General features: G+C 52.2%; 7 protein-coding genes across 10 annotated transcripts; 5 read left to right on the top strand and 2 right to left on the bottom strand.

Moving 5' to 3' along the window:
• The first annotated feature begins 7492 nt into the window (after nt 1-7492).
• On the top strand, nt 7493-12106 carry MATK (megakaryocyte-associated tyrosine kinase). 3 transcript variants are annotated; one of them, XM_087815999.1, is made up of 12 exons: nt 7493-7516; nt 7871-7984; nt 8070-8185; nt 8267-8486; nt 8921-9014; nt 9678-9743; nt 10546-10645; nt 10726-10801; nt 10898-10971; nt 11096-11291; nt 11681-11767; nt 11867-12106. In XM_087815999.1, the coding sequence occupies exons 1-12, from the start codon at nt 7508-7510 to the stop codon at nt 12104-12106; spliced, it is 1392 nt and encodes a 463-aa protein (XP_087672125.1). In that variant the 5' UTR covers nt 7493-7507. The 3 variants fall into 3 exon arrangements, with proteins under 3 accessions (XP_087672125.1, XP_016053322.1, XP_087672126.1); XM_016197836.2 differs by having other exon boundaries at nt 10726-10810; XM_087816000.1 differs by lacking the exon at nt 7493-7516 and having other exon boundaries at nt 7832-7984; nt 10726-10810.
• Nucleotides 12107-15736: 3630 nt separating this feature from the next.
• On the top strand, nt 15737-16940 carry RAX2 (retina and anterior neural fold homeobox 2). Its single transcript, XM_016197969.2, has 2 exons — nt 15737-15952; nt 16602-16940. The coding sequence occupies exons 1-2, from the start codon at nt 15737-15739 to the stop codon at nt 16938-16940; spliced, it is 555 nt and encodes a 184-aa protein (XP_016053455.2).
• A 1937-nt stretch (nt 16941-18877) lies between these two features.
• Nucleotides 18878-21377, bottom strand: MRPL54 (mitochondrial ribosomal protein L54). 2 transcript variants are annotated; one of them, XM_016197967.2, is made up of 3 exons: nt 21248-21377; nt 20300-20465; nt 18878-19669 (listed from the first exon to the last, which is right to left on the bottom strand). In XM_016197967.2, exons 1-3 carry the CDS (start codon nt 21363-21365, stop codon nt 19537-19539), a joined length of 417 nt encoding a protein of 138 aa, XP_016053453.2. In that variant the 5' UTR covers nt 21366-21377; the 3' UTR covers nt 18878-19536. The 2 variants fall into 2 exon arrangements, with proteins under 2 accessions (XP_016053453.2, XP_016053454.2); XM_016197968.2 differs by having other exon boundaries at nt 19594-19728.
• A 1772-nt stretch (nt 21378-23149) lies between these two features.
• On the top strand, nt 23150-29152 carry APBA3 (amyloid beta precursor protein binding family A member 3). The gene is made up of 10 exons (XM_016197834.2): nt 23150-23727; nt 23817-23856; nt 26329-26474; nt 26603-26689; nt 26777-26938; nt 27323-27508; nt 27585-27797; nt 28502-28621; nt 28710-28850; nt 28936-29152. Exons 1-10 carry the CDS (start codon nt 23197-23199, stop codon nt 29005-29007), a joined length of 1698 nt encoding a protein of 565 aa, XP_016053320.2. The 5' UTR covers nt 23150-23196; the 3' UTR covers nt 29008-29152.
• A 106-nt stretch (nt 29153-29258) lies between these two features.
• On the bottom strand, nt 29259-46805 carry TJP3 (tight junction protein 3). Its single transcript, XM_087816645.1, has 20 exons — nt 46749-46805; nt 46524-46633; nt 45001-45103; nt 44424-44772; nt 43718-43821; nt 42280-42439; nt 41926-42034; nt 39242-39315; nt 38946-39012; nt 38558-38714; nt 37969-38077; nt 37620-37857; nt 36814-37025; nt 33813-33908; nt 32451-32521; nt 31827-32037; nt 31644-31744; nt 30976-31257; nt 29885-29931; nt 29259-29476 (listed from the first exon to the last, which is right to left on the bottom strand). Exons 1-20 carry the CDS (start codon nt 46794-46796, stop codon nt 29374-29376), a joined length of 2751 nt encoding a protein of 916 aa, XP_087672771.1. The 5' UTR covers nt 46797-46805; the 3' UTR covers nt 29259-29373.
• A 16724-nt stretch (nt 46806-63529) lies between these two features.
• Nucleotides 63530-118964, top strand: PIP5K1C (phosphatidylinositol-4-phosphate 5-kinase type 1 gamma). The gene is made up of 19 exons (XM_087816644.1): nt 63530-63748; nt 89604-89635; nt 91444-91536; nt 93802-93932; nt 94688-94805; nt 95187-95339; nt 96741-97040; nt 98190-98395; nt 100913-100996; nt 102590-102638; nt 104918-105002; nt 106232-106393; nt 107145-107283; nt 107441-107473; nt 108858-108962; nt 110884-111007; nt 112496-112573; nt 114965-115048; nt 115336-118964. The coding sequence occupies exons 1-19, from the start codon at nt 63655-63657 to the stop codon at nt 115336-115338; spliced, it is 2073 nt and encodes a 690-aa protein (XP_087672770.1). The 5' UTR covers nt 63530-63654; the 3' UTR covers nt 115339-118964.
• A 1361-nt stretch (nt 118965-120325) lies between these two features.
• CACTIN (cactin, spliceosome C complex subunit) lies at nt 120326-137845 on the top strand. The gene is made up of 10 exons (XM_016197829.2): nt 120326-120518; nt 126098-126569; nt 129084-129179; nt 129673-129818; nt 130764-130926; nt 131007-131121; nt 133890-134082; nt 134773-134895; nt 135039-135322; nt 136237-137845. Exons 1-10 carry the CDS (start codon nt 120343-120345, stop codon nt 136725-136727), a joined length of 2259 nt encoding a protein of 752 aa, XP_016053315.1. The 5' UTR covers nt 120326-120342; the 3' UTR covers nt 136728-137845.
• Nucleotides 137846-138244: the final 399 nt, after the last annotated feature.

Here is a 138244-nt window from a genome sequence, read left to right as displayed (position 1 = left end):
TGAGAACTGAAGAAGAGAGAGGCCAGGACCACAGCTGGGCACAGCCGGCCCTGAGCAGAGAAGGTGGCTCCATTGGAGAGGCTGGGGGACAGAGTCACAGACACACAAAGCAAAGGCGATCACTAACTCCAGGGGAAAAACCACCAAATCCTAGAAAATAAGTGTTTCTTAGTGTGCACTGCTCCATGTGAGCAATATTTACATATTCCAACATAAGCACAAATATTCATTTAGCCAAGAACTGGGATAAAACTACTGTGAAAGCAATATGCCTGAGAGAGCTAAATCTCCACCTTCAGGAGTAGGAAGTCAATGGGCAATGTCCAGCTGATGAGATGTGTAAAGCAGCTCATCAGTTATTTTGAAATATGGAAGCAAACACCAGAGAAACAGCCAATAGAAGCATTAATAGCAGCCATTCAGGAGTGGGACATACATGCTTTTAAAACTGTTTTATAAGCTTAGCACAGTCTTAAGTATGCAGCAAAACACTATAAATATTGCTACTATTAATTTTGATGAGAAGAAAACATAAGTACTCTTGAGGGGCTCATCGCTGAGTAGAGAGCTTTATATAATTAGGAGAGCACTTGAGAGCTTTCTACATGCCACGAATATCGACACATTTCGATTGAGAAGTACACCTACAAGGTCAAATAAATCTAAAACGTGCCTATTTATAAAGAAATAAAGACAGAGGGGCTAGGCCTGGCCAGGCGTGGCTCAGCGGTTGAGCATCGACCTAGGATCCAAGAGATCACGGTTCGATTCCCGGTCAGGGCACATGCCCGGGTTGCAGGCTTGATCCCCATTCGGGGGCGTGCAGGAGGCAGCCAGTCAATGACTCTCTCATCATTGATGTTTCTGTCTCTCTCCCTCTCCCTTCCTCTCCCTGAAATCAATAAAGATATATTAAAAAAAAAAAAAAAAAGACAGAGGGGCTAGAGGACAGTAAAGTACAGCCCAGTTACCCACTGTCTGTTTTTCTGTATCCATGAGCTAAAAATGATTCTTCACATTTTTAAGTGGCTGAAAAAAATCATCATAATATTAGTATATGAAATTCAAATTTCAGGATCCATAAATAAAGTTTTATTGGAATGCAGGCACACCTGTTCACATACATATTATTAATGGAGGCTTTTGCACTACAAAAGCAAAGTTGAGTAACACAGTGAGAGATCTTCTGGCCCTTTACAGAGTAAGTTTGTCAACTCTTGAGTCAGAGGATGAGGGTCTGGGGACAGAAGATGGAGGCGATCAAGGAGGAATCCTGGAGCAGGGGCATAGGGACAAGTCTTCCAATAGACACGTCTGGCCTTGTGGTACCTTATGGGTCCCCCACTCTCATTTTTGGGTCTTTACTCTCATGTGATTCTATTCATGTATTCTGTGAGGACCTACTGTGTGCCAGGCTCCAGGGATAAATGATTGCTCAAGCCAGAGCGGTCCCTGCCCTCACTCACGGAGCCTATATCCTGTCAAGGGCAGGAGGGCTACGGACAAAAAAAGGAAGACAGGGTAACGGGCAGTGATTTGGGCTTGGATGACGGGTGGTCACTGTGGGTGGTCAGGAAGAGTCTCCTGGAGGGGCCAGCCTTGAGAAGAGCGGAGGGAAGGATGTAATGCAAAGCACATGCCATGCAAAGGCCCTGAGGCTGGATGGTGCCTGGAGCATTTAAGGAACAGAGGAGAGTGAGTCAGAGGAAGTGAAGTGAGCTGACAGCAGAGAGGTGACAGCAGCTGTGGCCAGACCAAGCAGGTGGTGGGCCATAGTGAGGAGCTTGGGTTTCATCCTAAACACAATGGCAGTGCCATGGGAAAGCTGTAAGCCAGGAAGTGACATGGACCCAGTTCACACAGTGTGAACCAGCTGGCATGGCAGGGAAATGACGTGCCTGGCTCCACCTGTAGTACAGGGAAGACTGGGTGAGCGATGTGGGGGCAGAGCAGACAGCCTCCCCCATCAAAGGCAGATCACTTCTGGCAACTCCAAGCAGGTTTCCTAGAGGAACCCTTCGTTCCACAAGTTGAGAATGATCCAGCCAACCACAGCTCTGGGTGCAAAGTGAGCAATGCAGCATTTTTCCTCGAAAGAGCAGAGAGTTCCTCCACTGACTCCCTGAGTCCCCTGGCAGGGAGGGGAAAGCTAAATTTAAAGATGAGCTAATTCGGACAGTCTGATCTGGCCTCATGCTCCAGCTGAGGATCTGCTGGGGCCACAACCAGCTCAGTCATCCCCACAACTGGCTGCAGCTGCCCTACGTGCCTGCCCTCTAGATCCAGAAAGCATAATTATGGATACATTCTCTTTGGGGTCTATCATGTGCCCCACACCCGCGGTATACCAATGTGTGGGCCCTGGAGCCAGACAGGCCTGGATTCAAAGTGTAGTCCACCACTTCCTGTGACCTACGGTGAACCTCGGCACTCTCTGAGCCTCAGCTTTCCCATCTGTGAGGGGGTATAAGAATGCTCACCTCACAGGTGACAGGCACTGCTCATTCTTTCCCCTCCCCAATATTCATTGGCTTAAAAAAAATGTTCTGAGCACCTACTATGTGCCAGTTACTGAGACCACAGCAATGAACGACAGCGTCCAAAGTCCCTGCACTGGGGAGCTTATGTTCTAGAAAGGATGCAGCTAGTAAACAAGATAAACAAGTAAAATATATGGTCTATCAGACCATGGTAGCTCTGCAGAGCTACAGGAGAGGAGATGTGAAGTATCAGTAGGTTGAAATATTCTGTAGGGTTGCTGCAGTGTTGAGTATGTCTAGAAAAGTGTCCTAGACAGAAGGCGCAGCTAATGCAAAGGCCTTGAGGTGGGAGCAAGCCTGGGAGTTCTGAGAAACAGGGAGCTAGTGCTCCTGCCTACCCCTCTTATTTGGCCCCTGGTGTAAAGACTACATTTCCCAGGTTCCTGTGCTCCTGGGTTTGGCTATAAGAATCCTTAAGTGAAGAGGTATATCCTTCTCTGCCAACTTTCTGCTTCCTATTGGCTGGAATGAAGGTGAGATGGCTGGAGCTCCAGCAGCCATCTCAGATCAAGAGGTAGAAGTTTGAGTGGTGAAAAGGCAGAACAACAAGATGGCAGGATCCTGGGTCCCTGACACTCCCAGGATTGCCTCCCTCGGCATTAATTTCTGTCTAATTCAAGCCTCTAGCACTTGGTGTCTTCCATCCCTTGTAGCCAATCCTAATCTTAACTGATACATTATTAGGAATTCTTTTGGTTGCAAGTGGCAGAAACCCCCTCCTGAGCAACCAAAAAGCAAACACGTGCTTCCTGCACTAGGCGTAGAATGAATCCAGGTGTGGCTGAACCCAAGGGTTTGGATTCTTCCTGTGAAATTCAGTCTCTCTCAGTTCCTAGGTTCTGCTTTTCCAGGCAAGCTCCTTCTCAGGCAGGCTGATGGGCTAGTCACCAAGGCCAGGTCCATGCCCATCACACAGTGAGATGAGACAGCTAGTGCCTCCAGCAAGGGGTCCTTTCAGGGCATAGGAGTGGGGTCTTACTCTGAGAAGGGTAGGGGGCATCTGAGAAAGCTTCATAAAAATGGTTCCAGTTGAGATGGGCATGGGAGGATGAGATGGAGATGCCAGCTGGGTGGGGGAAGTGCACTCCAGGCAGAGAGGACAGCAGTGCAAAAGCATGCAGACTCCTGCAGCTCAGAGTTGCCAGACTGTTGGGTGTTTGGTGGGAGCAGAAGTAGATGAGGCCAGAGAGGTAGCTGGAGGCCAAACATAAAGAGCCCTAAATGCCAGACTGAGTGTTTTAGGCTCTGTCCTGAAGGCAGCAGAGACTGTGGAAGGATTTAGAGCAGGGGAGGGCCACAGTCACATTTTCCTCCCTTGGTGATGAAGTGGAAGGTGAATGGTGGCAAGGAGAAAAACTAGAGGCAGCCGGAAGACCAGGGAGGAGCTGCTGTGTCACCAGCCTGCATCAGATGGGTGGCCTGGGGAGGGTCAAAAAATTTCTGGAGTCAAGTTGACAGGACTGAAATGTGGAGAGTGAAGAGACCGGTATTGAGGAATTCTGGCATCTGACCCAATGATGTGGCTACCAGCTGGTTTCAGGCAGGTAGAAGGGAGGGGCGAGTCCCCTAGCTCTTGGCAGCAGACAGGAGAAACTGGTGTTGCCACCTCTGGGGATTGGAAGACCCATCAAGTCTTTGTAATTCAAAGTGACCAATTCTTGGATGCCTCCAGGAATGGGGAGCTCATCCCTTCCATAGTTCTGACCCAAATAAACCATGGACTCAAATCTATCCCTAGAGTTAGGCACAGCTCAGTGCCCCCTGCCCAAACCCTGGGGGGCTCCCTATATCCTGGGCCAGCCCTTGGAGATTCAGGCACCTGATGCTGTCTCCTTAAGTCTGTCCTTCCCCTATCTCAACACCTTTGCTTCCTCTGATCATGAGACAAGGACCCCTGAGGGTCCTGGGGAGGATGTTTTACTCAGACACTAAGTGTCCACCCACAGAGGGAGAAAGGCAGTTTGGTCAGATACTCTTCCCATCTCTCTGTATCAAGGAGAAAGTCTCCACAGGCTGCCAGGGCATCTTAACATCTTAGATGTTGGCCCATGTCCTTGCTGAGCAAAGAGAAGGCAGGCCTCCACCGTGGGGCCTGGGGCCGCAGAAGCAGTCTCTGGTGAGAATCTAATGATGCTGTCAGTTTCCGCTTTGGCTATTTTGATGTTGCATTTCTATTTCTAGCAAGTGGTGATGGTTTGCCATATATGGTGGGCCTTCATCACCTGACAATGCCAGCTGCAGGATCCCAGCCCTATGCTGGTGGCCGGGAGGCAGGGAGTGGGGCATACCCTGGGACTATCCCATAGCCGGATCTGTGGAGCACAGGGAGCCCTGCTTAGCAGGAATGTTCTCAGAGAATCCTCTGTGCAAACACTACCACCACTGATAAATTACACCACCAGGCAGGAAAGGTCCTCTTCCACCCTCTCCTCCTGCCCACTTCCCTTGCTGGGGATAATCTTGTAGCCAATTGGAGGGTCCTCTTCTGGAACTTGCCCTGCCAATTTACCCTCTCCTGTATGACATAAATGGGATCATGCCATTTGCACTATCACATCCTGGTGGTGGTGGTTTTCAGCAACTGTAGATATTAGCACCTTAATAGATTCCTAGTTTTTGTTGCTTAATATTCCATAATATGGATGTTCTCTGATTCTCAGAAGTGAGCCACTATTCCCAGAAGTCCCGGGATGCCTTGGAGGCATAGCCACTAAGCCTTTTGGGGTAACAGAAGGTGAAATATGAGACCCAGGCTCTCTGGGTATCTTGGTTCATCACTCACCCAACATCAGCTTCATCCTTGTCGGAGTGGACTTGCATTAGAAGGAACGGTCAGGGGGCCCACAGAGCCATCGCCGGGGCCAGGCCCAGTGCCCTTGCCATCCAGGGCTCATCCAGCTGTCCTCTGAGAGGGAGGCCAGTGCTGCCTGGCCCTACAGAGGAAGAAATGGAGGTAGGAGAAGGGCAGTCCTGCCTCTGGCACAGCTGGGTTGGCCCCGATCAGGCCCCACTGTTATTTTCCAAAGGAGGGCTGCTTCACCTGGAGGCCTCTAGTTCCACATGATTTTTTTTCCCTGTGGCCCCAGTTTTCCCTTACTGATGATGATGACTATATTGATACAGCGGTAGGCATAATTGGGGTGCTTTCTTTGCACCAGGCACCAACAGCCCTTTACAGAGACAGGTAACTAAATGAGCCCAAGTTGCAGAGGAGGTGGCTGAGGGCGCTGGAATCGCAAAGTCAGAGGGTCCACTTCGTCGTCTGGGCTGTGCGGCTCGCTCACCTCCCTGAGCCGCAGCTCACTCACTCGCCCCCTGCGCTCGCGCACGCAGCGCGCTGCGGCACCTGCTTTGCGCTCCAGGCCCTCCACCTTCCCGGATGGTGGGGCGCGCGCCGCGGCTAGAGGCCAGGAAGCGGTGCGGAGCCGAGCGGTGACCGGCTGCACCCCGCCCGGGCCGCGCGGGAGGGGCCGGCGGCGGCGCGCAGAGCGGAGCGAAGTCCGACCGGCGCTAGGACCCGCGGGGCCTCCCAGGGCGCGCCGTCCCCGGCTCCCCCCACCCCAGCCCACCTCACCCCGCCCAAAATGAGGAAACGGAGGAACTTGCTCCAAGTTGTGCAGCCGGGGCCGCCTCGGGGTGCGCAGCCGGGGCGCAGGGACCCTCCAGGGGGCGGGGGCGGGGCGCGGCCAGGAGACGCCCTCTGAGCAGGTGAGCGGCGGCCGAGACCTGGGGCCAGACCGCCGGGGGGTTGAGAGCTGGAGGCTCCGGGAGGCCCGGGCGGGCGCGGGCGAGGCCGGAGTGCGCACGGGGTGCGCGTCCCGGGCGCGGCGGCTACCAGCCCGGGGCGGGGTGGCTAGAGGCGACCTGGGGCGGCTGCAGGGTATTTTCCTGGGTGTAGGGTGTGCGCGTCTGTGAGCCCCTGGGTGTGTGTATCCCCGCGTCCACGTGGAGGGATGTGCGTGTGTGACCGAGATGCGTGTACGCGGCCCTGCGTTTAGCTCTGTCAGGGTGGCCCAGCGTATGGCGCCCAGGTGTTCAAGTGTGTGTGTTGGGGGGTTGGGGGGACAGATGTCTGAGCACCTGTGTATGTGTACACATTTGTAGACGCATGTGTACACCTGTCTCTAGGGGGACATGCCTTTGCTTGCATACCTGTGTTTCTGTGGGTACCTATGTCCACCTGTGTCCAAGCCCCCTGTGTTTCTGTGTGCTCGTGTGTACATGGACCAGTATGCGTGTGAGTGCACGTAGGGCTGGGTATTTAAGGGACGGACACTGGAGGAGCAGAGACTCACCCTGGAACCCGCCTGTGGTGGAGTCAATGGAGGAGGCAGGGAGTGGAAAAGTCCCCAGCCAAGCAGCAATGAGGGACTTTGTGTGTCAGTCCTGGGGTGGGGTAGGAGGGATTCAAGAGGTTCAGCTGGCAGGCCAGATGAGCCCAGCAGGGCTGCACTGTTTCACTGTAGGGTCTGAGTTTCTTGGTAATGACCTTGAATCATCCCTATTTCCCTGCCCTGCTCCTGCCCACTCACCAGAAAAGAGGAAGAACCAGGCTTGATTAGGTGGCACCAAGCTCCCCCAGAGCTGCTGGGGACTGAGCCAGGCGTGTCCCCTCTCCCCAGCCTGTGGCCACTTGCTCTATGCCCATGTTGGTCCTCAGTTTCCTTTTGGGAACAATGGTAGGGCTAGGCTTTGTGGTTTCCTCACTGATGTTTAATGGCTTCGACTCAGCTAAGGAACTCCCCTCAGTAAAGGCCACCTTCCCAAAGGGGCTTGGAGAACCAGTATTTGTAACCCCCACCCCCATGCCCTTCACTATTGCCTCCACCTGGCCTGGGCTGGAAGTGGTGGTGGTGGCCCCTGGAGCCCCAGCCTGACTTGAATCTGCTCTCCAGCTGGTCTCTGCCCCTTCCCCAGGTGAGCCCTCGCTTTCTCCACGCCTGGTACCCTGGCCCAGCTCAGCCAGGATGCCCACGGTGAGTACCCCCAACCTGAGTGCCTGTATCCCTGCCCTTCCTCAGCACAGTCCATGCCCATAGGACCTCAGTTCCGTGGGGAGAGAGGATGTAGTCTGACCCATGTCCCCTTTAGGTGATGTCTTCTGGTTTTTCTCTGTCATTTGGTGTTGCATTTCTTCCACTTTTTCTCCCTGACCTTCTGTCCTGAGTGCCCTCTGTTTGTGACTCTAATATATCTCTGCTGGCTGCTTCCTTGTCCTCTCTTCTCTTCTCCCTCTTTCTCTTGTTTTCTCTGTCTCAATCCAATCTGTCTCTTTCTGGGGCATCTCCTTCATGCCATCTTTGCCCCTCTCCCCCATGCCTCCCACCCAGAGGCGCTGGGCCCCAGGCACCCAATGTATCACCAAGTGTGAGCACACGCGCCCAAAGCCTGGAGAGCTGGCCTTCCACAAGGGCGATGTGGTCACCATCCTGGAGGCTTGTGAGGTGAGCTGTGGCCAGAGGGCCTGGGGATGGGACTCTGCTGGGACCCCCCCCCCCCCCCACCGACCCCTGTCTCCCTCCCTAGCAGAGCAAGAGCTGGTACCGAGCCAAGCACCACACCAGTGGGCAAGAGGGGCTCCTGGCGGCTGGTGCACTGCGGGAGCGTGAGGCCCTCTCAGCTGATCCCAAGCTCAGCCTCATGCCGTTAGTAGTGGGGTAGGCCCGGGAATGAGGGATCTGGAGGGCCTCTCCAGCCTGGCCCAACCCACCCTCCTGCCACTGCAGGTGGTTCCATGGGAAGATCTCGGGTCAGGAGGCAGTACAGCTGCTGCAGCCACCCGAGGACGGGCTGTTCTTGGTGCGTGAGTCAGTGCGGCATCCCGGGGACTACGTGCTGTGCGTGAGTTTTCACCAGGATGTCATCCACTACCGTGTTCTGCACCGTGATGGCCACCTGACCATAGACGAGACCATCTGCTTTTGCAACCTCATGGATATGGTGGAGGTGCACCTTGGACCCAGAGTTACATATTCTCCAGTGTCAAGGAGGGGCCCCAGGCTCCACCCCATCCCAGCAGCTGGTTGGGCACGGGGATCCCCAGAGCCATATGCTCCCCCATGCAGAGGGAGCTGGTCCTCATGGACCACCAACCATATAGGTGGTCTGAGTCCTCTGGGTTCCACTTCCGGGGACCTCCAGAAACCTCCAGGTTAACACCAATCCAGACACCCCTCCCATCCTCCCTTTTCCCCCTAGCTTGCATCTTTCCCATTCCCATGGAAACTAGTCCAACACATCCTGTGGGCACCAAACCCCTCTCCTCATCAGCTCATGCCCACCCCATCCAGAGCCCACCCCCAGGAAGGGAACAGGTTGCAGGAATGCCCCGCACCCTGGGGTCAGACTCACAACCACCTCTGCCCCACCCCACTCTGCAGCATTACAGCAAGGACAAGGGGGCCATCTGCACGAAACTTGTGACACCCAAGAGAAAGCAAGGAGCCAAATCGGCAGAGGAGGAGCTGGCCAAGGGTAGGGGTCTGCACTCTCTCTGCCCACATCTGCCCTGCTTGGGGAGGCAGGGCCCTGGGACTCGGATGTCTCCTTGGAAGCATGTGTTTTTCCTGGGGAAATCTCGATGTCTTGGGGATGGCACCCGCGTGGAGGTTGGTATCACCACACTTGATCATACCTAAGGGTTCCTGACTTGGATGGGGAGGAGGCCTGAGTTAGAGGAGAGAGGCAGGAGAGAACTCTGGTCTGCTCGAGACAAGGGGTCAGGAGGCCAGAGCACAGATTATAACTTAAAGCACTGGAAGCTTCCTGAACATTCCAGAAGCTTTTCTGGTCTCCATGTCTGTTGTATTTTTTGCTCTGTGTATGTCTCTGGGAGGCCAGAGGTAAAGGACTATAAAAGGAAGAGCCCTCGCAGTATTTGAAGGGACACAGTCTCGAGGTAGAAGAGATGGGCAGCCCTGAAGGGTAGGCTCTGTTGCCTTCAACCACGTAATAACCAGTACCAGAAGTGGGGTGCGTCAGCCATGCCCTTGGACCATTGCTGGGAACATCGGCCACCCAAATGTGTGCCCACAGCTGGGTACTGTAGGAGATACCACCTGGTCTCTCCAGGTGGTGCCCCCAATGGGAGGGCCTGGGGAAGCCTGCTACCCCTCTGACGAGGTCTTTGCCCCACAGCTGGCTGGTTACTGAACCTACAGCATTTGACTTTGGGAGCGCAGATCGGAGAGGGGGAGTTTGGAGGTGAGTGGGGGGCATGGGCTGGGGGGCTGAAGGAAGGTGGGGAGGGGTGGTTCAAGTTTTGGAGTCACAGAGATGAATTCACATCCACATTTAATACCTACTTGCTGGACAGCTGAGGACAAACCACTCGTCTATCTGAGCCTCAGTTCTCTCTTCTGTGAAAGAGGGTTGATAACAGCTGTTGTGAGGAGTAAATTAATTCAGGCAGACACCCAGTGAATGAGTCCTTCATACTTCCAGGCTCTTGCATATGTTGGTCCCTCTGCTTGGAATGCCAATCCCTGAAATGATTATTCTGGAAGGCTGTAGGGCTTAGATTAGGGGCCTGCTGACTTGCTCTGTAAAGGGCCAAAGTGCAAATATTTTTGGCTTTGCAGGCCAGACAGTCTGTCACATCTGCTTGGCTCTGTGTTTATAGCAAGAAAGCAGCCCCAGATAATATAAGCAAACCAACAGGTGTGGCTGTTTGCCAATAAAACTTTATTTGTAGACACTGAATTTTGTATTTTCTATCACTTTCACGACATAAAATAACTCCTTTTGATTTTTTTTAACCATTTAAGAATATAAAAACCATTCTGAGCTCATGGGCCTTGCAAAAACACACAATGGAACTGGATTTGCAGAGTTTGCAGACCCCTAGATTCTCTTCGATCAGGAGTTTGGAGCTTGTATGGGTGAGGGGGGTTTCCAGGCCTGGGACCTGAGGCTGTGTTGACATATATGGGGGTCAGTGTGAGTAAGTATGTCCCTGTGTCTCTTTCCATCTCTGTTGTGTTCTGGTCTCTGTCCCACCCCCCAGCGGTCCTGCAGGGTGAGTACCTGGGCCAGAAGGTGGCTGTGAAGAACATCAAGTGTGATGTGACAGCCCAGGCCTTTCTGGATGAGACAGCAGTCATGACGTGAGTCCCCAGTGGGGGTCAGGTACCCTGGGGTCAGGGGTTCTAGCCGCGCCTTCACCCTCCTTCTGTCTCCCCTCCAGGAAGATGCAGCATAAGAACCTGGTGCGTCTGCTGGGTGTGATTCTGCACCAGGGACTCTACATCGTCATGGAACATGTGAGCAAGGTACTGTGGGGCTGAGGTGCAGGTGGGGCTTGAGGAGGCAGCCAACAAGCCTCTATCCCCAGCCCCATATCTTCCCCCCACCCCCAGGGCAACCTGGTGAACTTTCTACGAACTCGGGGCCGGGCCCTTGTGAACACCCTCCAGCTCCTGCAGTTTTCCCTGTAAGTGGGGACCCTGATGGGTGGGAAAGGGCTTTCCAAGGTCAAGGGAAAACACAGGAAGGAGCCTGGCTTTGGGAGTTTTTGACCTGGCCACTGGAGTCCCTGTGCCCTTCCCCCTCCCCAGGCATGTGGCTGAGGGCATGGAATACCTGGAGAGCAAGAAGCTGGTGCATCGAGACCTTGCCGCCCGCAACATCCTCATTTCTGAGGACCTGGTGGCCAAGGTCAGTGATTTTGGCCTAGCCAAAGCCGAGCGGAAGGGGCTGGACTCTAGCCGACTGCCTGTCAAGTGGACAGCTCCTGAGGCACTCAAACATGGGGTGAGTGCCCCTCTGTCCCCAGGGACCTTGGAGTTCCAGCTCCACTATATGACCCTGGGCACATGTCTTGGCCTCTCTGAACCTCCAAGGGAAATGGCTCTGCCTCCCCAGTGAGTACGTGGTCCATAGTTGTTCTTTCTGGCCCTCATCAGGTCTTTCCTGTGTGTGACCCTGTCTGGGCCTCTGTTGAGGGCAAAAATAACCAACCTCCTCCCTGCACTAAGTCTGAGCTCCACTTGGTTGAAGGAGCAAGGACTCAGGGAATGGAGTCTATTAGGAAGAGACCAGAGAGTGAAGGTCAACCCAGGGGGACTTTCTGGAGGAATTAATCAAGGACTGGAGCTGAAACCCTGAAGGGTCCCTCCTCACCCTGGTCTTGGGCCCCACAGAAATTCTCCAGCAAGTCCGATGTCTGGAGTTTCGGGGTGCTGCTGTGGGAGGTCTTCTCATATGGCCGGGCTCCGTACCCCAAGATGGTGAGCATGCCTGGGTGGTAGGGGAGGCATTGGGTTCTGTGTGGGTCTGGGGCCATGGCCCTGAACCCCAGCCCACACTGGTGTGCTCTCTGCCCACAGTCGCTGAAGGAAGTGACAGAGGCTGTGGAGAAGGGGTACCGCATGGAGCCCCCTGAGGGCTGCCCAGGCCCTGTCCACACACTCATGAACAGCTGCTGGGAGGCGGAGCCTGCCCGCCGGCCACCCTTTCGAAAACTGGCAGAGAAGCTGGCCCGGGAGCTGCGCAGCGCGGGTGCCACTGGCCAAGTTGAAGGGCAGGACACTGATGGCTCTACCTTGCCCCGTGGCCAAGAGCCTTGACCCTACCTGGTGGGGCCATGGGCCCCAGAGGACCTAGAGTGGGGGGGCTTAGGGCGGGGACACAGGCCAGGCCTAAGGAGGGTCAGGGCCAGCAAGCTGCCCGCCTGGCTCACAGCACAGAAGCAGGCCCTCGTGGGGGTTTTGGGGCAGCCCCTGGACACCACAGATGCAGGGAGAAGGCTTGGTGCCTCGATAAAGACTGGTTCCAAGAACTGTGGGCATCTGAGTCTCTCTCTGTGACCCCCAACGTCCTCTCAGCCCAGGGGGTCCACACTGTCCCCCATCACTCAGCTCCAGACAATCCACCTGCCAGTCGTCTGCCCCCTGAGGGGTCTGCCCAGCTATGACCCACTGGCAGCCACTGTGGGGACACAGACCCCTGGGATGGAGCCAGGATACTCTCCAGCCAGGAATCACACCCACTCTGTGAACCCACTTGTCATCACCCACAGGTCCCCACTGTGGTCCATCTATGGGTGCTGTATTCAAACTTCGGGGTCTTGGGCCCCAAGGATCATAGGAGACTTGGCCCTCGGAGCAGATGTATAGGAGCCCAGGGTGCCACTGGCCAAGTTGAAGGGCAGGACACTGATGGCTCCTACTGCACACTCCTGTCTGCTACTGCAGCTGTGAACCCGCCTGGGTATGCTCCAGTGTGGCCACCCATATCCTCCAGCTGTCACAACCCAACTGCCTGACCCAGTGACTCCAGCAGACTCAAGAAAAGCCAGTTGAACAGCCTGTCCCGAGGCCCCACCCCTCTTGTCCACTCTGGTGAGGGTGGCTGGGCTCTGGGCTTGCCCCCCCAGGCTCATCTCTTGACTGGACCCCAGCTGTTTGGTCCCAGGGCAGTCCCAGGCAAACTAGGGGGGTTGGTCTCCCTACCTGGGCCCCAACAGCCTCTTCTCTAATCAGGCATCTTTGCGGGGAAGGGGTGTGTTGTAAGGACCGACAGGGGGAAGAAAGTGAAAGGCTGAGCGCACACAGCTGGTGCTTGGTTATTGCTGTGACTGTCAACCACCCCATCTCAGTTGGCATTCCCATCCAGACAGCCTCTAGGATGCCTGGAGGTGGTCTTGGGTCAGGTTGGATGCTGTCCCACCCCAGGACCCCCAAGCTGGGGAGGAGACACCAGGCTCCAGCACACCCTCTCGCCTCTGCTGATGCACCCCGCCTGAGCTAGAGAAATACCCCAAATTTATACTGACCTCCTCAGGTGCCTTCCCCCTGAAGCCCAGCCCACCTTCTGGTCTCAGTGTCCCCACCAGTACCTGAAGGGGTTCAGTAATTCCTCCTGAGATAAATAAAGGGTGGGAGGCTGGAGAGGCAGATAGTGGCCTGTGAGAACACACAAACACACAAACACACACACACACACATCGCCTAATCCAGTTGAAGGGGCCGCTTGTCCCTGGGTCCTGCCCCTAATCCACCTAATCCGGCTCTCTAAATTGACACAGCGTCTGCACCTTCAGCCACATCCTGCTAAATCATGAAAGCACCCTGCACCTGACCAGGATTCCCCCCTGCAGCCTCTTAACCAACCCGGCCAATTAGCTAATTGGGGCCTGAGAACTGAGCAGCTTGTAAACGTTTTAAAGTGATGAAGCAATTAGGAGAATTACCTGCCTGCCCACAGGCCTGGCTCCCCCGGCCACAGAGCCCAGAGCCCGTCTTACAGTTGGGGCAGCTGAGTCCTGGAAGGGCCCTGGGAAACACTAGCTGGCCCTTCAGCCTGGGCTCAGGAAGCCTGGGGCTTCCCTCTGCCCCCTGACCTCAGCCCTCCGACATGGGACAGAGGGAACCCCAGCTCACGCCTCCTCTAGGACCACTGGTCCCTGTGGTTGGACCCAATTCCTCCAGGGCCTAGTCACCCCTTTTCTGTGTGTGTGCGCATGTGCCTGACACTGTCTCTCTTTCTCCATGTGTGTTTCAAAACCAACATTCCAGAAGGATCTGTGTGCTTTCTCTTGTACTCGTTCCCTACGCCATCCGAGGGCCTGCGTCTCCACCTGGACAACCTCTCTCCACTAAATCCAGCAACCAGTTTTCAGGCCTCACCTTGGCCCCTCATCCCCAGACTCTTCTGCTCGGTTTTCAGGGCACCCCTGCCAGAACCTCCAGGCTTCTTGGATTGGGGGGGGGGGGAGGCAGGGGCATGGCAAACCAGTCTCAGGGTCTTCCTCTGGATCCTGCTCCAGCTCTCGGGCCACCATCTCTGTGACAAGCCCATCATCCACCTGTCCCCCAAACAGGGACCTGGGTACCGCCCTCTCCTCCCTCCTCCCAAATTCTCTCCCCCACAATTGCTTTCCTGCTCCCCTCTCCACTCCTTGCCATCCCCACTATCCTTGCTCTTGCCTCTAGCCTCCTCCTGGCCTCCCATCTTGCCCACAATAAGTACTCGTCCAAAATACCATCTGTGTCCCTTCCGTGCTCCACAACCTCCCATGGTTCCCTAATATCCTCCCCTTCATACCAGATTTTGTCCATAATTTGCAGCCTTGCCCTCATCCCTCATTCTGATCACCTTCCTTAAAAGAGCAACCCAACTTATGTGCCCCCTTCCCTTTCTTGCCTGAATTTTCTCACTAGACCTCTGACCACCTGATACTACACTTACATAGTTGCTGTCTCCCCAACTAGGGTGTTGGCTCCTAGATTTGTGTTTGTTTTGGTCACTGGTATACAGTTAAATGCTCAGAATCCAGCTAAAATGCCCCCTATGCTGTGCCCTGTTCAGTGTCCAGAGGAGCCAACTAAAGTTGTCTTCACCTTTTGGGACCTCTGCTTCCCCAGCTCCATTGACATCTGTGGGTCTAAGAGAGCCTTTTTCTGCCCCACTGACAAAAACAGTAACAGCAGACATTCACTGAGCCCTCACTGTGTGCCAGTCATTGTGCAGTGCTCTTTCCTTTAATCACCTGAGTCCCAGTGAGCCCCACAGGGTAGGTCCAGGAAAACGGGCCCAGAGATTGGGAGGCCCTTGTTGGTGTCCTACTGCAAGGGAGGAGGACCCAGGTCCTCAGCCCTCCGCCTCCCTCAGGGCTCAGGGCAGCCAGATGGGCGGGGCCCCCTCAATTAATCACCTTGTGCTAATCCTCACTTCCCCACCCCCCCCTCAGGGCTGGCTGGGCCTGCTGGGGTAGAGGCCCCACGGGTATCTGGGCTGACAAGGGGCTGCTAGAGGTGGAAGCTGGGGGTGCAGAGAGCCCACTAGGGCAGAGGACTTGGGGGTAAGGAAGTGTTGCACAGGAGCAGTGTCCCAGCCTGCTTTCCTGGGGGTCCTAGACACAGAGGGAGACAAACAGAAAGACATGCGGAGAGAAAGGAAGTCAGGGAGAGCTCCAGAGGGGAAAGAGAAAATAGAGATTGGGGGACAGAGACACACGGAAAAAGAATCAGAAGGAAGCACAGACAGAAATAGAAAATGAGATAATTTGAGATCGACAGAGAGACTGGGGAGGCAGAATGAATTTAGGATACTGTGAGAGAAAAGCCCCTTCACATCTTACCCCAGACCCAGCAGGTACTGGGGGCTCCCCTGCCCTCCCCAGTTGGCAGTCCCTCCTGCTGTCTCACCACCGTCTGTCCTGCTGCTGTACCACCAGGTGGAGGTGAGGAAGAGCCATGTTCCTGAGCCCTGGTGAGGGGCCTGTGGCTGAGGGGGGAGGGGCGGCACCCTGCGAGGAGGCCCCCAAGAAGAAGCACCGGAGGAACCGCACCACTTTCACCACGTACCAGCTGCACCAGCTGGAGCGGGCGTTCGAGGCCTCCCACTACCCGGACATTTACAGCCGCGAGGAGCTGGCAGCCAAAGTGCACCTACCGGAGGTGCGGGTGCAGGTGAGGGTACCCTCAGTGACCCAGGGAGGGAGCCTATGCCAGATAGGGACCCTCCCAGTGCATGGGCAGAAAAGAAACTGGGAACGCAGCCTGGAGGAAGGGATTTGGGACTGGGGCTGTGACATCTGAGTAGGAGTTTGCCAGCTAGAAAGGAGAAAGGGTGTTTCTCTAGTCATCCAAACAGCATGCGCAAGGATGTGCAGGGGTTAAGTCAGAGGTGTTTCCATTGAGCTGGGTAAGAGAGAGGTGGAAGAAGAGGCAGAAAACGAAGCAGAGGAAGAGCTTGTGGAAAGCCTCAAAAGCCAAGCTGAGCAGCTTGCACTTCATGACAGAAGGCAAGGAAAGACCAGGGAGGAGGCCTAGGATCCTGAGGGGCCTGGTCAAAGAGAATGGTGAAGAGGAATTAGATTCAGAAAAGACTTAAGAGGTGATGTGATGGGGGCCATGAGGCAGGGCTTCTTCTCTCAAGACAGCCTTGAAGCAGAGTAACAAAACGTGTTGGTACCACAGTAGGTGGGGAGTCAGGTTAGACAGCAGGCAGAACCCTGCAAGGCTGGGAGACCCAGGGAGAGATGCCCTGAGGTGGGGAAGAGCCGGCTGGCCCCTCCCCACTGGCCCTGGGCTGGAAGCACCCTCTTACTGCTTCCAGGTGTGGTTCCAGAACCGTCGGGCCAAGTGGCGGCGCCAGGAGCGTCTGGAGTCCAGCTCTGGAGCTGTGGCAGCCTCGAGGCTCCCTGAGGCCCCAGCACTACCATTTGCCCACCCTCCAACCATTCCACTGCCCCTGGAGCCCTGGCTGGGCCCCGGGCCACAGGCCAGGCCAGGCCTCACTCACCTCCTGGGCCCGGCCCCGGGGCTGCAGGCATCCTTTGGGCCTCATGCCTTTGGTTCAGCCTTCATGGAAGGCTTCACCCTGGAGGAGGCATCTATTCGGCTTCTGGCCAAGGAGCATGCACAGGCTCTGGACAAGGCCTGGCCACCAGCTTGAGCCTGGTGTCCACCCAGTCCTCCCTCTTCAGCCTGTCCCTGCCATACCCCCCTGGGGGTGACAGATCTAGGCCAAGGTAACGGAGCAGTCCAACCAGCAGGCCAGGCTATCAATGAGGAAAGAGACTGCCCCACCCCACCCCACCCCTGCCTATGGCCACCCATGCCAGGTGGCCCCACCTCACCCAGTCTCGGGAAGGAGGTGGCCATAGGACTCCCAGGCTAGGGGGGCAGGGTCCTGGGTGGTCTCGAAAGTCTCTGCTCTTCCTGGGGCCTTACTGCCCCCATCTATCAAATGGATTCAGAGGCTCTGGGACTGTAAGGCGCTCATCGGGATCCACCAGGACCTTAATTCTTAGAGTCAATGAGTAAATCCCTGCTAATCTTTCACCAGCAGAGCCACCCAGCTCTTGGGCCTCTTTCTCCAAGAAATAACAGAGCAGCTCATGTCCAGCTGCTTCCTTTCATGGTGTGCTCCTGGCCAGAGCCCATCACATGAGGATCAGCCCCATTTTACAGGGAGGTAACTGAGGCTCAGAGATGGGAAGCCAGTTTCCTGAGGCCATAAAGCCAGTAGGGATGGGGCTGTTTTTTACACTCATTGCCTAACTCTGTTGCCCCAGGCACCACTGGGTCCCTGCTGGCTTTGGAAGCAGTTGGACCCAGGCCTGGGCTAATGGGAGACTAGGCTGACGATAGGTGAATATTACCTGTCCTTGCTCCATGTTTCAAAGTGTGGCTCACGTCCCCACTGACCAGAGACCCTGTCACATCTCCCAGCCCAGCAAGGGTGGGACGGGGCACTGGTGGCAAGGCCAGCATTTGTTCTGTCCAACCCAATTCATCCATCCATCCATCCATCCATCCATCCATCCATCCATCCATCCAGTAAAACCAATAGGGACACAACATTGAACAAAAAAGATAAAAATCCCTGCCCTAATGGAGCTGTTACTCCAGTTGGAGAGAGAAGATGCAGAATTAAAAAATAAACAAAACATAAAACACCAGCTGGTGGTAAATGCTAGGGAGAATAACACTGGGAAGGGCAATCAGGAGTGAGTGGCAAGTGTTGCAGTTTAATATGGTGCTGAGGAAGGCCTCGTAGAGGCGACCTCAGAGCACAGTCCTGGAGGAGGCAAAGGAGGGAGCCAAGGGGACACCTGGGGGAGAGCGACTCAGGCAATAGGCATAGCAGGTACAAAGGCACTGGGGCAGGACCCAGCCAGGGGTGTTGGAAGAGCAGCAAGGAGCCCTTGTGCCACATGGAGCAGTAAGTGTGTGTGTGGGGGGGAGGTGAGGGCAGGGAGGCAATGGAGGCAGGTCAGGCAGGGACTGTGGTAGTTACAACTTTGGTTTTTACCCTGAGAGAGTAAGTCATGGGAGGGTTGGGATGGGCCACCTGGGGGGTCAGGTTTTCAATAATCCCCTCAGCAGTCTTCCTAAGCTGATAAAGGCTCTCATTTTCCTGGGACCAGGCAGAGTTAGCTGTGGGGACCCCACCCTGCCCAGCCAGCTTGTGGACCCAGGGACCTGAAGGGTGGTGCCAACCTCCCACCCCCACCCTTGAAGGATGCCAACTGGAAAGGCTGAGGCCATAGCAGGGAAGGTGGGACCTTACAGGACTGCTTAATGAGTTCTGGTCCCCAGCCTCCTCCAATCTGGTGGACACTGGTCTCGTCCCTGGTACCCTATCTTTGAGACCCCTCCTTCACAGCCAGGCAGAGCAGGAGTTAGGACCGCCAAGAGCTGAGGTTCTCACTGGGGCTGTGGATCATGTTCATGGTACCCCACGTACACTCCAGGGTGCATTTTCTGGTGAGAGCTGGGCACTAGTGGGGGTGGACAGGATGGTTGGTAGGGCTATGTCCCTGGGTTCAAATGAGTGGTCGATGTAACCTTGGCAGGAAGAAAAGGGAAGCTCCTTCCATCCAGCTTGGCTTGATGAACTAGGTAGGAGGGTGTTAGCCAGGAGCCCTGGAGCCACCTTGGAGAACTACTACTGGGGGTCAAATGGACCCAGAGACGGAGGGAGCCACATAGCTGAATACTGAGGCATCTGGATCCAGCCTTGCCTGGATATTTCAGTTCCTAAAGCTCTCAAGTTCTGTTCTGCTTCTCAAGGCTTGAGTCAGGTTTGAATCCCTTGGGACCAAGAGATGTTTTGCTAGAAAAACCTCCCACTTGAGGGGTTGAGGCCTCTTGAGAAGTGCTAGGAATTCCAGAAATCAGGGCAAGCAGCCCAGTGAGGCCGGGAGGTGAAGATGGACCTACAGAAACCCAGCCAATAGCCAGGAACCACTGCATCTGAGGAGGTACTAACCTCCCTGCCACCTGCCCCACTTCCCAATGGCCCGACATCAGACAACACCCAGTAGCATCTAGGACCTGCAAATGACAACCCCAAGAGGTCTTTATTGGTCCCCAGGACCCTGATCCAGGTTCACTGTGGAGGCCACACAGAACGCAGGTAAGAAAAAGTCTGTTTTCTCCAGGAAAATAAAGTTTTTCATGGGGCAGAATGGGGGAGGTGTTGTTGTTCCCCTCTGGAGTCCTTGCAAGGTCCTTGGGTCAGGGTGCTCCTGTCCCCTCCCCCACTAAAACTTTTGGTTCTTGCTCAGCCGGTTGTGTCGCCAGATGTTGTGTTTCCGCAGCAGCCGCCAGTACTCCCGGGTCTCAGGGTCAAGCTCCTCCAGCTTCTTGGGGGGCCCCACATTCATCTGGAACAGCCTGACGAGGTGTGAGCAGGAATCAGGGCTGCCCAGCAGCCCTCCACAATTCCCAGGCACCTTGGGCAGAGGCAACACAGAGGCACTGGCAGGACTGGGTCTGGGGGGCTGTGTGATCTCAGGGTGGTCCCTCACTTTCCCTGAGCCAGGTTTCTGGCTGTGGAACAGGGGGCACCTCCATTCCAATAGTGCTGATGTCTGAGGTGGGCACACACCAAGCCTTCTCCTGCCCCCTACCACTGTCCATGCTGTGTGCCTGTAATGCCTCCTCTCCCACTCAACCTTTCTGCACCTTCTCCAGCTTTAAGGATCAGCAAATGTCAATGGCTTCCATGTCCTGCTAATGCTCTCAGGGCAAAGAGCAAAAATCCAAATCCCTGCAGCGCCCAGGACCTGCCAGGACTGGGCTCCATGACCTCCCTGCCCTATCTACCCCTACTCTCCACCTCCTTCCATAAAAACCAGGTATAGTCCTGCTCCAGGGACTTTGTACACTGGCTGTTCCCTCTGCAGTTGACCCTCCTTCCACCCACTCAGGTCTTCACTCATGCATTGCCTCCCCAGGAAGTCCTCCCAGGCACCTCCTCACCTGGTCAGTGGTTTTCCCTACTCTCCAGCCTGGCCCACTCACCACTCGGGGTACTCGGCATCCGGCTTCAGGAGCACATCCTGGCCCTCTTTGTAGATGTTAACACCCATGGCATGCGTGGTGAGCCGGACAGGGTCTGTGCACACCTCTGGGTCCTTCAGGGCATCACTGACCACACCGCTTTTGCCGCCTTTGCTCCCCTTAATGACTGGGGGTGGGTAGGGACGAGTTGGTTCAGCCTGGTTCAGCCCAGTTCAGCCCAGCCCCACCCTCCAGAGGCCAGCATTCCTTTCCTGCCCGGTCTCTCAGAGTGGCCCCAGGCCAGAGTGGCCCCAGGCCCTGGCTGGCCCCGTCTACTGCACTCAAATGGTTTTAAGTTGGCCGTGGATGCTGCAGTAAATAACAATGATGCTCAGAATGACCAAGTCACTCCTTTTCTACTTTGGTTCCTTCTGTTTATCTCACGGAGAAAGTGCTGCTATGTCTCTTTAAGACCTAACATGTATTTGCCAATTCTTTCAACAAAAAAGATCAGGCAAGGCCGTATCCAGCTAAAATTCAAATAACCTTGTTTTGGTTTTGCTAAAGTGGCTAATACTTGAGCCCCACTGCATCCTCGAATTTCTGGTGCTGACATGACCAAGGTCACACAGTGATGTAGGGGGGAAAATGGATTGCTACGCAGGTTCCGGACCTCCTCCCACCCACCCCCAACCAAAGAAAACATCTCCACGCCTGCGCAGTGAAACGGTTTTGCTCCACCAAACCCACACCCTAGTTACTGGCAGCTCAGCATCTGGCTGGCGCCTGCGCACTGAGTCCAATTGCGCCCTACGGTCCTCAAACTGCGCCTGCGCGTAAAGCCTAGCGGTGTGCCTCTTCACGCTTCTGCCTTAATTCTAAGAACTACCTTCCCAACCAGCGCCTGCGCACTACAAGCTACCCAATGTCCTCACTGTTCCCATTTTGGTCCTTCTTAACCCCGCTCACCCGGTTTCTTGGCATAATTCCGTACAAGGAGTCTTCCAGGACCGGAGAGGTCCACGAGATCCCGAGCACGCCGGCCGACCCAGGTTCGGGTAGCCCCGAATAAACGTCTGGCCGCCATGACGTACGCCGGCTGCCTCCACGTACACGTTTTCGGAGACGTCAGAGGCCAAAGGGTTCCTGAGAGAGAGGCTCCTAGAGACTTCTGGGAAATGTAGTTTTTCAGCCTTAGGCATACATTCATGTGACAAACTTTACAGATGTATCAGTTACTGTATGAGGCGACTTCAAAAGGATGTTGCATTGACTTTTTGCCCTTCTTCAGTTGCTTATTTACGTTAAAGATCACACCTTATACATTCCTGATTCTATTCAATGTGCAAATACTCAAAGCCTAAAAGTCATTAGAAACTGACACTTGGACTCATATTCCTGTCCTATTGTTAAATCCTTAAACCGGCTTGATTTTGTTTAATCCTCATAATTACGAGATATTATCCCTCCTATTATTATTATTACCAATTTATAACCGAGGAAACCGAAAAAAAGGAAAGAGAGAGAGGGAGGGAGGAGAGGAAGGAAGGGAGGGAGGAGAGGAAGGAAGGGAGGGAGGAGAGGAAGGAAGGGAGGGAGGAGAGGAAGGAAGGGAGGGAGGGAGGGAAGGAAGGAAGGATCAAAGGAAGGAGAGGGAGGGAGGGAAGAAAATTGAGGAAACCGAGGCTCCTGGAAGAAACCTTAGGCCAAGAAGCGTCATTCAGCCTCCCTACTATGAGCTAAACCGGAAGTCCTTATGCAGTTGGGTCCCCGCGCTGCTTCCGTTGTCCAGGAGTCGGGAAAAACCATCTATCATTCTCCTTTAGTATTTTCCAGTCCCGTATCTTCCCATCTGCCATCCCTTGGAATAATAACCACAGACGTATGGGACCGGCAGTGTTATTGACCCCATTTTGCAGTTAAGGAAACATACGCAAAGGCCAGCCCCGACGCCCACTGCGTAAATGGAGACTCGGGATTAGTACTTGCAGTTCTGACACCTGGAGCCCCTACGCGGCGAGGCTGGCCGGGAGAACTACGTTTCCCAGCAGGCTCCGCAAGGGTGCGCATGCCCAATAGGTCGGGAGCGCTGGGCGGATAGATCTGCCGGCGCCCTAGCCAGGAAAGGTGGACGACGCGGCTGGGAACACCCTGCTGGCCCGGGATGTGGGACTTACGCGGGGTGAGGCAACCTGGGTTTGGGAAGTGAGTGTCCCGGAGCGGCAGAGCGGGCTCTGGGGCTGGCGCCTGCGGCCACGGATCTGGAGTCTTGAATCTTGGGTCTGCTTAAGGATTGGGGTTTCAGCTCGTAGCTTTAGGCTCGAGTTGTGTCTGCAGACAGGATTTGAGGTCCGGGTCTGAGTCTGGGGTCCGTCTTGAGCCTGGCATTGGAGGTTTTGAGAGTAGGGTTGGCTTTCTGGTGTTTGGGCCTCTAGTATTAAGTCTGAGGTCCTGGATCTAAAGTCTTGGGCTGGGGTCTTGAGTCCGGGGTCTGAAGGACCTACCCCTGTTGGGTCTGTATAGTCAGGGTGTATCTCCAGCTTGGGTACCACGTCGCAGGAGAGAAAGCCTTGGAAGAGTAAGGGCTGGGGTTAACAGGGTCCACGGTGGGGAGAAGTCTGGGGTGACAGGTCAAGGGAATTCCCCTGGGTTTGGAGCCTGGGATGCCACACTGCCGTAAAACTCATTCTGTGCTTCAGTTTCCTCATTAGTAAAATAAGGATTATAGCAGACCCTTCATTGCAGGATATGGTGGGATTAAATTATGTGTTTTGTATAAACAGCCCCCAGCTAACGCCTGGCACCAAGTTGGTATCCAGGAAATCTCATCTTTGAATCTCTTTCAGATGCTGGCCTGAGCCTGGGTCCAGGCCTTGAACTCCTGGCAACTCCTCCAGCCCCCTCCAGGGCCTCCAGCCATGGACTTGGAGGAGCCCAGAGACACACTTGTGCCCTCTCAGGATCTTACTCCTGACTGCCAGTGGAACCCAGTGCCAGGAGGCCCATGCAGCCTGAGTCAGATGGAACTTGATGGGCCAAATATTCAGGATCTAGTGCAGCAGTTTGAGGCTCTGCCAGGTGATCTTGTGGGCCTGGCCCCAGATAGACTCCCCTGCCCCCTGCACATTGCCACTGGTCACGGCCTGGCCCCCCAGGACGTGGCTGTTGCCCACGGGCTCTTGTCTGCTGAGGCTGGCAGGGATGACCTGCTGAGTCTTTTGCACCTCGAGGCGTGCCCTCCTTCCCAGTCTTGTCCCAAGGAGCCTCCAGACCCTGCTCCTCGCCTGTTGCAGCCCCCTGAGGACCCAGATGGGGATACTGGCTCCCCGGAATGGGCAGAGGGAGCTTCTGCTGAACAGCATGGCAGCAAGAGTTCAAGCAGCTCCCCAGAACCCTGGCTGGAGACGGTCCCTCTGATTGCTCCTGAAGAGCGGCCTGCCAGTGCCCAGGTAGTGCTTGCCCCAACCCCCAGACCTTCTCTGCTGCCAGGAGCCAAGCCAGGGGGACTCAGTCCTGCCCCTCTTCTATCTTCTTCTAGAGCCCCGAGACTGCAGCTTCATATCCTGCCCTCCAGGAGGGTGAGTGTCCCACCCACCCTGGCCCCAGGAACCTAAGGGTTTCAGAACAGCCTGAATCAGGCTCCCAAAATCTAACTCAGAGTTTTCCAGTAAGGAGTTGCTTCTGTAGAGGCTCTGAGAATGGTTTTAGGTCGATTCCTAATGGCCCGAGAGAAGAGAGACAGCCTTGGGAATGTTCTAGAATGAGTAGAAGACAGTAAGGCAGGCTTGAGTATTTGTGACACTCTGTTCTAGAGCAGGGATTGGCAAATTACCATCTATGGACCAACTCTGGCCCACCACCTGTTCTGATATGTCTTGTGTTCTACGATGGCTTTTGTATCTGTAAATGGTTGGGGAAAAACAAAAGAAGAGTAATATTTCTTGACACATGAAAATAATATGCAATTCAAATTTCAGTGTCCACCATAGACAATATGTAAATGAACAGATATGTTGGTGTCCCAATAAAATAATTTTACAATTATTTTACTTTTCGTTCATATTAGTGCTTAAAAATCCATTGTGCATTTTATACTTACAGCACATCTCAATCCAGACCAGCCACATTTCAGGTGCATAATGCCCACATGTGCCTGGTGGCTGCCATATTGTGGACAGTACAGTTCTGGAACCCCAGAGCAGAGTTGTCTATTGTTCCAGAATGCTTAGATGGTGAAGGACAACAGGCAGAGATATCTGTGGTTTAAACTCACAAACAGGAGCTTGGTTTACTTAACTTGGGTCTGTACCTGTGGTTTTAAACCAAAAAAGCAAGAGCTATTGGTTAGAACATTCTAGAACTGCTGGGAGAGCTGTCTGTCTTTATGTTGCTCAGGGGATTCTAGAGCCATTGGGGGCAAAGCTTTATGTGGTTCTGGGCTGGTTTGAGGGAATTTTAGAACCATGCCCAGAGTTGTTTGCTTCTGGATGTTCAAGTGATCCTCAGATCAGTGGGTACATCTGCAGCCATGAATTACTAAGGGGATCCTAGGACCATAGGAAAAGCTACCCGATGCTATGATGATTAAGAAATTCTGGAATCGGCCCGCCAGCGTGGCTCAGTGGTTGAGTGTCGACCTATGAACCAGGAGGTCATGGTTCAATTCCTGGTCAGGGCACATGCCCAGGTTTCAGGCTCAGTCCCCCAGCAGGGGATGTGCAGGAGGCAGCCAATCAATGACTCTCATCATTGATGTTTCTATCTATCTATCTTTCCTTTCCTCTCTCTGAAATCAGTAAAAACATATTAAAAAGAAATTCTGAAATCACCCTAGCCAGTTTTGCCCAGTGGTTAGAGCGTCGGCCCATGGACTGAAGGATCCTGGGTTTGATTCCAGCCAAGGGCACGTACCTTGGTTGCAGGCTCAATCCCTGGCCCCTACTCCGAGTCCTTGTGAGAGGCAGCCAATCGATGTGTCTCTCTCACATCGATGTTTCCCCCCACTTCCACTCTTTCTGAAAAGCACTGGGGGGAAAATATCCTTGGGTGAGGATTAAAAAGAGGAAAAAAAAGAAAAAAGAAATTCTGGAATAATGGAGTGGAAAAGTCTGATTCCGAAGTGATGTAGGTTTCTAGAACCCCTGACAGAATTCAGTGGTTTGAAACCTGTCAGGAAGTTCTAGCAACAAATCAGAGCTATCTGGGGTTGTAGATAGCATGAGCATTTTAGATATGTGGAGAGTTGCCTGTCCTCAAGTGGACAGTTCTATGACCGTGGAGTAGAGTTGTCTACAGTCCTGGGTGAATAGGGGAGAATTCTAGAACAATGGGCAGAGCTAATTGCCTCTAGATTGATTCATGGGGAATCTTAGAACATTGAGTGGAATTGACTACAGTTCTATAGTGTTGCAGGTTTTAGAAATGAGAATGGGACCATTTGGTTTTGGCCTAATCATGGAATTCTAGAAACACAGGGTAGAGGTGTCTGTTAGCACTTGTGCTGTTTTTGGATTGAACTATGCTTCTGGACTCACAAAAGCCCCTAGAACTAGGTCCTCTGTCTGGGATTCTTTGAGTCATGGACAGAGTTATCTCTAGAGTGCCAGACCACGCCTAGCTGGCGTGGCTCAGTGTTTGAGTGTCAACCTATGAACTGGGTGGTCAAGGTTCGATTCCCAGTCAGGACACATGCCTGGGTTGTGGGCTTGGTCCCCAGGGGTGGCATGCAGGAGGCAGCCAATCAATGACTCTCTATTCATTGATATTTCTCTCTCTCCCTCTCCCTTCCTCTCTCTGAAATAAAAAAAATAAAAACATAGAGTGCTGGACCACACAGATTTTCGAGGGCCAAGCTGCTGGGCTGTGTCTCCAAATGGTGGGATAGTCCTGGGAAAATGGGCAGGCCCATGTGAGTCAGCAGTACCAAGTCATGAGAGGGTAGGGCTCTCTGTGCTTCCAGTCTATTCAGACAGCCAAAACCCAAATCCACGGAGGTGGACAAACCTGGCCAGGGCTCTTGGGGGCTGACCTGCCTCTTCTGTTGCCCTCAGTATCAGGTCCCTGTGACCATGAAGACCTCTGCGATGGTGTCATATTCGGGGCCAAATACCTGGGCTCCACCCAGCTGGTGTCCGAGAGGAACCCACCCCCCAGCACTCGAATGGCACAGGCCCAGGAGGCCATGGACCGCGTCAAGGTGAAGCCAGGGGCTGGCAGGCGGGTTGGTATGCAGGCAGGCTACAGACTAAGTCCTCCAAGTACCGGGAGTCTGCTGGGGCAGAGGCTGGGTTTTTGGGTTCCTCCACCTCCCACCCCACCCCACAGGCCCCTGATGGGGAGACCCAGCCCATGACAGAGGTGGACCTCTTCATCTCCACCAAGAGGATCAAGGTTCTGATGGCTGACTCCCAGGTACAGGGCTCAGGCCTGATCTCTGGGGTATGGGAGGCTCCACTGAGGCCTCTGCAACCTGCCCAGACCTGATCTCCCCACCTGCAGGAGGCCATGATGGACCACGCCCTGCAGACCATCTCCTACATTGCCGACATTGGCAGTGTGCTGGTGATCATGGCCCGCCGGCGGCTGGCCCGACGGCCAGCACCCCAGGCCCCTGGCCACCGGCTCTACAAGATGATCTGCCATGTTTTCCACTCAGATGATGTGAGCAGCTGGGTTCCAGGTGTCCTGTGGGACAGGGGGACATGGACCAGCCCCTACCCTCCTCTAAAGCCCACCTGTCACCCCACTGCCCTCCTTTGATCTTCAGTGCTGGCAGCTGTTTCCATCCCTCTAGTAGATCCCACATATTCCAGTTTTTTCCATGAGACTGAGACTGCTGCCAAATTCCTGAAATCTTCCCTGCCCCAAGCCTGTCTCCTGATTTCCCAAGACAGCAGCTACTTTCCCAAATCTATGCAGGCTGTCTCTTGGAAATCTTGTCCTGGGTGGGGTGGGAGGGCTGGGCTCTTAGGATGTCAGAGGATTTGGGGGACCAGAAGGAGGAGGGTGGGACACCCCCAGGGAGATGCTGCCCATTCTCCACAGGCCCAGCTCATTGCTCAGGCTATCGGCCAGGCCTTTGCTGTGGCCTACAGTCAGTTTCTACGGGAAAGTGGCATTAACCCCAGCCAGGTGGGTGCCCATACAAGTCAGGGGGCCACAGGCTCCAGCTCTGGCTACCTCCACAACGGGGACCTCGACCACTTCTCCAACAGCGAGAACTGCAGGGAGGTAAGTGAGTGGGTGGGCCATCCCCCACCAGCTCCTGACCAAGAGGCCCTTATGTCCCACCTATGTCCTCTCCTAGGTGGTCATTGAGAAGCGCCGGGGTGAGGGCTTGGGTGTGGCCCTGGTGGAGTCGGGCTGGGGCTCCTTGCTGCCCACGGCCGTCATTGCCAACCTGCTGCATGGGGGCCCCGCTGAGCGTTCAGGGGCCCTCAGCATCGGGGACCGCCTTACTGCCATCAACGGGACCAGTCTGGTGGGGCTGCCCCTGGCCACTGTCCAAGCTGCCATACGCGTGAGTCCTAGGGTGGCAGGGGCCAGAGGAGCTGGCCTGAGGACCCCCAGGTGGTAGGCCCACCTCCCCATGTAGCTGGGAAGGAGTGCAGAGGTACCTTCTCTGGACAGGTCTCTGGGGCCCAGCCCAGAAGGGACATGGTAGAATCCTACCAGCTCCTGTATGCTTAGGAAAACAGGCTGGGAGAGGGGAAGTCACCCGTCTAGGGTGACCTCACTGGTGCAGGAGCAGGATTGGAGTGCAGGTGGCTAGTTGCAATGCTATAAGCTTTTGCTGTCTGCCTCAAGGCAGCAAGTGTGTTCTTGAGTCTTGACCCTTGTTGCGCAAATAGGGAAAGTGAGGCCCAGGGATGAGGAGGGACCTGGCCAGGTCAGAAGACTAGGTCTGATACAGTCCATACAGCATGATACTAAGTGCTTGTAACCCTGACCGGTAGACACTGTTAGAAGCTTGCTTTTGACCATGAGGACACTGAGGCCCAGGGAGTCAGGAGGCAAGAGGTACACAGCTCTGATCCCGAGGCCATTCAACTCCCATCTGTGTTCTTAACTGCTTCTTGAGGGGTCTTCTAGAATCTAGAGCCTTGATTCCAAATCTCCATTTTCTGGGTGGATAAACTGAGGCCCAGGGGAGGCTGCAGCTTGCCAAGAGGTCCTGCAGCCCCCTGGAGGCCCCACTAGGCCAACAGCCCCTGTCCTGCACAGGAGGTAAAGTCGCAGACGTTGGTGACACTCAGCATCATCCACTGCCCGCCGGTCACCACAGCCATCATCTACCGGCCCCATGCCCGCGAGCAACTGGGCTTCTGCGTGGAGGACGGCATTGTGAGGCCCCAGCCCAGGACACTGTGTTGGGGGTGGGCAGCCCCAAGCATGGCCCCCTGAGCAGCGCAGCCCCTTCCTGTCCCATCAGATCTGCAGTCTCCTCCGTGGTGGCATCGCTGAGCGCGGGGGCGTTCGTGTAGGACACCGAATCATCGAGATCAATGGGCACAGTGTAGTGGCCACACCACATGCCCGTGTCATTGAGCTGCTCACCGAGGCCCACACTGAGGTGAGTGGGCAGTGGGTGGCACTGGGGGTGCCCTCCCACCAGCCCAGGCCCACCCCAAGCCCCTGCCTCCTCTCCCATTCCCCAGGTCCACATCAAGACCATGCCAGCCACCACCTATCGCCTGCTCACAGGCCAGGAGCAGCCTGTATACTTGTGACCAGCAACTACCCCCACCACTGTGCCTTAGCCCCACTGGCCCTGGAACTCCTGTCAGTGGCACCTCCTTGGCTAGCTGGGGTCACTGAGGATTCTTGGCTCTATATTATTTTCTGATGTAAAAAAATTAAAAGCTTATCAAATGGGTAAGGTCTCGGATCAGGATGTGTGGGGTTAAGAGAGGAAAGATAGGACTTAACTCTGGCACCCATGTCCTTCCTGGAAGCCACTAGAAGCCGGTGTTGTGAAAATATTTATTATAAAGACCAGGTGGAAGGAGGCAGGGTTTGAGGTTCTGTATGGAAAACCGAGTCTGAACTTCAGGGAGGAAAAAGGCGGGTGGGCCAGCTGGCCACCTGGGAGAGGGTCATAGGTCAGTAGCTGGGCCCCAGTCATAGCCATCTTCATCAGAGGACTCCACATGTCGGGCTTGTGTAAACTTCTTCCTGACAGCCTCCCGCGCATATGTCCTGGGGATCAGGAAATAGAGTAGAGGCTGCATATGGGGAGGATGTGGACCTACCTACCATTAACCGAGGCTGACTCTATGCTAGGCACACTGCGTGTGGGCAGAGATGAGCAAGACTGGGCATTTGGGGGTTGGGCTTATTAATGAGCTCCTTCACAGCCTTCAAAGCCCTAGCTCCAATGTTCCCTCCTTCAGGAAGCCTTCCCAGTCTTCCCAGAAAGAGGATTCCTACTCCTATGGCTCTGACTACATGAGGCTTAGAGTGGCTCTGTCTGGCTCTATCTTGCCTACCAGAAGAGGAGCGCCCAAAGGCATAGCCTGGTTCTAGCTCTCTTCTTCAACCCCATCCAAACCCTGAGTGCCAGGGAAAGGGTTGAGGGGCCCCAATCTGGAGTATAGCAGCTCTTACCGTATGCTGTCCTGTCGCCACTGACCCTGTGGGTGGTGGCTGTCCACCTTGGAGAGAGAGAAAGCAGGTTAACCCTTCCCCCGAAAGTGTAGTAAATTGGGGTGAGTAACCACCGCCATCCCACTTCCCCACCTTTGCCCAGGCAATGCTACCCATAGGCTTTCTCCTTGCCCCCACAAGTCTCCAACTCATCCCCAATTTTATTTATTTTTAAATTTTTTAAAATATATTTTTTATTGATTTTTCAGAGAGAGGAAGAGAGAGAGAGATAGAAACATCAATGATGAGAGTCACTGATTGTCTGCCTCCTGCACACCCCTACCGGGGATTGAGCCTGCAACCCAGGCACGTGCCCTGACCAGGAATTGAACCGCGATCTCCTGGATCGTAGGTCAATACTCAACTGCTGAGCCATGCCAACCAGGCTATCCCCAATTTTAAATGAGAAAATAGTCAGGGACAGGGGAAGGCCTTGGCTATCTCCTAGCCTGTTAGCAAAGGGGAAATTGGGTTTCCCATCTGTAAAATTCCTCAGAGGACTACTGCCAGGAGTTCATAAATGAGTTCATATATGTGAAGTGCCTAGGAGAGTGCCTGCCCCATAAGTAGGCTGCCATGGGCAGTTGAGGAGGTTGGGTACTGCACAACCCCAGGGAGCACCACTCCAACCAGAGACATCATAGATTTGTACATTTTTACATTTACCTGGAAGGGGTCTGGAGGAAGGGGTGTCTGTATCAAATTCATAGGCACTACAGGTGCTGAGGCAGCCTCACATAGAGTAAGAACCAAGTAAATATTTATTGTTAAATATCTGACTATAAGCCAGGACTTGGTCTGAGTTTAAATATCCACCCTGTGATGTCAAGACTTTTAGCATCTACCCTGCATCCCAGATACGGAAACTTTGTGCACAGAGGTTAAAATATTTGCTATAAGTGATTCAGCGGTACGTAAGTCTAGGTCTGGGTCCTAGATATTGATCTGATCAGAGACGTTTCTGTTTGTTGACATCCTGGCAGAAAATAGGGCCCCCATGTGTCTGCCCCATCCCCAGACCCTTGCCAGCGCCACCCTCATACCCTGCTCACCTGGGCCCCTCGGTAACCTGAGGATCTCCTGTGATCCCGCAGGCTCTGGTGTTTTTCTACTAGCACAGGCTCCGAGGACCGGGTCAGGGCTGGTGCAGGGGGCCCCTCATCCACGTCTGTGTGGGGCCCACCCTCACCGTCTGTGTAGCCCTCGCCATCCGTGTAGCCCTCGCCATCTGTCTCGTAGTCACTGTTGACCCGGCTGTCACAGCTCAGATCTGCAGAGCTGTCAGCCAGGCCACGGTGAGGGAGGTCCAGGTTGTCCTCCAGGGAGCCATCTAGCTGTGGGGTGGGTGTGGCCTGGCTGAGTCAAAACCCCCAGCCCAGGCCCTCCTGGATCTCAGACCACACCCCAAATGAGGACACCCCCTTCAAACTCCAGTCCCAAACCAGGCAAGACCCTTGACCCTCAAGTTGAGGCTTAACCCTTGACCCCAGGGTGAGTTCTGATCATTGACCCCTTGCCTGTCTCAAGTCTGAGCCCCCAAATCTGAGTTCAGCTCCAACCCCTAAATCCATCTCCAGTCCCCAAGTTGAGTCTCCCAATCTCATCTCACCTTAGGTACCAGATCCACCCTGATCTCAGGTCAAATCTTGTCCTTGGCCATGCCCCTGAGCCTTGACCTACCCCTAAACCCAGAGAGAGGCTCCAAACCCTAGCCAGGTACCTGGTCCTCAGCTGTCCAGATGGGCCGCATCTGCTGCTCTTGGATAATGGCCTTGAGCTCCTGGTACCAGCTGTCGCTTGTGCCATGCAGGGGAATGGTGGCTACGGGGAGGGGGCATCAGTGAGGGCTGAGAGACTCAAGCCAGACCCATGGCCTACCTCAGGACTCCCACTCCCGCCCTACCTGTGAAGAGGTGATCGCTGTACTTCGACAGCTTCTGGGCTTGAGCATAGAGACGACGGGTGCTGCGGCGGGAGGCGGGGGCCAACCACTGGCGCATAGCCTTGAGTGCCTTGCGGCTCTCCGGAGCACAGAAGACCACAATGGGGTAGTACTGCACGTAGTTGAGGCGCTCAACTGCTGAGGGTGTCACATCTAAGAGCGCGTGTTTGTCCTGGGCAGGGCCCATGTGGGGGCAGTGGGGAAGGGGGGGAGGGGAGAGAGAAACACACCCAGAAACAAGCCGAAAGAGACAGGGGAAGAATCAGGGAGATTAAGAGTCAGGTCAGAGTGGACCCCAGCCTCACACATCCACAGGCCAGCATGTTGGAGGCGGGGGTTAGCGATAACCCAGGCCACAGGGTCTGAGCCCCAGAGCCCCAGTTTGAGTCTCTCTGCCTTTTCCCAGGGCTTGCTTGCTGCTGTGACTCTGGGCAGGCTCTGTCCCCTTGAAGCCCCCACATCACAAAGCCTCTGAAGGGGGCTCCACGGGAGACCACACTTGCAGGGTGTTGGGAGAGAACAGATTGGATGCCCAGGCCTGTTTCCCCATCCATGAAATGGGACCCACAGAAGAGCCCTGCTTACTTTCTCTGCAATCACCCGCACGGTGTCCAGTTTGATGATCTTAGATGAGCTGTCAATCCTCAATACGCTCTCTGTGGAAGGGAGACGCAACCGTCAGCTTCAGGTGGATAGTCCCCTAGCCCCTCAAATTCATGTCTACCTGTTCCCTGCTCAAGAACCCACCATGGCTCCCCATTGCCATTGAGAGGAATCCTAACAGCAGCCACAGCTCCAGTTGGACTTGTGCCCGATGCTGCTGATGTGTCCTCTCCTGTCCTCAGCCCTCATCTGAGGAGGGGTGGCTGTTACTGACCCATCTAGCAGATGGGGAAACAGCCTCAGGGACATAAGGTCACCAGCTCAGAGTCATGGAGCCAATGATTGCCAGAGCCAAGAGCCTGATACAGAGTCTGTGCTCCAGACACCTGCTGTCCCAGGCTTGGTCCCAACTCTAGGCCTTTGCTAGGCTGTGACTCAAAAGAAGCTCCTCTTAAGTGTACAGCACAGTGGCATTAAGCACATTTGCATTGTTGTGCAGCCATCGCCTCCATCAGAATTTTCTCATCTTCCCAAACTGAAACTCTTTCCCCATAAAACACCATCCCTCTCCCCCAGTCTGTGGCACCCACCATCTACTTTCTGTCTCTATGGGTCTGATTTCTGTAGGGACCTATGAGTGGAATCACATAGTATTTGTCCTGAGTCTGACTTATTTCACTGAACATAATGTCTTCAAGGTTCAGCTATGTTGTAGCATGGGTCAAAATTTTCTTCCTTTTTAAGGCTGAATAATATTCCATTGTCCGAATGGACAACCTTGTGTCTATTCACTCATCAGTCCATGGACATTTGGGTTGTTTCCACCTCTTGGCCATTGTGAATAACGCTGCTGTGAACCTCAATGTTCAAGTTGCAGCTTTCAGTTCTTTTCATGTGTCATAAAAATTTTAACTTCTTTTCAATCATTTAAAATATGTAAGTACCATTCTTAGTTAGCAGGCTGTATAAAAATAGCTAGTGGGCCAGATTTGGCCTGGAAGGTGTAATTTGTTGATTCCAATTCTAGCTTATTTCTGTAGTTAATTTTTGGTCTCCTTGGGGGACCTCATGTATTTTGTTTGATGCTGTGTCCATAGCTCAATAAACAGATCTCTTGAACAAAGGAAGGAACAGCTGGCACATTGGCTCAATTGGCATTGGCTGTTTGGTGAACTGTGTTAAGGATGTCTGGCGTGGGCATTAGAAGGGATGCTGGTGGTTCATGTTCTCTTACACCCAAACAGCATCATTAGCAGCCCTTCTCAAGCTGCCTCAGCCCCAGGGGCTGGGAATGGGTTATGAAATGATCCATCAACAGGGTTACCAATGAACATGGCATCTCACCTGCGATTTCAAACTGGTCAGGCATCTCAGCAGTCAACTTCTGCATAGCAATGTCTGCCACGGGTCCCAGGATCACCACTGGGCGCTTGAAATTGGCTGAGGGGCCGAGAAACAGTGACAAGAATCAGGATCCCATTTGTGGCAAAGACTGCTAGGTTCTTACATGACCATTCTCTACCTCCCCTATATAGTAGTATCATATCTAGCTAGGCCCATGGTTGGTAAGCTAATGACTACATATCCCAGCCTCCCTTGCAGTTAGAGGTGGCCATGTGACTAAGTTCTGGCCAATAGGGTACAAGCAGAATTAATGTGTACAATTTTGGGTTGTATCCTTCAAGGAAAGGGGTGAGCCCTCCCCGTCCTCTTTCCCCTTCTTGCTGGCTGGAATGTGGGTATGGGTGCATCATCTTGGACCACACAGGCAGAAAAATAAGACAAGGAGCCTGGATCCCTGAAACTGAAGCAGCCAGACCACATTCAACTCCTTACACTGGGACTGTTACTTGAAAGTTTTTTTAATGCAGCTGTCACTTGGGGTCTCTGCTAAACTACAACTTGAGGGCCATATTTGGCTCACTGCTTGTTTTTAAAGTTTTATTGGTATACAGTCATGTCCATTTATTTATGTACTGTCTCTGGCTGCCTTCCTGCAGAGTAGAATAGTTTTGAAAGAAACCACCTGGCCCACAAACTCTAAAATAGTTACTGTCCGGTCCTTTGCAGGAAGAACTTGCTGACCTCTGGACTAACTGATAGATACTTTCACCAATGAGGAAACAAGTGCAGAAGACATCTTGGCGGAAGGAAAGTGAGTAGCTGGCCTTCTCTTTGCACCTTCTCTTTTTCTCTTCTTCCAGGTCTCTCTCTCTCTCTTAAAAGCTCAATGCATTCATATTTCTAAACTTTCATTGGCTGGGGAAAGAAATTAAGTACATGGCCTTTGATTTTATTATTATTATTTTTTAAATCCTCACCTGAGGATATTTTTTCCATTGCTTTTCAGAGTGGAAGGGAGGGAGGGAGGGGAAGAGAGAGGGAGAGAGAGAGAGAAACATGGGTATGAGAGAGACACATCGACTATTGGCTGCCTCCTGCATGTACCCTGACTTGGGGTGGGGAGCAAACCCACAACCCAGGTACATGCCTTTGACTGGGAATCGAACCCTGACCCTTTGGTGCAGGGACCGACACTCTAACCACTTAGCCACACCAGCCAGGGCCATGGTCTTTAATTTTTAAGTCTTTTTTTGTCTGGATATTGATACGGTAGCTGACGAGCAGCTCAGCCCTTTCTCATCCTGGGTGAATAGCTCTTCCCATCCTGCAGTATTTTTTTCTAAAGGCCTCTGCACCTGGTTTTAATCTCTTCTCCCCTGATACTGAACAAGAGCTTAATATTTTCCCTTCCCTTCCTGAAGTCTGGATAAGGCTCTTCCCCTACCCCCTTCTCAGGTAGGGAAAGGCTCTATGTGCTGGTTTTGTGCCAGTGTATTTTTTTAAATTGTGGTAAAATATAGATAACGTGAATTTACTTTTTTAATCTGTACATCGTAAAGGGTATAATTCAGTGACATTTAGTACATTCACAATGTTGGGAGACCTCCTGTGAGTAGAATCACATAGCATTTATCCTGTGCCTGACTTATTTCACTGAGCATAATGTCCTCAAGGTTCGTCTGTATAGTAGCATGGGTCAGAATTTTCTTCCTTTTTTTTTGTGCTGAAACCCAGGAGAATTTAGTTCCATTTTAAGGCTGAATAGTATTCCATTGTCTGCATGGACCACCTTGTGTCTATCTACTCATTGGTCCATGGACACTTGGGTTGTTTCCACCTCTTGGCCATTGTGAATAATGCTGCTGTGAACCTTAATGTTCAAGTTGCAGCCTTCAGTTCTTTTCATGTGTCACAAAAAAATTTAACTTCTTTTCAACCATTTAAAATATGTAAATACCATTCTTAGTTAGCAGGCTGTATAAAAATAGCTAGTGGGCCAGATTTGGCTTGGGAGATGTAATTTGTTGACTCCAATTCTAGCTTATTTCTGTAGTTGTTAATTTTTGGTCTCCTTGGGGGACCTTATGTATTTTGTTTGAGGCAACCACCACTGCCATCTAGTTCCAGAACATTCTCATCTCCCCCAAAAGAAACCCCATTTCCATGAGCAATCACTCCCCATTTCTCTCCCCTACTTTCTGTCTCTGTGGATCTGCCTGTTCTGAACATTTCACATAAATGGAATCACACACTATGAGGCCTTTGTGTCTGACTTCTCTCACTGAGTATCATGTTTTCAAGGTGCATTCATGTTGTAGCTTCAGTGCTTCCCTCCTTTTCATGACTGAGTAATATTCCAGTGTGTGGAGGACCCACTGTGTTTATCCATTCACCAGCTGGTGGACATTTGAGTTGTTTCCATCTTTTGGCTATTATGAATTATTCTGTGGACGTGTGTGGACATGTTTTGGCCTGAAAACCTGTTCACAGTAGGCATGTATTTTTAGGGCGTTCTTTACCTCAAACTGACAACCTTAAAATGGCAGCACCCACTATATGAATAACCCTCTCTCGCTGTGCTGTTTTGTGTGGCAGCCCCTGGCCACATGTGGCTGTTGAACATTTGAAACAGGGCTCAAAACACACCAGATCTCGAAGACTTAGTACAAAAAAAAAAAGGACTGTGAAATAGCTCATTATAATTTGTATGTGGATTATCTCTTAAAATAATATTTTGGATAGAGCATGTTAAAAAGAAATTATTAAAATTATTTTCAACCATTTCTTTTTATAGATTTTATATGTGGCTCACATATTTCTGTTGGATAGAGGAATTAGTTTTTAAGGACTGAAGCCCTTCCTGTCCCCTCTGTGCCCTAAAATAACCAAAAGTGGGTATTTTTGGTGGAAGGACAGAGGTAAACATGTGGCTTCTGAAACCTACACTAGAACATCCTAACTTTTTTTTGAGGTTCTGCGGCCCCCTCGACCTGGGTCCCACCTTCTCGAAGCACCACACGTTCATACGGTGGGTAGTGACCCTGCCTGGTCAGATCCGACAGGTCCTCACGGCTCCGATGGGAGGTCTTCTTGGCTCCCCGACGAAAACCCCGTAGTCGCCAGAACTCGGCCCGCCCACCAGAGCCAGCCGAGGCGCCGGGCCCAGGCCCCACAGCCCGCTGGGCGGCTTCCAGACTGGCCAGCTGCTCCGCCCTGGGGACATGGGAGATTAATCAGCGCTGGGATCAGCACAGTAACTGCCCCAGAGATGACCCCATCCCAGTCTGCCGTGTACATGTCACCTCATGTGGTAAAGGGACTCTGCAGATGGGATTAAGTTAAGGGCCCTGAGGTTGGGATGATTCTAGATTTCCTGGGGGGTCCAGGGTCATCACAGGGTCCTCATAAGAGGCAGGTAGGAGGGTCACAGATGGAAGAGGCTGTGCTGCTGGCCATGAGGATGGAGGGAGGGCTATGAGCCAGGGATGCGGCACCTCTAGAAGCTGGAAGAAGCCAGAAACGATTCTCCTCTGGAGCCTCCAGAAGGACCAGCCCTGCCCACACCTGGATTGTAGCCCCTAAAAACATTCATTTTGGACTTTGGACCTCAAGAATGTGTGTGGATTGAAGCCACTACATTTGCAATGATTTGTTACAGCAGCCCCAGAAAACCCATATGAGCTCGACTGTGCCACCCTGAGCCATCTGCCTGTCTCCTCAGGTGGATCACCAGCATCACTAAGAAGAAACCTATGGGGAAATGGAGGCTGAGCGGAGCAGCCCGACTGGGTGGGGAGTGGGCCCTACCTCCTCTGGTTGGGAATGATGCCGCGCTCCTGCTCCCGGAGGTCACGGCCCATGCGCACCACCAGCCAGTGGCCTCCGCGGGTGTGGCTCTGCCCAGGGCCCGGGTACAGCGTGTCTAGCACGTGGAAGACGTCACCACGGGTGAAGCCCAGGCCATAGGGTGGGCTGGGCTCCAGCTCAAAGTGCGTGCGGATGTAGAAGGAGTCGCCCACACGGGATTGCACCATCTTCCGGAAGACTGTGTGGACAGGGGGAGGCTCTGAGTCAGTGGGGTTGCTGCCTTGACCTGACCCTTCCCAGGGAGTGGGCCTCACTGCTGGGCCACGCACAGCCCCCCGCCCCCACTCACTGTCCTGCTTCCGCTGTGTCACCAGCTCTACCTCTTCACCCAGTGGCAGCCCCAGCAGGATCTGCACAGCCTCCTCCCGAGTCAGGTTCTGGAAGGGCATATCATTCACCTGCCAGGAAAATGGGGGGAGGGGATGGATGAAGCTCTGGGCACGAGATCCCAGCTCTCCCTCTGGACAAAGCTCACCCCCAACTGCTACCAGGGAGCCCCAGTGACTGGGGACAGCTGATGGAGGCATCGCCTTGTGGCAGCATGGGCATCAGAGTCACAGGGAAGTCTTGACCCAGAACCCAGGGCACAGGAACTGCAATCAGTAAACGATAGCCGAGGCATGGTGGGTTCTCATCATCAAGGCATGGGAATGGGGGTCACAGTGGTGACAAGATCGTGACACAGATGGAATTTTGTGACACTCCAAAGAGACAATGATATATAGACACAGTAGGTCACAGACACCAGCCTTCAGGGTCATGACAACAATATACGGACATGGACAGCGGGTCAGCTCTCAGCAGCCCCGGGGGAGGACACAGGCTGTAACAGACTCAGGAGTATCACCCAGCATGCCAACACGCCCACCACCGGCCACCTGCAGAATCTGATCTCCCTCCTGGATGCCCTGTTCCTCAGCCGGGCTGCCCTCCTGCACCCCCGACACGAAGATGCCCACATCATTGCCTCCAGCTAGCCGCAGCCCCATGCTGGTGCCCTTGAAGAAGCGGACCACCCGGGAGTCAGGGCTGTACCTGCAGGGGAGGCAGAGGTAGATCTGTCCAGAGTGGGCAGAGGGGGATACTCTGGGCATCGTTGGGAGAGCCCTACCCCCTCTGGGCCTCAGTTTCCCAAATAGCTGCACAGGAACTGTGGTGGTCCCACTAACACACTGGTGTAGGAAGGCGGGAATATGGTGACCCTGGGGAAGGTACCCCAGGGATGTGGGAGTTTCAGGTTGGTGGGCTCATTCCTGGGGCACATACCCATGGTCCTCCATGCTCTGACTGCTGGGCACCCTGTAGATGTCATAGCTGCTTTGCCTGGGGGTGTCTGAAAGGGAGCAGCTAGTCTATTTCCCAAGCACTCTGCCCAGTCCAGCCACCAAACCTTTGCTATAGGGTGTCCGTACCCCATGGAGTGTCATCACCCAGCCCTCAGTCCTTCCCAGGGAACTGTCTCTGACCTCTTAGGCCCATGCCAACCTCTCCCACTCTGCCTGGCATAGCCTCACTGGCTGGGATTAAAACAATCAGAGGAGGGGTGCTCAGTCACCACCCACCAACCCTCCCTTTACCTGGGTCCAAGATGGTTTTGGAATCCACGGAACTTTCCCGCCGAAGCTGGGGACTTTCCCTGGGGGGGGGGCGGGAGATTTGGGGTGAGGTGGGGGTCAATGTCAGGGGGTGATTTTTAGAATTTTCATTTATCTGAACTCAGATTCAAATCTTGTTTCTGCCATTCTATAGCCATGTGATAGCAAGCTGATTGCTCTCCCTCTCTGAGCCTCAGTTTTCTTCTCTGAGCCCTGCGGATGGCCAAGTTGAGCGAAGTCTTTCAGTGAGAACTGGGTCAAGATGAACTGCTCCTGAGACAAATAGTCATTTTATTGTTTTAATATTAGTGAAAAGTTCTAGAGGTTGCTATGGACTAAATGTTTGTGTCCCCTGCAAATTCATGTGCTGAAGCCCTATCCCCCAGTGGGATTGTGTTAGGAGGTGGGGCCTTTGGAAGGTGACTAAGTTTAGATGAGGTTATGAGGGTGGGGTCCCCATGCTGGGATTAGTGTCCTTATAAAAGACACCAGAAATCACTCTCTCCACCAGGTGAGGACACAGCAAAAAGGCAGCCATCTGCAGGCCAGAAAGAGGCCCTCACTAGAATCTGACCCTGCTACACCCTGATCATGGACTCCCAGGCTCCAAAACTGTGAGAAATAATTGTCTGTAGTGTCAGCCCCCCAGTCTCTGGTATTCTGTTATAGCAGCTGGAGCTAAGAGTTAAACCACATGAAGAAAAGAAAGTCCCCTGCAACACCAGCCCGCTGTGAGCAGGATGAGTTACTTATCACACCTTTCAGATACTTTCAAATGAACATATGTGGGGAAATATATACTTGAAAGAAAATCTAGATCAGTCCATATATTAGCATTTCCAACGTTCATCCTGTGACACTCCAGTGCTGAAATTTGAAAATATTATACTCCCACCCCATACCTGGAACAGATTAGTAGAATATAAAGTCTGTATCAGAGAAACTTGTCAAGCTACCTGGACCCATTTGTCCAGAGATCCTTCTGTGTGCAAGTGGGATGCCCAGTAAGATCACACAAAAGTCCCCCCAAACTCTGTGTCATTCTACCATGTAGTTCATTCACCCCACATGATGCCATGTGTATTTTGCTGGGCCTTTGAAATATAATCTCCAAGACATCAGTTTTCATGGCTGTCTAGTATTCCTGAGCAAGGATATATTATAATCATAGTAAACAGTGGAAAAGATACCCACACAGTGAACATTCACTATGGGCTAAGCACACACATGCATCATCTCCTTTTGTCATTGTTAATTAGCACCCTAAAGAGGCAACAGTGGGGTAAGAGTTGGGGCCTTGGAGTAGGCCTTCCTCTGGCCTCCAAGATGGTCCCCAGAGACCCCCACCTCCTGGTAGTTACAGCCTGCTGTAGTGCCCCTTCCACACTGAACCAAGGTTGGCCTGTGTGACCAACAGAATACAGTGGGAGTGAAGGTGTGAAATATCTGAGATTAGGTTCACCTTCGCTCTCTTAGATCATTCACTTTAGGGAACCATAAGGACAGGCCCACCTGGTGAGGATCTGAGTACTCCTGCCAGCAGCCATGGGAGTGAGTTTGGAAGTGGATCATCCAAAAGCCTAGAGCCCTAGACATATCTCAACTGTGACCTCATGAGATTACAAATCAGAACCACTCAGCTAAGCTGCCCCCCAATTCCCAACTCTCACAAATGATGGGAGATAATATTTACTGTTGTTTCAAGCTGCCAGGTTTGGGGATAATTTACATAGCCATAGATAACAGATACAATCTCCTACATCTCAGGGTGCTGAAAGCTTAAGTGAGGTTCCCATTATCTAAATAAACCCCAAGTATTGAGTATTTATGTTCTTTAGGCATTAAATTGTGTCCCTTCAAAATTCATCTGTTGAAGTCCTAATCCCCAATATTCCCAGAATGTGATGGTATTTGGAAATAAAATTGTTGTAGATATAATTAGTAAAGAAGAGGTAGGGTAGGCCGCTAACCCAATATGACTGGTGCCCTTATAAAACAGGAAAATTTGAACACAGAGACAGACACACACAGAGAGGGAAGACAGCGTGAAGACACTCAGGGAGGAGCAGCTGTGTAGAAGCCAAGGAATGCCAGAGGCCTGGGAGAGAGGCTTGGAACAGATTCTCCCCTGGAGCCGTTAGAAGCAGCATAGCCCTGCCAACATTCCTGGTTTGGGACTTCCGGCCTCCAGAACTGAGACAATGAATTTCTATTGTCCTCAGCTACCCAGTTTGTGGCACTTTGTTACAGCAGCCACAGGAGACTAATAAAAGGTAATTCCAATTTTTCCCTTTTATAAACATCATCATAATAAACCTGCATCCTCCAGTCCCTGCATACATCCATGGCTATTTTGCTCCCAAGAGAAATCCCTAAAAGGGCCTTGCTGGGTCAAAGGGCTTATGCCTTTTGAAGTCTTCTAGGATGCATTATGAAATCTGGTAACTTCTGCTTTAAGTCAATCCCTGTCTGGTTCTCCTAGTACCCAAGAACCAAAAGCCACATACTGTGGGCAAGAAAGACTATATGTGGATATGGAAGCCTCTTCCAGGCAGGCCACCAGGACTACACCCTCAAGGCTACCCCCAGTTGGAAAAGGTATGCCCATGTTCCCCTCCTGCTCAACTATTCTGGCCAATGGGGGTACATACATGGGGGAGTTGGTTCGGTTGGCATCAGGACTCCGCTGCCTGTGCTGGGGTGGTGGTGGGACATAGGATGGTGGTGCCTGAGACAGTTCTGAGCCGAGGTCTGAGATGTCTGCGGGGGAAAGGGCATCCCATCAGCCACAGTCATGCCTTCCAGACTGGATCCATTTCACAGAGGGGAATATCAAGGCCCCTCTAAGCAAAGGGACCTCAGCCAGGTAACTCCAGCGCTGACTTGCTATGTGGTTTTGAACAAGTTTCTGTCCCTCTCTGAGTCTCTCAGGGCAGCCTCACTGACTCCTTTGCCCTTCCCTTCATTCAACCCCTTCCCCCAGGGCCTCCCTTCTAGCCCCTCACCCTCCAAGAGGGAGCTGTCACTGTCACTGACAGCCGGCGGGATGTTCACCAAAAACTGCCCTCGGTCCCTGAGCACCAGTAGAGTCAGTTTCCCTTCTGACTTCTCAATTAGTCGCCGTGTGTCACTCAGAGACAGATTCTCACTGGGCACCCCATTGACCTAAAAGGAACCAGGAAGGAAGAGAGAATGTGAGTTAATGAGAGGAGAATACTAGAAACAGATAGCTTGGTGGGGGACTAGAAACATGCTATCACCAGGGGTTACTAAAAACAGGCAATTATAGAGGAAATAATAGAATTGGATTCCTGCTGTGAGAGGAGTCTACACCAAAAACTAACTTCCGTAAGAATTCTAGAAACAGCCCGGCCAGTGTGGTTCAGTGATTGAGCGTCAACCCATGAACCAAGAGATCATGGTTTGATTCCTGGTCAGGGCACATTCCGGGGTTTCAGGCTCCACCCCCAGTCGGGGGCCTGCAGGAGGCAGCCGATCAATGACTCTCATCATTGATGTTTCTGTCTCTCTCTCCCTCTCCCTTCCTCTCTCTGAAATCAGTAAAAGCATATTTAAAAAAAAGAATTCTGGAAACAGACAATTTTCTAAGGCAGGGGACATTAGGGGAAATTAGAAACAGGTTGACTCTCATTTCACTAGAAGGGGAAATTTCTTATGAGACAGTAAGAATATTAAAAATGAGTCTAATTAGAAGAGAGGAAGAGGTACTTAAAGATACTAGAAGATACTCTAGGAGGTACTAGAAACAAACATTTAGAGGCAGATTAGAAACTCAATTTCCAGTAAGGACATGTCATTTCCAATTACACCAGGAATCCCTTTCTAACATTTTCCTTCGGGAGTATCTGTTTTCAGTAACCCTCAGGATTGTGAGTTCTAGTCCCCCACAAAGCTGTTTCTAGTATTGGCCCCAAATCACTAGAAACAGACAATTCCTCAGGGTCACTAGAAGTAGATTACTCTGAGGAGACTCTAGAAGCAATCAACTGGAAATGGTTTGGAAATCCATGGTTTGGAAACACTAGGCATCACTGGAAACAGATTTTCAGGAGCCGAGTCTAGAAAGAAACCAGCTCTTAAGGCAGAGTTACTCCTCTAAGCCTGGTCTCCCATTAGCACCAACCACCTAGGGCAGGTCTGGAAATCGGAGCTGTAGCCAGCTGACCAGTGATTCTGATAGTAGAAACAGACAACCCAACGGGGATACTAGAAACTGACATTTGGCAGTGGATTAGCAGCAGATGGGGTGGGAGGAGAGAAGAGGGGAAAGCCATCTACAACCTTTGGGAAACTGGCAACAATGCAGAAATCAGATGGTTCAGGGCCAGCACTGCTGACCTTGACCTATATGACTCAGTGGCACCGATCACCTCTGGCCTCGGTCTCCCTGTCCTGTGCCACCACCAGGAAGTCTAGGCTCACCTGTAGGACAAGGTCTCCTTCCTGCAGCCCCCGGTTCCGGGCAGCCAGGCCTGAATCTGTGATGTGCTTGATGAAGATCTGACTGCCCAGTTTGACCCCAAACTCTGTGGGGAGAGGAGGGAAACTGAGGCAGGGCCTGGGGTCTGGGCTGCAAGGTCCTCTCAGAGATCAGCCTTTTTGTCTGCCCTTGGCCTTCCAGTTATCAGGGCTGCTGTCCCATAGGAAGGGAACAGGCTTGGCTCCCTCTCAGTCACACTAGGGCTGTTCTGATACTGACAACCTGATAGGACACACAGTGTCACTGCGGGGATTCTGATGTCATTGCATGGATGCACCAGTGAGAACTGTTTCCAGGCTTTTCCACTTTCTTGAGGTGCCACATCCCTGGCTCGTGTCCCCTCCCTCCATTTCACAGCCAGCAGCATGGCCTCTTCCATCTCTGACTCTGACCCTCCCGCCTCCCTTTTATGAGGACCCTGTGATGACACTGGGCTCCCTGGAGAAACCAGGGTCATCCCCACCCCAGGGGCTTTAACTTAATCCTCTGCCAAGTCCCTTTACCACGTGAGCTGACATGTCAATAGGTCCTGGGACAAGGATGGGGATATCCTTAGGGCCATTGTCTTGCTGACCACGCACAACAAGGAACTGCCCTTTTGTGGGGACGCCAAGCCCCACTGCCATCAAATGCCCGCCGCTGGCTCACCTTCACTCTCCCTTCTTCGCACCAGCACTGACTTCACTGGCCTCATCTGCACGTCCTGCTGTGGCAGCCTCTTAAAGCCGGACATCAGGGCCAGCCCTTTGGCCTCGGAGCCCCCACCCGGGCTCCTGCTCCCATGGTTGCCGGCCCGGCTCCGGCGGCCTGCCCTGGGCCGATGGGAGCGCTCGCCCAAGGAGCGGCCAGAGCCACTGGATGTGTCACCCTCGTAGCCCCGGCCATGGTCAGCCTCCTCAAGCCGCCAGGGCCCATCTTCATCTGAGTCCTGGTGTCCTGGGCCACAGGGGCTGGCCTTGGTGGTGGGCAGCTGGATTTTCCGGGGACGCTTCACCGTCTATTAGGGGAGGTGGAGGGGCAGCCAGCTCACTGATCTGTCCCATCCACTGGGTGGCCCTGGGGGACCCCATCCACTCTGGGCCTCAACATCCAAGCTGTGAAATGGGAACAAGACCCCACTTGCCCATACTCATACCACCCCTGTGCTGTAGAACCAGCGGGGCTCAGATGGGGTCAGAGGTGCCTCTGAGCCAGTAGCTACTGCTCCCACCCGGACCCCACTCACGATGTTGGCCATCTTGGTGCAGGTCTTGAGTATCTGAATGGCAAAGGTGGAATTGACATTTTCCATGGATACTCCATTCACCATGACAATCTGGTCCCCTATCCTGAGAGAAGAGGCCGGCTCTCAGGGAGGAGGCCTTATACAGGTGCTCCTCTCCCCAGGCCTGCCCTGAGGGCCCCTGGCACCTGCCCAGCGCCCACCTTCAGGGAAGGCACCCCTTGGTCTAATTCACTGGTGTCCCCAGGCTCACAAAGACATTTATCTTTCTGGGCCTCAGTTTCCTCATCTGTAAAACAGTAGAACCCACTATAATCATACAATGCAATCATAGAGGGGAAGTTGGGATTACAACTGGCGCCTCTGTAACCTCCTCACTTTTTTTTCTCAGCTCCCCCTTCCTGCTTTTCTCTCTTCCAGCCTGTGTTTTATATTCTTTCTTTCTGTGAAGTTGGTCCCTGATTCTGGGCTGAGCCATATCACCTGTCAGCCACTTGGGTCCCAGAACTATTTTCCCAAATACCTTCCTGGAGCCTCCTTCTCCCATGGGCTCAGAACACTGGTTCTCCTTCCCTCAGCCAAAGAGAGGCTTCCAGGTCACAGGGATGTAATGTACAGCACAGGGATTATAATCAATAATAATGTAATAACTATGGCCCTGGCCGGTGTGGCTCATTTGGTTAGGTGTCATCCCATGCACCAAAAGGTTACTGGATCCATTCCAGGTCAGCGCCCAGTAAGGGGTGTGCAAGAAGCAGTTGATCGATGTTTCAATGTTTCTCTCTCCCTTTCCCTCTCCCTTCCTCTCTTTCTAAAATATCAATAAAAAATAATAAACATTTTTTTAAAAACTATATCTTTATTGATTTCAGAGAGAGGAAGGGAGAAGGAGAGAGAGAGACAGAAACATCAATGATGAAGGAGAGAGAGAGACAGAAACATCAATGATGAGAGAGTCACTGACCGGCTGCCTCCTGCACACCCCCTGCTGGAGATCGAGCCCGCAACCTGGGCATGTGCCCTGACCCGGAATGGAACTGCGATCTCATCAATCATAGGTCAATGCTCAACTGCTGAGCCACACTCGGCCGGGCAATAAAAAAATATTTTAAAAAACTTAACTTACCTTTAAAAAAATATTGTAATAACTACATATGGTGTCTGATGTGTACTAGATTTATTGGTGAGAGGGGGATCACTTTGTAAGTTATATAAATATATAACCATTATGCTACATACCTGAAACTAGTATAATATTGAATGTCAACTGTAATTGAAACATTTAAAAAGGTGTCCAGGACTGTTCGGTCTAGGAGCACCCTGGGGCCACTCTGACGCTGGAACTGCATTGGAGGCCCAGGAAGTGCCTCAGGGCGCGTGCGTGCCAAATCACCAACTCTGTCCTGCCAGCTCCAAGACCTGTGCTGACAGAGCTGGAAGGCACCAGACACTCTCCAGCCTCTCGCTTTGGCCCACACAGGTCCCTCCTCTTGACGTGCCCAAACCCGGGCTGCTCTGATACTCACTGCAGCCGGCCCTCCGCCGGCCCTCCAGGCACCACATCGGACACAAACACGGACCCACCAGGCCGGTCACGGCCACCAGCGATTGCGATGCCGAAGCCCCGGCGGGGGTCCTGAGGGGGAATTAAAGACAGAATGAGCTTTTGCTTCCCTCAGGGACAAAGATTCTCCCAGTGAGACCAAACTGCCATTGCCATCAGCAGCCCCTCAGGGAGAGGGAGGCCTCACCTTGCAGACGGTAGCAGTGTGCTGTTCCCAGATGGTCAGCTCCTCCATGTCCACCACCTGGAAGAAAGGGAACAAGGATGGTGGGAATGAAGTCACAGCACGTCCGCTGGAGCATTTGTGAGTCCCACAGCCCGCAGTGGAGAGCCCAGATCTGACACTCCCATGGTTTAACCCTGTGAACTGAGGTCTCTTAAGGCCTCAGTTTTTCAGTCTTCAAAAGGGATTTAAGTCCGCGGTTCTCAACTGGAAATGATTCTTCTCTCCATAGGACATTCAGCGATGTATGGAGACATTAGTGGTTGTCACAACTGGGGATGCTCCTGGCATCGAGTGCATGAAAGCCACGGATGCTGCTTAATACCCCCATAGTTCCCAGGACAGCACCACCATAGAGAATGGTCCAGCCACACATGCTGATAGTGCCCAAACTGAGAAACTCGGGGCTAAGTAAACCAAATTGTATTAGGAACAAAGAAAAGGTGAATTCTTGGTATCTTTCCCTCTGGAAGGTCTGGCTTAGTCCCTGGGGTAATCTAACAAGGCCTGCCAGGCGAGGGAGCTCGCTCTGCTCCAGTGATACACGCCTCCACGCTATTTCTCCAACATGCCAGGCACGTTCCTGCCCCCAGGGCCTTTGCACATACTATTCCCTCTACCTGGAACTCTCTTCCTACCGCTCTCTACCTGACTCCCTCCCTCACTTCCTTCAGGTCTCAGCTCAAATGTCACCTCCTTGGTGTGGCCTCCCAGCCACCCTGTTTAGAGCTGTAACCCTCTCCTGCCCCACAACAGACCACCTTCTGTGCCTTTCCCTAATATTGTTCTATTTCATAGAGCTTCTGATCCCTTGACAATCCCTAGATTTATTTTTATCTGTTCACAATTCATCTCCTCCTCTTGAATACTGGCTCTAGAGGGCAGAGATTTTTGTCTTGTTCACAGTGGAATCCTGAGTGCCTGGATCGCAACAGAGATTCAATAACTATTTACTGAATGAATGAAGTGCTTCCTTTGTGCCAGACACTTTACATGTACTTTCCCATTTAATCCACTCATTGAAGGGGAAATTCTATTATCTTCTATCACAGATGGGGAAACTGAGGCACAGAGAGGTGAAGTCACTTGCCAAGACAACAGAGCTGATGGAGGGTGGGGGTGGGGGATGTAGTTTCTGTTGTTTTCATAGTATAGCTGGGAACACATATCTTAGAGTGCAAGTTTCCCCGGCCAGGAGACCCTGGAGAATGGGGGACATAGAGCCTGGGCAGAAGCCAGCCCTCACCCATCCTTTACCTTCTGCCAGGCTGCCCTGCGCCCTGGGGTTCTTGTAAAAATGACTCCCCCTCCCCGGTTTGGCACAGCGCAGTTCGTGATCACCTCGGCCTAAGACCCCTCCGCGGGTGCACTCCAGAAACTTTTCTTATAGGTTCCCAGGAGAGCAGCCTTCCTGGCTCTCAAGAGTGGGAAAGGGGGGTGGGGAGAAAGAAACAAAGGTGAGGAAGGAGCCTCACTCTTGGTCCTGCAGTTACCAGGTAACAGGTCAGTGCTCACAACCAAGGCTCAAGTCCCCTGTCTGCCCTTTGCTGGCTGTGGTGCCGCCTCTCCCAGCCTCAGCCCACTTATCTTCAAAATGGGCACACAAAGTGGGGACCCCTGTGACCATCACTCAGGGCTGAGGTGCAGGAGGGGAGCATGGAGTCAGAGGGAGCCTGGAGCCTCGGGAGATGGCAGTTATTGTGAGAAGTAATAATAATGGCCTTTCTCTGCATCATTTTAATAAGCAACACAGCGCTGGCTGCCGGCGAGCGCTGTCATGTACCCATTCATTTCATCCCGGATGACCTCGGGAGGTGGTACTGCTACTCTCCCTACCTCAGGGGAGGCAAGCGGGGCCCAGAGAGGGTCAGTAACTTCCCACTGGTGAACCTTGGCAGCCGGCCCCACACCCTCACTCTTTTTTTTCTATTTTAATTTTTTTTAAAATTGATTTTCAAGAGAAACATCAATTTGTTGTTCCACTTATTTATGCATTCATTGGTTGATTCTTGTATGTGCCGTGACCAGCTATCAAACCTGCAACCTTGGCTTATGGGGACAATGCTCTAACCACCTGAGCTACCTGGCCAGGGCCACACCCTTGCTCTTAACCACCTGGCTATAGCATTCTACTTACTTTTTTAATTTTGAATTTATTTTTCAAAACAGAATCTTTTTACTGCTATGATTTTATACTTTGTGTCATTAAATAGCCCCTCAGAATTTTGATTTCTTGGCCTTATTTTAAGAAAAGAAAACCAGCCCTAGCTGGTTTGGCTCAGTGGTTAGAGCTTTGGCCCACAGACTGAAGGGTCCCAGATTTGACTGCAGCCAAGGGCACGCACCTTGGTTGCAGGCTCAGTCCCCAGCCCAGGTCAGGGCTCATGTGGGAGGCAACCAATCGATGTGTCTCTCCCACATTGATGTTTCTCTCTCTCTCCCTCCCTCTCTCCCTTCCACTGTCTGAAAAGCAATGGAGAAAATACCCTCGGGTGAGGATTAAAAAGGAAAGAAAACCAGAGTCCCTAGGGTAGGGGCAGGTACACCCTAGAGTGGCCCAGGCTTGTCCCAGCTTGTGTAGGTTCACCTGCATGGATACTGGAGGCCTCCAGGGGGTCAAGCTTAACCCCTCAGCCCACCTCAGCTTGGTTCACCTCCAAACCTTTGCCCTGGCTGTCACCTATGCCTGGGACACCCTCTCAGGATTGGTACAGAGCTTGCCGCTGCCACTTATGTCTCATATCAAATACCACCTCCTGGGGAGGGGGGCTCCTTGGTGAGCCAATCTTCCCTAGCACCCTATCACTCCTTCCTGGTTTATTTATTATGTTTTATTCAGAGCATCCAAAACCATCTTAAATTATCCTATTTGATTATCAGTTTGGGAGTGTCTAGTCTTTTCTCTTGGGCTGTCTCTTTGGGTAATGCTGGTGATGGCCATCAGCACCTCCTGGGCCCTCCTTTCTAGGCCTTGCACCTGCTGTACTCCCTAGCAAACTCCTATTCATCCTTCACATCCCCAGTGCCACTGCCTCTTCCTCCAAGAAATGAGTCCTCAATTCCCCCCCCCCACACACACACATCCCTGGTTACTGAAACTTGGGATGTCCCAGCCCACCTGTCTTCCCTACACAGCTCCAGTCTGGAGGCTCCTGGTGGGCAAGACTGGGCACCTTGGGATCCCAGCATTGTTCCCACTGGACAGGCACCAGAGTTTGAAGAATGGGTGAATGGTGGAATAATAGGCAGATTGAGCCAGAAACCCAACCAAACCAGATAGGTCCACAGTGCCTAGCCCCCTCAGGGCTCCCTCCAAGGTCAGCTCTGGAGAGGGTGGGGCCTGGACCTTCCTTCCATCCTGTCCAACCCCCTCCCCAGCAGGGCATAGCGCTGGACACAAACACCGGAGAGGAGAGACACCCTAGATCCCAGTTCCAATATCAAGTCCAACAGCCCCAGGCAAGTGGCTCCCAGGCTGCGGTACTCTCCCCCCACCACCCTCCTTTTCTGTCCCCATCTCCAGGAACAATGGAGGGGAGGCCGGGTGGGGGTTGCTGTACAAATACTGGAGTTGGTGCGGGGATTCTGGGAGCTGTTCATGCAGCCTGGAAGGAGGTGTAGGAACCAGAACTGCCCGGCCCTAAAGGCTAGGGCAGTGTGGCCTCTTCCAGCCACATACCTCCTAAGGCCTCAGTTTACCCCTCCAGGCCGACGACCTAAAACCCAGTACTGTGCCTGTGATTCAATTCAAGTTCCACCCTGGAAGGTGAAGTCCCCCCAAATAGAGACACAGGGATCCCCTCCCCCTGGCCCAGCCAATTTTCTCCAGTGTAAAGGGGGCTCTGGAACCCTGACCCTTATCTGCTGGGTCATGCAAGTTAAGGGCTCTGTATACAGTAGGAACGTAATAAATGGTGGTTCCCTCTCCAGCAGCCTCGCTACATTCACCAAAGCCACCCAGCCCACAAGGAAGTCACTGCCAACAGTTCCAGCATTAATGTTCAAGCTTAACTCTCTAATAACCCTGGGAACTGGGTGTAAACATTTTTACTGAGCACCTACTACATGCCAGGTGCCGAAAACACATTTTTCGCCTTAGCCTCCTCCTCCGCCCTTTAAAATGACGACCACCCATTTTATAGATAAGGTAGGTAGAGTGGTTGGCTAGGTCGGGATTTGAACCCAGGTCTCCCGGGTAATGGAGGCAGCTTTTGGGGTCGAGGGGCACCGACTCGTCTCGCTGTGCAGCCTCGGGCTGGCGGCTGCAAGCCTCTGGGCCTCAGTTTCCTCCTCTGTTACACAGGCAGAGGGTGATCGGCAGTCCCGGCTCCAAGTGCCAGCCCCACCTCAGCTCGATTCCCTCCCCCTCCCGCCCTCGGCGGGCTACTCGCCTGGAATCTCACCGCCATAGTCCACTCCGGGGCTCTCGGTCCCGGGAGCCTGGAAACAGGCGATCGGTTCCCACCCGAGGGTGAGGGAGGGGCTGGGAGGGTCGCGGCGGGGCGGGTGCGGGAGCGGGACGGGAGCGGGAGCGGGAGCGGGGCGGGAGCGGGGCGGGAGCGGGGCGGGCGGGCGCTCGCCCTCGCCCTTGCCCTGGCCCTCGCGCTCCGCGGCTCCGGGCGGCACCTGCCGGCCTCCCCCCCCCCCCCCCCGCCGGCCGCTCCGCCCCGCCCCGCCCCCTCCGGGCTGCCTCGGAGGCCGCCTCACCCCCCCCCACCCCCACCCCCGGCACAGCGCGGGGTCCAGGCCCAGGGCGGGAGCTCCGGACCGGGTTTTCCACCCGGCCGAGCGCGAGCCCGCGGCCGCGAGCGGAGCGGGCGGGGCGGTCGGCCGCCTGTGGAGCGGAGCTGCGCTCCCACTGGGTTTCTGTCGGAGACGCGGCCACAAGTTGAGATTCACCTGGGAGGCCTAATAGAGCCCAAGCTAGTGGAGAGCTAGAGACCTCCGGAGCACAGGGCGGGTCTTTCTCCAGGAGGTTTAGTCCATTTCACAGAGGAGAAACTGAGGCCCAGAGAGGTCATCAGCATGGACTTTCTGAAGATGCACAGCTGCCCCCTTTGGGGCCTGACTGTCTTCACACCCAACACTGGGCTGGGCCCCCAGCAGAGGAGGGTGGGGCGGGAGGAAATTCCTCAGACTCCTGGGAGTAAAGGTCGACTTCCTTCTCCTCACCTAGCCTAGCCTCACCCTCAGAGGCCCAGGCTCCTAAGGTAAGGTCTAGGAAGGCCCTCTCCAGGGCAGGAAACCCTCTAACCAGAGGGGAGGGAGGAAGTCACCTGGACGGGTGGAGCTAACGCCAGCTCCACCCACATTCCTTTCTGCTTTAAAAAAACCCTCCCTGAGGCTCAGCTCACCCAGAACCCCACCTCACCCCAAGGTTGAAAGGACAGATCTGGGTATAGACACCCCTTCCCAGCCTCATCCAGTCAAGACTTTGAAGAGAAAAACCCTAGACTTAGGGGAAGGGGTGAGGCAGAGAGGAAATTGGGAGATCAAGGAAGGCTTCCTGGAAGAGGGGGCATTGAAGCTATGGTTTTGAATGTTGAATAAGAGTTTGTCAAGTGAAAAAGACAGACAAAGTCTTTGAGGCCCCCAAAGCTGACTTCTCACTCCTCCCAACTGCAGTTTTCCCCAAAAATACTAGTCTGGAAACCCCCGTTAGCCAGAATAGGGCCCTCCAAAGCAATAAACCTTTGCAGAAGCCCCTTCTAAAGACCTACTTGGTACCTCAGGGCTGGAGGAAAAAGCTCAGCCTTTCTCAATGTGACTTTCAGATACTAGCAGACGGCACAGGCAATGATTTTAGTGTATTTGTTTTAATGGATCATAGGAAAAACATAAGTTCCCCATTGACACATGCACATAGGGGTTTGTGGCTGCGATTACTTGGGAGGACTTACCGATTGGGATAAAAATTTGGCAAATCATACAAGTGGCTGGAGGTAACTGAAGCTGGGGGAACAGCCTGAATTCCTGCACTCAATGACACCTGATCTCAGTGCCATTATTTATAGAATGAATGGATTGAATCTGCAGAAATGAGACTGCTGGCTCACATTTATTGAGTGCTTGCTTCACTCCAGCCACTGTTACACATGATACTCATTTGCCCATTTTGCAGCTGAGAAAACTGAGGCCAAGTGGGTCAAGTGACAGCCTGACCAGCAAGAGGTGGATTTGGCTGTTTGATCCCAGATCCCTCACTATCAGTACTCCCTGTAGGATAATTCTGCCTCCAGGGGATACTGGACAATGTCTGGGGACATCTGTGGCTGTCACAACTAGAGGTGTTCCTGGCATCATGTGAGTGGAGGCCAGGGATACTGCTCCACAGTTCCAAAGATGGTCCCCACAGAGAATGAACTGACCCCAAATGTCAATAGCGCTGAGGTAAAGAAACCCCACTCTAAACCCCTCTTTGAAAAAGAACAATCACCCCCAAACACATGGTCTTTCTCCAGCCACCCACTACTCTGATCTCATATTTTTATGCCCTGCTCAACAGCACTCATTGGCTCCCTAGTACCCACCAGATGACCCTGTGCTCAAATCCCAGGGTTTGGAGAAGGGCACTGGCCTTGAGCCCCCATTCCCTTGACCCCTGACCTCTAGATCACTTTAAGGAATTAAAAGTATGCTTTTCATCAATCCACTTCATTCATGCCTTCATTTTTCCATTCATTCAGTCATTCACTCAACAAAAATGTTTCAAGCCCCTACTATGCACTAAGTGCATGAAGAAGTAATAGGGACCAACTTCCCACCTGAAAGTGCAGTGCCAACTTCAACCAGGAAAGGGTAGAGCAGGTGTGGCATGAGGGGTTGGGGAAAGAGGCAGGGGAAGGTGAAGTCCCAGAAGTACTTGTAGGATGAACCTACTTGGCCCCTTCTGAGCGTCTATAGTCTATGGGGAAACTGAGGTCCAGAGAGGGTAGAGGCTGTGCTGAGGTCCCCCAGAGTGTCAGCTGCCAGGAGGCGTAGGAGCCTGGGGGCCTTACTCCCGGGCTTGGGATCTCCCTGGTGGAAGCTGCTTTACTGTGCTACAGGAAGCTGAGGTCATCAGTGGCTTAACAGGTCGGACTGGAACCCAAGAATGTCCTGAAACAGCTCTGCAGCCTGTCTGGGCTATAGCTCAATCATCAGCATTTATTGGGTGCTCACAGTGTACACACAGGACTGATGACACAGCCCCAGTCCCTGCTCTAAAGGAAGCCCAGGATCCTCAGGGGAGATAGACAATAATGAAATCATCATAAAACATAAGTAAAAAGTACAACCTAGACTTCTGAGGGCATTGGCAGGGAGACATGAGCTGGACTGGGGGCTCAGGGAGGGCTTATCTGAGGAGGTGGCACTGGAAATGAAAACTGAATTTAGTACGAGTGACCTAGGTGAGAGAGACCTGGGCAGAGAAACAGGCCTGAAGGAGGTGAGGGAGGAGCCATGGGGAGATCTGAGGGAAGGTGTTCTAGGTGGAGCGAACAGCAATTGCGAAGGCCCTAGGGTAGGACCACGCCTGGCATGTTGGAAGAACAGAGAGGAGGCCTGTGTGGCTGGGGCAGAGGGAGTGAGGGGGAGTTAGGGAGGAGGTGAGGGCAGGGAGGGGATAGGGACAGGTCATGCAGGGCCTTGGGGAAGAACTGGGCTGGAGATGGGAGCCCTGGAGAGCCGTGAATACAGAAGACCTGACTCAGGTGCTCACAGGCGCCGTCTGGTGGCTGTGACGGGGAAGACATATTATGGGAGGGCCAGGGTGGAGCCTGACTTAGGTGCTCGTAGGCGCCCTCTGGTGGCTTCTGGGAGGGAGAACAGACTGTGGTGGGGAGAGGGGGAAGCTGGGGGACTACGGAGGCCAAACCTGGAGGCCCTGTAAGATGTTGCCCTTTTTTTGTTTTTTTAATAAACATCTTATTGCAGAACCATTTTAAATTTACAGAAAAGTAATATAATTCAGAGAGTCCTCATATGCTCCCCACCCGGTTTTCCCCAACATTAACATTGTACATGACATTGGTATATTTGTGAAAATTAAGAAAACAACATTAGCCCTAGCAGGTTTGGCTCAGTGGTTAGAGCATCAGCCCACGGACTGAAGGGTCCCAGGGTTTGATTCAGGCCAAGGGCACATACTTGGGTTACGAGCTCGATCCCTGTCCCTGGTCGGTGCTCAAGCTGGAGGCAACCAATCAATGTGTCTTTCTCACATTGATGTTTCTCTCTCTCTCTCCCTTCCACTCTCTCTGAAAAGCACTGGAAAAAATATCCTCGGGTGAGGATTTGAAAAAAAAAGAAAGCAACATTACTACCTCACCATTTAATAAACTCCAAGTTGTAATCAGATTCTACTAGTAATGTCCCTTCTCTGCCCCGGGACCCGTCCCGCACCCCCAGTGCATTCAGCCAGCATGGCCAGCGCATCTCTGGCTCCACTTCCCCTGTTCCGTGACCTTTATGCTCTGGAAGAGACTGGCTGGGGATTCGGTAGAATGCCTCCCCTTTGGTTTGGTCTCATGCTTTCCTCATGATTGGGCTGGGTCATGCGTTTGAAGAAAGAGTGTAGAAGAGAAGGGGGGTTCTGGGGTTTGAGGAAGGGCAGATTCTAGGTGTGCCAGACTCCCCGAGAGCACATGAAGACTGAGCAATGCCCCAGGGGTTGGCAACATGGAGTCCTGGTGCACCTTAGTGACAGCACTTTGATGTAGGAGGAAAGGGAAAGTGAGGAGGACTTGTAGGCCTTTCTAGAAGCTTGAAGTATGCTATGCAGCTGAAGGGGGCTCAGGGAGGATGTCAAAGCTCTAGAAGGAAGCTCTTTGGAAAGGGAGTCGCCGAGCGTGGCATGAATTCCAGCCCCTCTGATTCCTGCCTCAGGTTCCCCATCTGTGTAATGGGGGCCTGGTTCCGACTTTGAGCAGTATCCTCAGGAAGGTTCAAATGTTTATGCACCTGTTATGTAGCAGGCGCACGGAAGGTTTGCCTGGGCGCTCCTGTGGCTTCCTTCTCCACTCTGGACTAGGAGAGGGACACAGACCCCAGTGGGAAAACACGGGGTGAAGTATGGTGTCCCCAGGGCCGGAGGGGAGCCCCTGACACTATCTATATCAAGGTACTGTCCTGTGCAGCAGCCGGGGGTAGGACCCTGACCCTTGACGCCTTTCTTACAGTCCCTGGTTTCAGTCTGGCCTCTGCACAGCACCCAGGCCCACTCCCCTCTGACCACTCCCATTAATGGTCCCCCATGATTCCCATGTTGTCAGGCCTTGTCTGCTTTGTGGCTGAACCTTCCACACCTGGAATCTCTCCTCTTAGAGTACACAGCACTGGCCTTTCTAATCTGTTCAGAACATTAGCTGAGCCATTTATTTACTTATTTAACGCCTACTGCATACCAGACACTGTTCTAGGCACTGGGGATACTACCGTAGCAGAGCTCACAGACCAGCAGGGACAGCACACATTCAACAAGTCCCACCAATGAATGTGCAGTCAATGAGCTGTGACTTTAGCTCAAGAACATTCAATAGTTCCCTAGTATCCCTCCAAAACATATTTATTGAACATCTGATTAATGCCAGACTCTCCTGTACCCTCCCAAGTCAGCTATGCTTCTCATCACCTATGAACTATTTTGCAACCCTATAAATTGTAGGAAACTGGTGCTATTGCAAATGATTATTGCCCATAGAAATACAAATGAAATTTGTCCTGTGGAGACCACAGATTATTGCCCTGTGACTATTGACAAGTTTACAAAGTGATTTGTAAATTCATTTCCGCGTTCTTGATGTTCTGTGTGTGTGTGTGTTCTTTCTTTACACTCTTTCTTGAACATTAATTAATGAGTTAAGTAAACTCATAAAACATCTGTTTGTTTTATATTAGTATGAGAGTCATGATTTTACCTTTTTGAAAAAAAATATCCTTTAATACCGTATCACCAAAAGGCTTCACAACAGCATCCAAGGTTTCCCCCTCAGATTTCTACCTACCTCCCAGTTACTTGTCCCATTCACCCATTAAAATCTTCAAGCCCCAGAACATTCTTTCCACTTTTTGCCTAATCACCCTGGATCCCAATCTATTTCACAAACATCAGCAAATGCTGTGGTCCTACCAAAATCTTTCCCGAATCTGCCCACTTCTCCCCTCTCCTCTGCCTCCACCTGGTCTAGTCCCATCGATGCCCATCTGTGCCAACATGGTCAACTCAGCCCTGGTCCCCTGGCCCCGCCTTCTCCTGTTACAGCCTGTCCTCCCTAGAGCCACCTGTGCTCAGAGGGCACCTGTGAGCACCTGAGTCTGGGCTGGTCCTTCCTTTGCCCACAGCCCTCTAGGGCTCCCACCCCCTCGGGGTAAAACTCAAGTCCTCCTCTAAGTTCACAAGGCCCTGCACGACCTGCCCCCATCCCCTCCCTGCCCTCGTCCTCCCACTCTCCCCTCCACTCTGCTCCAGCCGTGCAGGCCTCCTCGCTGTTCCTCCAACCACCAGACATGGCCCTGCCCTGGGGCCTTTACACATGATGTTACCTCTGCTTGGAAAGCCCCAAGTACTTCCTTCAAGTCTTCTCAAATGAGTTCTCCCTAATCTTTATTTAAGTTTGTAAAATACCTTCCCACCTGCTTCATTCCTATTTCTTGTACCTCTTTTTTCCTGTGAGACTGATCACCCTCTGACCCAGGATACCATTTAGAATACAGTTTACTTCCTTATTATGTTTTCTGTTTCTTTTCTGTCTTCCTCCACCAAAATACAAGTCCACAAGGTCAGAAACCTTTTCTGAATCCCCAAAGCCCAGAACAGCACCTGGCACGCAGTAGGTGCTCCATAAATGCAGGCTCAGTCTCTGGGCAGTTCTTCCTCCCATTCACATCTCCCACTAACCTCGGCCCATTCCAAAGGGTGTCAGGCCCCACCCTGAGCAAACACTGCTCCTCTGGCATGGGGCCAGGCCAAGGAGGAAGAACAGGAACCCCTACTCTCTACTAAGAACTTTCCCCAGAACTCAGGGCCTCATGGAAGCACTGAGCCAGGGAGGCAGGACTTTTACAAGATGCTGAGCCTGGGGCTTCGGCCAGGGGGCATGGGCAGCCCCCAGGCCTTTCTGCTCTCTACATTTTGACTCCTATCTGCCTGACAGCCAAACTTTGCTATGCAGCCCTGCCTAGTGGCTGACCCTCTCTGAGCCAGAGTTCAACCTCTGTAACCCGGGGAGGCGGCTGGCTCGGCATTCCGAGGTCTGATTTTGAGTGGGACACCTTTTCCCGCTACCCCCACGTGATTGAGCATCTACTACCGGCCCTATCATCTGCTGTTCTCAGCAGCCCGGCTACAAGGTGACTCTTATACCCACTTTACTGAGTGGAAAACTGAGATCCAGATAGGAAAAATGGCTGGAGGCTGTCTCATTCGAGACGTATCCTCCACAACCCCCCAAATCTCAAGCCTCCCTGCTTCCTGGGAGCTCCATGACCATGCTGCCCTGGGTTGATCCCAAATGCCAGGCCCTCTCTGTGCCCTGCATCTCGGATGCCCATGCCTTCCCAGCCCCAAGGGACCTACTTGGTCCTGGACAAAGAGACTTGAGGTGCAATCAGACACTGGCTCCCAGGAAGCTCCTTTTGTCCTGCACTTCTGGGAGCAAATGACCCAGAAAAATGTCTTGCCACAGAACCCCTCTCCTCTCCAGGTTCTAGGCTTCCTAAGCCCAGAGACCACCCTGGCTCCTTGCCCACAGACTGCTCTGGGGACTGTTGTGACAACCGTCCACTCACCCCCACCCCCTCCTGCATTTCACCATTGGGAGATTTTACCCAGAGAAGGAATCAAGAGAAGCAAAGTAAGGCGACCCCAGAACCTGTTTCCCCAGCTCCTGCAGGTTCCAGCGGTGTTGGGAGACCCACGCAATTGTCAGAAGACTTGGGGGCCTCTTCAGAAGCTCCAGGAGGCCCCCACATCCAGGTGCCAGAATGCCCGGCCTGCCACCTCCCTGCCTGACCTCCCTTTCCTAGTTTGGAGGATCAGAAGGACCAACCTGTGCCCCCTCGGCCCCCTGGCACCACCTGGGCCAACAATGACCCTTTTAGGTCTCTGGCTCTGGCGTCCTTGGCCAGCTGCCAGGGGCAGTAACTACAGCCAGATAATCCTTTAGAAAGTATGTCAATTGCCCACGCAGAAGTGTCAGTTTCCTGCTTTCCGGGGAGCTGGGGGAGGGTGATCTGGGGTCTCAGGTCCCCACGGTGGGGACTCTGGTCCTGGCAATGACCTCGGGATGGCAGGCAGAGCAGGGACTTACCTGTCTAGGAGGCTGAGTGGCCTCTGGGCAGGCAGCGGGAGCCTGGGCCTGGGTGCCCGCCTGGCATGGGGGTGGGGAGAGAACCTGAGGTTTGAGCTCTGGCCTCCCCACCTGTTTGCTTAACTTTTCCTCCCTTGTGGCAGCAATAGGCTAGTAGGTTCCCTGCCAGGTGGAACCAGCACAGCAACATGCGACATGCACAGGCGAACTGGCAGTGTGAGAGAGACGGGGAGGCTGGTTGGGTGTGTGGCTCTGTCGTAAGGTGCTCTCACGTGGGAGCAGCTGGCCTTAACCCCTGCTCGCCCAGAGGCCAGGGACACTGAGTCCTGCCCTGCTTGTGCCATTCACCTTTGGGGCCTTGATGCCAGCACTGGGACCAACACATACAGGCTGGTTCTCCGGAAACGTTTGTTGAATAAAATAAGGAATAAATGAATGAAATTCCTCCTGGCTCTCTCCTCCTCCCCCTCCCCCTCCCCTCTGCTCCTTTTGCAGCTGGAACTGCTAAGCCTTTGCACTTGCTGTGCCTTCCATCACATGTGCCATCTCATAAATTGTGGCAGGACTGGCTTCTCCACCCCCCCCCCCCCCCCCCCGCAGATCTGAGAGCAAATTTTGCTTCTGTGCTACAAAGTGATCTGCCAGATTCCTGTGCCAAGAATCTTCAGTCATTTCCCAGCTGGGTAGCTTTGGGTCTCCTCAGTTTCCTCATCTAAAAAATGGGGGAAAACACTATTTCCTAGGGAAGTTTCAAAGGATGAGTAAATGAATGTCCATGAAGTGCTTAGAGCAGGACAGGGCACACAGCAGGTCCACACCTTCTACACACTACCCACAGGTGGCTGGTCCCAGTGAATGAGATGTAGTTAAGTGTAAAATACACACCAGATTTGGAAGATGCGGTACCCCCAAAAGAATGTAAAATAGCTCGTTATTTTTAATAACCACTCTGTATTGAAATGATATTTTGGATATGTTGGGTTAAATGAAATACATGGTTAAACTAATCTCACCAGTTTCTATTTTGCTTTTTAAGTTGTGGTTAGTAGAAAAATTTAAATAACAGTTAAGATTTAAAATTTAAGCCCTAGCCAGTTTGGCTCAGTGGTTAGAACATTGGACCTCGGACTGAAGGGTCCCAGGTTTGAATCCAACCAAGGGCACATACCTCAGTTGAAGGCTTGATCACCGGCCCTGGTTGGGGCATGTGCAGGAGGCAACCAATCAATGTGTCTCTCTTACACCAATGTCTCTCTCCCCCTTCCACTCTCTCTGAAAAGCAATGGGAAAAATATCCTCAGGTGAGGATTAAAAAAAAAAAAGACCCTAGCCGGTGTGGTTCAGTTGGCTGGGCGTCAGTTGCTGGTTCGATTCCAGGTCAGGCCAGGGCGTGCAGGAGGCAGCCATGCTCTCACATTGTTTCTCTCTCCCTGTCCCTTTCCCTTTCCCTCTAAAATACAATTTTTAAAATCTTTAAAAAAAAATTTAATTGGCTTGCATTGCTCTGGCCCTCTAGCTCAGTTGGTTGGGTGTCCTCCTATACACCAAGGTTGCAGGTTTGATCCCCAGTCACGGCACATACATGAATCAACCAATGAATGCATAAATAAGTGGAACAACAAATTGATTTTTCTTTCTCTCTGAAATCAATCAAAAAATGCAAATTAAAAAATTGGCCATTAAATTGTCTTGCATTGTAGTTCTTGGGCAGTGCTAGAATAGGCGCTTAATGCATAGTGGATGTTGAGCCTGTTTTTTTTCAATCACATTCTATTCCCATTGTGTCACAGCTGTGCTATTTTATTAGCAGCTAGAACTACCGTCTGTCTCGTGCTTTTTTATCTGTATCTTCTAGAATGTCACCTTATTGAGGTCAGGGATTTTGTCTTGCTCATTCCTGTATCCCAGTGGCCTAGAACAATGCCTAGTACACAGTAGGTGCTCAATGAATATTTGTGGCATGAATGAATGAATGAATGGACCATGAAGCGGGGGATAGGAGACCATGGGTCCCTTCTACCTGACACCTAGTGCTGATGGTAATAGCCTTTATGGCCACGAGGTGGCGCCAGAAACCAGGACACCAGCCCCGGCAGGGCCGCCTCAGTTTTCCTTCCAGTAAAACCGGAAAAGTGGCCCTGGCCTGGTGAGAGTGTTAGAGCTTCCCGCTGATTCACCAACACCGCGGGTTCTATCTCGGGCTAGGGCATATACAAGAAGCAACCAATGAATGCATACAGAGGTGGAACGACAAGTCGGTGTTTCTCTATTTCTCTCAAAAAATCAATAAATAAGAAAAAAATAAATAAAACGGAACAAGGGAGGATGAATCAAGAGGACCAGAAGCACCGCCCCCCCCCCCCCCATTCCCTGCCTATCCTTTGGTGCCACCAGCTCCACACACCCCCTCCACAATCTGGCACCAGTATGGTTTTGTCTTTTTACATACTCATTTTTTAAAAACTAAAGTTTATACACACATGCACTTTTTATTTATATTTAAATATATCTTTATTGATCTCAGAGAGAGAAAAGGAGGGGGAGAGAGAGAGATAGAAACATCAGTGATGAGAGAGTCATTGATCGAGCCTGCAACGGGGAATCGAACCTCGATCGCCTGGATCCCAGGTCGACGCTCAACCGCTGAGCCACGCCCAGCCGGGCCATGCACTTTTTAAGAACAATGGTTTTATATATATATATTTATTTATTTATTTTAGAGAAAGGAAGGGAGAGAGAGAGAGAAACATTAATGATGAGTCATTGATCAGCCACCTTCTGCCGGCCCCCTACTGGGGATTGAGCCTGAAACCCAGGCTTGTGCCCAGACCAGGAATTGAACCCTGACCTCCTGGTTCATAGGTCAACGCTCAATCACTGAACAACGCTGGCCGGGCTACACACATGCACTTTAGTCAAATTCTATTTCAGGTTTGTTAAAATTAGCAGAGTGACATTGTCACCCCACAATTTCTCCCTTCCCAGAGGCTCTGTCCTCTTAGCTTCTTTTAAGCTAAATTATGCTGACATTCACTTCCCTCTCTCTAAATAATGCCTATTTGGCCACTTCTTGATTTTTCCATTTTAGTTTGACTTCCCACCAGAAGAGGTTCAGAATCAACCTTGAAAAAAAATTTTTTAATCCTGTCCCGAGGATATATTTTCCATTGCTTTCCAGAGAGTGGAAGGGAGAGAGACACATCGATTGTGATCGAACGAAGGACCCTTCAGTCCTTCAGCTGATACTCTAACCACAGAGCCAAACCAGCTGGGGCTGAATTTTTTGTTTTATTTTTTTCATTTCATGATACTTATCACTGATCCAACCCCCAGCCCTTCTCCAATTGTCTGAACCAGTGCTTCTCAAATTCTCTAAGGCACGCTAATTGCTTTAGGGGACTCATTGAAACCTAGACCGTGGGGTCCCACCCCAGGAGTTTCTGATGCAGGAGGTCTGGGGTGGGGCAGGAGATTCTGCATCTCTACCAAACTCCAGGGTGATGACTCCCCAGCACCACAGACAATGATGAGGGACCATGTCTCTGAGTCAGGCAGGCCTGGGTGAAAACATCCCAGCTCCATCTCTCACTATCAGGGTGCCTGGGCCCCCCACCCCTCCCCTACAGCAGAAATAATTAGTTATGAAGAAAACTGACAGTGCATTTTTTACTCCCCAAATCATGCCCTCACAATTAATAACCACCTAGCCATATCATTAATAAGTTCACCACTATACTTTAATAACAACAGTAAAACAATTATTCTTTATACATAAATACACTGATTCGTAGCACAGTTCTTAGTGTAATTCTCTGAGCTCCTGTTTTCTCATGTGTAAAATGGGGATGATAATAGTTTTCATCTGCTTGATCAATATTGTCAAATATTTATTGTTTCTAGGTAAAAGGTTCTGTGTTAGGTACCGGGAATATATTAATAGTAAAAAACAGGTCCCTAACTTAGTGGAGACATTGCATACAAAGGCTTTCGCACTGAGGCTAGCATTTAATAATATTATTATGTACTATAAGTAACATTATACATAATATTTTTACATAGTATATTAATATTAATTACATAATATATAAATTTTATTAATAACATTATGTCTATCATAATACATATAACTTTATATTGTGCATAATGAAAATTAAACTTTATCAGATTGTAATTAGTACTTATATTAAAATAGTTAACACAATAATGTGTTACTTATAATATGATGATAAGTAACTTAATCATAAATATTGTTTATATTTCATCTGTAATATTAATACCATTGCAACGCTAAGCGACTGGCATGGCGCTGCCCTTCCACACCCTGGGCGCACGGCGACGCTCGAGGCGCTCCCGGGCCCGGGACGCGCTCAGGTCCCGCCCCCGAGTCCTGATTGGCTGCGCGCGCGGTGCGCGATGGCGCAGCGCCTGGCCCCGCCCCGGCCCTCCCCCTGCTCCTTGGACTCGGCTCCCCTTTCCATCCTCCAGCCGGCGGCGGTTGTTGTTCGGCGGCGGCGGCGGCGGCCACAGCTCGGGTCGTAACCTCCGGCCGCCGGCTCGCTACCGGGTCCGCGCGCGCGGCCATGGAGCTAGAAGTGCCGGATGAGGGGGAGAGCGCCGAGGGAGGGACCGTGACCTCGGAGGCGACCTGGGCCTCGGAGAGCGGCGCAGCGGCAGGTAACGGTTCCGGACCTCGCGTCCCTTCAATGCACCCGGAGTGGACCCGCCTGCTGCCCCCGCCGGGGCCCACTGGACGAGTCCGAGTGCCGGAGGGGCGCCGAGCCCCGCTGCTGGGAGACCGGAACGTTCCACTCAGGGGTGATCGCGGGGGGGGCATGGAACGCCCCACGACCCGGCCGGGGGACTCGCCTCCCGGGGCCCGGGGGAAGATGGAACCCCCTCCTGGGGGCTGGGAGTGGTGCCGCCTATTCCGGGGGTCCCTTGGGGGGGCGCCCGTCTGGGGGCGGGAGTGGGTGCAGGGCCCCGTTCTGAGAGGCTGTGGGTGGAGCATCTTGCTTTAGAAGCATGCGGGGAAGACCGGTCCTCGTCTCTGGGCCGGTGAGACCCCTCTTAGACCCGTGGTGGGCGAGTGTTCCGTCTCCTGCTCAGGGCGCTCAGGGACGACCTCTTTCCAGTTTTGTTGGGAGGGGGGCTGCTTTGCGTGTGTGGAATGATGAAGCACCCCTGTTCCAATGAGGGGGCCCTGTCTCCAAGGTGGGGCATGAGGAGGTGATACTGTACCAGATGTGCCCCCCTGTCTGGACCCACTTTCTGGACCACACACCTTGCTGGTATCAGCTTCCTGGCCTCACCCTTTCCCCTCACAAGCATTCAGCCCTATGGGCACATCTTATTGCCCTGAAAGGCCAGGGGCAGCTGAGGTGGAGGAGGGAGGGTCTTTGTGGCCATCTGGGTCAGTCTCCTGACTATCTGTTCTGTCAGTGAAAGTCAACGGACTCACCCCATTCTGGTGCACTGGCCATTTCTTCCCTTTCTGGACCTCACTTTACCTCCCTGTCACAAGGGGTGGCTAAGGGCATGACATCTCGAGGCACCCTCAGTGCTGGGGCTCTCTAAGCAGACAGGAAGAGTAGGCCCTTTATGCCTTCTCTCTGGACACTGGGGGTCTGCTATAGCCATGGAGGGCCACTGCTCCCTGGTGCCCCTGTTCTTGACTTGCTTTCCTCACTCTACAGCAAAGCAGGTGTAGAGAATGAGGTAGCCTCGCCTAGCCGGGCCAGCTCCAGGCCCCCTTTCCCTGGCGTGGAGTACAGATGTGAGCCACTGTGGTTCCTTCCCTGAGGTCACAAGCTCCCAAATAGGAAGTTTCCTGATCCAAAGAACCCTTTGCTCCTCCCAAGTAGCCTTCATGGGCGGAGTCCTGTAGATACCCACATGGGCATCCATCCCCCTTCTCCCCTGGGCCTCCAAAAGCTTTCTTGGCAGGCAGGGAGATGCTGTGCTGCCTGGGAGTTGGGAGAAGTGTCTGAAGAGAGAGCCAGAGTGAGCATCCTGGGCTTTGGAAGACTCCCACTGCTTCTTTTCCCACTGCCATCTGGAACTGCCTGGTAGATGACCTGTTTCCTTCTGACCATTCAGTCGCCTCGCCTTTTCAGCCAGTATCCTTGCCTGGGTAGCATCACCTTTCTCAGCACCCTGACCTCTGCTATCAGCCCTCTGGCCAGCTGGTCAGAGACAAAATAGCCCCAGAATCAGTGACCACTGGAAAGCTACAGAGCAAACTTTTATCTTCTCAGGGGTTGGGTGAACTGATTAGGGACAGATAAAGGCCCAGCCCCCTGGCTATGGCTGGGTCTGAGCGTTGGGACCTGGCAAATACGGGCTGGCCCTCCCTGCCCGTCAGCAAAATCCACAGAAATCTGTCTCCCCCAGCTAATCACTTATTTTACTCTCTTTAAAGAGCTGCCTCTCCCCGTCCAAACCCACTTCTCCTGACCTAAGTTCTGTGAAGTTTGTGTAAGAGCTGCCCACCCTTTTCCTACTGCTGTACAAATACATAAACACATAAACAGGTGTGCATGTTCTTCACCATGGTGGTTCATGCTACACCAGGGTCTCTTTCCTTGGCACTATTGACTTTTTGGGCCAGAAACTTTTTTGTTTTGGAGAGGCTGTCCTGGGCACTGGAGGGTGTTGAGCAGCATCCCTGGCCCCCACCCACCCAATGCCAGGAGCTCCTTCTCCCAGTTGTGACAACTACAGATGCCCTAGACATGGCCCAGTGTCCCCTGGAGATAATCACCCTGGTGGGAAGCCACTGTACTATACCTATTGTTCTGTAACTTGCTTCCTTTTTGTCTGTAATAGTGTGGATCTTTTTCTCTATGTTGGTATCCATTATTTTTTTCAGAGAGAAAGAATACTATGTTGTGGTTAAGAGGGTGGAAATCCCAGAGTTATACTGCCTGGTTCCACTGAAGAACAAATGCCTCAACCTCTCCTAGCCCTCAGTGTCCCCATCTATAAAATGGGGTGAGAGTGCTTGATGAATGTTAGTGACAACTGCTGTAGGCACCAACCGTTACTGATACCAGCCTCCTGTTAAGGGACATTCAGGTTGTTTGTGGAGTTGCCTTTTGATGTTAGAAGCAGTAAATGGCCTGTCTTTGAACATGGGTGCTTCCGTTCCTCAAAATTGGAGTCCCATCTTGGAATGGCTGGGTCAGGGTCTAGCAGATTGAAAAATGACTATCAGATACCTGATTGCTTTCCAGGAAGGTGTGGAAGGGGCCAAGAGAGACTCTCTGTCTCCCCATAGCGTTGCCAGCTCCAGATGTTATCAGCCTCCATCATTTTGACCAATCTGATGGGAGGTGAAACATATCTCGGTGTTTAGAATCTGGTTACTTTAAACACCTGTGCTGCCAAGTCCTGGTCCAGAGAAGGCTTGAGGGGGTTCTCCATTGGCTTTTGGGGGTTGTATGGGGCGCCTGGTTCCTGGGGCTTGGACACATTCACAGGGCCAGCTGTGGGGCTTCTTAGCTGCCTGTGGGCTTTGGGCTGAGCTGTGGTCTGCTGTTTCAGAGCCATTTCCCTCCTGTTCTTCCTGTTCCTGTGATATCTCAGAGCAGTGGACTTCTTCCCAGACCTCCCAACCCCTCCCATATCTAATCTGGTGGCAAATTATGTAGCTTTGCCTTCAAAATGGACCCAGAATCTGCACACTTCTCCCCCTCCTCTGCTTCCACCTGGTCCAGCCCCATCATCCATCACTGGCCTGGTTCTTCGTCCTTTCACATGCTCCCTACAGCTAACCCCAGAAGGCTCCCATTAACAACTGAGTCAGGTCCCGTCCCTTTTCTGCCTACAACCCTCAGGACTCCCAACTTCCTCCAGGTAAAAGCTCAGATCCTGCCCGTCGTTCACAAGACCCTGCACAAAATGCCCCTGTCCCCTCCCCACCCTCACTTCCTGCCTCTGCCACCTTCATTCACTCTGCTCTAGCCACATAGAGCTCACAGTTTCTCTTAACACTCCAGGCATAGTCCTGCCCCAGGGCCTTTGCATAGGCTATGCCTTCTGCCTAGAAAGCTCGTCCTCCATATCTGTCATTTGCTTCCTTGGTTTGCTCAACCTTTTGCTGAAATAACTCCTCCTCAGTGAGGCTTCCCCTGCTATTTGAGGGAGGCCTGAGAGAAGGGTAAGAAGACAGCACAATTCAAGCAAAGTCCTGATGTGCTTGAAGAACAATGAGGGGTCAGTGTGCCTGGGGTGGGGCAGGCATCATCACTGGAGGCCTTCTCTGTAGCTGTGGGTGAATGGTAACCAGGGATTGTAGTGCCCCTTGTCCCCTTATTGTGAGTAAGCTGTGACCTTAGGAGACAGAAAGCTCCCAGTTTGAATTCCACCCTGGCCACTTTCTAGGAATGCAACATAAGCCTTTTGGACTGGCAGCCTTGGTCTGTTCCATGGAAAGGCCTTGAGGACTGGACCACCTTTACCAGACGCCTCAGTGTCTCCATCTGTGAAATGGGTGTGATGACTATACCTTTCTTATAGGGCTTGACTGAGTGAATTGATGTGCAAAGCTCTTAGAAGGGTGCCTGGCATGTAGTCGACTCCATGTGAGCGCTGGGGTTTTCCCTCCTCAGGTCCACACGCAAGTCAAAGGGAACTGCACATCATAGACTGCTGCTTGGAGAGCCTGGCACAAGCTGGAGTCTGCTGTGGGACTCAGAGTATGTGAGGATGTGCAGTTGCCTCTTAGCCCTTGAACAATGCTTATTGAACATTTATCCGACACCTACTGTGAGCCATGTAGGGATCTAGGTGCCTAGGCCACTCACATCAGTGACCAGTGGGATTCCCTCGCTGCCCTCTGGCCTCTCAGATTGGTGGGAGGGTAAACAGATAAGACCAGGGACCACAGTCTGTGGCCCCCCTGGACAAATCCTGTCCATTGCTGTGTTTTGTCAATAAAGTTTTATTAGCACACAGCCATGCCCATTCACTCACACGTTGGCCATGCACCTTTCATGCTACAATGGCAGAGTTGAATTTCGAGACAGAGACCTTCTAGCCTGCAGTGTGGCAAATGTTCACTATCTGGCCCTTTGTGGGAGATGTTTGCTGACCCCTGAGTAAAACCATGCTGGATAGTGGTGAGTGTACAGAGGGAAATGAAACATGTAGTGGGAATTTGAGTGACCAGGGCCTGCTCTAGGTGGTCAGGAGAAAAGGTGGCTTGAGTGAGAAACATCAGCTGAGGGTGGAGCTTTCAGGCAGAGGGAACTTGCAAAGGGGCCCTGAAGCCAAAATGAGTATGATTCCTTTGAGCCACAGAAGCTAAGTGAATGTGTGGGACAGGGGCTGAGATAGGCAGGGCCAGCCACATGGGGCCCCGGAGACCCTGGCTCTGCCTTGGTTTTGTTCTGAGTTCACTTGGTGCTGGAGTGTTGAAGCAGGGCAGTGAGCACTGAGTCAGTTTTGCAGAGCATGCTCTGGTTGCTTGGTGGGGAAGGGGCTGTGGGGTGTGAGGGGGCTGGATGGGGGTAGAGGGCGGTGAGGGAGATGAGGAACCCAGGAGGGTTTTGACCTATGTGCCCTGGAGTTGGTGGTGGGGTGAGGAGGGCCCAGGAAGGAGCAGGTCTAGGGGGCTGAGCTTGCACTGTTGTGGGAGGAGCAGAGAGGAGGGGGTGCTGCCCATGGGGCCCCCAAGGCATGTGGAATCTTACTGACCAGGCAGTAGGGTGGTCTGGGTGGACCCTGCCTTGACCTTGGACAGTATGCCTCTGAGGAGAGGTCCTTGCTTTCTACATTGGTTTTTCCTCTGAAGATGAGGGCAGTGGGGTCCCAAGGATTCAGGGAGACAGAAATTGGTGAGACCTGTAGCCTCTGGTGGCACTCTTTAAATTACATCTGTATGAACTGGCTATTTACAGATGGGGAGGCCCAGGTTCCAAGGGGGTCTTGGGCCCCCATGCCTTCCATTCCCAAATCCTGTCACCTTGACCAAGTCGAGTGTCACCATGTGTGACAAGGCAGGTCGAGACCCACTGGAGATTTTCCCACTGCTGCCAGCTGGACTCCCAGCCTGAACCGTGGGACTGCCCCTGTGTAGAGGATTACTGAGTAAGGGGATTAGCTGTGGGGCCCTGCCCATCCCGGCACCTCCTGCCCCATCAGGCCGCACCAGAGGGAGTGGGGTCCACCCAAGGGGCCCCACATGCCTGAACCAGTGGAAAGGAAAAGTTTTGGAGACCTGGCCTCTGTCTTTGATTAAAGAAAGGAACCCCAACATTTTGTCACAGTTGTCTCTGTCACCTATACATCATGCATGCATATCATGGTCTTTATCCTGGATGGAGGCATGGAGTTACTGTTGAAGGTTTTAGGGAAGTTTGAGTTTGGTCGTGTTCTGTGGGTTATGTTTCTCTCACACGTTTCCTCATGTGTCCTCTACTGGGGAGCCGTCTTAGCTGGAGGTGCATCAGGCACTATTGGCAGGAGATGGTACAGTATGTGAACAGGTAAGGGGACCAAGGGGGCAGGTGTAGATGGAGAAGATAAGAGACACGGAAGGAGAGCCAAGAAGTGGGGTCCCAGCAGCCACAGAAGGAAGTTACTCAGCTGTTCTGTGCCTCAGTTTCTTCATTGCAAAGGACTTGCTTTCCTCTGTGGTTCACGTGAGGATTAGATGCCTCAGTGCCCAGGAAATGTTCAGAACAAGGCTCAGCATGTGGCAGATGCTTAGTAAGTGGGGAGCAGAGGCACATGACTTGGGCTAGGCGGCCTGGGACCAGCTCTGTGTGCCCCCATCTGGTAGGGCAGTTGGGTGGCCATGCGGAGCAGCGTAGTCAGCCTAAAGTCTGGGTGAGCTGCCTCTAGGGCCCCTTGGGCTGCTGGCTTAGTGCGAGCCCATTTGGCCCTGGTCCTGACTGTGTGACCTGGCCATGTGTCTGTCAGGGGAGACCCTGGGCCTCTATCAGTAAGGATGGCTTAGGATCCACTGTGTGACAAACATCCCTGCAACTCAGTGGCCTGTCCCAGAGGCTTGTTTATGCCAAGAGTCCCTGGCAGGTCAGCAGGGAAGTGAGCTCATTGTAATTACCCAAAGACCTAGGTGTTGAGTCTGCTGTCACCCTGAATGCCTATTCACCTGGCAGAGGTGCACATGCAAATCCTGGTCCACAGCTGTGGTTTCAGTATCATTAACAGGGCCTCCTGCCACATTTAGAAGCGCTGTAGCTTTGATGATATATTCTGATGTTACCTGACAGATGATGACATTTGGTGGTGACCAGTGTCATGCTCTAATAATACTGCAGAGCATCACCTGCATGGTCGTCTCTGTTGGCTGAATTCCTGGAGGCAGAACTGCTGGGGTGGAGGCTCCCTCCATGCCTGTTTAATTTTGAAAGGTGCTACCATATTGAAATGTACCTGGGATGTGGTTTTTGTTTTGTTTTTTAATTTAAGATTTTTAAAAATTGATTTAGAGAGAGAGAGGAAGGGAGACGAAGAGAGGAAGGGAGACAGAGAGAGAGAAACATTGATATGACAGCAGAACATTGGTTGGCTGCCTCCTGCATGCCCCTATTGGGGATTGAGCCCACAATCTGGGCATGTGCCCTGACCGGGAATTGAACCAGCAACCTTACGGTGCACAGGACGATGCCCAACCAACTGAGCCACACCAGCCAGGACCTGGGATGTGTTTTAATCAGGTGTGGTGAGGCCCACAGATCAGGGTAGGTACACTGAATAAGCTTATGATTAGCTAGTTTGAATAATTTCAGTGGGCTCTGCATGGGAGGGGCAGGCAGCCAGTACATGGCCTTAGGGTGATTGGGGAAGGGGAATATGGGCTTGTGTGTGAGAGTTAAATGAGGTGGGGATGTGTGTGGATTGCTTGGTTTGTACATCAATGGTACATTCACAGGGAGTTGTTTGTGATCTCTGAGTTGGCCAATTCCAGGAGAGACAGTCCCCCAGGTTTGCGAGGCCCCGAGATGTCAGTATCATAAAATATAGAAAGTAAAAAATTATGTGATTAACCCAAAACCAGATAGACTGTTCTGAGTTCCCTTCGGCAGTGGGTGAGAGCTTGTGTCTGGTCCATTTCTCTCATCTTTGCCAATCTTATGGGTGCAAAGTGACATCTCAGCAAAGTTGCAATTTGGATTTATCTTGTAAATAGAAGTGAAAGCTTTTCATGTTGTTTTTCCTTTAACTGTGTCATCTTTGTTGTATTAAAAATATATTCCAGCCTGGCCGGGTGTGGCTCAGGAGTTGAGTGTCGACCTAGGATCCAGACGATCGGGGTTCGATTCCCAGTCAGAGTACATGCCCTGGTTGCAGGCTTGATCCCCAGTCAGGGGCGTGCAGGAGGCATTGATGTTTCTATCTCTCTCTCTCCTTCTCCTTTCCTCTCTCTGAAATCAATAAAGATATATTAAAATAAATATATATGTATGTGTATATATATATATATTCCAGCAAAGACAAGCAAGCTGTGTGACTTGCCCACCCAGGTCACACAGGGACGGTGACAGGACTGGTGGGGGGACTCTCACCTGCCCTCTTGTCCCTACAGTATTCTGTATTTTTGTCAGAGCTGGAAAATGGAGCATCACCCACTAGGGAGTCAGGGCTATCGCAGAGGCTGTCTCTTTGTTGTCTTTGCTTAAGCCAGCTCTGTGGGTCCTGTTCCCGTCTGTCTTGGTTCCACATTTACAGATCCCTCTTTATTGCTCACCCCTGCTCCTTTCTTTAATCACACACATCTGAGAACTCTTCTGGGAGCTGTATATGTCTTTCTCATACTCAGTTGAGTTACCAGTCTTTTATTGACTTGTAGGCACTCTTTATATATTATGACAGTTTTTTCTTTTAATTTGTGATACAAGTGCAAGTAGTTTTTTCCCATCTTCTCCTATGCTGCTTATTAATGCCAGGCAGGTAATTTTGTTTTTCTGTGGTCAAATTTACCAGCCTCTCCTTTTATGGTTTCCCATTTTGACGGAAAAGTCTTCCCTGTTCAGTGGTTATATTTAAATTCTTCTAGTACTTCTATAACTTCACTTTTTTAGCAGTTAGATTCTTACTATATTTGGAATTTATCCTGGCATAAGGCATATGAGGCTTTAGTTGATTCAAGCTTTTCCAGGTGGCTCAGATGTATCTGAGCCCCACTCTGTGGATAATCTGCTTTCTTTACCAATTTGAGATGCCACCTTGATTATATACCAAGCTTCTGTATGTGGCTGGTCTATTTCTGGACTTCCTATTCTGTCACATATGTCTGCCTGTGTCTCATGCAGCAGGTATGTCTTAAACTACAAGTAATAACATGCTTACTGGGAAAAAGCAACAGCCAAATCTGCATGCAGTAGAACATGAATGGCTGTCTCTCCCTCTCCATTTCTATGAAGGCAATGACCATCGTCAGTCCAGTAGTTTTTTCTCTCCCTTTACCTACCTGTTCCACATATATTATTCTTTTTCAATATTTTATTTTGTAAACTTTAAAGCCTGAAGAAAAAGTTGCAAGAATGTGAAGGTGAACGCCTGTAATACCCTTCACTGAGGTTCCCGAGCTGTGTGTGTGTGTGTGTGTGTGTGTGTGTGTGTGTTTGCCAGGCCATTGGAAAGTCAGACATGATGTCCTTGATTGCAGACATGATGCCCCTATGTCCCTAAATACATAAGTGTAGTTGATTCTCGTTTGCAGTACTTCTGTTCTATAATGTTGCCATTAGTACTGAGTTCTCGAACACTGAACCACTGCTCCTGGGGAAGTGGAGGGTTTAGATTGCTGCAAGCCTCTGTTCATCACATTTTCTCAGCTGATCAATAAGTAACCTTGTGTTTTGTGTGTTTCTATTTATTTACTTAATCCTCACCGGAGGATATTTTTTCCACTGCTTTTTCAGAGAGAGTGGAAGGGAGAGAGGGAGAAAGAGAGAGAGAAACATTGATGTGAGAGAGACATCGATTGGTTGCCTCCCACACGCTCCCCAACAGGGGCCAGGAATTGAACCTGCAACTGAGGTATGTGTCCTTGGCTGGAATCGAACCCAGGGCCCTTCAGTCCACAGGCCAATACTCTAACCACTGAGAAAAACTGGCCGGGGCTGTATTTCTATTTAAAGACACCTTATTTAATGTACATTGTTGCTTCGTTAGCACCGTGCTCCCAGCCCTTTAACCACGCCTGAACCAAGCTGCTCTAAAGCACCGCATCTTCTCTGTAAGGCACATCTCAGCCTTCTTGTGCTTAGGAACCCTAGACAGCACTTCAGCTTTACACTTGGGAGACATTTTAAACAAATCACCAAAAAAAGCACAAAAATGCAAAAGAAGTGGCACTTGCTAGACCATGAAAAGGTTGCTTATATCTACAGTACAAGAGCTGAGACAAAAAGTCAGAGTGTTGCCTGATTTGACCCCAGCTGGGTACATGTGGGGGTGACTCAAAATTTTCACTGCCCTGCATGTGTCTGTGAATGACCGTGAGAGCCACATGAGGACTGATGTGGAGTTAAAATAAATTTTAGCCAGAAGGTGAGTTTGCAGCTATGGAATTTGCGAATAGTGGGCATCAACTGTATGCCATCTAAGCAAAGCTCTTCTCTTGGCTCAGTGCAGGGGTCGAGTGTAGGAAATTTAGCATGGGCGCAGTATTCACAGTTTCATTAACCTAGAATTGTCCTGAGCTGGAACTGTTTGTTCCTTCTCTAGGTTTCAGTCCAGGATCACACAGCACTTGGAGACCTGGGGACAGTGAGGTCACCCAAGAACCCATAACAGGACAAGTTTCCTTCCTGGCTGACAGGTCCTCTGTGGACCTTGACCCCACTGTCTGAGCCTTCCACCTGTGGATCCTTTGAGAATGAGCTGCCCCCCCCACCTCATCCCTCTTCCACTCTGCACACTTCCGGTCCTCTGCCTGCTCCTCCAGAAAGCCCGTCCAATTCCCCCAACCAAGGTTGCCCCACTTAGCCCTTCCCATCGCCTCATGGGACCATGCATGCATAGTGCTGGTTGTCTGCTGCCCTTGGGTTGGCTTTGCCCAGAGCCTGGTGCCCTGGACTTTGGCAGCAGGGCCTGTGCTGGGCACAGACAGGTGTTCAGCCATGTTTGTGGCCTGAGAGGTGAAGGTTCTGGAACCTTCTTTATGTTTTTCTTGAACACTGGGGCATTGGAAAACTGTAGCAAGTGGCTTGGGCCCTGCAGAGTTCTGGATTTATCCTCCCCCCACCCCCACGTCCTCTGCTAGGCTTCCTGTTTACCATTCTGGAAATGCATTCATTCTGTGCAGGGAGGTCAAGGGAGGGTGAGGAGCAGAGGAGGCTGAAAGAGTCCAGGCAGATCTTGTCGGGGAGGAAGGGCAGGGTGGGCTTCTGTCTGGGCTTTGCCCCTGGGACTACCCCCTACTCCATTCAGCCCCCAGCTGCACCCTCCCCTCAAGCCATATCAAACCCTTTGCTGGTCCTTGAAAGCTAAAATGCATCCTGTCCTGTCACCACAGGGCCCTTGCATGTGTATGTGTGTGTTGGGGGGCTGCCCCCACTTAGAATTCAGCACTCTCTTGTGATTTTTCTTTTCCTTCCTTTGGAAAAATGTCTCATGTTGATGACAAAATGCAAGCCTGGCTCCACCCCCAGGCACCTCTGTTGCCAGCTTCTCTGTCCCCTTGTGAGGCACTCAGCCATGCGCAAGTGCCCTGGTCACATACCTCCTCCCATTGTGTTTATAAAATATACTTTATTCTACCTTTTGACTTTTTTCCTAAACACTTTTGGGTAATAGCTTTATTGAGATATCATTCACACACTATACATTTTACCTAAGGTGTACAATTCATTGGTTTTTACTATATTCACAGTGTCGTGCATCCATTACCACAGCCAATTTTATTTTATTTTTTAAAGAAAATATACCTAATGAACTGATGAATTTGTCTAAAGAGATTTCCAGGTAGAATACCAAAAGTGACAGCCAACTTCTCATAGCTGTGTTTGAGAATGTACAGAAAGAAATGAATTAAAAAAAAAAAACCAAAAAAAAAAAACCTGTTCTGCTTTCAAGCAGGATACCACAGTAATTTTAAAACATTCTTATCCACCCAAAAGGAAGTCCATCCCTATTAGCATCACTTCCCACCCTCTCCCCAGCCCCTGGCTCCCAACATTCTACTTTCTTTATGAATCTGATTCTTCTAGGGACCTCATCTGAGTGGAATCACACAGTATTTGTCCTTTTATGACTGGCTTATTTTATTAAGCACCCCCAAAAGAAGCCCCGCCCTCATCAGCAGTCATAATAGTCACTTGCCACCCCCTCCCCAGCCCCTGACAACCACTAGACCCACTTTGTCTCTCTGAATTTGCCTGTTCTGGACATTTCACATAAATGGAATCACACACTGTGTGGCCTTTTGTGTCTGGCTTCTCTCACTGAACATCATGTTTTTAATGTTCATCCACTTTGTAGCAAGTGTTAGTTCTTCATTCCTTTTCATGGCTGCATAATATTCTAGCATGTGGATGGACCACATTGTGTTTATCTACTCACCAGTTGATGGACATGTGGGTTGTTTCTACCTTTTGGCTGTTGTGAATATGCTGCTGTGAACATGCATATACAGCTTTCTGTGTGGACAGATGTTTTAATTTCTCTTGGGTGGATGCCTAGGAGCAGAACTGCTGGGTCACATGGAAACTCTGTGTTTAGTCTTGAGGAACCACCAGGCTGTTTTCCGCAGTGGCCATAACATTGCACATTTCCACCAACTGTGCATGAGGGCTTTGATTTCTCCATGCCCTAACTATACCTAATTATTGTCCATCTTTTTCTTTCTGGCCATTCTGGCAGGTGTGAGGTAGTATCTCCCTGTGGTTTTGATTTGTATTCCCTTGATGACTGATGATGTTGAACATCTTTTCATGGGCTCATTGGCCATTTGTGTATCCTCTTTGGAGAAATGTCTGTTCAGAACCTTTGCTTTTCAATTGGGTGTGTTTTTTATTATTATTATTGAATTGTAAGCATTCTTTATATATTCTAGATACAAGTCCTTTACCAGATATGTGATTTGCAATATTTTCTCCCATTCTATGGGTTGTCTCTTTACTTTCTTGATGGTGTCTTTTGATGCACAAGTGTTTTTAATTTTGATGAAGTCCCCTTTATCTTATTTTTTGTCTGGTTGCTATGCTTTAGTTGTCATATCTAAGAAACCACTGCTGAACCTGAGGTCATAAAGATGTACCTCTGTTTTCTTCTGAGAGTTTTATAGTTTCAGTTCTTACATTCATTTTAAATTGAGGTAACATCACTTAATATGTAAGCTTCAGATGTGCAACACTTATTCAGTAGTGGTACACAATGTAGCATGCTCACCACCAAAAGTCTAGTTTCCATACAATGTGCTTTGAGTTATTGTTGTGTATGGTGTGAGGCAGGGCCCAGCTTCATTCCCTGCCTGTGGAGATCCAGGTGTCCCTGCAACCCTTGTTGAGATGATTTTGTTCCCCTCTGAGTTGTCTTGGCACCCTTGTAGAAATCAGTTGACTGTAAATGTGCCGGTTTAGTGTTCTGGATTTTTTTACTGTTGTTGTTGTTAATCCTCACCTGAGGATGTTTTTTCCATTCATTTTTTTAGAGAGAGTGGAAGGGAGGGAGGGGAAGAGATAGAGAGAGAGAAATATCAGTGTGAAAGAGACACATCGATTGGTTGCCTCACACATGTCCCCTGACCAGGGCCGGGGATCGAGCCTGCAACCGAGGCATGTGCTCTTGACCAGAATCAAACTCACAACCCTTCAGTCCATGGGCCGATGCTCCAGCCACTGAGCCAAACCAGCTAGGTCTAGTTCTGGATTCTAACTTGATCTTTTCTGGACTATTTTGCTGATCTCTGTGCCTGTTTTTATGCCAGTACCATGCTATCTTAGTTACTGTAGCTTTGTAGTAAATTTTGAAATGGGGAAATATGAATCTTCCAACTCTGTTCTGCATTTTGCCTTTTAATATACTAAGTCTGACTTGGTTCTTGGTCTCTGTCAATGCAGCTTGGAGCTGCCACATCCTTTTAAACACCTGTATAATATCCCATTGTATGCATTCTAGCCATTCATTTAGTTTGCTCATCAGCTCTTTATGGAACACCAACTGCATGCCAGGCCTGGAGGGAAGAGTGTTGGTTGTAGAGCAGAGGCTAGGGTGGAGGTCAGTCAGCACCAAGTGGTCCAGGCTTTGCCCCTGCGTGCACAAATGAGGAGAACAGATGGAGGGATGTCTAGATGGATGACGCCATGTTGAAACCCCAGGTGTATCATTTTAGCTATTGCTGCAAAATAAGTTACCCCAAAACATAGTAGCTTTAAATAATAATAAACACTTACTATCTCACAGTTTCTGTGGTTCAGAAATCCAAGGGTGGCTGAGCTAGGTGGTTCCCTCTTGGGATCTCTGATGAGGTCACATCGCAGTCAAGCTGATGCCTGGGGCTGCCTCATCCAAAGGCTTGACTGGGGCTGGAGGAGCTGCTCCTGAGCCGGCTCCCCCATGTGGCTATTGGTGGTAGCCTCAGTTCGGCAGGTCACTGAGTGTCCTTCTAGCATGGCGGCCACTTCCCCCAGTGAATAATTCAAGAGCAAGGTGAGATACAATTAAATGTTAAAAAAGACTAGATAGATAGATAGATAGATAGATAGATGATAGATAGATAGATAGATAGATAGATAGATAGATAGATAGATAGATAGATAGATAGATAGATAGATTAGATAGATAGATAGATAGATAGATAGATAGATAGATAGATAGATAGATAGATAGATAGCCCGGCCAGTGTGGATCAGTGGTTGAGCATCGACCCATGAACCAAGAGATCACAGTTTAATTCCTGGTCAGGGCATATGCCTGGGTTGCAGGCTTGATCCCCAGTAGGGGGCGTGCAGGAGGCAGCCGATTGATGAGTCCTTCTCATCATTGATGTTTCTTTTTCTCCCTCTCCTTTCCTCTCTGAAATCAATAAAAACATAAAAAATATATTAAAAAAATAAAATAAGTACTATTATTTTTAAAAAAGATATATGTATAACCCTAGCAAGTTTTGCTCAATTGTTAGAGCATCGACCTGCAGACTGAAGGGTCGAGGGTTCCATTCCCAGTCAAGGACACATATCTTGGTAACAGGCTGGATCCCTGGCTCCCGTCAGGGTGAGTGTGGGAAGCAGCCAGTCGATGTGTCTGTCTCACATTGATGTTTCTCTCTCTCTCTGTCTCTCCCCCTCCCTCCTTTCTACTCTCTCTAAAAAAATCAATGGAAAGAATATCCTTGGGTGAGGATTAACAACAACAAAAAAGGATATATATAAATATGCAATTAAATATTTACTTTATAACTTTATATGTTATACATGCATGTTATCATACATGCAAGAATAAAGAATGAGGCAGATATTATCACACATCTTTCTTACAGAAAATTAAATTTTACAACTTCCCACTAGGGCTAAAAATTATATATAAGACCGCTTCTTAAACTTGAGGGTTTGGTAGAGATATGCAAATGCAAGAAAGTTTCTGGATGTTCACCAATATTATTTCAAATAAGTGCCTGTAGCAGCACTCTATAGTAAAACTTTTGGCATCGATGGAAATTTCTGTATCTGTGAACTCCAGTGTGCTAGCCACTAGCCTCATGGAGCTACTCTGCATGTGAAATATGCCCTATACAATCAAGAAACATAATTTTTATTGAATTTCATTTTGATCCAAATTTACATTTAAATATCCACATGTGCAGAGATATAGGAACCAGTTTTTAGTCTGTTGGGTTATACTAATTTGAGGTTGAGGCCAATTCTAAGCTCAAACTTTGTTATTGAGTCTCTAATGAAGTCAGAGCAAACTTCAAAAAAAAGAGCAAGGTGAACGTGGCGGTCTTTTATGACTCTGTGTCAGAAGTCACATGCTGTCATTTCAGCCATATTCTGTTGGTCACACCCACCGGCCATTGCAGAAGGATGTGCATACAAGGGTCACCTGGAGGTTAGCTACCACATCAGGCAGCTTATTTGGCTCCAGAGCCTCCCTCTTCTCATCTGTAAAATTGGGAGGTTGTACCTTTGCCTCATGGGGCAGATTGAGGCATGAGTTGAGCAGCTACTGCATGCCTGATTTCTATAATAACCCCAGAGCCCAGGCAAGTGTCCAGGGCCTGGTTCTTGCCTGGCTTAGCCAGCAACTTTCTACGGGACTTTGGGCAAGCCCTGCCACCTTGGCCTCAGTGTAGAATAGAGCCAGCTCGTTCCCTAGGATTCTTGAAGCCTAGACCTGCCCCCCTGGGAAACTGGGCCTGGGACTGGAATGTTGAGAGAATGCCTGGCCCCAGGCTCCTACCATTGGCTTATAGCCTGACTGGTGGGCATCCACCCTGTGAACAACATGAGCCAGACAGAGGGGGACTGCAGCTGAGTGGTCCCTGTGGCTCTTAGCATTCTGGAATTCAGGTGCAGTGTCTGTGGCCCAGCCTGGCTGCCGGAGAGTGAAAATATATCTGGGAGGAAAACTGGGCCAAGAAACCTTTCATGTGGGTCCTGAGACAGCACATGATCCTCACCAGACACCTGTGGGGGGAGCCCTCCCCTGGGGGAGCCCTCTCCTGGGTATGCTCTTTCCAGCTGTCCTAGCATCTGGCTCCAGGCTGCTGGCCCCTTCCCCAGTGGAGGTCTGCAGTTGCAAATCTGCTGTTGGGACCTAATGTACCCTTAGGGAGACCCTGTCCCCCAGAGCCAGGCAGAGTGTTGTTGGCTCCTGGAAAGGGGGGGCTCAGGCCTAGCAGCCAGAGCTGCATATGTCCCACACATTACCCATGGGCCCTGCCCTAGGCTTTGTGAGGGGCAGTCAGGCACCTACCTGGTGGGATCAATAGGGAGGACATCAGCACTGAGAGTCATTGGGTGCCCCCAAGTCCAGCCACACTTGAAGCCCATCATCTCTGACCTCTCAGGTATATTGGGGTCTGACAAGCTTTTTTGTGAGGGGCCACCTGATCTCTATCACACCTATTCAGTTCTGACCTTGTCGAGATTTGTATGAGTGGGCTTGACTGTGTTCCAGTAAAAATTTATTTCTAAAAATAGGTTTGGTCCACAGGGCAGTTTGTTGGTCCGAGTTATGTTAACAAATATCCTCCCCACACACCTTTTTCTTCAAGCAGCATGAGTTGGGTTTTTATTCAACACTAAACATCCTAATACCACTTCTCTGAGCTTCAGTTCCCCCTCTGAGAAGAGATAGACATTGCTTGGGACAGGGCAGGTCAGAAGCACCTCAGTCTCTGGCTTTGCTGCGCATTCAGCCCTTGGTTGGATGTCCAGCTCCAGGAAATGTGTGCAAGATGAGTGTGAGTTCTGTTCCCACAGGCCTTCCCCTGAGGCTCCTGATGGTGCTTGCCCACAGCCGCCTCCATGCAGCCGTCCATGTTCCTTGCGTGTTGGATACTCACTGAGTTCCCCTCTGTGCCCAGCACTAGGCTGGTGCAGGGTCACTGAGTGGGACAGGGAGAGGAGGCCTTCCCTGTGGAGGGGAGCTGGGAGACCACCAAAGGCAGGAAGGCAGGTGGAGTGTCAGAGGGAGAGGCCCAGGTGGCCAGGAGAGGGTAACACCTTAGGTCCAAGGACAGCACGGGGAAGCATTCACCAAGCCAAGGGGAGGTGGGGAGGAAGGGGTGCAGGCAGCAGCAGGGCCCAGGGCCTAAGTGTGCAAGAGAGCCTGAACAGTGTACAACCTGAGGGAGACCCCCTGAGGGTCCACCAAGCTGGAGGGGTGGGTGGGGGCCAGGCTGGGCTTGGGGGACAGGTGGGAGAGAGGCAGGTGGGAGTACCTGGGGGCAGTTAGAGGTAGGTGGGTCACTGCTAGGTGTGCCCAGGCGGGGGCTGGATGGTGAGCCTGGGGCCCTGGTGTGAATGGATATAGGCTCCCCTTGCCCCAGTGTCCAAATCTGTGTAAGAATACCAGTCCCCCCAGCCATGGTGGTGTGGGTCACATTGGGCAGAGTGTCCACTGTGTGGCAAGGGCTCTGTAGGTCACCCGGGCTCAGAGAGCGCACAACCAGGCATGTTTGTACCCAAGACAGAGCAAAAGTCAGTCAACAAACTTTGGTGAGCCAACAGTGCGTCGTGTCAGGCCAGTGCTGGACCTACCAGGAACTCTGTCCTTTAGCCCAGTTGAGATGGGAATAGGTGACCAAGTGGCTACAGGATGCTGGCCCAGGTGCCTGAGAACACATTGGAAAGCAGCAGCTCCACCTGGGGGGGGTCAGGGTGAGCCTTTGAAGTGCTTCTGGAGGGAGTGGCTGGTTGCTTGTGAAGACAGACCAGCTCAGGCTGCAGGGACCCAGAGTGCATGTGGGATGTGGGGGCTCCAGACCCCCTGCAGCTGCTTGGCCTTGAACTCACCCAGACCTCTAAGCCTCAGTCTCCCCAGCCATAAAGTGAGTTCAAGGACAATTACCTCCTGACGGTTTCAAGAGGGTTGGAGACATGGCTGGTAGGGTGTCAGCCTGTGTGGGGAACGTGTATGTGTTGTAGCTTTTTATTACAGGGAACTTCAAACAAAAGACAAAACTAAATAGGACAGTACAACTAAATATATTTTTATCATGAAATATTGTAAATACCCAGAGAATAATATAATGAACACCCACATACTTCCTGTTCCCAACATTTTTATATTGCTGCATTTGCTTCAGGGTTCCCCCTTGGCACTGCTGACATTCTGGGTCACTCTCTGGCTCAGGCAGGGCTGTCCTGGGCACTGTAGGGTGCTGAACAGCATCCCTGGCCCTACTCAGTGCCAGGAACACTCACAGTCATGACAACCACAGATGCCCCCAGACATCACCCAGTGTCCCCTGGGGGCAGAATTGCCTCAGTTGAGAACCACCTACAAATCATTTCTCTCCAACCTCAATGCCTGTCCTGGTCCCCAGTTCTCCTCTTGCCCCTCACAGAAAATGTTTGCCAACCCCTGACTTAAAGGATAAACAAAAAATGATCTGCTAACCCACACAGTGATATGTTGGTGTTTTTTATGTTATTCTGTGCTTTTCTGGGTGTTTTAAATCTTTTCTTATTAAACATTATACTTAGACAAAGAGCTAGTCCCCTTCATACATTTTATCCCCCAAAGAGGAAACACCCAGCTCCCAGGAAGCACTCATTGAGTTTGGAATAAGTGAATGAATGAATGTCAGAGACCTGAGTGACAGAGGGCAGGAGCTAGATGTGTAGAGATGTAGAGATAGAATGTTCCAGGCAGAGGGCATAGCAAGTGCAATGGCCCTATGGTGGAAATGTGATGAGCCAATGTGTATGAAACCTGTGACACAGAGCCTGGCACACTGGTAGTGCCCACTACTACCCATGTGATCAGTCACATTCGTTGGGCAGAATCTGCTCAAAAAATACATTTCTCCAAAGCTTGAAAACACTTGGCATTGAAGATCACAATTTACCTTTAACCTGGAGGGAAAAGATTTTATTAAGAAAATTTTCAACTGCACTGAAAGAATTGAACATTGGAAACACTACTTACCACTTGGAACCTACATTGACATTTTGCTGTGCTTACTTCATCCATTTCTCCTCCTCCTCCCATTTCCCCTCCCCCTTCTATTCCTCCCTCTTTCCAGCTAATATTCTGGATGTACTTCAGAATTGCAGAGATCAGCACACTCCACCTGTAAGTACTTCAGTGTGTGTATCATTAACTGGAGTTTTATATATTTCAACATGTTTTTGCAACGTTAACTACTTCGATCAGCTATTAACTCTAGAATTCTTAGCCTTTCCCAACCTAATACTGGTGGTAAAAGTCTGAGATACTGAAAAATGTGCAAGTTCTTCATTTCTGCCATGGCATAGTGTTGACCCCCAGGTTCACACCTATTCATTGTCATACCAGATGTGAACCTGGTAAAGAATTAGCAATTGGAGCTTTAGCATCTGTATTTTAATGGGAGAGGACATCTATATTTCACAGATAAAAATTAATCCTAGCGTGAAACCAGGAAAAGGTAGCCTATGAAGAGCAGCCATAGGTGCAAAGGGTAGAAACCTTCCATTCCACGTCTTATATACTTGCACTATGATCTTGGTTAAGTGGCCTGCCACCTTGCTGCACCCCGTTTCGTCCTAATGGTTGGTCAGTTGGTTCTCTTGGATTTTCTAAAATTTTGTCTTTTTTGCCCTAGCTGGTTTGGCTCAGTGGTTAGAGTGTTGGCCTGCAGACTGAAGGGTCCCAGGTTCGATTCCAGCCAAGAGCACATACCTCAGTTGCAGGCTCATCCCCGTGGCCTGGTCGGGGCGTGTGCGGGAGGCAATCAATCAATGTGTCTCTCTCACATCAATGTTTCTCTGTCTTTCTCTCCCACTCTCTCTGAAAAGCAATGGAAAAAATATCCTCAGGGGAGGATTAAAAAAAATAATAAAATAAAATTTTGTATTTCTCTTTCCAGTCTTCATCCCTTTTCTTTTTCTTGCCCAATTACATTGGTGAGTGCCCTCCCCCCCAGTGGAAGCTCTCAGCCACTCCCTTGCCTGTGGTTCATATTAATTTGTTTGCCATGAGTTTTTGCTTTGTACTTATTTTTAAATAAAGGCAGCTTTTCTTCCTGCAACCCTCACTTTTTTTCTTTCAGTTTCTTTTTTAAAAAAATATATCTTTATTGATTTCAGAGAGAGGAAAGGAGAGGGAGAGAGAGAGATAGAAATATCAATGATGAGAGAGTCATTGATTGGCTGCCTCCTGCACGCCCCCAACTGGGGATCGAACCCGCAATCCGGGCATGTGCCCTGACCGGAAATTGAACCCTGATCGCCTGGATCCTAGGTCAATGCTCAAGCGCTGAGCCATGCCCGGCCGGGCTCTTTCAGTTTCTTAGTAGTTTTTTTGAATATCAAATTCATGTTAAATTTTGTTGATTGCTTTTCTGGATTCTGAGATGTGATTGTCTGGTCTTTCACCTTTGAGTAACTTCCTAAATTTCTCCAAACCTGTTTTCCCACCTGTAAAATGCGATCGTGAAATGAGATCAGGTGTTGCCTGGCTCAGGCGCCTGAGTGCCCCAGCTCTGCTCCCTGCTGTGCCCATGCAATGCTGCCTCAGTACCACCTCCTGTATGCCCTCCTGGGATTCTGCCTCTGTGCCCAAAGGTTTGCCAGACCATTCCAGTTAATCAGGGAGGTGGGCCTGTGGCTGGCCCCCCGTGCCACTTCCTCCTTTGCAGGATTGCAGGCTCCTTTGCTGCTGATCGAAGCTGTGGGCCATGGCTCCACCTGGGGTACAGACCCTGTACAGATCCGACAAACCTCACATTCCCCTGCCACTCCTTTCCAGCAGTGACTCTCCCTGCTCTCAGAGAACTTTGCAGGTGTCTGTCAGCAGATGACAAAGCAGACCTGGTCCACCTGTTGGGGGAGACACAACACACATGGTGCTGAGTTCAAGGAAGACTGAAAAAGCCCGGGAGGTTGGGAAAGGGACCTTGGAGGGACTGTTTTGGGCGAGATGGTTGGGGAATAGCCTCTCTGAGGGGGTGATGTTTGAGCTAGCTCAATGAAGCAAGGGAGCAAACCCAGCAAGGGTCTGGGGTGATTCTGGTATGGGGGAACAGCACATGCAAAGGTCCTGAGGCAGGACCAGGCTTGGTGTGTTGGAGGAACAGCAAGGAGTCCTGTGTGGCTGAAGCAGAGTGAGGGGGAGGGGAAGAGGAGTGGGGTGTTAAGGGAGGCAGGTGACACAGTCTGTAGGATGTCTTGATGTAAATGGACATGATGTTTGCTCCCCAGGGCCGCAGTGGGGTTGAGTGAGACCCTGTGGCAGGACAGGGATGTGGTAGGCTCCCCTTCTGGTCACTCTGCCCATGTCCCCTACTCAGTGTCACCTGCCCCTCCTTGGTTCCCTTGGCTCCTGTGCGTCCTCATTCTGGGCCCTGCAGGCCTACATCCCTCTGCTAAGAACACCCTCCTCTGGCAGCTGCCTTCTTCCTAACCTATGGGACTTGGTCTTTCATACTCTGAACCAAGGCTGAGAAGCCACCTAGTGTCCTGGAGCCCAGTAGGTGCTCATTGCAGTGGATGGACTGCTGCATCTGTGAGGGTGGGGATGGGGCACCAACTTCTACCCATTTTTGCTTCACTGGAAATTTGACAGGCAGAGCCCCAGTCCCATCAACCCAGCTTGTGTTTTCTGTTTTGCTAATATTTTTTTTCTTTTTGTTAGTCTGCACCTTTTCTTCCCCATCCTTAATTTTGGTCTGATTGCTGAGTCCACATTGGCCTTGCTTGCTTTCAGGCTGGAGCCAGTTTAGTCATTTATTCATTCATTAACTCATTCATCCATGGTTTCTTGAGTGTCTCCTGTGGGCCAGGTTTTGTTCTAGGCCCTTTGGATACAGCAGCCTAGGGATACAAAGCCCGTGCAAAGGCCCTGAAGCAGGACAGCGCCTGTTGTGTTGGAGGAACTGGGAGAAGGCCTGTGTGGCTAGAGCAGAGTGAGCAAGTAGAGAGGGCGGAGATGAGGGCAGGGAGGGGATGGGGCAGGTTGAGAAGAGCTTTGTAGGGCAGGGGAAGACTTGGGTTTTTACCCCAGGGATCCCTGGAGGGCTGTGGATGGAGCAAAGATGGGGCCTGACTCCACTGCTCACAGGCACCCTTTGGTGGCTGCTGTGAGGAGGACAGACTGGGGTGGGGGTGGGTGGTGGGGGGCAGTGTGAAGGGCTGAGGAGACTGTGCTGGTCCAGGTGGGTGATGATGGGGCTGAGAGGAGTGAGGAGTAGTAGCATATTCTGGACAGAGTCAAGGTAGAGCCTAGTGCTGGAGGACATATGTTAAAGCCCTGTCCCTGGGTCCTAGGGGCCCATGGTCCTTTGGGAGCTTTCCCTGCCTTGGTTTCCACATCAAACAAATGTGGAGAAGCAACTCCTTCTGAGGGGAGAGGGGAGAGCCACTATGTCTGTCCCTTCATCTCTCTGTCCCTTGTCCGTTAGAAGTCAACAAGCATTCACAGGTGTCTGCTAAGGGCAGTGCCAGACCAGCAGGCAGTACAGCTGTGCCCTGAGGCGGGTCTTGGCCTGGAGATAGGGCTGCATAGGGCCTGCTCTCCCAGCTTTGTATGTCAGGCTCTTCCCCTCCTCCGGGCCAATTTTAAAAATTAATTTCTTCAAAAAAATGGGGTGGCTCATTCAGAAGATAATTGGTCCTATCTTGGGCTGAGAGGACCTCCACATCTGGGCATGGTCTCTGCCATCTCCAGCCTGGCCCAGCCAGTGGGAATGACCGCCACCCTCTGCAGCTGTGTGACCTCGTGCAACAGACTCATGCCTGAGCCCCAGCCCCTCTTCTGAAGATACATACAGGCTGAGAGTGACAAGGTCACTGCCCTCACAGTCATCACGCTGTGGTGGGGCAGATGATGAGGTTAAAAAAAGGAATTTCAGAGAGCAGGTGGGGACATGCAGATGGAAATACTGGGGAATGTGGCCTGAGTAATAGGACAGGGAGGTGACTAGGGTGGCCACTCTGAGGGGAGGCTGGGCTGAGACTTGAGGACCAAAGGGCCGGCCTCAGGGAGATCTGGGGGAGGGTGTTCAGGGCAGAGGGAATGGCACATGCCAATGCCCTGAGGTGTCTGTGTCCATTCCCTGCACCGCCCCCCACAGGCCCACAGAATTCAAACACCTTGGGTGTGGGAGCAGGACATAGGAGGTGTGGTTTGTGGAGGAGGCCAGGACTCAAGTGGTTACTGTTGGATGGGTTCTGGGCCCAGGGACCCCCATACAAGATATGTCCTGGTCCACTGCTGGCTCCCTGCCTTCTCTCCTCTTCCTTCCCCACACCCCAAATGCAAAACCATGAATTGTTCTGCTGTTGAGCAGCCAATGAAAATATTATGTCAGCTTTCCAGCACCTTCCAGTCCCCGCTTGCCACCAGCAGGGCTTTGGGATGTGCCAAAGCCCAGGTTCGTCGCTGTGGCCAGGACACTCAGGTGGGGAGCCTCAAACATCTGCCAGTAGGCACCCAGAGCCCAGCCTGACCCCCATGTGGCTGGTGTATCCTGGTTCAGCTGGCCCTTCTGGGGCCCTGCGTGGTGACTCAGTTCGTTGGCGTTGTCCTCTGTGCCAGGGTCCCCTCTGGTGGGCCGTGTGGCCTTGACCTTAGCCTTCAGCTAGTTGCCCCCCATGCAGACTCAGTTTCCCCATCTGGACCATCTCCTAGGAGGTCTCAGCTCCCTGCTTGCACAGGTGGGCACAGACTGCTGGGGTGGTGGTCATAACTGAAAGAGGACATGAGTCTCCACCCCTGCTGTCCTGGCCTGTACCTTTGGCTGTGTTGGCTTGGCTTTGTTTTATATTTTTTTAAATTAGAAATAATTCATATACCATAAAATTTACACTTAAGTATACAGTTCAGCGTTTTTTGTATCTTCACAATGTTGTACAACTGTCACTGATTGGAGCAGAACAGGTTCCTCCTCTGCCCAGTGAGATTGACCCCAGATGCCACACCTGGCCTGCCCCTCTCCCTTCCTGACCTGAATCCTTCCAGGCAGCCTGGTCCACTCTTGGGATTCCAACCCTCTCTGCACCCTGACAACACCCACAGTCCAGTCTCTCGCTGGTGTTCCCCTGAGCTGCAGACTCAGTGTCCAGCTGCCCCAATATGTCTCCATGTGGGCTCACAGGGATCTCACACTCAACACAGCCACAGTGTGCCTGACCATCCCTCCCAAACCTGCTCCTGCCCATCCCCCACCTCAGCTGGCAGCTCCTTCCTTCTGTTAATTGCTCCAGTCAAAATCCTTAGTCATTTCTGACTCCTTCCTGTTCTCACTCTGCCTCCAGTGAGTACAGCCTGTCTCTCCTAACTTTAGATCTTTCAGAAGCGCATTTCTCACCCTTTCTGAATCCCCACCTTGGTCTACCCCATTGGATCCCACCTAGACCAGGCCTTCCTCTGGCCCGCCTGGTCCCTATCTCCTGCCCTCCCCCGCCCCCCCCCCCAGTCTGTCATCCCTGAAGCAGCCACCAGGGAGTGCTTGTGAGCACCTATGTAAAGGCCAAGTCACTCTCTACCCAAAGCCCTCCAGGGCTCCCACCTCCCTCAGGGTCAAAGCCTAAGACCTCCCTTGTTAATCTGCACCCGAATCATTCTCCTGGCACTCATCCAACTGTACAGACCCTTCTCTGCTCCCTCCTGTGAGCCCTTGAGGGCAGGGGCCAGGTCTGTCCTGGTCATTACTTGCCCCCCCCCCCCCCCCCCCCGTTTGACACCCAGTGAATGAGTTTCCTGTTGCAGCTGAAACAAATCAATGCAAACTTGGCTTAAAACCATACACATTTATTCTCTGACAATTCTGGGGTCAGTAGTCTGACATGGGTCTCATTGGTCTAAATCCCGGTGTGGGCAGGGCTGGTTCCTTCCTGAGACTCCAGAGAGAACCATTTCCTGCCTTTTCCAGCTTCTGGAAGTGCTGTATCCCTGTTTGTGGCCCTTCTCCATTGTCACAGCCAGCCGCACAGCCTCTTCCATCTCTATGACTCTGACCCTCCTGCCTCCCTCTTATAAGGACCCTGGGATGGCCCTAGGTCCCTGGGGAATCTAGGGTCATCCCCATCCCAGGGGCCTTAATTCTGTGTGCAAACCCATTCCTGGATCAGGACATGGACATCTTTTGTGGGCATTATCTGCTGATCACCCTCATTGAACAGATAATCCTTAGCAGAAGCCACTTTCCCCATAAGGACACTGGGGCTCAGAGAGGTCAGTGGTGGGGCCCAAGGCCTCCCTGCTGGGAGCTAGGATTGAGGGAATGGCCCTGAAGGAGGAAAATTGCCCATTTTCTCACCATGAACTTCCTTAGGCCAGGGAGTGCTCCTGGAAGTTGTGGTGAAAAGAGCTAAGTCCTTGGCTGTTTTTCCAGAACTAGCTCCCTAGATAGGGCCAATAGAGCTGGTACCATTGCTCCATCCTGGGTCCCTGACCACTGCTTACTGACCATAGCTCCCCAGTGCCCCGGGCCCTCCCCACAACATCATCCCAACCTCGAACCTCTGGGTCACCTGATTTCTTTGTGACCCAAGTGTCTCCTGGTTAAGCCCTGTTCCTACCAGCAGAGGAAGATGGCACTTTGTGAATTCAGTCAGTTCTTTCCAACAAGGACCTGATGTCTTTGGGGTAAATGGTGGGTCAGAGTTGGGGGGTTGTCTCTCCCTGCTGCTCCTGCCTGGGGGTTACCCAGCATCCAGTCATCCTACCACCTCAGCCTATCCTGTCTCCATACTTCTGTTTTCCATGAGGGGTTCTTGTGACCCTCCCTAGGGACACAGAGTACCTAATGAGGTTGTAGGCACCTGTGTGTGAGGGGGGAGCATGGTCAGCAGCCTGAACCCCCCTTGGAGCCCCTGACATGGGAAGATGTGTAGTTTGGTGGGCTAGGCCCTGTGGTTTGGACTCCCTGCTGCCAGTCTGAAGTCTCCCTTCTTTTCCTCAGGTTTGGCCCAGAAAAAGACTGCCCTGACTGAGGTAAGTGTCCTGTGGGCCCTATCCTGACCTGTCTCATCCAGGAGACAGACAAGGAAGCACCCAGCCCTGCTTGGGTCCTGTGGACTCACGGCAACTCACTGTACCTCTCTGGGCCCAAATGATGGCAAATGTGAGATGGGTGAAAATCCCATCCCCCTGCCAGCATCTGGAGTTTCAGGGAGGGATGCAGGTTGGGGAGGGACAAGGCCCAAGGACTCAGCCCCGGGCCAGTGAGGGAGAGGGGGTAGGCCAGAAAGGGGAGGCCCGAGAGGTAGTAGGGAAGTTGGACAAGCTCTGGTCACTGAGGAGGAGGGGTCTTGCCAGGAGGGTGGTGCCTGCCCAATGCCTGACTAGTAGCACCTTTTTCGTAGTGTCTCGTAGTGTCCTAGGCAGCCCACATAGGAGTGCAGAGTCCCTTTCATTCTTCATGCCTGGGAGCCCACCATTCTCACCATCTTGCAGCCATGTTCCTAGACAGATTTCCCTGGTGATGTCTGCTCTCATGCATACATGCGGCCATGCTGCCCTGTGGGCCCCTGCTGCCTGTCCTCAGCGAGGACAGTACAGGCGGGGTCTCCACTGTCCCTGGTTAGAGTTTCCTGTCACTACTGAAGGTAGCCTATGAGAAGCGTTTCTGAGCCGTTTTACAGGAGGAGCAACTCAGATGTGGCTTGCCTGCACCTGTGGTAGCAGAAGTCCTGCCTGAGCATCCTTTGTCCCCTTGGAGCCAGGTCTCCTATCCCAGGATGCCCCCCACCATGTGGGCCCTTCAAAGGAGGGCTTCCTCCACTCACGGGGCAGTAGGAGTGGGAGATGAGTAGGGCCAGGCCCTCCAAGGGCAATAGGGAGCCAGTGAGAGGTGTGCGGCAGGGGCAGCAACAAAAGGTTCCTGAGGGGACCCTGCCCCCTGGTGGCCAGTGTGCAGAAAACATGGGAGCCAAGCTGAGGAGGGATGGTGGGTGGGGGACGTTAGAGGGCTGCCTGGAATCGATGTGGGGGCAGTGCAGGTCGAGCTGATGGCCAGAAAGGATGTGTGGGATTTTTGAACTCTGGCAGTACATAGTGGCTACTTCTTAAATGTTAGTGACGGGTGGAGCCACCAGAGGAGCACTCAGTTTCTGTCTACTGGCTGGCCTTAGACACACAAGCCAGCTTTAAGTGTCCCTCCAGGCTCCTGTCGCCTCTTCCACTATCCTCCTCTTGTGACGTCACACGAGGGCCAGTGGCTTCCACACAAGTTTGTTGGGATGGCCCATGTCACATCTGCCACAGCGGTCCCCTAGCTTTCAGGAGCTGGGCAAATGGGACCTGGGAGGGGATGCTGTTCATAATCATTTAGCCTAGAGGGCTATTCTGCCCCCAGGGGACAGTGGACAACATCTGGGCACATCTGTGGTTGTCACACTGGGGTTGTTACTGGCATCAAGTGGATTGGGGCCAGGCATGCTGCTCAATCCCCCACAGTACCCAGGACAGCCCACCCCCCACACACAGAGAACAACCTGGTTCCAATGTCAGCAGTACTGACAGACCCTAAAATTAGGTGGTTGCAGCTGCTGGCTTCCAGCTTTTTCAAGGAGCTGGGGGTCCTGGTCTGGATGTGGGCCCTTGTGGATGTGAGGTATTGCCCACTGGGTGTGCAACCTGCCCACACAGCTTTCTGCCCCCCGCATGCCCCATATGGCCGAGCCCTGGGCTCCAGCTGGGCACGGTGACTAAGCTCCTCTCTCGCCAGAATTTCTAGAGTGTTATAGCCTCGGTGGCTCCTCCTTGCTCACTTTTTATGCTTCCTGTTTTCTCTTCTCTAGGCCCCGTCGATGACCGGACAGCCAGGCCCTGGGCACGGGAGGAAGCTGGGCCATCGGGGCGTGGACGCATCTGGCGAAACCACTTACAAAAAGGTTCTTCCTCTGTCCTTAGCCAGCTGGGGCAGAGTGAAGGGGGGCTCTCAGCAGTTCAGGGAACCTATATGTTTCCCACACATACAGTGTCTGCTGAAGGTCAGGCATGGGCCCCTCTGTGCAGGACCCTCAGTCCTGACAAGGTCCCTGCTGCATGTTGTCATCTCAGGCAGCCTAGGGATGTGCTCTGAGGCTACACGGGCTGCACGGCCTGCCTGGCTCGAGGATCACCTGTGACCTTGGGTGAGCCCTCAGCTCCCAGCCCTGCTGGCTCATCTAGAGATAGAGGAAATTACAGCTCCCCTCTTCTCCCTCCGAAAGCAGGGCTAAGATGAGGCTGTGATGGGAAGCTCTGAGCCAGGCCAGGCTGGGGGAGTATGCAGGGAGCCTGGACCCCACCACCATTAGTTCTGTCTTTCTCAGTTGTACTTCATGATATAACAGCTTTGCTGAGAGAAGGCACACACACCATGTGATTTTCCCCTTTTGAAGTGTACAATTAGATGGTTTCTAGAGTATTCACAGAATTGTGCAGTCATCACCGCAGTTAATTTTAGAATATTTCCATCTCTCCAAAAAGATACCCCATCCCTATTAGTAGTCACTCCGTGTCCCCCTTCACAGCTCCTGGCAAACGTGAACCTACTTCCCGTCTTTGTGGATTTGCCTGTTCTGGACATTTCACATAAATGGAATCACACACTGTGTGGCCTCTTGTATCTGGCTTCTCTCACTGAGCATGTTGTTTTCAAGGTTCATCCACGTTGTAGTGTCAGTGCTTCACTCCATTTCATGGCTGAATAATACTCCAGTGTGTGGGTGAACATGTGTTTATCCATTCACCCATCAGTGGACACTTGGGTTTTTTCCACTTTGGGGCTGTTATGAATGATGCTGCTGTGAAAGTTTGTGCACGTTTTTGTAGATGTGCCTTTTTAAAAAAATATATCTCTTTATTGATTTCAGAGAGAGAGAGGGAGAGAGAGAGAGGGGGAGAGAGAGAGAGAAACATCAGTGATGAGAGTCATTGATCGGCTGCCTCCTGCACGCCTCCTACTGGGGACGGAGCCCACAACCCAGGCATGTGCCCTGACCAGGAATCGAACTGCAGTCTCCTGGATCATAGGTCGATGCTCAACTGCTGAACTATGCTGGCCAGGCTGTAGATGTACTTTTCTCTGAGGCACGTACTTAGCAGTGGAATTGCTGGGTCACATGGAAACTTTTTGTATAACCATTTGAGGAACTTCCAGACTGTTTTGCACAGTGGCTATTCCATTTTCCATTCCCACCAACTGTGCACGGGGATTCCAGTGTCTCCCAGTCCTCACCAGCACTTGTCTTTCTTTCTGATTATACCCAGCCTAGTGCATGTGAAATGGTATGTCACTGTGGTTTTGATTTGTATTTTCTTGATGGCTAATGGTGTTGAGCACCTTCTCCTGTGCTTGTTGGCCATTTGTGTATTTCCCCTGTAGAAACTTGTGTTCAGTTGATGGCATCTTAAGGGAGTTGAGTGTGGAGGTTAGGACATGCCCCTCCCAGTGAGGGGGTTCAGGAGAAGAGGCAACTAGAGACTGAGACCCTTACACAGGAGGATGGGCTTGCTTGGGGGCAGAAGCTAACTCCTGACTTCCCTCCTGCTACTTGCACCTGTGACAGGGGTGGGGCCCAGAATCAGAGACTGAGGGTTGAGATGTCTTTCCTCAGTGCGCTTAGAGCGCACAGTGACAACGTAAACCACAGTGGTGAGAAAAGTGCAAACAGCGAATGCTTCTCAGGCATGGACAGCCTTTGGTCCAGGCCACTCACGTGAGCTAACACTCATCTTCATTCCCAGCTATGGGTAGAGAAACTGAGGCATAGAGAGGCAATGTTGTTCTCTGCTCATGACAATGTAAATCACCCAGAAAGTGGGTAGAAGGAACTCAGGTCTACAGAAATGAAGTTTAAGTGTCTCTCTCTACATTGTGCCCCCCACCGCCTCCAAAAAACAAACCCTGATGGTGGATAGATTCCTGCTGCCTCAGGGCAGTTTTGAGATGTTGGGATGTTCTAGAACCTTGATTGAAAATGGGCCTTGGGTTGTACGAGGCAGTGTTGGAGTCTCAGTCAAGCCACTTATTTTCTGTGTGGTTGTGCAGGCCGAGCGACTGGCCTGAGGCTCACAAAACTGCGATAAGTGCTAGTAGGCACCCTGGGGCCCAGGGATGGGATAGGGGCTGGCCCAGGGGTAGGTCTTTATGTGACTGCATTTCCCCACAGACCACGTCTTCCACCCTAAAGGGGGCCATCCAGCTGGGTATTGGCTACACCGTGGGCAACCTGAGCTCCAAGCCGGAGCGAGACGTGCTTATGCAGGACTTCTACGTCGTGGAGAGCATCTTCTTCCCCAGGTAGGCCTGGCTCCCATGCCTCCAGCAGCTCACCCAATAGACACACTGTTGTCATATAAAACAGCCTCCTATTTTTGAGCTCCCTTCTCTGCTGCAAATAGTACAGCCCTTTACTGGTGTCTACTTGACTTTGAGGTCTGACTTGGGATCCATTAGGGTATTAGTTTGCTGCTGAATCAGAGAGAGCCAGTGTAATAGTGGTTTTTTAAAAATAGGGGACAAAAGATAGAAGTTTGTCTCACACACACACAAAAACCTATAGGCAATCCGGGGCTGGTCAGCTGGGTCCTGGGTTCCTTCTGGTTGCTCCACTATCCTCAGTATGCAGTTTTTCTAAACAGCAGTCCCAGGTGGCTGCCCAGGCTCTTGCCATCATGTCTATGTTCCAACAGCAGGAAGAAGGGGAAGGGTAGCACATTCCCCTTTCCTTTAGGGCACAGTCAGGAAATGACACATGGTTTCTGCCCTACTCACAGCTCATTGGCCGAGTACAGTCACTTGACCACACCTAGTTGCAAGAGAGGCTGGAAAGTGGTCTTATTCCAGATGGCCATGTGCTCAGCCAACATTGTGGACTCTACTGCTAACGAAGGAAGGGAGAGTGGATACTGGGAAACAGCCAGAGACTGGCCACAGCCCTTGGTCCCATTAGGAGCCTCAACTTGCCTTTCAGATTGGCGACTTAGGGGAGGCAGTGGAGCTCAGCACCTAGAGGCACCATTCCTCACAAGCTTTCCTCCTCCTTTCCTCCACAGTGAAGGCAGCAACCTCACACCTGCCCACCACTTCCAGGACTTCAGGTTCAAGACCTATGCACCTGTCGCCTTCCGCTACTTTCGGGAGCTCTTTGGAATCCGGCCAGACGATTATTTGGTAAGTGTGTTAGTCAGTTGTTGCTTTGTAACAAGTTAGCACAGACCCAGTGGCTCAAAACACCACCTGGTTGTAACCAGTTTCTGTGCCGGTTTCTGTGCATCAAGAATTGGATTCAGCTTAGCTGGATTCTTTGCTCAGAATTATAATTAAGAGGTGGGCAGTGGCTGGAGTCTCATGTGATGCTAGACTGGGGAAGGGTCCAATGCCAAGCTCATGTTGTCTTTGGCAGGGCTCAGTTCCTTACTGGCTGTAGGTTGGGGCCTCCTTTCCTTCCACACAGGAGGGAGAGAGAGAGCCTGCCAGCAAAGCAGACGTTACTGTTTCCTATGAGCTCATCACAGATGGGACCCCTCCACCCATTTACCACCCCCCTTCCAGTACTCGCTGTGCAATGAGCCACTGATCGAGCTGTCCAACCCTGGTGCCAGCGGCTCCCTCTTCTACGTGACCAGCGACGATGAGTTCATCATCAAGACGGTGATGCACAAGGAGGCAGAGTTCCTACAGAAGCTGCTGCCTGGCTACTACATGGTAGGGGCATGGGCTCCCTCAAGGTTCCAGGGGTTAGGGGCAGTGTCCCTCCAAGCCCCTATCTGCCTCCCCCAACCTTATGCCCCTCTTCCTCCCAGTACATGCAGCAATTCCTCTCTGCCCTGAGCTCCTTTTCACAGACATGCAGGAGCAAAGGCTCCAAGGCCCTGGCAGACGGGTCCCTAAGATTCTTGGGATACTGCTCATCCTGTAGACGTTCATGAGAAGCCTTCCTGGGTCACTGGGCCTCACCCTCGGAGTTCCCCTCAGGAACTACCCCCACACTTGTGAGCAGGAATTGCTGTTTAGGCCCTGGCTCCCCATCCTTCACCCCACTAACATGCCTGAGTCGTGGGTCCAGAAATTGTGGCTCATGGGCCAAGTGTTTCGGCATTTGGTGACTCACACATGGGGCAAGCAGAGCTGGGCCACCAACTGGCATCTCACAAAGGACCAGCTACTTGAGCATCCCCATTATGGTATGACTCAAGACCCAAAAAGGCATGTCAGGCTCCTGGGCACGGGTGGGAGTGGGGGTCCTTGTACTCAAGTAAGCTCTAGTTGAGTGCTGACCGCCCTGCTGCGCTGACCTAGTGGGCGTGAGGACAGACCCCTCTGGGTCCTCTGCCCAGGTTGTGACCTTCTCCCCTTAGGGCATCCCTCATCTGCCATGTGTAATCTTGGTGGGACCCCTGACTCCTCTAAATCAGAAACCAGCAAACTTTCTGTAAAGAGCCAGACAACTTTCTGAGCCAACAGCCTGTCTCCACAGCTCAGCTCTGCCATTGCAGCTTGAACACTACCATAGACAGTGCCAAATGCCAATAAAAGTTTATTATGGACACGGAAATGTGAATTTTATGATATTTTCACATGCCACAAAATGCTATTTTTTATATTTTTTTCAACTCTTTACCAATATAAAACCATTCTTAGTATGAGAACAAGCAGCTGGATGGAGTTTGCCTGTGGGCTGGAGTTTGCAAACCCTTGTTCTGGACATACCTGGGGGCTGTTCCCTTCAATATCCCCCCAGGGTGGGCTGTGGAAGAGAAACCCTGGTCCGATCTGGTGGGAAGCTGGGTCCAGACACCTTGGGAGTGTCCCATGGCATTCTTTATCGAAAGGCCATGTCTCTGGACCTGGCGCTGTAAAAAAGACCCTCCTGGAGTTTCCATTTGAGTTGGGAGATTGAGAATTAAACTGGCTGGTATGACCCTTATAAAGTTGGGTGCTGGGGAGGGAGGTGGTCAGGTCAGGGAGGCTTCCTGAGGAGGTGACCTCTGGCCTGAGATTTGAGTGGCTGTGTTCGAGGCCAGGGAGTGCAGGAGTGGCTCCCAGGCAGAGCTTGGGGCCCTGACTGCTGTCTACTGAGCTCTTCCCTCCTTCCCCTCCCCCTAGAACCTCAACCAGAACCCGCGGACGCTCCTGCCCAAGTTCTATGGGCTGTATTGCGTGCAGTCTGGAGGCAAGAACATCCGGGTGGTGGTCATGAACAACATCCTGCCACGCATGGTCAAGATGCACCTCAAGTTTGATCTCAAGGGCTCCACGTACAAGCGGCGGGCCAGCAAGAAGGAACGAGAAAAGAGCATCCCCACCTACAAGGACCTGGACTTCATCCAGGACATGCCTGAGGGGCTCCTGCTTGATGCTGACACCTTTTCTGCACTTGTCAAGACGCTGCAGCGGGACTGCCTGGTGAGCCTGTGGCCCCAGCCCTCCTGCCCCAGCTCCACTGCAGAGGAGAAGCTCAGGGCCAGAGAGGCTCCATTGCCTGGACAAGTGCAGGTGGTTAAGGGTGGGGATGCTGGGGATGCACCAGTGTGCTCCTAACCATGTTACTCCCCTCTCTGAGCCTCAGTTTTCCCACCTGTGAACCAGTGACACTGGTGAAAACTAGTGCAGTGTGACCCCAAGATACACCATCCAGCACCAGGCTCCCTCCTCCTCCCCTTATCCCTATGTCCTGAAGCAGGCTGTGTTCCTACCGCAGACCCCAAACCTGCACGAGCAGCTCGACATTCTTATGACCCTTAACTTAAAGGGCACCTGAGATCCAGACCTGCCCCACCATGCCGCACTCACTGGCTCCATGCTGCCCTCCTCCATGGTTAGGTGCTTTTTAGGGATAAAAAATGCTCCACTGGGGTCTTCATGAGCTCTTATAATCTCAGTCTGCCCCCCACAGCCTGCAAGGTCAGGCCAGTCGCCCCTCTAGCTATGTGAAAACGGGTGTGGCAAGGGGTGTCCCTGTGGAGGCCCCCAGCTGTCAGGGACTGGACTGGGTCCTCTTTTGTCCTCTGTTCTGCATCCCTAGCCCCTCAGACAACTGCCCCTGGCTCACAAACCCCTTGGAAAACTTGACACAGTGTCCCCAGAAAACCACTTAGATACCTCAGGGCCTTTTGGTTTCTGGGGACTCATCCTCCGAGTCCGGATGGTCATGTGCCTTGGCTCCACCATGGGGCTGGAGTGGGTGTTGCATCCACAGCACCCAGGCTCCTCAACTGATGCCAGGGAAGTGGGAGTGTAGAGCCAGCTGCTTTGTCTTGGGGGAGGAAACTTTCTGTACTGGCCCTGAGAGGTAGCCTGACCTAGGGTTATATGCCACACTCTAGGCCACCCCGTGGGGCCAATCCCAGCTCTGCCACTGTTTACCTGCTACATAGCTTCGTTTTCCACCCCTTGGTCTCCTTATCTGTGAAATAGGGATAGTTGACAGGGTCTTCCTGTGTGGCTGTGGGGACTGAGATGCAGAGTGTGCATCTTGGGGTCACTACCAGGCTTGAGGGCAGGGGAATGGAGACGGTGTGTGTCCTAATCCTCTCCCCCACACACCCTTGGCAGGTGCTGGAGAGCTTCAAGATCATGGACTACAGCCTGCTCCTCGGTGTGCACAACATCGACCAGCAGGAGCGGGAGTGGCAGGCTGAGGGTGCCCAAAGTATGGCAGATGAGAAGCGGCCGCTAGGCCAGAAGGCGCTCTACTCCACAGCCATGGAGTCCATCCAGGGTGGGGCCGCATGTGGGGAGGCCATCGAGACAGATGACACGTAGGTGGTGGGGCTGGTGGGGCTTCGAACTCTTGTTTCTACCTACACTCTTTGCCAGGTGTCAACATGGGCGGGGGAGTTGGCACAGCAGACAAGCAATGACAAAGCAGACGAGAGCAGAAGCCTGTCTGTGGCCAGTTTCTGGTCTGTACACAGGGACAGCAGTATCTACCCACCAGGCCTCATGAAGGTCAGACAGATGACACAGAGTAATGGCCTGGGTGTTCAAACCACAGCAGAGTAATCAGTCAGTGAATTCAGGCCATTGGCCATCCATATGGGAAACACAGAGGTCCCCTCCCTCCTGCTAGACCCCACTGTATGAAGCACAACCAAACATGTTGAAAGGTGGCACATGTGATGGAGATGACTGGGGATGAGGAGGCCCCGTTATAGCAAGATACCTAATCCAGAACCCACCAAGGGGCAGGATTGAGAGCGTTCCTTCCCCAAAGGTAAAAGGCAGCCATGCCAAATGACAAGGTTGTAGAGAGGAGCATGTCTCCTGACTGCACCCATTGAGCCTTAACCTTCCAATCTGGTCCTGTTCTGGGGACTTGGGGTTGGTCAGGGAGACAGACTCATGGCACATACCCCTCCTTTGGCACTGGGGACACTGAGGCCTTATTCTCTGTGGGGGGCTGTCCTGGACACTGGGGTGCTGAGCAATTAACAACTCCTGCATGCCCCCTGCCAGGGATTGAGCCCACAACCTGGGCATGTGCCCTGACGGGGAATCAAGTGGTAACCTCCTGGTTCATGGGTCAATGCTCAACCACCGAATCACACCGGCCGGGCTCCTGTAGATTCTTGAACTCAGGCTCCTTCAGTCTTGCCTCTTCCTCTGTCCTTTCATCCTTGTCTCTCCCTGAGTCCCAGACCAGGATTGGGGCCCCAGCCTACTCCCACCTGGGCCCCAGCAGGCTGGGCCAGTCCCTGGTCCCCTTGCCTGGCAGGTGGGTGATGGCGCTTTTGCCTCCTCTCTCCCTGGTCCCCTACCCACGTGATGCTAGGAGCACCCCACAGGTGTCCCCAGACATGTTCTAGTGTCCCCTGGGGCGGAGTTATCCCACATGAGAACTGCTGCTAGAGATGCGTCAAGATTGCCCATGTCACCATGCACTGACCATGCCGGGAACCTGCATGCACTGGCCAAGGCTGGGCCAGTCCCTGGTCCCCTTGCCTGGCAGCTGGACTCTCTACCTGCATTACCCTGTTCTGTTCTTACAAGGGCCCTGGAGGAGGAGGGTGGCATCCCCCATCTTCAGCTGGGGAAAGAGGCTCAGAGGTGGAGTGGAGATAGCTGTCCTGTGAGCACAGCCAGGTGGTGGTGGGGCCAAGGCTTGACCCCAGCCTGGTCACTGCACCAGGCCACCAGCTGCAGAAGGCAGAGGATTAACCAGGCACAGGGCTACGACTGGAGCAAGGTGTGGGAGGGAGTGGCATGTGCAAAGGCCCTGCACAGCTGACCCTGACCTCAGACCGCCCTGGCCTGTTCGTAGGATCTGCACAGGGCCTGGCAGGGGATGGCAGGGCACCCAGGTGAGTTCAGCAGTGCATGGAGTGCAGTGAGCAGAGGTTGGTGGGTTTGGGTAATGGTGGCTTCAGGACAGCTGCTACATCGTGTAACCTCATGAACCAACTGGGCTGGGAATGTGCAGGCCTGGGGCTGTGTGAGGCAATTAACTCCCCAGACTGCCCCCAAGAGCCCTTGCGCCCTGCCTGGGAGTGTGCGTGTGCATATGTATGCATGTTATGAAAGTGTGTACACGTGTTTGTGCACTGTGAGTGTACCTGTGTGTGTGCAACTCTGAGCGTGTACATGCACATGTGTGCAAATTGCATGAGTGCATGCAAATGCACTGTGTGTGCGCGTGCCTGCATGGATGTGCATGTGTATGTGTGTGTGCACCTGGGCCTCATAGCTGTGACCCCATGGCAGCCTCAGTCCTCCAGCTTCAAATTTGTGAGCTGGCTGGGAAAAGCTGCTCCATCCCATGCCAAGATATGGGTCCCCTGTGCTGGGATACCTTCTGAAGATCCAGCCAAGCTGCCACCTGCAGGGGTCATGTGAATTTTTTTTTTTTAATTTAGCTCTTTTATTTTTTTTAAAAATATGTTTTTATTGATTTCAGAGTGAGGAAGGGAGAGGGAAAGAGAGATAGAAACATCAATGATGAGAGAGAGTCCTTGGTGGGCTGCCTCCCACACTCCCCCTACTGGGGATCAAGTCCACAACCAGGTCATGTGCCCTGACAGGGGATCTAGTGGTGACTTCCTGGTTCATGGGTCGGTGCTCAACCACCGAGCAACACCATCCGGGCTCCTGTAGATTCTTGAACTCAGGCTCCTTCAGTCCTGCCTCTTCCTCTCTCCTTTCATCCTTGTCTCTCCCAGAGTCCCAGACCAGGATTGGGGGCCCAGCCCTCTCCCACCTGGGCCCCAGCAGGCTGGGCCAGTCCCTGGTCCCCTTGCCTGGCAGGTGAGTGATGGCACTCTGGCCTGCTCTCTCTCCAGGATGGGCGGGATCCCAGCTGTGAATGGTCGAGGGGAGCGTCTGCTGCTGCACATCGGGATCATCGACATCCTGCAGTCCTACAGGTGGGCGCCTAGTCCCCCAGTTGCTTGCTCAAAGAAGCCAGGTGCTGTCTGCTTGCAAGGCTTTCTCCTCCTTCAGGAAGGCTCCTGTTGGCTCCCTAGCCCTAAGGGGAGCATTTGGTCCCCAACCCAGAGATTCTACCCCCGGAATCTAGATTCATCCTAGGGACTCAGTGATGTTGGAGGCAGGTCAAGGCTGACTCAAGGCATGGGGGGTGGGTGTAGTGTCTCACCAGCTGATATTCCACCCAGCCCTGTCGATTGAGCACCTAGTATGCCAAGTTCTAGGCTAATGAGAGCGAGACAGAAATGCCCCATGGCTGTGAAGAGAGACGTCTCTGGAAAATTCCTACAATATGAAGAAATACATGCTCATGTGCCATGTGGTCTCTGGCATGGACATGAATATGGCAAAGCCTGAAGGAACAGACACCCAAGATTTACCTGGAGCTTAAAGCAACCTCATTATCCATGCCTTTTCTTCTGTGAGCTTTCTGCAGTGGAAATTTTTAAATTGTCATTAGTTTTTTATTGTAAGACCAATATATGTTCATTATACATAATCCAAACGCAACAAGTTGTGGCTGTGGCTGTCCTTGTTTCCACCCCACACCCCCACTCCATTCCAGGAAACCCACTTGGCATTAGGTGATTTCTCCTTTGCATGTTTCTCTTTTTTAAATACAGCAAGGCCTTGAACAATATCATTTCGTTCAACATGGTTGCATTATAACATTGCTGAGATGCCTAGGAATATAACTCTTGTTTATATCAATTAGCCTATGGTAAAGTTGATTTCGTTATACATCATTTCTGTCAGTCTCCAAACGTGTAAGTCAGGACTTACTGTGTAAAAATCGGTTCCTGCCCTTCAACTTTTCACAGCCTGTTTTTTTTTCCCATTGGAGGGCTGACCTCTTCTGCAGGCATCTTCCTGCCAGGATCTCCATTGGTTTGGAGCAGGGTTAGGCAGTTTTCAAACGAGCTAGTCAGGGTTTCTGCCCAGGCGCCAGGTGGGGCTGAGGGGGTGGGCAGCACAAGGCAGCAAGCAAGTGGGGGTAGGGTTGTCATAAGGAGGTGTATGTCAAGGAGGGGAGTCTTCCTCCCACAGACTGGGGGAGCCCAGGAAGGCTGCATGGGGGAGACAACATTGTCCCCAGCTTAGGTTTGTTACGGAGTCCAGGCTAGGGACCATGGCACAGGGCACTGACTGTAGCAGAGAGGAGTCAGGCTCAGCCTGGGCCAGGAGGAAAGAGGAAAAACAGGCTCTGGGAGGCACTAGCTGTCTGCCACAGGGGGCCAAGCCTTTTAACTTCCTCCTCCACATCAGCAATAGTGGGAGCTGCCAGCAGGCAGGGCAGGGAACAAGGTGGGGACAGGAAAGAGGGTAAGTGGCCTCTGGCTGAAGCAGCAGGCAGCCTTAGTTCCTCTAAACCAGGGCTTCTTCACCTGCTCTATGCCAGGAGCACCTGCAGTTGTGATGACCATAAATGTTCCCAAACATTGCCCAGTGTCCCCTGGGGACAGGATTGCCTTGGTAGAGAACTCCTTGACCCAAAGATTTGGCTGATGTTCTGGGTGCTTTTTCTCTGCCAGGTTCATCAAGAAGCTGGAACACACCTGGAAGGCTCTTGTCCACGATGGGGTGAGCATCATTTATTCATTCACTCATTCTTTCCTTCATTCCACCTGTCAGTCCACAAGTGCTGTGACCATCTCCCTGGGCCCGGCATAGGTGCTAAAGAGCCGAGAGACATGTTCCCCTTTCCTGCAGTAGCTGTACAGCAGAGGTGGCCCTGTGACCAGGTAGTCACAGGGCAAGTAAGGGGTCAGGGAGTCTGAGCCATCCATGAAGGATACAGGAAAACTTCCTGGAGGAGGGAACCCCCAAGCTGGTTTGGAAGGCTTCCAAAGGACAGCCTGACAGGGAAAGTCAGGTGCCAAACAGACAAAGAAAAATCTGGAACTGCGCAATGTGGAGGGGGTCTTGGCCCAGGGGCAGCACCACATAAATCTGACTCCTGTTGCCAGGTGGGCATGCAGCACACTTCAGCAGAATGTCTAAGTTGTATGAGAAAAGCTTACAATGCACTTTTTTTCCTGAGGGCACTGCCAACATGGAAACCCCAGCAATGGATTGTTTCTAAATGTAAAAAACTGTGAGGACCAACCACTGGGGGCCAAACAGAGCCCATTTGTGGGTGTGGCAACAGCCTGCCTGGTGGATGACTTTCCTTCCATGGCACCCTGCCCCCACTTCAGACCAACTCTTTTTTTTTTTTTTTTTATATCTTTATTGATTTCAGAGAGGAAAGGAGAGGGAGAGAGAGTTAGAAACATCAATGATGAGAGAGAGTCATTGATCGGCTGCCTCCTGCACGCCCCTGACCAGGGATCGAGCCCACAACCCGGGCACGTGCCCTGACCGGGAATCGAACCGCGATCGCCTGGATCCTAGGTCGACGCTCAACCGCTGAGCCATGCCCAGCCAGCCAGACCAACTCTTACTAAAGTGCTAAGGGCTGTCTGTGTGCCTACAATGTGTAAAATTCCAAGATCTTAACCAATAAGCCCCCACGCCCATCAGAAAGTGTTTGGAGGGTTAAGCAGGAGCTTCCAGAATGTGCATCAAGAAGGTCCAGGTGGTGGCCAGCCAGCAGGAGGTTCTTTTGTGGTGTTATAAACTCACAATGGACAGGAGAGCCCTCAAGGCTGGCCATAACCCCAAAATAGGATTTGGGTCAACCCAAGTGGGCCCCAGATATTGATCAGTAACCATCCAGCTGTGAGCATACGGGCCCAGGTTCCTTCTGTGTGTTGCCACACACCCCCGGGCGCTGCCCTTGGCCCCTGGTTCAGGCGGCTGGTCCACGTCAATCTCTAGCCAGAGGGAGGCATGAGGAGCAGCCACAGGGAGGGGGGAGTGTCTTTCCCTCTAAGTGCTGAGAGACTCACTTTGTTGGTTAGCATGCCATCAGACAGAAATGGCCACTCCTCAGCACAAGAGAGGATGGGAGATGTAGTTTTCATTCTAGGAGGCCGTGTGTCTAAACAGTTTCTATTACAGTACTATATGGGGAAGACCCTGGGCCATGTCTTGGGACATCTGTGGTTGTCATTGCTGGGGATGCTTCTGGCATTGAGTGGGTGGGGTCTAGGGATGCTGCTCAACACAGTGCCCAGGATAGCCCCAACCCAAAGAATGACTCAGCCCCAGTGCCAAGGAGGAGACTGTGCCATAGAAGGCAAGGAGACTGGGTCCTGGGGAGCAGCAAGGAGTCTCTGCTTTAGGGGCCCAACATTTATTGAGCACTGACTGTGTGCTGGGCTCCCTGCTTTATGTAAATCCTGGTGAGCATAGCAATCTCCCGTCTCCCTTGTTGCATAAATAAGGAAACAACCTCCAAGAGGGTCAGTGTGCTGCCTAGGGTCACCCTGACAGTGAGCACTGGGGCAGTCAGGTCTGCCTTAACCGAGGAACACCAGCTTCCACTTGTCACAGCGGATTGGCTCTGCCCATGGAGCAGGCATGGCCATGTGCCAATAAAACTTTACTTACAAAACAGGTGTTGGGGCATGCTCTGACAACCCCTGCTTTAGAAAATCCCTCTGGTTCCTTTATTTTGATATTTATTCCTTTACTTCTTTGAATAGCTATTTATTCTTTGAATAGTTATTTTATTCACTCAAAAAATGAAAAATACAGATGGGTTTATAATGTAAAAATCTTCCACACCCCTCCCTGCCACTGTTATGTGATCTCTGGGTCCCCGCCAAAAAGCCCCATGCGGTGGTCCCATCACCCCCTCCACAGAGAAGGTGGCACCCCACCCCCAGCAGTCTGTCCTGGGCTGTCCTGAGGGACACAGCGAGCCATAGTGCTCACGCCCCTGCTTGCCCTTGGGCCCCCACATCTCTTCCCAGGACACCGTCTCTGTCCACCGGCCCAGCTTCTATGCCGAGCGCTTCTTCAAGTTCATGAGCAACACAGTCTTTCGGAAGAACTCCTGTGAGTTGCCCTGGCCTTTTGTGTGGGAGAGACCTGGGGTGTGGAGCGACGAGAGCGGGTAGCCAAGAGTGGGGTAAACCAGTGTGCCTCGTGCTGCTGCTTAGTTAGCCTCAGGCCTCAGTCAGGGGCTTGGTCCTGCGAACAGGGTAATCAGGCAGCTGTGCTACACAGGACCCCAGAGGGCCTGGTGCCCATGTCCAAATTTGAGTCCTGGTTTCACCTCATCCTGCCTGTGTGACCTCGAACCAGTAGAGGTCATGGTCCTCAGTTTCCCTATCTGTACAGAGCTGTGAGGGCAACATGTGTTTCATACAAGACAAGTCCAGTGCCAGCACTCAGCAGGGCTGCCCATGTCCTTGCTCTGTCTCCAAGGACATGTGACTTTGGCGGGCATTGAGATGGTCATTGGCCTAACTAGACATTGTCAGGGAAGGTATAGGGCGAACGGTAGCGGCCCTCACCCTGTGGAGTGGTCCTGGGACGCCCCACGTGTGTACTGGGCCTCAAGAGTCCCAGACCCTGGGATGGTATTCCTGCTGTAGTCCAGAGGAGTTTGCTGGCTTCTAGGGACTGAATATCTGTGCACAGGAAAAAAATGAGCACCTAGTGTGTACTGGGAGCTGTGCTGAACACCGTGGGGGCAGAGGTCACAGTATGAGCAAGGAGAGGATGGTGACGGGTACTGACAGGACAGGCCTGGTGCAGAGTGTTATGGGGTTCACCTGCTGCACTTGACCTTGTTGTTGCAAACGAGAATGCTGAGGCCAAGAGAGGCTAAGCTATGTTCTCCAGGCCACACAGCCTGGCTGGGGGCCAGGCCCTAGGCACTGAGCTCCCCGTTCACTCCCCAAGGCCTTCTGTTTCCTTTTTCGAATTTTGGGCCACAGCAATAGTGGGCTGTGATAAAGGGGAGGAGGCTCCAAAGTGCTCAATAAACATTGGCAGCTGCTGATTCAGCTGCTGTTTCTGGAGGGCCCAGGGTGGAGGTGCGAAGTTCCATCTCTGCTGATGAACAGAGCCAAATGGAAAGTAGGATGGAACTTTCTCCAAGAAGAGCATTGCTTCTTGCTCAGGCTTGAGGAACAGGCTGGGGCTGAGGCAGTGAGGGCTATGTGTGCAGGTGGTGGGCCCCTCCGTGCCCACCACACTTTCATGCAAAGGAGGGATAGGGGTCTGCGGGGCCCTGCCTTGTTGCTGCCCCAAGCACGCCAACCATTCTCCCTCCCCAGCCCTGAAGTCATCGCCATCCAAAAAGAGCCGTGGTGCCTTTTTGGCAGTCAAGCCCCTGGGGCCCACAGCCGCCTTCTCAGCCAGCCAGATCCCCAGTGAGCGGGAGGACGCGCAGTATGACCTACGGGGGGCCCGCAGCTACCCCACGTTGGAGGACGAAGGTGACTGGGCAGGGGAAGTGGGTGCATTTGTGACAGGAGAAATGAGGGGGCTGCTGGGGAAAGACACCACCCCTGCAGGTCTAGTGGGGGGTGCAGGGAGCAACAGTAGCAATGCATTGTGAGGAAGGGGACTCCTGAAGCTGGGCTAAGCCTGGATGGGAGGGACACCTTTCCATTCAAAATCTGCAGCCACCTGGGGAGTGGGGAACAGCTGGGACTAGGCCCAGGAATTGTTGCAGGGAGAACAGCATAGAAAGCACCACCCGGGGAAGTTACAGCCTCCTCTTACATCACTTGAAGTTCCCAGAAACCTAGAAGGATGAAGTGCTCGGTGGGGTTGGGCCTGATGTTCTGGAGGTCCCTCTGAGCAACCAGGGTCAAAGATTCTAGGCTGGGAGGGGCTGGGGGAATAGCATCAAGGAAGGGAGAAACTGCATGTGTAAAGGTCCTGAGGCAGGACTGTGCCTGGTATATTGGAGGAACAGCAAGGAGGCCCATGTGGCTGGAGCAGTGAGTGATGGGGGGAGAGGGAGTTGGTAAGGGCAGGGAGGGGATGAGGGCAGATAGGGCAGGACCACTGGGAGGCAGTTTGGATTTTAGTTTGAGAACAGCAGGAGCTACTGGAATCCCTTGTGCTGGGGAGAACAGAATGTGGATGACCAGTGAGAGCTGCAGTAGAGCCCGGAGTCCCTGCAGGCAGGCCCTACCTGGGAGCCTGGCTCCCATAGGTACCCACTGCCTCCTCCCACAGGCCGGCCGGATCTCCTGCCCTGCACACCACCTTCTTTTGAGGAGGCCACCACTGCATCCATCGCCACAACCCTGTCCTCCACATCCCTTTCCATCCCAGAGCGGTCCCCCTCAGAGACCTCAGAGCAGCCAAGGTACAGGTGAGCAAAAGGGGGCATCTCCTGGGGTGGGGGAAGCTCAGGGTAGGGCTGCATTCCTAAGAGGAGGGATCAGGGCAGGGCCTGGGTGGGGTGGGGCAGGTGGGGAGGCCTCCCCTACCTGTTCCCTCTATTCTACCTGTTTGTGTTCTCTCGGAAGGCGGCGCACACAGTCCTCCGGACAGGATGGCCGGTAAGATGAGACCGCAGCCCCCTCCCTTCCAGTCTCCTCTCTAGTCCCCACAGTCTCCCCAGCTCCTCCCCTGCAGAGCCTCCCTTACCCCCCTTTCCTCCCTCCCCTCCCCTTCCCCACAGCTCACCCCTCCGCATTTCCACTCAGAGCCCCTCTTTACTGGGAACAGATTTATGTTAACGATCGATCTTCTGGCTCTGGAACCACATAGAATCTCCAGTCACTTTGTGTTTCTCTCCCACCTGGGGGCCCCCTTCCTCTGCATCTGTTGATCCTTTCTTTTTCTCTTTTATTCTAAGATACAAAAGCGCACTAGTGAAATGCCTGTCCCTGCCCCATGCCCAGTCCCCTCCCTGGGAGCACCCCCTAGATGGGTCTTTTTGCCTTTGGAAATATTATGAATATACAAGTAAACATACACTCGGGCCTGTTTCTCCCTTTTGTTTTGACACAAGCCATGCCTCTGTGCTCCCTGTTCTTTGCTTTGTCACTTTCCAGATGAAGGTTGTCACTGGGAGCCTTTGCTGGTTGTCTTCCTTCTAACAGGTTGTTCCTGCTCTTGGGGGAACACTTGAGTTGTTCCCAGTTGTTTTTTCTTTTTTGTTAATCCTCACCCGAGGATATTTTTCCCCATTGATTTTTAGAGAGTGGAAGGGAAGGAGAGAGAGAAATATCGATGTGAGAGAGACACATCCATTGGTTGCTTCCCACACGCTCCCCAGCCAGGCCCGGGGATCAGACCTGCAACCCAGGTACGTGCCTTTGGGAATCAAAACCAAGACCCTTCCGTCTGTGGGCTGATGCTCTAACCACAGAACTAGCCATGGCAATTGTTCCCAGTTGTTTGATCTTGTCACACAACTGTAGTGAATAGGAGTTGCTCTCAAAATTAGTTTTTGGGAGGATAATTCCTGCCAGTTGAGAAGAAAGTCATAGTACAAATTACATTTAGTGAAAAGTACATCTCCCTCTATTCAGCTGCCTGCTGGCTGCAAAAAGCCTCTGATCGACCTACACCAGGGGCCTCAGCTTCTGAGCCCTTAAACCACTTCACCCCTAGTTCAGGCCCCAGGTGGGTTCCAAGCCACCCCAGGAATGGGGTCAGGATCCAGGTTGCCACTCATTCATGCCCCTGCTGGTGCCAGAGTCCCAGGACAACCCCAGGTGTATGGTCAGTTGCTGCCTCCTCAAAGCTCCCAGGTGGGCGTGACAGCCAGAAGAACTAGGCCTGAGCTTAGGGTGCTGGTTGGTTGGCACCCAGAGATAGCACCTCAGACCCCATGGGACTGAAATCAGCACCTGCCCAGAGGAGCTCAACAGGAGTTCCTGGCAAGTGGAGGTGGAGCGAGGAGGGAAATTGAGTATGTCATCCCATTGCCTCCAGGCCCCAGGAGGAGGCACGTGTGGAGGAGGACCTGCAGCAGATCACGGTGCAGGTGGAGCCCACATGCAGCGTGGAGATAGTGGTCCCCAAGGAGGAGGAAGAAGGGTGAGTGACCATCCTGTCCCTGTGGTCAATGCTTTCTGGTTGCCTGGTTCCTGTATTCAACTTCTGCCCCAATCCCATTGGCTGAGCATGGTCACATGGCCAGCTAGCAACAAGGCAGGCTGGGAAGTGTCCTCATTCTGAGGAGCAGAGGCATGGGAATGGGGCTTTAGGCACTGGGCTGCTGGGGACCACAGATTCGCTCGCAGAACTGCAAGTAATGTGTCAGTCCAGGGATTGTACCTTGTTGATGACCTGCGACTCTTTTCCCTCCCTGCCCTCACTCTTAGCCTTGCCTGCACTTGAGAGAGAATGACTGGTCAGTTTCTTTCAAGGATCGCTTTTGGACATAGTCACCCTTTCTCCTCTCATATATTGTTCTTGTTTCATGCACTTTAATCATCAGTAATGTCTTCCTTCTAACTTCTGGTTTGTTTTCTCACTAGTTTGTTTTTCTTCAGCATAGGTTGAGTGCTTAAGTTCCTTTTTTCTTTTTTTAATAAGGCTATGCATTTTCCTCTGAGTACTGCTTTTGCTCTGTCCCTTGAGTTTTGACAGGAAGCAATTCCTTTTTATACTGGCTTATACATAGGTAGTTAATGATTTTCCTTTTAATGTTCTATTTGATCCAAGGCAGTGAGGCTTTCAACAACCTGGGGGTGGTCCTGCCCCCCGGGGACACTGGGCAATGTATGGGGACATTTGTGGTTGTCATGACTGGGGGTGCTCCTGGCACTAAGTGGGTAAGGGGCCAGGATGCTACTCAATACCCCATAGTGCTCATGATAGCTCCCCCACAGAGAATGACCCAACCCTGATATCAGCAGTGCCCAGGGGGAGAGACCATGGACTAAGGTTTATTTTGGAGTGTCTCTCCACTTCTGGGTACCTAAGGATTTTTTTTTACCCTTTTAGTACTTAACTCTAATTTTACTAGGTTTTGAGTTGAAAAGTAGCCTAAAAAGAAAATCTACGCTATTTTTTAACAGATTAAAATCTTTGTGGTGAAGTACAACATTAGTTTTTTGGGTGGTTTTTTTTCATTCCATGGACATATGGGAGAAATATGTATTTTCTGTAAGGAGATGGAAAGTTCTCTGTAAGTCTGTTCTGCCCAGTGTATTGATTGTTGTCAATCAGTTTTTTTATGTCTTAACTTACTTCTCATCTGTTTGGTTTATTTAATTCTGTAATTTAGAATCTCTGTTCTATTTTAAGGGACCTTAGCATTTACACCACATTCGCAGGCTGCACTTTGCCATTAAGAATTTATTTTACACACACATGTGCACGCGCACGCACCAGTCTCTGTCAGCGTGCTTTTTTTGCTGTTAACTGAAATCTTACAGTATAATGTATTGTTCAGTCTTTGCCCAGAAAAACAATCTGACCTGAAACATGACTGAAGAACAACTCCACAGTTATGGGTCCTCTGTCACCTAAGAGTTTATAATCTTATTTGTGAAGTGAAAATTATGCAGCGATGGCCTGGGCATGATCCTCACCTGTAACACGGGATGGCAGCACCCCCTCCCCGAGGGAGATTCAGTGGATTCATTCACACAAGGCTCTTGAGCAGGCCTGGCATGTAGCAAGTGCTCAGTGCTGTGTGTCCCCACTTTACAGACGAGGAACAGAGGCTCGGAGAAGGAAAGTAAGGCTTCAGGGTTGCACAGCAAGTGAGTGGCAGGGCCAGGACAGTGTGTGTGCCTGAGTTTGGAGAGGGGTCCAGGTGGGCCAGTTATTACCTGGGCCACGACAGAATTGGAGGGTGTTTAGTGTTATGGCTTCCTGAGACTTTTGTCTCCATGGTGACACATTGATGAGGGAGGAGGCCGCAGGAGGATGGGAGGGAGTGGGCTAGGAAAGGATGGTGCTGCTGAGAGCTCAGCCCCAGGACTCCCATGTCCTGCCCTGTCCCCAGGGTGGAGGCTTCCCCGGCCTGTGCCTCTGCTGCTGTTGTTGAAGTAGAAACCGCCAGCCAGGCCTCAGAGCCCGCCAGCCAGGCCTCGGATGAAGAGGACACGCCGGCCACCGACATCTACTTTGTAAGTCCTCCAGGGGCTCTCTCCCGTCACCGGGCCCTTGACCCAACATGTGTTCATCCGTGCATGTGCACTGACATGCCCACACACATGGACACACGTGGCACACATGATCATACCTGCATACACATGCCTGTACATATGTACATGTGGTCACATGCACACACTCCCACATTTGTACACCTTCACACTGACACATGGACTCGCTCACACACACTCGAAAGGCATGCACATACCTGCATGTGCTCTTGCACACCCACCGGCACACTCACAGTTGCTCTAGCATGCTCACAGGCGCTCGCAGGGTATGCTCTTGAACATATGCACACTCATAAGGTATATGAGTGCCCCACCCAGTGTCACCCAGGCCAGCCATTCCAAGGCCAGGAAACTGCCCTGGACCTTGCTCCCCAGACCTTGTGACCACTGCCTGGCAAGAGCCAAGTCCCCAGCTGTGCCATCCTATCCCCCTGGGAATCACCTGAGTCCTCACACTCTCAGCCCTGATGGGCCCCTGGGTCCTTGGTCTGTGCTGAGCTGGCCAAGGTGGACGGAAATGCTGTGGATCTTCTCCTACTGGGTGGTGGGTGCAACCGGGTGGGCTCCGTCCTTAAGGGGGCAAGGGAACTGTGGCAAGGGGAGGTGGGCCTCATGCTATCGACTTCACTGGCCGATGACACACAGCTGCTCTTGGGCAAGGCGGGATTCATCAGAACAGAAAGGGGCCCTGTCCTGGAGACCAAGGCCTCTCTCCCAAAGCTGGGTGTCACCTCCCCAACTTGCATCTCCTGCAGGCAGACAGATAGATGAGCCAGGAGCCTGGGTGAGGTAGGTGCTGGGTGGCCAGGAGCCTGCAAAGTCTAGTCCACTGGCTCCCAATGGTGGGTCAGGGGTCAGATGGCCCCATTTGCAACGGAGAGGACCAGACTCTGCAGCCCAGCTGCCTGCCCTCTTCCTAGACCTTCAATTTCATCTCTGCTCCCCAAGAGAAGGTGAGCTGGGGGCTGCCCACTGCCCTGGTCCTGGTGCCTGGCCTTCAAACCTCCAGGCCTCTGGGCAGTTTGGGTGAGCCTGGCCTTCTGCTGCTATCACTGCTTCATAACTACCACCACCCTGCTGTCCCGAGCCCGTGCTGCTGGGTCACAGGGCCCCTGCCAGAAAGAGTAGGGAGCACACTGTATGTGTATCTTCCCTCCCTGCCATTGTCTCCCCATCCTTGGGGGCTTGATTTATGTCCTGTTCTCTCAAATCGTGTGTGAGGCAGATGGGCTGGTCTTGTGAGTGGGTGGCTGGGCCACATGGGCAGCAGAGAAGATAGAAGCCACAGTGTGACCCTGATACCCCCAAGCCCTCCTACCGCTTTGCCATTTGGCTCACCTGCCCCTACCTAGCACCCTCCCCACTTGTCCTTCCTGACCTCAGCGGGATTCTGCATTCCTGTTCCCTCATCCTATCCTCTCTTTGCCTCCTCCGCCCTCCTGGCCCACCCAGTTCACGGATGGGAGGTACTGGATTTACTCTCCCCGGCATCGCCGACTGCGGGCCATGACGCTGAGCTCCTCGGGGACTGTAAGTGACCACAGCAGGCCTCCAGGAAGCCCAGCCCCTGCCCCGCTGCCCGGGGCAGCCGGGAGCCTCAGGGCCTGGCCGTCCCTCTTCCTCTGAGAAGGGACCTGGGGAAAATAATCATGACAGCTGTGCGGGGTGCCCTGCTGTGTGTGTCCTGTGGGGATGTCACTTAATCCCCTGTGACCAGTGGTCACAGTGGTCAGCAGGCGCATAGCTGGTGCTCAGCAGGCCTGACCATGGTGGAACCTACATTTGACCCCCAGCCCCAGGCCACCTCTGTCCCTCTTCCCAGCCCTTCCAAGCGAGGGACAAGTAGGGCAGAAACTTCTCATTCATTCAGACCTTGCTGCTAATGGCTCCCCAAGGGGCATCTTCCCTTCTGATGGGGATGGTCACATGGATCAATAAGGGACTGCAGAGCTGGGCTCTTAGCTACAGGAGAGAGGAGCTGGTATCTTCATACCCATTTCACAGATGGAGAAACCAAGGTCTTGGCTTCTCAGGGAGCCCACGAGAGTACACGATTTAGACAAAATCTGAGTCCAGCCTCTGGGTGTAGTAGACACTCATCCACCCAGTGTGCTTGGGATGCTACATGGATGTTGTTGAACAGTGGCCTTATCAGTCCTGTTGTCATCATGAACAATAAATGAAGGGCCCAGAGAGGCCAAGTAACCTGCCCAGAACCACACTGCAAATGGGTGAAACAAGGTGAAGAACTGGAGCGATAATTTCTGTTCTTGAGAGGAGGCCCCTCAGAGGCTCACACCCCAGCCCCAACAGCAGCCCCCTGCCTGCCACTGGGTGTTGAGATCACTTCCCCAGCCCCTCCTGCCATACTGTCTTCCCAAGATGGGGATGCCATCCCCCAGAGGTGATTCATGATCCAGCAGCTGGGAACACACAGCCCCCAAGGACTCCCTGGGGGGAGCAGTTTGCAAAGGTACCTGGAGGGGTTTGACTTGGATTTTGAAAGACCTGTGGGGTGTGGAGAGGAAGAGAAAACGGTGTCTCGGCATGGGACACAGCAGAAACCAAAGTGTGGGGGCTGGATGGGAGGAGAGGAATGCTGGGTGAGCAGCAGAAAGGACCCTCAGGCCTGCAGGGAGGATGTGCCCTTGGCCTAATTGTAGTGGGGTCATCCCCAGATTCTGAGTCCCTCCCCCAAACCCAGCTCTCTACAGATAGTCCAGTGGGACCCTCTTTTCCCACGTTCTGAGCCCTAGCAGGGCAGCTACCTCAGCATCAACCCCTCCTGCAGCCACCCCCAGACAAACTGGCCCTGGCCTCCACGTTCCCAGGTGGGCAGAGGAGGCAGAGCGAGCTGCTGCTGGTGAGCAGGGGTTTTCATTGCGCCATAAGCGTCTAAAGGAATGAGTGGGGCCTACAGTAGCATCTTGCCCTGCTGCCCCATGTGCCTTTGTGCCAGTCCACAGATAGACACAGGCCTCCTGGTCCCCAGCAGCCTTGTGACCCACATGAGCATAGGGGTCTGGCCTGTGAGAGCAGGTGTCATGGTGAGAGGTGCAAGAAGGGTGGGATTAAGCAGGCACAGAGGTTGGGAGAAGCAGCAGGTGGGCTCTGAGGGGCACTGAGTGCAGGAGCAGTGGGCCTGGGGGCTTGTTGGTTGTGGCTGTGGTAGATTTAGGGGCCTTGGGACAGCCAGGTAGACATGGCCAAGGCAGGTGTGTGTCTAGACCTGATGCTCACAACAGAGGCTTCAGCCAGGGTAGAGGTCCTCAGGCCTTGGGGCTTTAAAGGCCAGGCATGGGGGGTTCCTGGGAGGAAGAAAGAATGCGGCTGAGGAGGGCTGCAGGGCCCAGGGAGGTTTTTGAGATGGGAGCAGACCTGGCAGGGAAGCGCAGCCGCCCCCAGTCTGATGACAGAATTGGGAACCCCCTCCCCAAACACAGCTTGGAGAACACTAGTCCACCCCGCCCCTTGCACCTTCAAGCACCCCCAGAGCCTGCGTGGCAGGCAGGATCTGAGGTTGGGGTGCTGCTCAGTTAGGATGGAGGTTCAGGTGTCATGGGTGGGCAGAGGAGGAGGAGGAGAGAGGACAGCAGAGTACACCAAGCCCCTGCCATCCTTCCTCCCCGCCCCGCTGTGCCTGCCCACCCGCCCTGACTGCACTCACCGCTTCTTGCTGCCCACCCTGCCTGCTCTGGCCACTCAGCCCCGGTCCTGCCCATCTCAAGGGCCATTCAGGTTGGGGGCAGGTTCCCATCAGGGAGAGGGCAGCCGGGGGCCGAGCTGCCCACTTGTCCTGCATTGGGGGTCTGCCTCTTTTATTTCTGTTTCTTCCTTCCTCCCTCTCACCTCTCTCGTGCCTCCTCACACCCTGCTCTTCTTCTGCGCCCTTCCTGCACGTGCCGCCTGCCCGCCCTCCAGCCCACCGATGAGAGGAGCTGGGTGTACTCCCCGCTCCACTATAGCGCACAGGCCCACTCAGCCTCCGACGGCGAGAGCGACACAGTAAGTGTGCCCACGGCCCACTAGCCTGGCCCACTTGGGGCCAAGATCATGGACCCCAGAGCCCCAAGGACAGATGGGGAAACTGTCTGGGGTGGGAGGGGCAGGCTTGGGCTCTTATTGTGTGGTGGCCCATGGGGTAAGTATTTTGGGGCCTGCGTCTGGCCCTCATGGCATGTGGAGTCCCATGGCATCAACGGTGGCACCAGGCCCCGTCATGGGAGGCCCAGTGGGTGGGGGGTCCAGCCCCAGCCCATCTAGCCCTCACCTGCCTCTCTTGCCTTCTGCAGTAATTTCTATGCAGTCACCAACCCATAGGAGTGGAGCTACACTTGGCCAGCCCAGCTCGGCCCAGAGCACAGGAGTTGCCACCTGGCTGCCGCTGGATCTCATTTGCCCACGTCTTCCCTTGGCAATGGTCACTGATGCTCCGGGCTGCAAAGCAACGGCCCTGGTTCTGTCAACTACCTACGCCTGTGATACTGTGAACCGCCCTGAGTTTCCAGTCATGTATTTATTTTGGGTCCTTATTCTTTGCACAGAGATGGCAGCACATGGCTGTTTTTTTAGGGGGGGAAAAAGAACACAATGGGAAAAGAAGACACTTCATTCTATGCACTTTTTGGTTCTTTGCTATGCTTGCATGTGTCTTGCTGAAGGAACAAGGCCCATCGGCTTTGGAGACCTGCGCCTCAGTGGCCCAGCTACTCCAGCTGAAAATCCTGCTCTGAGTTTCCACAGGCACCACCCTGCTCCACTTCCCTCTGTCTTGGATGGAGCACCTAGGAGGGAGGGCCACCAGGTCCCCACTGGTTCCCAGGGCATCTCTGGAAGCCACCCACCCATGCCCAGCAGCTGCTCTCCGCTCAGGTTTGTGGGCCGGGCGCTGGACATCTGTCCTTGGTGGAGGCCAACCAGTGGACTGGGGGTTGCTCACCACCCTACTGACTCCTCGGTCTGTCAGCCTATGTTTCCCACCACCCCTGCCTCCCAGGTGACTTGGGCCCGGAAATAGTCAGACAGTGACTAGAATGCGGACACACAGCCACCCCTCTCTCAATGGAGCTCAGGGCTGTGGACATCTCTCTCATCCACTTGGACTGCTCAGTGTCTAGGAGATAGGGCCCAAGTGATGGGAGATACACTTTCAAAGCAAAAACATCTGACTCTGAGAGGAGGCAACCAGGCCCTTCGCCATGGGACTTCTGGAGACCTTGTGTCCTGGAGCAGGGCCCTCCCCATGGGCAGGCACAGGGCCTAGAGGAACAGACTCTCTGCAGCAAGTGTTCCCCCATGACAGGTGGGCAGCCTCTCTCTCATTTTTAAATGATGATGATACCTGTACTGATAAAAGGATAGGGTAAGAAATTCTTCATGGAAAATGGTGAGGGATTTTTTGTCATCTTCAGCAGGGGGCAGCCATTCCTGGGCCCAGAGCCCCATTGGGTGACTGCCAGGATACCCTGCTCTGTGTCCAGAGGGGGCTGCTGGAGCCAACAGCTTTGCAGGGGCTCTCAGACCTCCACCTAGACACACACCCACTTCCTGAGGTGAAATGTCAGTGATGGCTGTCCCCGGCCCACTCTGCAGACCCCCACCAGCTTGGTCCCACATGGGAGGTGCTGGGAACCGGCTAGGAGCTGAAGCCACAACTTTTGGAAGAATTTCTGTCCTGCCCCTGCCTCCCTGGTGGAGCCTGAGACAACTGACAACCTGCTGATCTAGGAATCTGATTTTTTGAGTCCTTTGCAAGCTGCATACACTGTTGCTGCTTCCTGCTATGCAGGTCCCTCTTCATCCCACCTCCAACAGCCTGCTGGAGGGAACCTGTTGATCTGGCTGCTGTCCGCTCTTCCCTGGAGAACCAGGCTGCACCCCAAAGGCTCTCTTCTTGCTGTCCACACGGGGCAGCACCTCAGCTCTGAGCAGGGCCATGGGGGACACTCCATGCAGCCTGGGGAAGGGGATCCTCAGAGGACTTGTCAGAATAAGCTTGCAGGTGGCTGAACAAGAATCAAAACAGCATTCTCTCTCTACCACCCAAGGAGCATTTGTCCAGACCCTGGGACACGCCCTCACCTGGATTTTAGATCAGTGCCTGTCTGCAGGCACCCTGGCCACATGCCACAAGTCACCAGTCTGTCCCTGACCAGTCCCACCACGAGGGCAGGCAGACCTTTGAAGGCGCATCTCAGACCTGGAGGACTAACAGGGACAGCTGCATCACCCAAACACCAACGTGAGAGTCCCCACCCAGGCCCCAGAGGCTGGGCACCAGAGACATCCTGAGCCCCAGCGGGGATGACCAGTGGAGCAGGCAGTCCTGGAAAAGTGGGCCCTCTGTCCAGGGCATCCTTGGCCAGGGTGTCCTGGAGCTATAGGAATGAGCAGGGGAGTGGCCTGTGTGGCCCCCTCAGGTCCCCAGTCCCTGCTGGGCCCCTTGGGCTCTTCTGAGTGAATTATAGAACAAATGCGTCAGTTGGATGCTGACTTATAGGAGAGATGTGCAAACCTCCTGGATACGACATTTCTGTTTTTGTATTAAGTCAGGAAGACCCCTTTGGAGACCCATTTTGTGTTGTAGTCCTTGCCCCAGGACTGTGCGGACATGAAGCATTGGTTCATTCTTTTCTGGTCGGGGGGCAGGAAGGCAAGACCTTATTTATAACTGTGTAGTGAACCCATGGCCTTCCTCAGGCCCCTCATCAGGAAGGCCCTGGACCCACCCAGCTGTCACCGGCCCTGCCCCCCCAAGACGGAAATCTTTAAATTGCCCCCACTTACCTGCTGTCTCATCTCTGATGGCCGCTGTCACTGAAAAGGTGGGCAGCGTCTGACTTGCTGTACTGTAAAAATGAAAGGCATTTCCTGAGGCTGACAGGGTAGAACCTTCTGTGTGTCCCCTGCCAGCCTCCTCTCAACTTCCCTTCCTCCACCACCTGGCTCAGTGCAATACTTCCATCCCTAATGGGGTCTCTCTTGCCATGGTACTGTCACCGCAGCCCCTCAGGCCCCATCCCAACCTTGTTTTTATGGCTGAACTGATTTAGAAACAACAGAACTGCAAACCTTGTGTGTCTTAATTCTCACTGGGGCTTCCGCGTGCTCAGCCCCCCAGTCTGGTATGTGACAATCCAGAGTGCAGCCTCCTGTGGGCACCTCTGTAACCTTGCAGCCACTGCTGGCCCTGATAACACTCGTATGCAGCCCTGGGCCCCATCCCCACCAACCCTTCCTCTTTTTATGTTGAAGAGATCTCTCTAATAAATCTGGTAAAAGCATCTGCCATCTCTTTCCCTCTCTGCATTCCTGTAGTCTGGTTTGGAGTTTGAGGACTGGCTTTGAACAAAACATAAGGAAACCCATAGGAGATTTAAAATAACAGGATTCAAATGTCTTTTTAAAATTTTATTGATTTGAGAGAGAGAAACGTCAATTTGTTGTTCCACTTATGCATTTATTGGTTGATTCTTGTATGTACCCTGACTGGGGATACGAGCCCCACAACCATGGCGTATCAGGACAACTCTCCAACCAACCAAACTACCCAGTCAGGACCAGGACCCAACTGTCTTCATTGCCTTAATAGCTTTGGCCTACTGGGTTTCAGTTCAGCTCGATAAACTTTTAAAAGCTTCTGATATCAGTGCAACCCAGCTCAAAGGAACAATCACCCCAAAGTGGCTCATATTGAGTGATGCATGGACCCCATTTAAGGGGAAAATATTTCTACCAGACTCTGTTTAAGAAACACTGCATTCAAAGTCAGATCCTGTTTATAAGCGAGCCCTTGGAAACCCAGTTATATAGATGCAGACCCAGAATGGCTCTGCTTATGTATAAACTAGCATACAGATGATCTGGAAGGTGCGTCCCTTACGTTCAGATATTAGAATTCAGATACTCTCACAAATGCATCTGCATTTTTAAAATCTTGGGGCCAGGCCTCACCAGTACAACCAATATCCCATAACAAGCAGGGTTGTCATAAGGGTGATAAGAGATGGTCTTCTGTTGTTTCCTTTGGAAGACTCCTTATTTTTTGTGTGTGGGGTGTTTTTTGTTTTTTGGGGTTTTTTGCATATATTCACAATATAAATACTAATTTGTTTTCATAGTACATATTCTCTTAGCAATTTGCCAAATGTTATCTAGCACATTACTGCAATTTATTACTCTCTATAGTACTGATTAAGGAAAAATAGAACTATTTTGAGGATAAGGGATTCTAGAAGGAATCCTTTAGGAGACCACTCCCACCTGGCACCTTGGTACCAAGCAGAGGTAAAGCATACAAAGCCAGCATTTAGGGTGGTGTTATGAAGCTATATTTTAAAATAAAGATTTAAAGAATTAGGTTAAAATATTAAGTACCATCCTCTGGTGGGCTGGGGGAGCTCGGAACAGGTCTTTGGGGTCCTCTAGATCTCCAGGTCTCCTGTCCTGTTCCCTATGTTCCATTCTACTCACCAGCCCCAGGGGGACTCCTTTAACAGCCAGTCCCACGTTTATCCCTCCCACAGATCCCCAGCACCCACAGAACAAAGCTGGACCACCCAGTTTAAATTGCAGCTGCCTCTTTGGGGTCGAGGGGGGGGTATTAAAGTGACTTCCCCCTCTCTGATCCTCAGTTTCCCCAACTATACAATGGGTTGAAGGGAAACTAAAAGTCATCCAAGATTTTTTTAAAGATTAATCTCTGAAATACATAGATATTCGTTGGCGGATGGTGGAGCATGATGGTTTCATAGAAGGTCAGCCCAGCATCTGAGGCTTTTTATAGTCTCCTTTCGAACTCCCACTTTTCGCCCTCTTTAGAAGTCAGGATTCGAACCCACAGTCTTGGGGCTTCCCTGCCTACACTGGCCAAGAGACCTCGCTCCCGGTACAGACTCCTTTTGGCCCCGCCCACAAGGCTCCACCTCCTCCCTGGACCCGCCCTTTTTTGGTCTCCCCTCTCCAGGCCCCGCCCCACTAGCAATTCCGGGTTCCCGTTTGCTCAGCTCACAGCCTATCCTAAGGCACGAGGACCCATATGGGGCTGCTTCTAGCACTGCCTGAACGGCGAGTTCCTAACCTGGGAGGCCAGAGTCCTTCTTGAGTCTATCACGCGGACCACTTTTGCAAGCGATGAGAGGTTACAATGGGTTAGAGTGCCCGCGGATAGCGTGGCGGGATGGACTCCTATCTACCGGTTCAGGCTCGTCCAGGGCAGCCTGGCGCGCGCCGCGGCCGAGGAAAGCCCCCGGCGCAGGCCCCGGATATTTGTGTCAGCGAGGCCGCCATCGTCCCAGCTGATGGGTCGGGATACACGCTCTCGCTCGCGGTCAGCGGGTCGCAGAGGTCGCAGAGGCCGAAGGCGGCGGAGCCGGAGTGGGAGTCGGAGCCGAAATCGGAGCGGGAGCCATGGGCGGCGAAACCGGCGGCGCCGGAACGACGAGGGGCGGCGGAGGCGGCGAAGCCGGGAACGCAGGTGGGGTCGCTGCTTGAGCAGCGCTGGGGATTCGGCTCCTGAGGAGTGGGGAGACCCCGGAGTTAGGGAGAGCTTCCCGGAGAAATGGACATCAGGCAGCGGAAGGAAAGCAAGAGGTATTTCAGGCAGGACACCGGATGTTTGGAGGGACAGCAAGTAGCCCATTGAGCGAGGCAGGTGACACAGTGGTAATGGGACACCAGGTTGTGCAGGTTCTTGGGTGTTGGGGTGAAGGGTTTGGCCATTATTCGTAGGGAAGTAGGGGGCCACGGGAGGATTTTGAACAAGGGAGTGACGTGATCTGGCTTACTTTGCAGAATTCCCTCTGGCTTTCACGTTGGTGAAGGGACTGACTGTGGAGGTAGGCAGGAGTGACACCAGGAAGGAGGAGAATAATAGTCGTCCAGGCAACAGATGATGGTGGCCTTCAGGAGAGGGAGACTGTGGGAGGCACAGTGAGAAAGTGGGTAAATTTGAGTTGGATTTCGGAAGTAGAGGTGACAACACTTTCTAATGGAGGTGGATGTGAGAGAGAACTGTTGATGGCAGGTGGCAGGACTCAGTTGACTCCTAGGACGTGGTCTCAACTTCCCCATGACCCACAGCCCTTTAATTCTGTAGATGGGACACCTTGCCAGACTTGGTCTCAGTCTGTTCCAGCACAGAGGAACCAGCACAGTGATGGGAACTGACTCCAAAACCGGGATCCCAGTGCCCGCTCAGCCCCTAACAGGCTATGACACTCAGGCCATTCATTTCCCCGCTATGACCCAAGTTTACTTACCTGTGTCCTCAATATTTCCATGGGGACACAAGATTTCCTCTCCAGACATTCATTGTTTTCCATTCCTTCAGCCCAGGAATTTTCAACCTTTTTTATCTCATGGCACACATAAACTACAAAATTCTGTAGCACGCCAAAAAATAGTTTTTTGGGGTTTTTTTGCCAACCTTACAGAAAAAAAAAAAGGAATAATTTTGATTCATTAACACAGGATAGTTATTGTGTTGACTATTGTCATTTTTTATTTGACAATCTAAGGGAAAGAATGCCCCTGACTGAACAGTCAGGTATTGCTTGATTTAAAAATTCTTGTGGTGGCTCTGGCCGGCATGACTCAGTGGTTAGAGTGTCATCCCGAGCACTGAAGGGTCATAGGCTCGATTTCCCATCAAGGGCACATACCTGGGTTGCAGGTTCAATCTGGGGCCCTGGTTGGGACACGTGCAGGAGGCAATAAATTGGTGTGTCTCTCTTTCTCCCTCTTCCTCCCTCTCTCCCTCACTTTCACTCTCTAAAGAAAATCAATGGAAAAAATATCCGAGGATGAGGATTAATAAAAATTCTTGTGGCACACTGCTTTGAAATCACTCTTTCAGCCTGTTCTCCACACCCTAACCAGAATAGCCATAGTCAGACGCAGCTGATTGCCCTCTAGGCTGAGAAGGTGGCTTTTCCTTTTCAGTCTCCTAAGATCATTGCCACCCAGGAATTCCAGGAAGCTCTAAGTAGCAGAACAGAAATAATGAAGAGATGGTTTAAACAAGGGATTGGCCAACTACAGCCTGTGGCCAAGAATAGTTTTTACATTTTGAAATGGTAAAGAAAAAAATCAAAAGAGCAGTATTTTATTATGTGAAAATTATATGAAATTCAAATTTTAGTGTCCAGAAATAAAACTTTACTTGAAACATAGCCATGCCCATTTGTTTACATACCATCCACAGCTGCTTTTGCACTACAGCAGCAGAGCTGGGGTTTTTTTCCAGAAAGTTTTGTTGACCCTGGATTAAGGCCCCAGTGTTGAAAGTTTAGCTCACGTGTAGCAGTAAGTCTTGTTATTGTCATTTTTGTATTTTTTCATATACTGTTTTCTAGTATTTGAATTGTTCACAAGAATCAACCACTGTAGATATCTAATTAATGTTTATAAAAATTTACATGTCCAAGGCTTCCAAAATAATTGGTTTTCATAGGTCAGATTTTTAAAAATCATGATTCCTTTTTCTTTTTTTTCAAATATGTTTTTATTGATTTTAGAGCGAGGAGGGTAGAGGGAGAGAGAAATAGAAACATCTATGAGAGAGTCATTGATCAGCTGCCTCCTGCACGCCCCCTGCTGGGGATCAAGCCCACAAGCCAGGCATGTGCCCTGACTGGGAATTGAACCATGATTTCCTAGTTCATGGGTGGCCGGCTGGACCATTTTTTATTTTTCAATGGCAGTTGACTATATATATATATAAATCCTCACCTGAGGATATGTTTATTGATTTTTAGAGGGGGGGTAGAGAAACATCAATGGTTTGTCTCCCATACATGCCTGACGGGATTGAACCCATAACCTAGGTAAATGCCCTGTCCAGGAATCAAACCCACAACCTTTTTGGTGTATGGGACAATGTTTCAGCTAACTGAGCCACCCCGCTGAGGCAACATACAATATTATATTAGTTTTGGGTGTACACCCCAGTGATTAGGTATTAATTAACTGCTAAGTGATCATTCTGATAAGTCTCATATCCATTTGATACCATACATAATCATTAAAATATTATTGACTATATTCCCTTTGCTATACTTTTCTGTAACTACCCATGACTATTCTGTAACTACCAACTTATACTTCTTTTTTTCTTTAAACTTATTTTTATTTTGTTAAAAGTTTTAAAATTGATTTTTGGAGAGGAATGGAGAGGGGGAGAGAGACACGGATGTGAGAGAGAAACATTGATTGACTGCCTCCTGCACACCACCTACTGGTGATTGACAAGCAACCTGGGCATGTGCCTTGACCAAGAATTGAACCAGCAACCTTTCAGTGCACGGGACAATTCCAAACAACCACACTGGCCAGGGCCTAGTTGTACTTTTTTTTTCTTCTTTTTTTAAAATATGTTTTTATTGATTTTAGAGAGAGGAAGGGAGATGGATAGAGAGAGAGAAACATCAATCGGCTGCCTCCTGCACGCCCCCAACTGGGATCAAGCCCAAAACATGGGCATGTGCCCTCACTGGGAATTGAACCTGGGACCTCTTGGTTCATGGGTCAACACTCAACCACTGAGCCACACCGGCTGGGCACAATTTGTACTTCTTAATCCCTTCACCTTTTTCACCCATCCCCTCTCCCATCTGGCAACTGTCAAAATGTTCTCTGTATCTGTTAGTTTGTTTCTGTCCTGCTTGTTCATTTATTTTGATTTTTAGATTCAATTGTTCATAGATATGTATTTATTGCCATTTCATTTTCATTTCTGACTGGTTCTTTTTTATGGTTTCTATGTCCTTTTTCATGCTGTTGAAGTTTTCACCTAAGTTTCTTGAGCATCCTTATAACCATTGTTTTGAACTCTGCATCTGGTAGTTTGCTTGCCCTCCATTGCATTTATTTCTTTTTCTGGAGATTTCTACTATTCTTGCATCTGGGACCTGTTTCTTTTTCTCCATATTTTGGCTGCCTCCCTATGTTTCTGTCTATTAGGTAGAGTGGCCTTGTGTAGTTGGTGTCCTGTAGGACCCAGTGGCACAGCCTCCCTAGTCACCCTAGCTGGGCTATCCAGGTATGCCCATGTGTGTGCTGTGTGCACTTTCCTGTTGTAGTTGAGTCTTGATTGCTCTTAGTGTCACTGGGAGGGATTGACCCTCAGGCCAATCAGCTGCGAGGACCAGCTGCAGCTGCAGTGAGGGTGCTGCTGTGCAGAAGCTGACCCTATGGAGCATGACTTCCTTCAGTGGGGCTTTGGTGCTCACTGAATATACCCCTTCAGTGTGTCACTTTTGGAGGTGGTAGGGTTGTAATCTGCCATGGTCAGAAGCTGTCCACCAGGTACACTGGCCCTGGGGCTTCCCAGAAGGTAAAAAGTTAGCCACCACCTGTGCCCTCCCTGGGGCCGCCTGGGACGAGCTACAGAGTGATCTGCAGATGGCTGCTACTTGTGTTGGGCTTGGAGGTGCCCAGGAGAGGCCAAGGTGTGAACCAAGCAGGCTGCTGCTAGTGCCAGGCCTGGGACCACTTAGCAAGAGGCAGGGAGTATGCAGAGGCCAGCTGCTACTTGTTTGAGAGATTTTAGGAAAGCCCAAAGTATAAGGCAAGAGAAGCCAGTTATATGGAAAAGCTACTGGAAACGGCTTGGATGGACCAGCAAGTTGGGTGGGATCGGGTCTCAGGGAATCACCAGGGTGGGGCAAACAGTGTCAGCCAGGTTGACAGAGACTCAGATATGGCTCCTGCCTATTGGCTGGGGCGGGGGGGGGGGGGGGGGGGGTGTGTCTCAAAAAAGGAACAGTGGCCTCTGTCAGCACTTGTCTGGCAGAAAGCTGCACCCCCAGTTCTTGCCCTGATGCCAGACAATTCAGTTCCTCCCCGTATGTCCCTGGTTTCTTTCAAGCTGCTGCCCCAGTGCTGGAGCTCAGAGGGAATGAGTCCAAGTATGTTCATGCACGTGCCCTTTAAGAGGAACTGCCTGGGACTCCAGCAGCCTCTGTCTCACTCAGCCACATTCCCCACTGGTTTTAAAGCCAGAGTTATGGGGACTTGTTCTCCTGGCACTGGAATCTGGTTTGAGTGGGCTGGTGTGAGGCTGGGACCCCTCACTCGGGGGACCTCCACAGCAAAGATAGCCATCCCTCCAGATTTTATTTTTTATTTTTTAAAGATTTTTAATTGATTTTTAGAAAGAGAGAAAGGGACTTCCATTCAGCTATATTTCAGATGTTTCTGAATGATGGTGGTTCTGTAGTTTAATTTTTAATTTTTAATGTGATTGTGGGAGGGTTCGAGTACCACATTTACCTATGCCACCATCTTGACCAGAAGTCTCCAGATTTTTTGACATGAGCTTAATAGGTGGAACATTTAACAAACTAAAGACAGATTTAGTTTTTCCTCTCCTTGCTCAGAGGAGAGGAAAAGAATCCATCCCTAGAGTCTTGCCCATTATGTTCCCTGTTCCCAGTGCCCTTCCCTGGCCCTTTATTGCTGCCAGTTTTACTCCAGTTCACTCCTGCCCATCCTGTATGGCTAGTTTAAACACCATTTTTTCCTGTAAGCCCTCACTTGGCACCTTGGAGAGATCAGGTCTTCTGGTTCAAACTCTTATTGCTCTTGTACCATCTAGCCCCAGCCCACCTCCCTGCCCTCATCTCCTCACTCTTCCCCTCGCTTACTCTGCTCCAGCCACATGGGCCTCCTTGCTGTTCCTTGAACTTGCCAAGTAAATTGTTACCCAAGGCCTTTGTTCTTGCTATGCCCTCTGCCTGGATTACCCTCCACCCAGATCTCCCCATACCTCCCTCCTCCACTTCCTATAGTTATCTCCTCGGGGAGACCCTCTCTTACCTTCTGTTCCCTAATTTCACATTATTTCTTTGTGGTTCAAAGCACTATCCCATATCACACTGTGTGTTTCCTTGTTAATGTGAGCCCCACGAAGGAAGGGACCATCAATGATTTGGTCACTGCTATGTTCCCAGGATCTAGAACAGTCCCTGGCACACAGCAGGTGCTCACTAAACATATTTCAAACAAATGACTGACTAGCAGGCAGTAGCAGACCCTTTCGGATTTCCTTCCCAGGTCAGATTCAGAGGAAGACCAGTGGCAGCAGCGAGGAAGGCAGAGCCGGAGCCCACAACCACCCCGATGGCGCTCACAGGGCCAATCCTCTCAGTCCGATTCAGACAATGAGCGGCAGTGGCAGCCGCAGGGCCGCTGGGCCCGCCACCGGCGGACACGCTCTTGCTCCTCCTCATCCAGCTCTGCATCCCCAGACCACTCCCAGAGCCCACGGGAGGTGGCTGCAGCCCTGAGCCAGCAACAGAGCTTGCAGGAGCGGCTGCGGCTACGTGAGGAGCGGAAGCAGCAGGAGGAGCTTATGAAGGCCTTTGAGACGCCTGAGGAGAAGCGGGCTCGGCGACTGGCCAAGAAGGAGGCCAAGGAGAGGAAGAAACGGGAGAAAATGGGCTGGGGCGAGGAATACATGGGCTACACCAACACCGACAATCCCTTTGGCGACAACAACCTCCTGGGCACCTTCATCTGGAACAAGGTGAGCTGGTCGTATCCACAAAGTGCTTGATGATTAGTTCTGTGTTTGTGCCATTCGCAAAATTTTCCTGCCTTTCTAATCGTTTTTACTTCACATATTTTTTATAACTTCTGTTTTTTCTTTTTAAATATATCTTTATTGATTTCAGAGAGAGGAACTGAGAGGGAGAGAGAGAGATAGAAACATCAGTGATGGGAGAGCCATTGATCGGCTGCCTCCTGCATGCCCCCTGCTGGGGATTGAGCCGGCAAGCCAGGCATGTGCCCTGACCCGGAATTGAACCTCGATCTCCTGGATCATAGGTTGATGCTCAACCGCTGAGCCATGCTGGCCAGGCTACAACTTCTATTTCAAGAGATGTTGTTTAGCACTCACAGCACACATTCCCAGGCTGCACTTTGCCATGCAGAGTTTATCTTATACACACACGTGCATACACATATACCGGTTTTGCTCTCGTCTGTTGCAGTATAACATTTCGGCATGCTTTGCCCCCCAAACCAGCCTAACCTCAGTGTGACTGGGAATAGATTCTTAGTGTCACACACTCAAGGTGAGATTCCATGGTTTTACTCTGTCAGCTCAGAGCTGTCATTTCATCCTTGAGGTGAAAATTACTCAGTGGTTACTTAACCTGCAGTCATGGCCTTGGGCATAGAGCTGAGAACAACAGAATTTCTGTTACAGTTCTGGAGGCCAGAAGTCTGAAATCAAGGTGGCAGCAGGGCCATCCTCCCTTAGGAGGATCTGGGGTAGGATTCTTCCTATCTCTTCCAGCTTCTGATGATTGCTGGCAACCCATGACTTGTGGCTTTATCACTGTAGTCTCTGCCTCTGCCATCACATAGCTGTCTTCCCTCTGTGTCTGTATCTTCACATGGCATTATCCTCTCTGTGTCTAAATTTATTTTTCCCTATAAGGACACCAGTCACTGGATTAGGGCCCAGCCTAATCTAGAATGACCTCACCTTAACTAATTATATCTGCAGAGACTCTGTTTCCAAAAAAGATCACATATACAGCTTCCAGGTGTTGAGATGTGAACATATTTGGGGGGAGGATGCAGTTCAACCCAACATAGCACCCATCGGTGGTCAGAGAGAGGGGGAGAAGCAGGCACAGTTGGAGGCTGGGGCATCTCCACTCATTGCCCACATTCTAGGCATGGATTCTTGCCACTCTTTTGAATACACTGAGCCCATTCCACCTTGGCCTTTGTACTCACCATTCCTCTGCCTTAGAATACTCCCTACCTCTTTTGTGGCTGGTTCTTTCTCATCCTTCAGATCTCAGCTGACATGGTCCTTTTTCAGAGAGACTGTCCTGGTCCCCTTGGTCTCCCAGGTCTCTCTGGTATTCTTTATCAGGGCACTGCTCCTGCATTTCTAGCACTTTACTAACAAACTTGTATGGTGCACCTGCCAGATGCTGGATACTGTGTGGACCCTGGGCACACACCCACAAGCGAGGGAGACAGAGATCACTATCCCTGTGGGTCCAGCAGTCTCGAGAGGGAGACGAACTATAATAAGTAAGTTAGCAAAGTACATAGAAGAGAGAACAAAGGCAGGTGTGGTGCAGCGGTGACCACAATTAATAAGCGGGCCCAGCCCTAGCAGGTGTGGCTCAGTGTTTAGAGGGTGGGCCTGGGCACCAAAAGGTCTCGGGTTCAATTCCCGGTCAAGGGCATATACCTGGGTTGCAGGTTCGATCCCTGGACCATCAGGGCATATGTGGAAGGCAACCAATCAGTGTCTCTCTCACACATCAGTGTTCCTCTGTCTCTCCCTCCCCCTCCCTCTTTCCCTTCTTTCCTACCCCCTCCCTTCCACTCTCTCTAAAAATCAATGGAAAGAATATCCTTGGGTGAGGATTAACAAAATAAAATAAGCAGTCCCAGAAAGGTCTCATTGCAAAGGTGATTTCTAAGTATACATCCTAATTTATAATGTACAGTTCCTGCCAAACTGAGCTCCACAGGGTAAGCTCTGTCCCCAGGGCCAATGCAAATGAATAAGCTTGCTGTAGTTCGATTGGTGTGAGCACATACATGCTCAGGCATTACCCCAGTGAGCCTTTCTCAGCCCAGTATGGCCTTGGGGAGTTCACCCATGAGAGGGCTTCACCGCACACAGCAAGTCCAGCTAGGTTTCTCCGTGAAACAAGTCAGCAGGTCCCAACAGACTCTCCCATGATCCCTGCAGGAGTGGGCCCAGCTGTGTCTCTTCTGTGCTTCAGCACATGTTTCACTCACAGTAGAGGGGGCTTTGTAGGTTCGATTGTATCAAATTGATTTGATTTGTAGTGGAGGGTGGAGAGCATCTTCTAGTGGAAGGCATGAGGTGTGCCTGGGAACAGGTTGCTTTACTCTCGTCATCTGCAAAGCAGATGCTGTGGTCTATTCACCTCTGTCTTTATACACGAGTGTGTCGAAGCTTCCTCATGGGAGGTTCCAGGGAGGGCAGTGGAAGGGAGGCACCTCTGCTCAGCAGGCCTGTGGTTGACGCTTCCAGGCCCTGGAGAAGAAGGGGATCAGCCACCTGGAGGAGAAGGAGCTGAAAGAGCGGAACAAGAGAATCCAGGAGGACAATCGACTAGAGTTACAGAAGGTGGGGGTGCCCTTGACCTGTCCACATGGAGTCAGGAGGCCTTCCTTCATAGGGGCCCCAAGGCTGGTTTGCCCTTGTTTAAGTCAAACAGGACCTGATTGGCTTACATGGAAAGTCCAAGGGGTGCTGGCTTTAGGAACAGCTTGATCCAGGGGCTTAGGCAGTATCTCCAGCGAGCTGCTTCACATTGGCTTTCCTGGCCTCTGGGTTTTATGCTCAGACTCTCCTCTCAGGGTGGCCAAAGTGGTCCTGCCAGCTCCAGGCTGCTATGTCTTCAGTAGAATGAGGGCCTCTCCTGCCCAGGGTCTGTCTGAAACCTCAGGCTTCCCTGGACCAATACCTGTGTCCAGAGCTGGTGGGTTGGGGCTAGGCCTGGGTTATAGTCCCATCCACAACCCTAGGGGATCTCATGGCCTGGGAGGACACAGGGCAGGCCCCACAAGACCCCCATTATCCAGCTGCCCTGCCTTCATCCTCCCTGTGCACCCCCCAGGTGAAGCAGCTGAGGCTGGAGCGGGAGCGGGAAAAGGCCATGCGTGAGCAGGAGCTGGAGATGCTGCAGCGGGAGAAGGAGGCGGAGCACTTCAAGACGTGGGAGGAACAGGAAGACAACTTCCACCTCCAGCAGGCCAAGCTTCGGTGCTGTGCTCAGGCGGGGAGAGGCGGGGGGCTGCCCACCACCAGCCTTTGTTTACCAAAACCCTGCATTGCCTCCCTTCACCCACCACCCTGTTTCTGGACTCAAACACATAGAGCTTGTTTCTGCCCCAGGGCCTTTGCACTTGCTATTTACACTTCCTAGAACCTACTATCCCAGCTATTCCCCCTCACCCTTTGTGGTTTTGCCTATTACATCCTTGCGGGGAGAGCCCTCCTCAACCCCTTTTCTGGCACTAGCCCCTGCTTTGCATGCACACCTGTTGCTGGTGCACTCCTGTCTCTCCCATTGGACTGAGTGCTGAGCAAACTCCTGAATGCACTGGCTACTTGTCTCAGAACTGCACAAGCTGAGTGTAGTGTGCTAGTCCCTCTAGCCCACAGGGGTGTTTGCTCATCAACCGTGTTTATAGAGAAGGAAAATGAGGCTCCTGGGGCTTTTGAGTTGTTTGAGACCACACAGGTATCTGAACCAGTGGCCCTGTGTGTGTGCACCCAGAGCCCACCCCTGGCCCCCTCCTCGCCCTTCTCTCTGCCAGCCACACCAATCCTGGCCAGAGGCTCACCTCAGGTGAGACAAGGGTCAGCCTCTGACCTGTGTCCCCTGGGATACAGCACTGAGGCTCTAGATCTTTCAGCTTGGGCATCCTGTCCACTGAGAAGTGGTCCTCTCTGCCCCTCTGGCTCCACTCTCACCACTGCTCATCAGACCTCATGCTCACTCCTGTTGCTGCCCCTTATGGGCCTGTGCCTCCTAGCTAACTTTTCTCCACATGATGCCATCTCTTTCAGGAAGCCTTCCCTGACCACCACCCCCTGTGGGCTGGGCTCCTCCCCTGGCTCCCACACTGGTCACCCCCATGGGCAGGATTATGGGAGGGAGGCCATAGCCTGGGCTCTGACACACACACACCCCCCTCCCTGCAGCTCCAAGATTCGAATCCGGGATGGACGGGCCAAGCCCATTGACCTGCTGGCCAAGTACATCAGTGCTGAGGATGATGACCTGGCTGTAGAGATGCATGAGCCTTATACCTTCCTCAATGGCCTCACGGTGGCTGACATGGAGGACCTGCTGGAGGATATCCAGGTACTGCCCAGCCCCACCACCCACAGCCTGGCTTCCCCAAGATGTACTTTTACCCCACCTCTCTGTGCCTGCCCCTCCAGGTATACATGGAACTTGAGCAGGGCAAGAATGTGGACTTCTGGCGGGACATGACCATCATCACAGAGGATGAAATCTCTAAGCTCCGCAAGCTGGAGGCCTCTGGCAAGGGCCCAGGTAATGCAGGGCCAGCGCTGACCCCGAGCAGCTGAGCAGAAAGATACCAGGGTGTGCTCTTGGGCACATGTATCTGTATTGGTGGGAGTTGCCAAGGGCCAGGTGGTTCTATGGGAAGCTAGCCTGTTTCTTCTTTTGGGTTTTCCACAGCCCTCTGGAGGCCTCTTTGGGAGCCACCAGGGGGCAGCACTGAACAGTGGGACCTCCAAGTCCTGGGCTAGAGGTTCTCCCGGGATGGAGGGGCTTCCTTTAAGTGATTACTCAGCAGTGCCAGGCTTCCCTGGGAGCAGTGCCAGCAGGGGCTTTTTGTTTGGGTGTCAAGTTTTCTCTGGAGACTGTTTGAGTGAAGGCAGGACCCAGCTCTGCTTGGTGGGAAATCCCACTCTTTTCAAGTTGGCGTTTTTTTTTAACCCAGGGTTGTTTTTTTCTTTATCAAAATTACCACGTGTGTATGTTCATAGAGGTGATGAACTCTCCCATAATCCCTGGAGGCAGAATTGCCCCAGTTGAGAGCCAGTGCTCTAAAAGCTCATCACCAATTGCAACAGGCTTGCGCCTCCAGCCCCCTAAAGCCACTGACTTTAACAGTTCCAGGTTCTGTGGGCCTCATGTCTCTGTTACTAAGCTTTATTCTTCGTCACCCACTTCTGGTGGCTGAGGATGTGAGCCCTCCCTTCCCCCTGGCCTTGTAAATGTCATTCACATCTCAGATGTGGGTCGGGACAATTTCCTTCCTCTTACAGAAAGGACAAATATCCTTTATTTTTGTAAAGGAGTTTTGTTTCTCACGTCCTCTTAGCAGTTACATCCTGTAGTAACTTCCTGAGAAAGGAAGAGAAACTCTTGGTTGTCAGAAACGTGTGTCCAGGAAGTCTCTTTTGGTGGTATTGGGAATGGGTATAGACCTGGTTGGAAGGGTACTATGGGGCCGGTGGACAGAATAACAGTTACGAGTGTGGCTCTAGGTGCCAATACAGGCCACTGAGCAGCTCAGTAACCATGGCTGGTCAGCTCCATCCTGGGTGCTCAGTTGTCCTTTTTGTTGCATAGACATGGTAAAACCCCTCCAGGAGGGTTGAATGAAGAGAAATGGGTAAGTAGTGTCAAACACTGGAAACAGAACCTGCATATATGACGCTGTCCACCACCCACCCCAGCCTTCCAGCTGTACCTTGAAAGTGCTCAGACACATCGAGAAGCTCATCAGGCCCCCTTTTTCTTGTCCCCAGGCCCTTTCTCTCCCACCCCCCAATGCAGTGGGTTGGCCCCTACCATCCTCCTGGGGCTCCATTTTCTTCAGTAAGGGAGCCCCTCTTTCTGGGACCCCACATTTCCTTTTGTGGTTTGTGCCCTCATCTTGGTGGGGCACAACCTGCCATAATTTCTGGAGGAGGGCAGGTAGTTCTTGGATATCCTGTGTGTCAGGAAATGCTTCTCTCTCCCCCTGGCTGGTGTTAGCTGGGCTGGATATAGACTGGGAGCAGGGTGTTTTCTTCAAAGGCTGAAGAACCCTCCCCACTGGCTGAAGGGACATCCCACATGTCTGGCCGCTTCCAATGCTCTGCCCATGGATATTCAGGGTGGCTTCCAAGCCTAAGACATAGCTTCTTTTGAACATGACTGAACAGCTCTTGGCTTTCACAGGAACAGCTTTCTGTTTGGGTTGTTAGTTTTCACTGGTGGCTCCATCTGTTTGAGAGCAAGGCTCGATTCCGCTTGGCCTGATATGGGGGTTGTTGCCAAATTCAGTTTTGGTCCCTTGTTTCTGGGCCTATTGTAGACCAAGGGCACGTTCCCAGCCTGTAGGTTGACTACTGAGGCCAGTGCTGCTGAGGGCCACTTGGGTACACAACAAAAGGGACTGAGTCTCTAGATGCTGGTTCTGGGGTCCAAGGTTGGATGGTCACAGGGACTTGGGTACCTCTCAAACCTGTATGATCCACTGTGACCATGTGTCCAGCAACAGGGGTCCTCGAATCTTGCTTTCCAGAAGGGAACATGAGTTCGTTGCCCACTCCCTTATTCACCCAGCAGCTTCATACAGAGCTCCCAGTCAGCCCAGCTGAGTGCTAGAGAAACAGCACTGGGAAGCCCAGGGAGGTCCTTGCCCTTGGGAAGCCACATATTGGGGTGCAGTCCAAGGGAGTAATCTGGTGGTCAGGGAAGAATGTAGCAGGTACCTTCTTGCTGATTGCTGAGGATAGTTGTTGCTGATGAAAAGTACTACATGTGCAAAGGCCCTGGGGCAGGAGCTGGGCTTGGCATCTATGATAAGCAACAAGGAGGCTGGTTTGCCAAAGCAGGTAGGGTCAGGCAGTATCTGGCCCTGTCCTCAGGGGCCTCTCAGTCTAGAAGGAAGGGATGTGTCCTTGGGCTCCCAGCCCATGATAGATACTGGGACAGACTTCCTGCAGGACAGAGGGGCCTGTTTGTCTTGGGGCAGTGTGAGGACTTCCCGCAGTACCTGGGAAATAAGCAGCTCTTCCTGTTGTGATGAAGTGTCCTCTGTGTCAGGCACAGCACAGTGCCCACATGCATGGTCTCAACGGGCTTCATAGAGGGGAAAACAGGCCCAGAGAGGGTGAGCTACTTCTCCAAGATTACACAGCTGGGACTGGCATAGCAGGATCTGAATTCCAAACAGTCCGGCTGCTGGGCAAACACTCCTGGCTCTTCCATGTGGTTTGGGGAAGGCAGTGATGGGCAAGGATGGTAGACTGGGCACCTGGGTCCCAGCGTGGTGCTGAGTGGCCCCTGCCTCACTGCAGGCGAGCGGCGAGAGGGCGTCAACACCTCTGTCAGCTCCGATGTGCAGTCAGTCTTCAAAGGGAAGACGTACAGCCAGCTGCAGGTCATCTTCCAGGGTATCGAGGGCAAGATCCGGGCCGGGGGCCCCAACCTGGACATGGGGTACTGGGAGAGCCTACTGCAACAGCTGCGTGCCCACATGGCACGTGCCAGGTGAGTGGGAAGCGGGTATCAGTCACCTCAGCAGGGTACTGTCCTGGGTGGGTGGGTGGGTCTCATGTCTCTTGAGATCTTACCTAGGGGACAGGAGCCATCTCCATCAGTCCTGTTGAGTGGGCCTGGCCCCTAAGTAACCTTGGGGGCCATATTGGCTTGCCTTCCTTACCGCCTTTATTAAGCACCTGACCTTTGTTTCAGGTGGGGTCAGCAGGCATCACAAGAAGTCCCCAGGCTGCCTATCCCCGCCTTCTGCTTGCCCCCCACACCCTGTGTACAAATTCTCAGCGTGCTTGGCACTGCTGTGTAAACACAGCGCTTGCCTGCAGCTGACTGTGTACTTGCCTCTAAATTTATCTTCTCTGCCTGCTCCGCCTCTTTTCTGGCCCAGCCTTGCCGTTAGGTTACACCCCCATGTTAATACCCTGGTGTAGGGACCTGCCCTCTCCCGGCTATGAGATAGCCCTCTGAGGTTTCTGACCTCAAGTCCCATTTTTCTCATGGTCAAAAGCCTTAACCATGGAATGAACATACTGGGCTGGGGCCCCAGCCTGTGTTGTACCCACTTGCTGCCCTCTCAACCTCTGTGTCCTAGCAGCAAAAGGGGGGGGATCATGAGAAAGTCTGAGGGAGGATGGAACACCCTACCCCCACCCAGTCAGGGTGACCACCCAGCCCATGTTCCAGGCTTCGTGAGCGGCACCAGGACGTGCTGCGGCAGAAGCTCTACAAGCTGAAACAGGAGCAGGGTGTGGAGAGTGAGCCACTATTCCCCATCCTTAAGCAGGAGCCCCAGTCTCCTGGCCAAAGGTAGGCCCTACTCAGAAGTTCCCCTTCCTCACCTGGGGGCCCAGGATGAACCCCCCTACTCCAAGGGGCTCCACATACCCCTGGAGGGATCAGGGCAACTGCCCACCCAGCCCATCCTCAGCCCTGCCTTTCTCGCCTCAAAGCCTGGAGCCTGAGGACCAGGCCCTGACCCCACCTGGGCCCTCCTTGGAGGGCGGCCATGTAGAGCCTGAGTCAGAGGAGGCAACACCGGCAGAGGGCGAAGCAGAGGGGGAGGCTGTACTCATGGAGGAGGACCTGATCCAGCAGAGCCTGGACGACTACGACGCGGGCAAGTACAGTCCCCGGCTGCTCACAGCCCATGAGCTGCCACTGGACGCCCACGTACTAGAGCCTGACGAGGACCTGCAGCGCTTACAGCTGTCACGGCAGCAGCTTCAGGTCACAGGTGTGCACCAGGGGCAAATAAAGCCATTATCTGGGTGTGGGCAGGGGGACTATTGGGGCAAGAGGCTGCTGGGGCCAGGGCCAGCCAGGGGTCTTGATAATGAACCTGTTTCTTTCCCCCTCCTTCCCTGTCTCTGAACATTCAGAGATTAGATGTTTGTCTACTTTCATTCAGTGGGCTTGGTGACCCGCTGGCCCCAAGGAAAAGGCCATTGGGGCGGTGGGGGTTACGAGAATAGAAGGGAGGGACGGGGAGAGAGAGAAATATCGATGTGAGAGAGACACATTGATTGGTTGCTTTCTGCACACATTTGACTGGGGCCAGGGATCGAACCTGCAACCTAGGCATGTGCCCTTGACTGGGAATCGAACCCGTGACTCTTTGGTGCCCAGGCCAGTGCTCTAACCACTGAACCACACAGGCTAGGGTGATGGTCATTTTTATATCCTATGCCCAGCCCTGCTGTGAGCTCCTTATATGCTACTCACTAGAGGAGCAGGGGCAGGGGCGCACCTTAGCCTCCCTGCGCTACTGTTGTTCTGGGTGCAGAAGAGGAACAGCCTCAGGAAGGCCCCTGCCCAGGGTCCCCTGGCAGGTCTCTAACAGTCAGGGTCTTCAGCCACTCAGCAGGGAACATATGATGTTTGGTGCCCACACTGGGAGGACAATGAGCATAGATGCCTGAGGATAGGGGGCACTGGGCAGGCAAGGCAGGTTGAGAGCCAGGGCCTGTCCCTCTCTGTGCCTTTACCCTGAGCCTCAATTCTGTGAGAGACCTATTAGGGTGGGGTAGGCTTAGGCTGCCCTTCACACCATCCTGGGAGGGAGGCCCAGCCTCCCTGTGAATGCGGGGGGTGGGGGGCTGAAGCCCAGTAGTACCTCAGTCCCGAATAACAGCCGCCACCCCCCCACAGGTGATGCAAGTGAGAGCGCAGAGGACATCTTCTTCCGGCGGGCCAAGGAGGGCATGGGCCAGGATGAAGCGCAGTTCAGTGTGGAGATGCCACTGACAGGCAAGGCCTACCTGTGGGCTGACAAGTACCGTCCGCGTAAACCACGCTTCTTCAATCGTGTGCACACGGGCTTCGAGTGGAACAAGTACAACCAGACGCACTATGACTTTGACAACCCGCCACCCAAGATTGTACAGGGCTACAAGTTCAACATCTTCTACCCCGACCTCATCGACAAGCGCTCTACCCCTGAGTACTTCCTGGAGGCCTGTCCTGACAACAAGGACTTTGCCACCCTTCGCTTCCACGCCGGGCCGCCCTATGAGGACATTGCCTTCAAGATTGTCAACCGCGAGTGGGAATATTCACACCGCCATGGCTTTCGCTGCCAGTTCGCCAATGGCATCTTCCAGCTCTGGTTCCACTTCAAGCGCTACCGTTACCGGCGGTGATGGCCCTGCATTCCCCCTGGACCATCTGACAGGAGTGGCGAAGCTGTAAGCCTTCCCTGGTTGGGTCATGGCCCACCTCAAACTGGGCCTTCTGCTCACCAGACTCACTTTGTGTGAGCAGCAGGTCACAGTGGCACTGCCTCTGAGAAGGGATGACTGGGACAGGCTGGCCCAGGATTCTGACATGCAAGAGGGGCCACTGGTGGAATTCCTTGAGCCCAAGGAACCCAGCAAGTGTCAAGCAACCTCACTGTCCACATGGGCGGACTGAGGCCCAAGCCCCGTGTTAGAGAAGCCCTGCAGTGCAGGCCTTGACCTGGGAGCAGCATGGGGCCTAGATGTGGGTTATCAAGCTTTTGAGGGGCAGGAAACCCAAGTTCAGAGCTTTGATTGGCCCTCAGACACAGCTGGCTGCTGCAGGGCCCACACTCCTGGCCCTTTCCCAGCCCACCTCCCTCAGTGCCCACACCATTAGAACCCGGGCCCTTGTTCCAAAAGAGACCGTATGTTCCAAAAGGGACTGTTTGAGGGGCATCCCACTCACATCGCCCCTGGTGCTGGCTGTGGGGTCAGTCTCCCCCCAAGTGGGCATGAAGGACACATCATCATCCACCATCAGGTCCAGGAACCAAGGGTCACCGAAAAGTTCATCCATACCACTGAGCAAAAGAGCACCCAGGAGCGCTGGCAGCCTCCATGGGTTCAGCTCTGGTGCCCCCATCTGGCCTGGGTGTTCCCCTCATCTCAGAACAGCTGTGTTCTTCGAGACCACCTCCCAGCCACCATAGAGCTGCCCTTGTTCCTGTGTCTCAGGGACAGTCACACACCCATAGTCACAGACTGTCAATGGTACAGCAGGCCGACTGACCCCAGAAACACATTTCTTTCATCGATCTATTATGAAGACATTTCCAGACTAAAGTGGGAAGAACCTACACCAAACCCTGAAGTGCCACCTCCCGGCTCCTGGGATAGCCCCATCCCAATACCGATTTCATCTGGAAATATTTTGGGTTGCTTCTCTAAAAACACTTTTTTAGATGGGGAGGGAAAATCTTGTTTATTTTCATTTATTGGTTGTCTCATTTTTTTTAAATAAACACTGTATTTTAGAATAATTTTAGATTTTCTGAAATGCTGAAAAGATAGCCCCCAAGTTCCTACACCCACATCCAGCTGTCCCCAATGTTAACATCTCACATAACCACGGCACACTTGTCACAACTAAGACTTATGAAACCCATCCAAGAAGAACTTTTAAAAACAACCACAACACCTAAAAATAGTCAACAGTTGTTCCTGAGGAAGCTTCTCATAGTTAGTGGGTTTCCTCCATCTCTGCCTCCGGCCCATCAGCCTCCTCCCATTAGGGCATAATCATAAACACTCCAGACTTGACCATGATGCTGGGAGGTGAGTAGCTGCTTACCTAGGCCAAGAGGTGACTCAGTGAAGTACATCTGGTCAAGCGGCACCCTCTCCACACTGCAGACCCTAGCCCACCCAACCAACCTGGT

This window comes from Miniopterus natalensis, chromosome 4 (assembly GCF_054644295.1).
Source record: "Miniopterus natalensis isolate mMinNat1 chromosome 4, mMinNat1.hap1, whole genome shotgun sequence".
Classification (NCBI taxonomy): Eukaryota; Metazoa; Chordata; class Mammalia; order Chiroptera; family Miniopteridae; genus Miniopterus; species Miniopterus natalensis.
The sequence above is the reverse complement of the archived record's forward strand: the minus strand, read 5'-3'. Positions and strand labels throughout refer to the sequence as shown.

Excerpts from the sequence above, each read along its gene's own strand:
- MRPL54 (XM_016197967.2), bottom strand. The coding sequence starts at position 21,365 with ATGGCGGCCAGACGTTTATTCGGGGCTACCCGAACCTGGGTCGGCCGG. Across the intron at positions 20,466-21,247 it reads GAATTATGCCAAGAAACCGG|TCATTAAGGGGAGCAAAGGC; the intron begins GTGAGCGGGGTT and ends ACCCACCCCCAG. Across the intron at positions 19,670-20,299 it reads GATGCCGAGTACCCCGAGTG|GCTGTTCCAGATGAATGTGG; the intron begins GTGAGTGGGCCA and ends ACACCTCGTCAG.
- RAX2 (XM_016197969.2), top strand. The coding sequence starts at position 15,737 with ATGTTCCTGAGCCCTGGTGAGGGGCCTGTGGCTGAGGGGGGAGGGGCG. Across the intron at positions 15,953-16,601 it reads TACCGGAGGTGCGGGTGCAG|GTGTGGTTCCAGAACCGTCG; the intron begins GTGAGGGTACCC and ends TACTGCTTCCAG.
- TJP3 (XM_087816645.1), bottom strand. The coding sequence starts at position 46,796 with ATGGAGGAGCTGACCATCTGGGAACAGCACACTGCTACCGTCTGCAAG. Across the intron at positions 46,634-46,748 it reads ACACTGCTACCGTCTGCAAG|GACCCCCGCCGGGGCTTCGG; the intron begins GTGAGGCCTCCC and ends ATTCCCCCTCAG. Across the intron at positions 31,745-31,826 it reads CAGCGATCACCTCTTCACAG|CCACCATTCCCCTGCATGGC; the intron begins GTAGGGCGGGAG and ends CCCTCCCCGTAG.
- CACTIN (XM_016197829.2), top strand. The coding sequence starts at position 120,343 with ATGGGTCGGGATACACGCTCTCGCTCGCGGTCAGCGGGTCGCAGAGGT. Across the intron at positions 126,570-129,083 it reads GCACCTTCATCTGGAACAAG|GCCCTGGAGAAGAAGGGGAT; the intron begins GTGAGCTGGTCG and ends TGACGCTTCCAG. Across the intron at positions 130,927-131,006 it reads ACCTGCTGGAGGATATCCAG|GTATACATGGAACTTGAGCA; the intron begins GTACTGCCCAGC and ends CTGCCCCTCCAG.
- PIP5K1C (XM_087816644.1), top strand. The coding sequence starts at position 63,655 with ATGGAGCTAGAAGTGCCGGATGAGGGGGAGAGCGCCGAGGGAGGGACC. Across the intron at positions 89,636-91,443 it reads AAAAGACTGCCCTGACTGAG|GCCCCGTCGATGACCGGACA; the intron begins GTAAGTGTCCTG and ends TCTCTTCTCTAG. Across the intron at positions 108,963-110,883 it reads CCCAAGGAGGAGGAAGAAGG|GGTGGAGGCTTCCCCGGCCT; the intron begins GTGAGTGACCAT and ends CCCTGTCCCCAG.
- MATK (XM_087816000.1), top strand. The coding sequence starts at position 7,832 with ATGCCATCTTTGCCCCTCTCCCCCATGCCTCCCACCCAGAGGCGCTGG. Across the intron at positions 9,744-10,545 it reads CGGAGAGGGGGAGTTTGGAG|CGGTCCTGCAGGGTGAGTAC; the intron begins GTGAGTGGGGGG and ends CCCACCCCCCAG. Across the intron at positions 10,811-10,897 it reads TCATGGAACATGTGAGCAAG|GGCAACCTGGTGAACTTTCT; the intron begins GTACTGTGGGGC and ends CCCCACCCCCAG.
- APBA3 (XM_016197834.2), top strand. The coding sequence starts at position 23,197 with ATGGACTTGGAGGAGCCCAGAGACACACTTGTGCCCTCTCAGGATCTT. Across the intron at positions 27,509-27,584 it reads ACAGCGAGAACTGCAGGGAG|GTGGTCATTGAGAAGCGCCG; the intron begins GTAAGTGAGTGG and ends GTCCTCTCCTAG. Across the intron at positions 28,622-28,709 it reads TCTGCGTGGAGGACGGCATT|ATCTGCAGTCTCCTCCGTGG; the intron begins GTGAGGCCCCAG and ends CTGTCCCATCAG.